This window comes from Dendropsophus ebraccatus, chromosome 11, assembly GCF_027789765.1.
Source record: "Dendropsophus ebraccatus isolate aDenEbr1 chromosome 11, aDenEbr1.pat, whole genome shotgun sequence".
Lineage (NCBI taxonomy): Eukaryota > Metazoa > Chordata > Amphibia > Anura > Hylidae > Dendropsophus > Dendropsophus ebraccatus.
This window is the reverse complement of record NC_091464.1, coordinates 88,592,918-88,714,813: the sequence shown is the minus strand read 5'-3', so window position 1 is coordinate 88,714,813 and position 121,896 is coordinate 88,592,918. Positions and strand designations below refer to the sequence as shown.

The window sequence follows — 121,896 nt, the reverse complement described above, 5'->3', positions numbered from 1 at the left end:
AGAAATCAGGCGATATGTAAATGGACCCTAAGAGAGGAGAAAGGGGCTCACACTGTGTCCCCAGCCCCTCATCCCAGGCTGCCAGGACACCCCAGCTCCAGTGTGGAGGGCTGAGGCCTCTCCCCCAGCCCAGGCCTCTCCCCCAGACCAGACCAGGCCCCTCCCCCAGATCACCCGAGGCCTCTCCCCCAGACCAGCCCAGGCCTCTCCCCCAGACCAGACCAGGCCCCTCCCCCAGATCACCCGAGGCCTCTCCCCCAGACCAGCCCAGGCCCCTCCCCCAGTTCAGCTGAGGCCCCTCCCTCAGACCAGCCGAGGCCCCTCCCCTAGACCCCAGGCCCGTACAGTTACTGCAGCATCCAGGAGTGGGAGTTACCTCAGGCAGCTCCTCCATGCCTGCAGGGGAGACTGGAAGCCAGAGCCAGGAAGCCCCCTCCCCCGGCAGAGCCGTCCTGACAGAGAAGCAGCTGTGAGTGTACACTCTGCCTCCATTATCTGATTTACTGGGAGTGTGGGCTATGACAGAGGAACGGGGGCTATGGGGCTATGACAGGGGAGTGGGGGCTATGGGGCTATGACAGGGGAGTGGGGGCTATGGGGCTATGACAGGGGAGTGGGGGCTATGGGGCTATGACAGGGGAGTGGGGGCTATGGGGCTATGACAGGGGAGTGGGGGCTATGGGGCTATGACAGGGGAGTGGGGGCTGTGACAGGGGAGTGGGGGCTATGACAGGGGAGTGGGGGCTATGGAGCTATGACAGGGGAGTGGGGGCTATGACGGGAGTGGGGGCTATGGGGCTATGACAGGGGAGTGGGGGCTATGGGGCTATGACAGGGGAGTGGGGGCTACGGGGCTATGACAGGGGAGTGGGGGCTATGGGGCTATGACAGGGGAGTGGGGGCTATGGGGCTATGACAGGGGAGTGGGGGCTGTGACAGGGGAGTGGGGGCTATGACAGGGGAGTGGGGGCTGTGACAGGGGAGTGGGGGCTATGACAGGGGAGTGGGGGCTGTGACAGGGGAGTGGGGGCTATGGGGCTATGACAGGGGAGTGGGGGCTGTGACGGGAGTGGGGGCTATGGGCAGGGGAGTGGGAGCTATGGGGCTATGACAGGGGAGTGGGGGCTATGGGGCTATGACAGGGGAGTGGGGGCTATGGGCAGGGTAGTGGGGGCTATGGGGCTATGACAGAGGAACGGGGGCTATGGGCAGGGTAGTGGGGGCTATGGGCAGGGGAGTGGGGGCTGTGACAGGGGAGTGGGGGCTATGGGGCTGTGACAGGGGAGTGGGGGCTAGGACACGGGAGTGGGGGCTATTGGGCTATGACAGGAACGGGGGCTATGGGCAGGGGAGTGGGGGCTATGGGGCTGTGACAGGGGAGTGGGGGCTGTGACAGGGGAGTGGGGGCTATGGGCAGGGGAGTGGGGGCTATGACAGAGGAACGGGGGCTATGGGCAGGGGAGTGGGGGCTATGACAGGGGAGTGGGGGCTATGGGGCTATGACAGGGGAGTGGGGGCTATGACAGAGGAACGGGGGCTGTGACAGGGGAGTGGGGGCTGTGACAGGGGAGTGGGGGCTATGACAGGGGAGTGGGGGCTATGACAGGGGAGTGGGGGCTATGACGGGGGAGTGTGGGCTATGGGACGAGGCTGAAGTTGGTTTCTTATTCGGCAGTTTCTTATTCAGAGGATTTTTCTTTTTCCTGTTTTAGCTATTATTCTTGCAGAAAATGTATAATATTCATACCCTACCGTAAGTGAGGGGCCCTGAGAGGACTGGTGATAAAAATGGCCAAAAGACCCCACGGTTGGCATAAAAATGGGCATCAAATTAAAAACACAAAATTATGATTTAAAAATAAAATTGACTTTGGGCCACTGATCTCACATTGATAACACACAGAGAGGGATGCCCTGCATCACATCCAAGAGAGTACAGCCTGGCCTAAAGTTGTTCTGGGTATAAAAACTGGCATCAAAGTGGGCACATAGGCATTTTTTCCTAATTTGAATAAGTAACAGGTGTTTTCAAAGGGTTAAATGAGTTTGGGCCACTGATCTCACACTGATAATACACAGAGAGTGGCTCCAGTTTTTATAATGGTCTGTATGTACAATGGAGCAAATGCCAAACTGCAGCACAACGGCATCGAGGATGAAGATAAGAGACATCCCTTCATCCATGGCGTCTCTGCTGCAATAGGGACATATCAGCGGGTTAGATTACTCCCACCTCCAGGTAGTTCCCCTTTAAGGCCAGTTTACACGGAGTAAAATCGGTGGAATTTGGCAACGGAACTCTCCGCCTGCCTCTGTGACATACAGTCTGTCTATGTAGTCTCGTCTCGAGTGGAGAGACGCGGAAAACGGAGGCGCGCGATCCCTCCCATAGACAGACTGTATGTCACAGAGGCAGGTGGATAGTTCCGTTGCCAAATTCCACCGATTTTACTCCGTGTAAACTGGCCTTAAAGGGGAACTACCTGGAGGTGGGAGTAATCTAACCCGCTGATATGTCCCTATTGCAGCAGAGACGCCATGGATGAAGGGATGTCTCTTATCTTCATCCTCGATGCCGTTGTGCTGCAGTTTGGCATTTGCTCCATTGTACATACAGACCATTATAAGAACTGGAGCCACTCTCTGTGTATTATCAGAGTGAGATCAGTGGACCAAAGTCATTTAACCCTTTGAAAACATCTGTTACTTATTCAAATAATGAAAAATGCCTATGTGCCCACTTTGATGCCAGTTTTTATACCCAGAACCACCTTGGGCCAGGCTGGACTCTCTTGGGTGTGATGCAGGGCGTCCCTCTCTGTGTATTATCAGTGTGAGATCAGTGGCCCAAAGTCATTTTTATTTTTAAATCAGAATTTAGTGTTTTAACTTTGATGCCCATTTTTATGCCAACCTTGGGTCCTTTTTGCCATTTTTATCACCGGTCCCCTCAGGGCCCCTCACTTACGGTAGGGTATGAATATTATACATTTTCTGTAAGAATAATAGCTAAAACAGGAAAAAGAAAAATCCTCTGAATAAGAAACTGCCAAATAAGAAACCAACTTCAGCCTCGTGGCTATGGGGCTATGACAGAGCAGTGGGGGCTATGACAGGGGAGTGGGGGCTATGGGGCTATGACAGGGGAGTGGGGGCTATGGGGCTATGACAGAGGAGTGGGGGCTATGGGGCTATGACAGAGCAGTGGGGGCTATGACAGGAGAGTGGGGGCTATGGGGCTATGACAGAGCAGTGGGGGCTATGACAGGGGAGTGGGGGCTACGGGGCTATGACAGAGCAGTGGGGGCTATGGGGCTATGACAGGGGAGTGGGGGCTATGACAGGGGAGTGGGGGCTATGGGGCTGTGACAGGGGAGTGGGGGCTATGACGGGAGTGGGGGCTATGCGGCTATGACAGGGGAGTGGGGGCTATGGGGCTATGACAGGGGAGTGTGGGCTATGACAGGGGAGTGTGGGCTATGACAGGGGAGTGTGGGCTATGACAGGGGAGTGTGGGCTATGACAGGGGAGTGTGGGCTATGACAGGGGAGTGTGGGCTATGACAGGGGAGTGTGGGCTATGACAGGGGAGTGTGGGCTATGACAGGGGAGTGTGGGCTATGACAGGGGAGTGTGGGCTATGACAGGGGAGTGTGGGCTATGACAGGGGAGTGTGGGCTATGACAGGGGAGTGTGGGCTATGGGGCTATGACAGGGGAGTGTGGGCTATGGGGCTATGACAGGGGAGTGTGGGCTATGGGGCTATGACAGGGGAGTGGGGGCTATGACAGGGGAGTGTGGGCTATGGGGCTATGACAGGGGAGTGTGGGCTATGGGGCTATGACAGGGGAGTGTGGGCTATGGGGCTATGACAGGGGAGTGTGGGCTATGGGGCTGTGACAGGGGAGTGGGGGCTGTGACAGGGGAGTAGGGGCTATGGGGCTATGACAGGGGAGTGGGGGCTATGGAGCTATGACAGGGGAGTGTGGGCTATGACAGGGGAGTGTGGGCTATGGGGCTATGACAGGGGAGTGGGGGCTATGGGGCTATGACAGGGGAGTGGGGGCTATGGAGCTATGACAGGGGAGTGGGGGCTATGGAGCTATGACAGGGGAGTGGGGGCTATGACAGGGGAGTGTGGGCTATGGGGCTATGACAGGGGAGTGTGGGCTATGGGGCTATGACAGGGGAGTGGGGGCTATGACAGGGGAGTGGGGGCTATGGGGCTATGACAGAGGTGTGGGGGCTATGACAGGGGAGTGGAAAAGGTTTGGCAACAATGCTCTAAGCCATAATACAAGCACTGTTTCTTCCTAGTTAAAGGGGTTATCCAGTGCTACAAAAACATGGCCACTTTCTTTGAGAGACAGCCCCAATCTAGTCTCCAGTTCAGGTGCAGTTTGCAATTAAGCTCCATTCACTTCAATGAAACTGAGCAGCAAATTCCCGCCCCAACTGGATACAAGAGTGGGGCTGTCTCTGGAAGAAAGTGGCCATGTTTTTGTAGCACTGGATAATCCCTGTAAAGTGTAACTGTCATTTAAGGGTAATGTTTCTGAAAACAATAAATATCTATAGTACAAGCGATTTTAAGAAACTCTGTAATAGGTTTTATTTACCATAAGAGTTTCCTTCTGTACTAAAAAAGCTGTTTTCCTTGTTCCCCCCTCACTTCAGAAGAAGCAGGATTTCTGTGTCCATTATGCTCTATGGAGAGGGGAGGGGCTGAGAGCACAGAGCAGTCCTGCACAGCACAACATCCTGCAATCTTCTCTCAGCAAATTCCTAGATAAGCACTGACCTTCCTGACCTCTGAATCCAGTGTTTTAGGTGCCCAGTCTACAAACAGCTGACCTTCATGTCTCCGCTTCCTGCTCACTCATCTCCCTCAGCCCAGGGCCGTCTTAACAGCATTATGGGCCCCTGGGCAGAGGTGGGAATTGGGCCCCACCCCCCGCGGCCGCCGCCATCAAAACCCCCCCATCTTTGCAACCCCGCCCCTAGCCAGTACAATTACGTACAATAAAAAATACAAATTATTGTTAACATAAACTTTAATTCACAACACAGTCTTTCAGCAGCGCAAAAACAAAAAATTACCGTGCGTGCATGCCTCACCAAACCAGACCAGGTTGGCTTCAAAGTATCCAAAAAAGGCAATGGAGACAGCACTTCCAACAGCAATCTGCAGGGTTTATTGTCACACCAGTGCAACATGTCTCATATATATACAGAGGGGCAACAACATGACTATTATATATGAGAAACATGTTGTCTCCCTGTATGTATACTGTATAATACAATATACAGGGAAACAACATGACTAATATATATGAGAACCATGTTGTCTCCCTGTATGTATGCTGTATAATACAATATACAGGGAAACAACATGGCTTATATATAGAGAAGGGCAAAACAACATGTCTCTTATATACAACAACATGACTATTATATTATATATGAACCATGTTGTTTCCCTGTATACAGAATACAGGGAAACAACATGGTTCATATATAATATAATAGTCATGTTGTTGCTCCTCTGTCTATATGAGACATGTTGTTTTGCCCTTCTCTATATATATATGCCAGATAACAAGCAACAAATATTACCACTGCATACTGACTAACACCACCGCTGCTACTGACTAATCCACTGTACACAGATCACTATCACCTCATCCAGTCATATAGAGGTACCCAGCTCTACACAGGTTCTATACACCATATACATTACAGTGCAGTTATATCAGGTGACTCACAGGGGACGTCTTCTCTGATCGGAGTTCTTCCCTTTTCATCTTCTTTTCCATTTGCCCTGTGCCGTTATGAGAACTTCTCCGAGCCACGAATCCACAGAATCTGCCAGACAGACATATTAGGCTCCACACTCTGTCACCATCCTCATCTCTCTACACACTGCACATCTGTATTGGCCCCTTATAGATAGCTCCCTCTGTATTACCCCCTTATAGATGTCTCCCTCTGTATCCCCCCCTATAGATGGCTCCCCCCTGTATCCCCCCCTATAGATGGCTCCCCCCTGTATCCCCCCCTATAGATGTATCCCCCCCTATAGATGGCTCCCCCCTGTATCCCCCCCTATAGATGGCTCCCCCCTGTATCCCCCCCTTATAAATAGCTCCCCCCTGCACAGCAGATAAAAAAAACAAACACCCAACTCACCTACCAGCGCTCCCCTGTCGCTGCTTCCTCTCCTCTTCTGCCCCCGGCTGATGCGTCGCTCCCTGGGGGATTCTCCGGGAGCGCACACATCCGGAAGCTCAGTGTGCGCCCAGGCTGGGACTTCCGGTACAGGAAGCCCCAGCGACGCGCACTGAGGTTCCTGATGCGTGCGCTCTCGTAGAATCCCCCGGGGAGCGACGCATCAACCGGGGGCCGGATTTCCTCTTGCACTTTCTTGCTTGCGGTCGCAAGAGAAGGGGAAGGGGAAGGGGGGAGGGGGCGCGCAGGGCCGTCTTACCCATTGGGCATGGGAGGCGGCTGCCCAGGGACCCTTGCGTCCTAGGGGGCCCTTGCCCGCTGTCACAGCGGGCAGGGGCCCCCTAGGACGCAAGGGCCCCCGGGCAGCCGCCTACCATGCCCAATGGGTAAGACGGCCCTGCCTCAGCCCCTCCTTAGGATATAATGGACACAGCAGAACCATTTTTTTAAAGGTTTTATTTATGCATTTTTTTTAAAACCAACAACAAAAAATGTAACAGACATTACGCCCTCATAGGCATCAAGTCGCACAATAGTTAACAGATCTCATCATACAGTATACATAGTACGGATATTGTAATAAAGAGTCCCGAAACCAGGAAGTTCATGATAAGATCAAAATATCTAAGGCCAAGGCCCTGTCTAGGGGAGCAACTCATAAGGAGGAAGGAAACAGAGCATGGACCCGCGGCTCGCAATGCAAAAGAAAACACGCAGAAGACACTTACCATTCACTCACCTATCATACAGTGCGCTACCCTCCACCCCCGACTCCTGAGAATGAACCACCCACACCATTTAGGAGTCTGGGAAACCGTATCAGGAATAGCCAACCATTGTAACCAAATGTTATCAAATTTTTGGGGCAGTTTCTTTTTTGGTAAAGCACTCTATAGAGGGGGGATGTATGAGTTACCAAGAGATTTCCATTGCCATAGGAAAGGTGTGTCCGGAGATTTCCATGTCATGATAGCAGACTCCGTCTTCACTGGCTTCTCTGTAATGAAGACGTGTTTGCCTGATAATGCACAGATAAAAAGTTTACCTCTTGCACCAGGGCCTATGAGACACCCCCTATGGAGCTGTCGGAGATAGACAAATGCAGCTTTCAGTTATCGTAAGCAGCTCCATACAGAAAGAATGGAGCAGCGGGCTCCAGTCTGCAGTCTTAGTTATGCCCTATCCTACCTTGTCAAGATGGGAATACACGTTCACCCTTATTAAGGTATATAGATGTCACAGTTGAATCTCTCGCTCAGGTTGCCTTTTTATCAGCTAGAGTGGACGGATGTTTTTGAAAGTTTTGTTCCTGCTCTGGCAGCCTAACATGTATGTATAAGGCTACATTCACACAGAGCAAAAGGAGCGGATTACGCAAGGAAATATTTCCGCCTGAAATCAACTGACACTGAATTCCGAGCAGAATATAAGCAGAATGCAAGCAGAATCCCTGCGTATTCTGCTAGGAAAGTGTTCAGCTCGTAATCAGCTCTTGACAAATTCAGCGCGGAATACTCGAGGAATCCGCGCTGAATCCGCATGCATTCAGCGCTGAAATTCAGCGAGTATTTGGTGAGTAAACTAGACTATACCAGAACATATACTAGAATCCTCCTCCCCCCCTTTTCCCCATTTCCGCGCTGATTCAGCGAGTAATTTCCGCTTGTATTCCGCTTGTATTCCGCGCTGAATCCGCGCTGAATCCGCGCTGAAACAGAAAATCAGAGCCCCATTGATTTGTATAGGCTTCCGCTAGCGGAAGAATGAACATGTTCATTCTTCTGGCGGAAAGCGGATTAGTTCAGTGCGGAAATTCCACTGTGTGAACTGCAGAGCAGAATTTCCATTCAACACAATGGAAATTAGCTCTGCACCTATTTTAACGGCTGAAATTTCAGCGCTGATTCAGCGCAGAAATTCAGCTGCTTTTGCTCAGTGGGAACGAGCCCTAACATGGATATTTGTCTGAATTTTTGCCATGTAATAGTGTATTTCTAGACGCCTGTGTTGGTAAGGCTTGCCCCAACAATTTCAGCTCCAGAGCTGTTGAGTAAGGGCCCTATTCCACCGGACGATTATCGTTCAGATTATTGTTAAATGGTTTGAATCTAAACGATAATCGTTCTGTTGAAATGCAGTTAACGATTAATGTTATTATCGTTGCTCGTTCGCAAAACGTTCGTATTGAATAAGACGTCGTTCGGTCGTTTGCAGTAGATACGAACGCAATAGCAAAGAAATAGCGAAGAGATAACGATCGCAAATACGATCATAAGTAACGATTATCGTTCCATGGAAATGAGTGAACGTTTTCAGGTCTTTCGCAATAGCGGTCGTTTGAGATCGTTAACGATTATATGAACTATAATCGTCCGGTGGAATAGGGCCCTAAAACTCCATTTTGAATGGGGGGTGCTATGATGAGACCTCTTTAAAGGGGTTATCCAGTGCTTCAAAAACACGGCCACTTTCTTTCAGAGACAACATGACTCTTGTCTCCAGTTCAGGTGCGGTTTGCAATTAAGCACCATTCACTTCAATGGAACTGAGCAGCAAAAGAAGAAAGTGGCCATGTTTTTGTAGCGCTGGGTAACCCCTTTAATAATTCAAAGTATAAGAGTCCAGTTTCAAATTATCTAGGGAACCACAAATGATGCGTTATAGCCAGCACTTACAGAGATTGTCTGGGGCAGAACATGAGTTAGATCCAGGAATGTGGATGACAAAAATATAATAAACATGCTGTACTCATCTTCCCTGGACACTCCCGCTCCTCTGTCGGTCTTCACTTTTTTGGGTTCTTCGTTGTCCCTCCCACACCCCACCAGTCAGTGACTGCAGCAGTAGAGTCCTTCCTCGGTCACTGACTGGCAGTGGGTAGGTCCTAAGGGGTCAACAAAGAATCTGGAAGAAGCAAATGCCAGCTGGGGACTAGCAGTGTTGGTGTGACAGCTGCACAGGGCTGGGAGAGGTGAGTACAGCATTTATACCACCCCCGTTTTAGCTTTGCCTGAACAACCATTTAATTTAAAATTATTGCATAGAAATCCTAAAGTACTAATTTTGTCCAAAATAATGTTTCAATTCTAGGTGAAAACTGGATGAGAGTCGTCCATAGAAAACAACTTTAATCTGCCTATGAAGTAAAACATAATTAATCACGGATTATAAGAAACAGAACTGGACTTGGACTGGGTGAAATGTTTCCAAGTTCGGAAGGCAGAAAACATTCTGAAAAGAAATCTCATCTCTCTCTCCAAGAGAGAATCCACATAAATGAAGAGCCATTGTCATTTTCAGAATGTGGGAAATGTTTTAGCTGCACATCGTGTTATGAGAAACATCTGAATCACACAGGACAGAAGCCGTATTCATGTTCAAAAAGTGAAAAATGTTTTAGTAAGAAATCTTTTCTAATTGATCATCAGAATACAAACACACAAAAGAAGAAGCCATTCTCATGTTCGGAATGTGGAAAATGTTTCTCCCAAAAAGAAAATCTCGCTGAACATCCGAGAACTCAAAGAGAAAAGAAGCCATATTCATGTTCAGAATGCGAAAAACGTTTCAGTAAAAAATCGTATCTTCTTGATCATCAGAGAACTCACACAGGGGAGAAGCCATTTTCATGTTCAGAATGTGGGAAATGTTTTACCCAAAAAGTAAATCTTCTCGAACATCTGAGAACTCACACAGGAGAGAAGCCATTTTCATGCTCAGATTGTGGGAGACGTTTTAATCATAAATCAAATCTTGATAAACATCTAAAAATTCACAGAAGGGAAAAGGAATATTCATGCTCCGAATGTGGGAAATGTTTTACTCTTAAAGTAACTCTTGATTATCATCTGAGAACTCACACAGGGGAGAAACCATACTCATGTACAGTATGTGGGAAATGTTTTACCCAATCATCAAATCTTGTGAAACATCAGAAAACTCACACAGGAGAAAATAACTATTCATGTCCTGAATGTGGGAAATGCTTTTGTCATAAATCATGGTTTGAAAAACATCTGAGAGCTCACACCGAGAAGAAACGAACATAATGTAAAGTATATGGGAAATGTTTTAGCCAGAAACTGGGTCGGGAACATCAGAGAGATCACTTTGTAGAGAAGCCATTTTATTGTTCAGGTTGTAGGAAAGGAAGTGGAGCCTCGGTGTAGGGCCTGCTGCCTGCCACAACATGAATAAAATCAGATTCTTAATGCTTTTATACTCTTCTGCCCCCGAAGAAGCCGAAAACTGTTGAAACCAGTCGGGCTGTAGCATGTTATGATGTGCCATGTTCTGTTTTGATCTGTAATGTTCCTCATTTATGTACAATAAAGGACTGTGATTTAAAGAACTACAAGATGCTATTGTATTATGTTTGGCTTATTTAATCCAGAGTATAAGTGAGAGGTGCTGGAGGAAGGAAGGCTGGTGGAAGTAAAGAGTGTTTGGTGTGCCGGGAACCTTGGCCCCCATCAGGTTACCTGCTGCAAGTGACTCTTAAAAGAAGTACTCTGCTTATATAGTGCAGCATCAGTTATTAGAAAATAATGTAGAGGTTCATGTGTATATTGCATGCTTACCTGTGTATACTGTATGCTTACCTTTGTATATTGCATGCTTACCTGTGTATACTGCATGCTTACCTGTGTTATGGGATGAGGCAGGATGGGATTTCAGCCACACTTATATTTGCCAACTGAACTGATTTCCTAGTGCTGCCTACATTTCCCATCATGACTCTTTGCAAAGAGAGGGCAGAGTATCATCAATTCAGGTCATGTAATTCTCACAATCTGTGAACAAATTCTGACAGGTCTGGATGGAGGGTGATGTGTATGGTGACAGGTCTGGATGGAGGGTGATGTGTATGGTGACAGGTCTGGATGGAGGGTGATGTGTATGGTGACAGGTCTGGATGGAGGGTGATGTGTATGGTGACAGGAGGGTGATGTGTATGGTGACAGGTCTGGATGGAGGGTGATGTGTATGGTGACAGGTCTGGATGGAGGGTGATTTGCATAATAGTGATGCACCGAAATATTGATAATACTATAGATATTCCGGGCAAAAAAATGGTTCTGTACCAGGATTTCCTGTTTCTCGATACTTTGTTAATGCGTAATAGTGCAGCTTAACATAAAGTATAGCGCAAAGAAGCGGCGGGCGACTACCTGGGCCAATTTCTGTGTGCCGCCCCCTAGTGTCACCTTCTCAGCCTGCCCACTGTCCGCTCCCAGTGGCAGCAAATTAAAATAGCCACCACTTAGTGATCGCTTTTGCCGGCTATTTTACTATGTACATGCTGATGTCACAACTGACAGCGGCATTTAACCCCTCCAAGGCCACTCCATATGCAGCAGGATCTCGCAGGCGGCAGCCATTTAACCATCTCAGGGAATGCAGTTATGCCCTCCCCCCCCCCCCCCCCGACCCGCCGATGCATCGGGGTCCCTTGCACTCGCCAGTCCCCCCCCCCCCCCCCCCCGTGACCCTCCAATATGATGGCCCGTCATCTCCCAAGGCGAGCAAGTGCAGTGGCACAACAACTCCCAGCATACCTTCTTGTGCACAAGGAGGTATGCTGGCAATTGTAGTGCACAAGGGGGTATGCTGGGAGTTGTAGAGGGGAATTAAAAAGTGTGAAGAAAAAAAAAAAGTTTTGAAAAATTTTAATTCATAACAAGTTCTAATAATCCTCTCTTTTTCCTTTTTTTTTAAAAAAAAAAAAGTTAAAAGAAGAAACCTATTTGGAATCATTGCATGCATATTTGTTTAAACTTTTTTTTAGTATTTAGTATCAAAATAAAAATGCTGGTATCCTTACATCCCTAGTGTATGGTGACCGGTCTGGATGGAGAGTGATGATTGTTTCCCCTGATTCCCATATGAAAAGGTCTCTGAGTATCCCAGGTGTCTCTTACAGATGGTAAATAGGAGTGTGACCAATATGTCTGCTCCCTACAATACAATGTGTAAATGAAGGCTGATCCCAGGACTCCATAGATACTAAAACTGGTTGATCAGGTTCTGGCGCCATTGTTCTTACTTTGTATATTGTAGGTGGGGGGAGGGCAGACCAATCTGAGGATGGAAAGGTTCTGTCAGACTGGGTGTCTCCAGGTGGGGGGAGCAGACAGCTGTAGCCACCAGAGGGGTATAAGAGACCCCAATGTGGTGAGATGGGGGTCATTCACCAGGAAGGAGCTCACCAGAAGAACAGACTTGGGACAGAGACTGGAGAGAGAGAGCGGAGTGTGAGGAGAGTCCATGTATGGTGACTATAACATCACTCAGGTGAGTGGAGACAGAGAGCGGAGTGTGAGGAGAGTCCATGTATGGTGACTATAACATCACTCAGGTGAGTGGAGATAGAGAGCGGAGTGTGAGGAGAGTCCATGTATGGTGACTATAACATCACTCAGGTGAGTGGAGAGAGAGAGCGGAGTGTGAGGAGAGTCCATGTATGGTCGCTAAAACATCACTCAGGTGAGTGGAGAGAGAGAGTAGAGTGTGAGGAGAGTCCATGTATGGTGACTATAACATCACTCAGGTGAGTGGAGATAGAGAGTGGAGTGTGAGGAGAGTCCATGTATGGTGACTATAACATCACTCAGGTGAGTGGAGTGTGAGGGAAGTCCATGTATGGTGACTATAACATCACTCAGGTGAGTGGAGACAGAGAGCGGAGTGTGAGGAGAGTCCATGTATGGTGACTATAACATCACTCAGGTGAGTGGAGATAGAGAGCGGAGTGTGAGGAGAGTCCATGTATGGTGACTATAACATCACTCAGGTGAGTGGAGACAGAGAGTGGAGTGTGAGGGACGTCAATGTATGGTGACTATAACATCACTCAGGTGAGTGGAGAGAGAGAGCGGAGTGTGAGGAGAGTCCATGTATGGTGACTATAACATCACTCAGGTGAGTGGAGACAGAGAGCGGAGTGTGAGGAGAGTCCATGTATGGTGACTATAACATCACTCAGGTGAGTGGAGAGAGAGAGCGGAGTGTGAGGGAAGTCCATGTATGGTGACTATAACATCACTCAGGTGAGTGGAGAGAGAGAGAGAGAGCGGAGTGTGAGGAGAGTCAATGTATGGTGACTATAACATCACTCAGGTGAGTGGAAGGAGAAGGAATTATAAGACACTGGATAATCTTCTATTGTTCCTGTTTGTGCTGTGTGTACATCTCCTATATCTATAACCTTTTATCATATACATTCTATATATTACAATGATGGCTACTATAACCTATAAGACCCAGTAATATGTGTGTGTGTATCTTAAAATTGGGAATAATCCTTTAGATGACATTGATGGATCAGGGACAGTAGCATTGTCTGGTGTCTGTACAGTAATCTGTAAGACATTGTGTATATATATATATATATATTGTCTGTGCATGTGATAGTATATAACTGCTGGGAGCGAGGACAAGGACCGATCCCCATTGTCCTCACTGACCGCACCACCAGCAAATGGCTGCACAATATTTTCATCATTGATGCAACCCCTTACCTGTATACATAATCCAAAGATTACACAGTATATAGTATATCTCCTGCATATTCCACAGTTGTGATCCAATAGATATCCTCTCTAAGGTTATTTTGTGCACATTTGGCTTCAATAAACACGGTGCTGATCATTTGTTGTCTTTTTTAATGCAGTTTCCTACAAGGTATCAGTCTATTTCTCCATGGAGAAGTGGGAGTATATAGAGGGACACAAGGATCTGTACAAGGATGTCATGGTGGAGGATCAGCGGCCCCTCCTGTCAGCAGGTAAGAGGAGAGGAAACACTGGGGTTATGGATCTCCTGGATCCCTCATCATCTGATCATCACATATATACAGTGTATTCAGTCCCTGTGATTAATTCCTAGATGGATCCAGTAGTAGAACCCTAAAGCAGGTAGTATTAGGTCCTCTTAAAATAATGTGCTGAATGGCAGAGGAGGATGAGGAAAAGACCAATCTATCTTTTTTTTTTTTTTTTAAATTGTCACCAGGTAAAATCTTTGTTATGCAAGAGATACTACCCTAGAATATCTCAATAAATAACCTTATAACCCAGCGATCGATTCCATCAAACTATTCTGATCAGAGAACAGATACAATGCTGGAGCTCTGTGATGTGTAGTATGTGTGCTATTTTTACTAGAACTGTATGACTATGTGGGTGTTACCGGTTGGGGGCGTGTACATAGTCTTGCACTGTCAGCTCTGATTAGAGTCAGGACACGCCCCCAATTGTTGACAGCCACTTGAGTTATACATTTCTGGTAAGAATATCAGAGGAACGGGACATCGCAAACATATAAATATAGGTGATCCAGAATTGTTATTTCATGGCCATTTCATGTATTTGCTAAAGCAGACAGGTCAGGAGGGATGACTAGTCCCCTTTAAGCCAGATCTATGTGACATCTATATATCTGAACAGTTGCCAGGTATTGCTTATTTTCTAGATGTCTGTCTTGAAAATACTTTATTCTAAAAGGGGCAGACTAAATTGTTTTTGTTTTAAGTCAACTGGTGCCAGAAAGGGCCAGAGATTTGTAATTTACTTCTATTAAAATAATCTCGTCTTCCAGTACTTATCAGCTGCTGTATGTCCTGCAGGAAGTGGTGTATTCTCTCCAGTGACAGAGTGCTCTCTGCTGCCATCTCTGTCCATAGCAGTAGTGAATCCCCATAGAAAACCCCCTTCTGCTCTCCAGGCTGGAAAGAATACCACTTCCTGCAGGACATTAAGCAGCTGATAAGTATTGGAAGACTTGAGATTTTTTAATAGACGTAAATTCAAAACGTACATTTTTTTTTGTGAACTACCCCTTTAATACTTGAAAGTGGAATCATCCAAGTACTTGGGGACTGTAAACCATCACCTTGTAGCAGCTATTGAATTTGCTGAGGAGAACCTGACACCTTTCCTGAAATCCATGATGGGGCCTAATTAATTAGCAATACATCTAAATAATTTGGGTTCTGTGTGCTTTTAATGATTGACTGCATGTTCTTACAGGAAGTGAGGTGGTGGTTGAAAAATTTAAAAAAACAAAAAACATACTTACCTAGGCCTGGTCCATCGCTGCAACCCGGCAGCTCCTGTTCAGTCCTCTGTCTCAGCCAATCATTGATTGGCTGAGGGGGAAGTTCCTGTTTCCGAGCTCTTGTCCTGGAAGCAGAAAGAAGAGAAGAGATCGGGGGACGGATCAAAGCTGAATGGAAGCTATGAGGGACCGGGGCTAGGTAAGTATGTTTTTTTTTTCTATTGCACTTGCAGCATATAATTTTTTTTACACAGGGGCTAGAATACTTCTTCAATCAATTTATTTTTGTGTGTAACTAGGAAAAAAAATGAAACTTCTTATCTTGACTTGTTGACTTTTGATACGTGTCTTGGTCAGTATAGAGATTCTTTTGCACACACTTTTTTATCCCCTCAGGTAAAGACTGGATTAAAGGGCCTCACGGAAAACTCCTTTCATCTCCCTATTATGCAGAAGAGAATAAATCACAGATTGACAAAAATACAACTGGACTGGGTGATCCTTCTGCCGGTTCTGAACGTGAGAAACATTTTGAAGATAAATATCATCTTTCCACATACACAAGAACTGATATAGGTAAAAGACCTTTGGAATGTTCAGAATGTGGGAAATGTTTTAAATATGAATCAAGTCTTGTGGAACATCAGCGAGTTCACACAGGAGAGAAACCATATTCATGTTCAGAATGTGCGAAATGTTTTAGCCATAAATCAAGTCTTGTACATCATCTGAGAATTCACACAGGAGAGAAACCATACTCATGTACAGAATGTGGGAAATCTTTTAGTATGAAAGGACATCTTCTTAAACATCAGAAAATTCACACAGGGGAGAAACCATTTTCATGTCCTGAATGCGTGAAGTGTTTTAGTCAGAAAACACGTTTTGTGGAACATTTGAGAACTCACACAGGAGAAAAGCCATTTTCATGCAAAGTATGTGGGAAATGTTATACTCTGAAATCAAGCCTTGCGGACCATATCAAAACTCACAATTCACAAAAGCCATATTCATGTTCAGAATGTGGAAAATGTTTTAGTCTGAAACAGGAGCTTGTTAAACACCAGAGAGCCCACACAGGGGAGAAGCCATTCTCATGTTCAGAATGTGGGAAATGTTTTAGTCTGAAATCAAGTCTTGTTATTCATCAGAAAGATCACACGGGAGAGAAACTATTTTCTTGTTCAGAATGTGGAAAATGTTTTACCAGAAAAACACATCTTGGTAACCATCTGAAAACTCATACAGAAGAGAAGCCGTTTTCATGTTCAGAATGTGGGAAATGTTTTATCCAAAAGGTAACTCTTGTTAATCATTTAAGAACTCACACAGGAGAGAAGCCAAATTCATGTGCTATATGTGGGAAATGTTTTAACAATAAATCAGGCCTTGAGAAACATCAAAGAATTCACACAGGGAAGAAGCCATATTCATGTCCTGAATGTGAGAAATGTTTTATTCAGAAATCGTGTCTTGTAAAACATCTTAGAATTCACACAGGTGAGAAGCCATATTCATGTCCAGAATGTGGGAAGGGGTTTAGTCAGAAACAAAGTCTTGTAAAACATCTGGGAACCCACACAGATCAGAAACAGCTGTAATGGGCAGTACGTGTGGTCTCATATCAGAGAACTCACACAGTAGAAAGTCACTTTAAAGTGTTACAATTTGTTAAAGAGACTAAAGATGAGCAAACCGGGTTCGGGTTCGAGTTTATCCGAACCCGAACTTTCGGCATTTGATTAGTGGTGGCTGCTGAACTTGGATAAAGCCCTGAGGCTATGTGGAAAACATGGATATAGTCATTGATTGTATCTATGTTTTCCAGACAACCTTAGAGCTTTATCCAAGTTCAGCAGCCCCAGCCAATCATATGCCGAATGATCGGGTTCGGATCGACTCGAACCTGAACCTGGTTCGCTCATCTCTATTAAAGACCTTTCAAAAGTTCTGATCCCTTAAAACGACTCTGTACCCACAATCTGACCCCCCAAACCACTTGTACCTTCGGATAGCTGCTTTTAATCCAACATCTGTCCTGGGGTCCGTTCGGCAGGTGATGCAGTTATTGTCCTAAAAAAAAAACAACTTTTAAACTTGCAGCCCCGTGCCCAAGCGAAGTATCTGTGCCCTAACTTTGCACCACCCCTCCGTCCCTCCTCTCCACCCTCTTCATCATTAGGAGTGCCACTGAAACATTTTCTCTATGCTGAACATTGCACAGGTCCTTAACGATCCAGACCATGTGCCGGGGCTGATACAGGTGGGGAATAGGAGGCAATCTTCCTGGAGCATTCCTAATGATGAGGAGAAGCGGGGAGGAGGGACGGAGGGGTGGTGCAGAGTTAGGGCACAGATACTCCCCTTGGGCACGGGGCTGCAAGTGTAAAAGTTGCTTTTTAGGACAATAACTGCATCACCTGCCGAACGGACCCCAGGACAGATCTTGGATTAAAAGCAGCTATCCGAAGGTACAAGCGGTTTTGGGGGGGGGGGGGGTCAGATTGTGGGTACAGAGTCACTTTAAGGTGTCTGTGCTGAGACCCCCACCGATCACGTGATATAGGAAGAAGTGCATGGCTGTGCTCTTCTCTCCCCTGAGCACTGCTCAATCTTACCCATTACAGTAGACTGACTGAGGACCAAGCTGGTGAGAAAAGTGCACAGCCGCCCTCCTCTACCAGTTATGTTTACTGATCGATGGATGTCTCATCATTGAGACCCCCAACTGATCAAAACTTTTGAGATGTCCATGCCCTGGTTGGGCAGTGGATAAGAACAGCAATTCAGAGATATAAAGAAATGTTTTTTTTTTTTCCTTTCATCGCACTATTCTTTTTCTATGTTTAGTATTTTTGGGGGTTTCGTTGTTTTTGTCTTTTCCTTGGTTTGTACTGTTGTTTTGCTATGTTAAGTATTTGGGCTTTATATCCTCATCCATGACTGTCCTGGACAGATTGGTTTTTGTTTTGTTTTTTTTCTTTCATCACCCTATTCTTTTGCTATGTTAAGTATGTTTTTGCCTTTTCCTTTGTTTGCAGGGTTGTTTTGCTGTGTTAAAGAGCTTTTGGACCTTAAACTAACTTGTACCGTATCCACAGGATAAGGAATAGTAAGGAATTGTGAGGAAGTCTGGTCCCGTACCCCCTGGTGATCTCTAGATCGGGCCCGGCTCCTTTCATTCTCTATGGAGCTGCCGGAGAGGGCCAGCACTCAGTTCTTTCCGGCACTTCCAATGTACAGAGTCGCAGGTCACATGCCCAACCCATGCCTATATTCATAACCAAAGAGCAGGGGGGGAGATCACGGAGGTTGGACACTGTTCACAATCTCTTACTTGAAAATCCTCAATAAAAATGTCAACAAAAATAATAGTAAAGCATTAAGCCTGATGTTTTGCCTCCATGGCCGCCTATACGAGCCCTCTTAGTTAGTTTACATTGCTTCATGGTGAGCCGGCGGCTCCAGCTAGCTGTGTAGGTGTATGGCTCCTATCCCCTACCTTTGCTCCCACAAGCCACACTGCCGCATAAGGCTGGAGCTTTATGGCGATTCCCGGTCACATGACCATAAACCAGTGTTGTGCAGCCTGGTCACATGACCCCTTCATTCAGATCCCACCAAGTTCAACACCTGCATGGAGTTTGCTTGGGTTTCCTCCAGGCAGTTTGGTTTATGTCACACTCCAGTACATAGATTGTGAGCCCCAAAGGGGACAGCGATCGACTTCTGTGATGATAATCTCCATACAGGATGTGAGGGCGACCTAGCTGCGTCATCAGCAAATTCCACTGCAATTCCTGTACTGCCAGCTTAAATAGGTTTACATACTCGCAGCAGAATTTTCATCCCGTTGCCAGTATGTAACCCCTGCCCCCCTTAACCCGCCGCGCCCTGGTGAATACTTACTGGTCCATGCTCCGGCCTGCTTCTGTGGCTCCCTGGTGTCCTGCTCATGCAACCAGTGCGCTGTCCTGCCACAACCACTGATTGGCTGAGCGTTACGAAACATTGGAAAACGGGGAATGTACCCTCACAACTGGAACTAGGAGAAGCTATCACTAATACTTACCATGGCTAGAGGCTCCATCACCTATGAGAAGTTTTCTATAAGGTGGGATAGATGGAGTGTTCAGCCTTATGTACACACCAGGGCTCTCAGATCCTCCATCACACTTACTGTACTTACCTGTATGCCAGCTTAGGACAAGCCGGCTGACTATGTGTTTCGTTGTTATCTTGAATTACTGTATGACAGGTATAAGAGCGAGTTGAGTTTTGTCTCTTTGCACTATTCTCCAGGTTACCAGGACTCATCTGATGCTTTACCTATAAGCTTGTCGTTTGTTAAAAACTTTAATAAAAACTATTGAACGAAAGAAAATACAGTACAATCTCTGTATCTTGCAATATGTAAATGGTATCTACAGCTTCTCTATGGATCGCCTTCAGATGCTTTGTGATGATGTGTGCCGTTTTTTTTTTTACGTCTTCGTTTTTATTTCATTATGAGGGCTGTTATAGTGTTTTTATTAGTGTTTATTTTTTTATCTAATAAGAATAAAGAAATAATAAAGAAAAATTGGTGTTATTTTAGCTCATAAAGGCTATGTTCACACAACGTCAACAATATTGAAAAGGCGGCCGATTTTCATATTTTAAAAAACGCCAGTTTTTGCCAAGATTTAAGTGACTGCAATGAATTGAAGTCAATGGGAAGACAGACGTCCAATGCGCACAGTGTATTGAATAACGGACGTTTTTGCCGCGGGTGTCAAAATAATGAACATGATAATTATTTTCGGACGTCTTTTGCAAACAGTGGACGTTTTTTATTTGTAGTTCACACACAGTTTTCCTTTTGTCACCGTTTAACTATTAAAGGGGTACTCCAGCGGGGGGGCACTTTTGCGCTGGGACCGAGGTGGCCGAGGGAAAAGACGCCACTCACCTCCCCGGTTCCAGCGGCCCGAGACCTGACGTGACTCAGTGAAGGAGGCGGGATCTGAGCGGACTTGAAACGGATCCCGCCTCCTTCACTGAGTGGCTGAGCGAACCTGAGATGTCACGTCTCAGGCCCGCGTCAGACACCCGGAAGCGGCCGGGAACCGGAGCGCCGCGATGCGGGACCTGCCGCTGGAACCGGGGAGGTGAGTGGCGTCTTTTCCCTCGGACACCTCATCCCCGGTCCCAGCGCAAAAGTGCCCCCACGCTGGAGTACCCCTTTAAATTCAATGGACATTTCAATTAAGCCGCATCCAAAGGCCAATTAGTAACCAAACTAGTATAATGTACAAACACCCGTCAGTGCACTAAGGGGAGGTCAGGCTGCTAAATAACGTCCGTTAGTTTAGACTCAAAATGACGGACGTAATTTTAAACGGATATGAAAAGGCGTTGTGTGGACATAGCCAAACACTGCGGCCGGGTGTTACTTGAGAGTCAATGGGGAAACATGAAATGCAATAACAATATGCTTTTTTTTTCCAGTTTTGCAAGAATGCCCCAAGCTGAATGTTTGGCATTTTTTTCCACAAACATTGACATTTTTCCCTCTCACAGACTTCTATAGGGAAGTAAAAAGACGCAAAAAAAAAAAGCCACTCTTGACGTTTTTCCACCAGTTCCTCGACAAAAATCCTGGAATCAAATGATAAAGAATCACGACTTGTAAAGAAAAAAAAAAAGCGGGAGCTAAAAATGGCCATAGTAATAGACACTAAGGCTATGTTCACACACACTGTACAAACATCGACTGTAGCTTAGTGCTACCTAAGGCCGGAATCAATGACCAGAGTTAAACAATGGCTGTACGGGGGAACAGCGTGTGATTATAGCCTAAAATAAGAAAATCCCAGAAAAAAAACGAGATAAAAACATCAAAAAGCAGGAAAACTGATGGTAAATTTTTTAGTCATTTTTGTTTTTTTTCAAATACACAGTGTGAACAGAACCTTACACACGAAACATAGGCAAAGGGTTACCCACACTCTGAAGAGTCAGAAGTAATAAAGAGGAGTCCATGACTGCAGGGAATGTCCCGTGTTCTCTATGGAGATGGGGAAGCATGGGACGTGTAAGATGTCTCCCCCCTCCATCCTCCCCTCACATGACTGCAGCCTGAGGCCCCTATTCAGAGAGGAGCTTGTTTCCGGGGGAGCGTGTTGTGCACGGACCGCTGCTTCCTGTCTGTCCTTCCCACATGTTTTGCTGGTGAGAGAAGAGGAAGTGCAGGCGGCAGATGGGGGAAGAGGAGCTGACAGGGACCCCCTCCCATCCTTACTAGAAGCCCCCGGACTGCAGTGACAGGTGGGAGATGTCAGTGAGGAGGAGGAGACAATGGGGACAGCTCTGTCACTGGCCTTACTGCCCACAGCCACCAATCACAGCGCAGCTTTCATTTCTTACCCTGTCACATGACCCCTGAGCTGGGATTGGTTGCTATGGGTGACAGGTAATAAGTCTGTGCAGTGGATATTGTGTATAGTGAGCGGCCATAGAGACCTCCTATGTCCTGCTACATCTGCTGCCTCTTCTATCTGCTGGGGGAGCTGGGTGACAACCAATAGGGCCGCCAGGTGTGCTCACTCACCCAGCTTTCCTGAAGCCCCATTATTCAGTCATCCCTCCTCACAGCCTTATAGGCGTCTACCTGATTTCCATTCAGAGCTGTGGGAAAGCTGAGTGACTGGAGGGTATAATGGCGGCCATTGTCACAGTCACCCAGCTTTGCTGCAGGAATCTGTGAGATGTAGAGTAGACATGTCCGTTGTGTGACATGAGGCCGTGTACAGGGACGGGGTGCTTCTAATTGCTAAGAGAACGTCGGTGGGTAATGAGCAAGAAAGACAAAACCTGCTTTGTACACCGCTACTGCTCATGCTGACATCATACATACATTTACGTATGCTGCATAAGGCTCTATAGTGTGGGGCAGGTATTCAGGCTTAGTGCCTATGGCAGTGTGACCTGTACAGCCTGCGCTGTCACTCTGTATCATCAACGTGCTCCTGTATTAGGAGGATGCGACCTGAGTGTGGTGGCCGAGAATCACATGCCAAAAGAACACTCCAGAGACACCATTACAGGTCTTAACGTAGTGAGCTAGCCAGACCTTCCTCCGGGAAGGAACAACCAAGCCAAGGAATGTCTCCAGTTAAGGAAACCACTGCAGCAAGGTATCCATCCACAGACAGCTGTTTTGGGGTATTTGCCCCTCATCAGTGTGGAGTAGGTTTCTGGTTAGTGGGAGCTAGTAAGTGCATGCAAAAAGGGATGATGGTTGACCTCAAGGAGATCAACCAAAAAAATCACATGCCACCATTACTAGAATTCTTATTTAAAGGGGTTTTCCCCAAGTTCTGTCCCATCCACAGTATCCACAGGTTATAACTAAGGGTAGTATTGCAGAGGCCAATGACGACCCGATCAATACTGTAATATTGTAGGGCCGATCTGCTACCGGGCCTATAGTCGTTTAGCAAGGGCTGCACAAACATCATTAGCGATGTCCGTGTATCCTTTCCCAAACATTTTACATTACCTGTCCACTTTCCCGGTCTGCTCGCTGCAGCTTTAAGGCGGCCTGGCCGCTCAGCAAATCACTGTCCGGGACCGCTACAGCCAGTGATTGGCTGAGCGACCTGTCAGCTCAGGCAGGCCGCTCTGAAGCTTCAGCGAGCGGGACCCGGGGAGAAAGCAGAGGAGGAGGAGACCGGGAACATAGACAGGTAATGTAAACTGTGTGTTGAATCATCAACCATCGGACGTGCATCGCTATTACACGTAGAGATGTGCAGTCGGCAGCCGATGATTCAACTGATTATCACTCAGTGTAATAGGGCCCTAAGAGATCATGGGGGGGGTCTGACGTCAGGCCCCAGCCTCCACATAATAATTGCAGTCGCAGTTTTCATAATACTTCCCCAATTAAAGATGGCTGCAAAACAGCCAAAAAGGATGTTGTGTGAACATAGCCTTAAAGGGAACCAATCACGCCGAAATTGCCCCCATTGATAAGGAAACCTGCTGGTTCATCACCCAGCACGCTTCCCGAACATCCCCCTGTCCCCTCCGTCCCCTCCTTTATTACCCCGCAATCTTACATTTGTGAGGTCCCACGCCGTATGCTAATTAACCCCAAGTAGTCATGGTGGGCTGTACTAGTCATGGTCATGGTCCTGGGCATAGTATTCAGGTCCTGGGTGGCTTCCAGCGCCATAATCACGCCCAGAGGGGCGTGATTCAAAGACCTGCGCTCCGCCAACGACATCTCTGGCTTGCGTTCCACGTCTTTCGCACGCCTCGCGGGAGAAGACGCTGACATACTGCGCGTGCGGAAGACGTCGGCGCGCCGCTGTCATGGAACGCAAGTGCCGCCGACGTGGAACGCAAGCCAGAGATGTCGTTGGCGGAGCGCAGGTCTTTGAATCAAGCCCCTCTGGCCGTAATTATGGCGCTGGAAGCCGCCCAGGACCCGGATAACTACGCCCAGGACCATGACTAGTTCAGCCCACAATGACTACTTGGGGCTGATTAGCATACGGCGCGCGACTTCACAAAGATTGTGTAAGATTGTGGGGTAAAAAAGGAGGGGACGTAGGGGACAGGGGGATGTTCGGGAAGTGTGCTGGGTGATGTACCAGCACGTTTCCTTATCAATGGGGGCAATTTCGGCGTGATTGGTTCCCTTTAAAGAGGTTGTTTACCAGTATTTTTTTTTCTTTTAGATCAACTAGTACCAGCAAGTGCCAGAGATTTGTAATTTACTTTTATTAAAAAAACCTCACGTTTTCTGTACTTATCAGCTACTGTATGTCCTGCAGGAAGTGGTGTATTCTCCCCAGTCTGACACAGTGCTCTCTGCTGCCACCTCTGTCCATGTCAGGAACTGTCCAGAGCAGAGGCTAATGTCCATAGATAACCTCTCCTGCTCTCCAGACCGTAGAGAATACATCACTTCCTGCAGGACATACAGCAGCTTATAGGTACTGGAATCCCCTCCCCAATCCCCTCCATTGTATGCTGGTATCTGTAGTCCTTTATATTTCACAATTAGAGAGAAACGTGTATTGTAAATAAGATTATTAAATATTTAGTTTATAAAACCAACCTTATCTTTCTTATGTCCCATCAAGGATGGAGAAGGAGAGAGAGCAGATGGCGGGAAGGATATTAGACCTCACCCTAGAGATCATCTACTGGATAACTGGAGAGGTGAGAGTCTCACATGACGTCACTTGTATCTCTAGTAATAAAGCAGGTAAATGACGGGAGGGGAAGGATTGTAAACGCCCTATTCCACCGGACGATTATCGTTTGTATAATCGTTAACGTTTAACGATCTCAAACGACCGCTATTGCGAAAGACCTGAAAACGTTCACTCATTTCCATGGAACGATAATCGTTACTTATAATCGTAATTGCGATAGTTTTTTATTCGCTATTTCTTCGCTATTGCGTTCATATCTACTGCGAACGACTGAACAACGTCTTATTCAATGCGAACGATTTGCGAACGAGCAACGATAAAAATAGGTCCAGGTCTTATAAAGCGATCAACGATTTCTCGTTCGGTCGTTAATCGTTTACTGCATTTCCACCGAACAATTATCGTTTAGATTCGAACGATTTAACGATAATCTGAACGATAATCATCCGGTGGAATAGGGCCCTTAGACTCTCTGTAGTGATCAGTGTCTCCATACACAGGATTACACAGTAGTGAAGAAGGGGTCTGGTGAGTGTGTGGCGCCCCCTGGTGTCAGGTCAGGAGGCTGGAGCAGCAGCCAGAGCCCCATCACCGAGCCTCCACATCATTCACTGATACATGAGCAGAAGATCCTAGAACTGACCTCCAGGATGACTGAGCTCCTGACTAGAGAGGTGAGCAATGCTGCTGGGAATGCTGGGACATTATACAATAACACCAAGGGGTGAGGGGTCTGGAGGATAATTGTATCATTGTCTGTGTCAGGTTCCTATAAGGTGTCAGGATGTCACTGTCTATTTCTCCATGGAGGAGTGGGAGTATATAGAAGGACACAAGGATCTGTACAAGGATGTCATGGTGGAGGATCAGCGGCCCCTCACATCACCAGGTAAGAGGAGAGGAAACACTGGGGTTATGGATCTCCTGGATCCCCCATCATCTGATCACCACATATATACAATGTATTCAGTCCCTGTGATTATTTCCTATAGATGGATCCAGTAGTAGAAATCCACCAGAGAGATGTCCCCGTCCTCTATATCCCCAGGAGTGTAAGGAGGAGGAGGAAGAGGAGGAGGAAGATATCCCACTGGATTACCAGGTACATGAAGCTGATGTTTCTGTAAATCCTCTGTAGCTTTATGTAATGAAGCTTCTGCTAACCTTCTCCAGCAGCAGCGCAGTATATACTGTACACCAGTGCTTCTCAATACCATTCCTCAGGCCTCACCAACAGGTCATATTTTGAGGATTTTCTTAGTATTTCAGAGGTGATAGAATTATACTCTGGTATCAGGTATTATCACAGGTGATAGAATTATACTCAGTGCATCAGGTATTATCACAGGTGATAGAATTATACTCAGTGCATCAGGTATTATCACAGGTGATAGAATTATACTCAGGTATCAGGTGTTATCACAGGTGATAGAATTATACTCAGGTATCAGGTGTTATCACAGGTGATAGAATTATACTCAGGTATCAGGTGTTATCACAGGTGATAGAATTATACTCAGGTATCAGGTATTATCACAGGTGATAGAATTATACTCAGGTATCAGGTATTATCACAGGTGATAGAATTGTACTTAGTGCATCAGGTGTTATCACAGGTGATAGAATTATACTCAGTGCATCAGGTGTTATCACAGGTGATAGAATTATACTCAGTGCATCAGGTATTATCACAGGGGATAGTATTATACTCAGTGCATCAGGTGTTATCACAGGTGATAGTATTATACTCAGTGCATCAGGTATTATCACAGGTGATAGAATTGTACTTAGTGCATCAGGTATTATCACAGGTGATAGAATTATACTCAGGTATCCGGTATTATCACAGGTGATAGAATTATACTCAGTATTATCACAGCTATTCTTTGTATGGGATATCATCAAAACATGAAATGTTGGTGGCCATGAGGACTGGAATTGGGAAGCACTGCTCTATATGATCTGGTGTTATCCGTGGTAGTTTGTAGCTACATCATAGTTTCTCTTTGGTTATACCCTGTGTATGTAGATAAGTGTAATGTTCTGCAGTATAAATGATCAACTAAAACAGAGCACAGTGCCACATTGCTTCCTTTGAAAGTGACGGACATTATAATTCTGCTTTAAAAGATCAGAGTATCCTCCTCCTCATGGAGTAACTAGTCATGGGGGCGTTCCCTGGTGGCGGGTCCCCACGTCCTGGCCTTGGTTGATGGATCTCTCCCTGTGCACAGATGTTGACACTTGTCAAGTAAGGCCTTAAGAGCCTTTTACATGGGCCGACTATCGGTCAGGAGTATTGCTTGAAATGCTCCTGCACTGATAATCAGCCCCTAGCAGTGATCAACTGAGGATGGGGTGATTGCCTGATCCTCCTCTGATCGTTCAAAATCTCTCGCCATCGGGGGCCCGTGGGCAAGAATCGTCACATGTAAAAGGGCCCTTATTCACGTCACGTTTCATGCCTCCAAGGCAGAGATATCCACAAAACCTTAAAATCGACTAACCACATATCCGTGCTTGGGTCGGCGTGGGCCCTGTTCACTTCACTGATGTGATTGTATTTGGCTATTGACAACGTATGCATACATTTTCTGCGCACATACATGTTTGGGCCTGGACTGATGAATGCAGCAGTTCAGTTCATGTTAAACGTACACATATTATACTATACTATACATAAAATGATAGGATATACTAGCAACCAATTTTGAGATTTTTCTGACGTATTCGCATCTCGGAGGCATGAAACAAGATGTGAACAAGACCCACAGCAGGCACAGGGAGCGGCGGCTGGGGACCACCATCATGAATAGCTGCTCCTTTCCCTGACTCGGTATGATTGTACTTCAGGGGGTGGCTCTCTTACGGTAGGGAGCTGGTTCATACCATCTAGGAGGGTTTTGACCTTTATCCAAATATAGAAGAAACTAAGGCGCCTCTTTGTTTTTCCTTAGCTCTATAATGTGGGATCTTTACAGGAAATGAAAAGCGAGCTTGAAAACCCGGTATCGGTGTCCATACGTGGTAAGATGGCCTCTCCTATATGTTGTTTTTTCTTCTGTCCTTATCATTTGCTGAGTTTACTTTAGACCTTCTTTTTACCTTCCAGTTTGTCATAAGCCGATACACTTCTTAGCCACATTTTGTTCCCAACATAGAATGGGAATCTGTAAGCTCCACCATAGGGATAGCTTATTGGGTACAAAAATATACTGCACCTCTCCTGGAGCTGATGGTAGTTGCCAAACATTAAATAGCTATTTTATTTCTCAGCTGGGTGTCAAGAAGGCGGGGCTGTTCTGTTTAAGTGTCTCAACCTAGCATGCCCCTTGGCTTACCCTTACCTTCGAGCTGTCATTGACATCAAGCAGGGCTCTACATCCATCAAGTATGTCCTGGGAGGTAATGGTCTGCAAGGGTGTGGCACTTAGACAGCTTGGCCCCTCCTTCTTGACACTTGGCTGAGAAATTAAACGACAATTTTATACATTTGCCGACCACCATCAGCTCCGGCATAGGTATACCTCAACAGCTATCCAAAGGTGTCTGCAGCTCCAAGCAGCAAATAGAGCCAACAGATTCCCTTGCAACTTTCTTGGCTCAGTTAGGATCACTAATATATATATATTTCTAGGTGAAGTGTCAGAATGTCATTTCTAAGTTGAAAAACCTTCACCCAAACTGGAGACAAGAGTGGTGCTGTCTCTGGCAGTGGCCATGTTTTTGTAGCGCTGGATAACCTCTTTAAAGGGAACCTGTCACCCCCCGTACCGGGGTGACAGGTTCCCGACCCCCCGTTAGAGACCCCTATACTTACCTCATCCCGCCGGGTCCCGCTTTTGGATTCGGTCGGGTCCCGGAGATCTCAGCCGCTGCAGCCCGGCGCGCGCGCTGAGAGATGAGTCCAACACCCATAGAGAATGACAGGAGAGTCCAGCGCTCTGTCATTCTCTATGAGCGTTGGACTCATCTGTCAGCGCGCGCGCCGGGCTGCAGCGGCTGAGATCTCCGGGACCCGACCGAATCCAGAAGCGGGACCCGGCGGGATGAGGTAAGTATAGGGGTCTCTAACGGGGGGTCGGGAGCCTGTCACCCCGGCACGGGGGGTGACAGGTTCCCTTTAAGGGCCTCTTACACATTAGTAAATAATTGGCGCTATGCAACGTGGGACTAGTCGACGATCTTGTGTGTATGGACTTCTACTCTGACAGATGGTGTCAGGACAAAGAAAGATTACGCTTGTTGGATCTCAGTTACAATTTTGTTTTTAGGGAGATAAGTTGTCACCAGAGCTGCTCTCTCAGCCAAGCCAAATGTTCATGTATATAGGGGGGGGGGGTAGGAACGGGAGTCTACCCAGTGCTGCCCATCATTACTGATGGTGGGTTATGGCTTATCCCCTGGAGTGTGCACCCATGTTTGATAAGCTACCTACTATACCAGTGCTGCCCTACACATAGGATATGTATATAGTAATTTTATGGTGGCGATATTGGTGGTGTTATTGAGGTACTAGGTAGTGGTCACCTTGTGGCAGTGTATATTGCCAATCTTGGTCTTTTTGCAGTGGTTTTTATTTACTAGCATTATGGTAATGTTATTTAATAACTAGAAATCTCTTATATATTTGAATTTTTATATAATAATTTGATAATATCCATTGTGTTTCTTTTTCTAGGTGAAGACTGGATGGGAGGCTTCTACGGCCATCTCCATTTATCTCCCTATTATGAAGGAGAAGACGATGAACCGCAGACTGGCAATAACAGAGGTGGGCCCGGACTGGGTAAAACTTTAGCGATTTCTGAAAGGCCTCAACAAATGTGCCCCGAGGAGAACTCATGTTCAGAATGTGAGAAAAATGTCAGTCCAAAAGCAAACCTTGCGAAACATCATAGAAGGCGTACAGGAGAGGAGACCTTTTCATGTCTGGATTGTGGAAAATGTTTTTTTAAGAAATCAAGGCTTGTTAGACACCAGAGAACTCACACAGGAGAGAAGCCATATTCATGCTCAGAATGTGGAAAATGTTTTAGTATGAAATCAGATGTTATTAAACATAAGAGAACTCACACAGGGGAGAAGCCGTTTTCATGTTCAGACTGTGGGAAAAGCTTTTGTCTAAAATCGGGGCTTCATAACCATCAGAGATTGCACACAGGAGAGAAACCATTTTCCTGTTCAGAATGTGGAAAATGTTTTGCGAGTAAAGTAAATCTTGGCAAACATGTGAAAACTCACACAGGGGAAAAACCATGTTCATGCTCAGAATGTGGGAAATCTTTTAGTGATAAGTCAAGTCTTCTTAAACATCAGAGAGTTCACACAGGAGAGAAGCGGTTTTCTTGCTCAGAGTGTGGAAAATGTTTTACCTATAAATCCAATCTTGCTGTCCATCTAAAGACTCACACTCAAGAGAAGCCATTTCCATGCCCTGAGTGCAAGAAGTGTTTTAGTCAGAAGTCAAGCCTTGTGGACCATCTGAGAATTCACACAGGAGAGAAGCCATTTTCATGTTCACAATGTGAGAAGTGTTTTAGTCAGAAATCGAGCCTTGTGGACCATATGAGGACTCACACGGGGGAAACGCCATATTCATGTACAGTATGTGGGAAGTATTTAAAGTATAAATCGAGTCTCATGGAACATCTAAAGATTCACACAGGACAGAAGCCAAATCTGTGTACAGTATGTGGGAAATGTTTTAGCCATAAATCAAGTCTTTGGAAGCATTTAAGAACTCACACAGGGAAGGAATAATATTCGTGTGAAGTGTATGGGAAATGTTTTATCCAGATATCAGATCCTGTGGGACTCGGGAGAGAAGACATTATAATGTTGGAAATCCAGCAGGTGTAACGTTGGATTGCATGGGATGCCATCTTATATATATCTTACATGCCTAACCCCATTGCTTGCATGGCATGTAGCCCAACATTTTTTTTATGTGAAATCAAATTATTTATAATTTGTAATCTTTATTTATATCTTGCTTGATTTTTGAATGATATGTAGTCGCATTGTGGAACTGTGAAAATCACATGATCCATCGACATTTTAATTAAATGCAAATGATACATAATACTAAACTCCATGTATTCAGTATAAGCAGCATGCACAGAAATACACTACACATCTTGGCTAGAGATGAGTGAACTTTGAGCATGCTGGAGTCCATCCGAACCCGATCGTTCAGCATTTGATTAGCGGTGGCTGCTGAAGTTGGATAAAGCCCTGAGGCTATGTGGAAAACATGGATATAGTCATTGGCTGTATCCATGTTTTCCAGACAACCTTAGAGCTTTATCCAAGTTCATCAGCCCCAGCTAATCAAATGCCGAACGATCGGGTTTGGATGGACTTGAGCATGCTCGAGGTTTGCTCATCTCTAATCTTGGCACATATTATCAATGGAGTTATTAACCCCTTCACACCAGCCATACCGCTCTTTATGTCAGTTGTGTGGAGCGGGCTCAGATTCAAAGATGGATTTGATTGACAGCCGGGCAAAACCACCTGCTGCCCCGCTCTCACCTTGGTGGAGAACCACAGCGATCAATAACTTTTATAACTTTTTTTTTATTTAAAATTACACTAACCAAGCTTTTTGTACTAGGCTACTGTGTGTAATGTGTCTGCGCCGTCTTCACCACCGTCCGATATTTTTAACTTGTGCGGTGAAGGTGCTATGAGATTGACTGCAAAGTGGAGCTCGTACCTCACAAATGACAGATCTCAAAAAGACAGTGTTGAGCTCACTAGACATGGTAGCCTAGAACAAGAAGCTTGGCCTTGTCATTGCACCTACACCGCTTCCGATTGCTCCGGCGCATGTGCAGTTTTATAACCAGGGATGAATAAAATAAATACAACCTGGGCAGAACTAAAGACAAGGGAGTCTCAGGGAAGGAGGAGAGGCATGGACGCCCTAGGCAACACTTCATTGCCACTGCTGTTCATGAAGACAAGAATATTGTTTTACCCCAACCACATTAGGTGGGAAAACTTGCAAAGTCAGCAGTGTATCAAATGCTTAAAGGGGTTGACCAGCGAAAACATTTTTTCTTTCAAATGATCTGATATCAGAAAGTTATATAGATTTGTAATTTACTTCTATTTAAAAATCTCAAGTCTTCCCATACTTATCAGCTGCTGTATGTCCTGCAGGAAGTGTTGTTTTATTTACATTCGGAAACAGTTCTCTCTGCTAACATCTCTGGCTGAGACAGGAACTGTTCAGAGCAGGAGAGGTTTTCTATGGGGATTTGCTGCTGCTCTTGACAGTTCCTGACTTGGCCAGAGATGTCAGCAGAGAGCACTTTTTTCTGAATGTAAATAAAACAACACTTCCTGCAGGACATACATCAGCTGATAAGTATGGGAAGACTTGAGATTTTTAAAAAGAAGTAAATTATTAATCTATATAACTTTCTGACACCAGTTGATTTCAAAGATTTTTTTTTCCCCTTTAACGTGTTTCCCCGAAAATTAGACAGGGTCTTATATTTTTTCTGGGTAGGTGCTATTTTTCCATGAACAACAATCACAGAATATGCTGGATTCCTTTCTTGTACTTCATGGAGTTACACTGCCCTAAAATTCAGGAAAAACGCCAATAAAAACTCCACGACGTGGTCAGATGTTATCTGGAGGTCAGTGGTAGTTTATCATCCCACATGGAGGTTTTCTCTCCTTTCTGGTGTTTTTCAGGCTCTGTGGCAGTTTTTCCAAAACGCGGCATGCTGAGGGGGTGACGTTTTTTTCTCCCATAGACTTCAACGGGATTTTTCTGGTTGTCTCAAAAACACCATTGCTGTGTGTAAGGCGTTTTTTTTTATTCCAGATCGTTTTTGTCACGTTTTGTGGTCCAGCAGCGAGGTCATGTGCTGGCAGAGGAAAAAAAGTTCAGCACACAAAAACACCTAAACCACAAAAAAAGATCATTCCCACAATGTCAAAAACACCAAAAAAGCAGGGAAAAATGCCAAACAAAAGTGATTTGTGAGGGCACCCTTAGAGTAGGGATTATATTTAGTATTTTATTATATTTTATTATATTTACTGCAAAAACCCTGTAAAATCAAGCAAGGACTTAATTTTGGGGTAGGGCTTTCCCCCACTGTATGTGGCTAGGGTAGATCTTTGTATCCCAGGATATGCCCTTAAAACATATGGGGTAGTTATTCCCTATCCTTAGTATTTGCAGGATAGGGCACAGGCATCAACTGCAGCCCTCCAGCTGCTTCACATCATAGAGAATAACTGGGGCCGCAGGGCCTAAGGGCCCTATTCCACAGAGTGATAATCGGCCAAATCGGCCCGATTCGGCCAATTATCGCTCCGTGGAATAGAGACAACGATCAGCCAATGATCGTTATCATCGACTGATCGTTGATATAGGTTAGGACCTATATTTGTCGGGCACTGACCGTGGAATAGCGGTGTACAGCCGGCGGCTGACGATATACATTACCTATGCAGGGTGCAGGGCTCCTCTTCTTCTGCTTCTCCCCGGGTCCAGGGCCGTCTTTCCCATTGGGCAGGGTAGGCGGCTGCCCGTGGGCTTATGACTCATGGGGGGCCCCAGTGGCAGTCGACTACAGGAGCCGCCGTGCTGCAGCAGCAGGGAGAAGCTGCTGCAGACTGAAGATCCGGGGAGAGGTGAGTTGTATTTTTTTATTTTCTTAAAACCCCTTCACATGTGGCCACACGAGGTTTGAGATGCACAGGGGGGGGGCTATTTTATATGGGGGGGGGGGATGCACAGGGGGGGCTATTTTATATGGGAGGATGCACAGGGGGGGGCTATTTTTTATGGGAGGATGCACAGGGGGGGGCTATTCTATAAGGGGGGATGCACAGGGGGGGCTATTCTATAAGGGGGGGATGAACGGGGGGGGGCTATTCTATAAGAGGGGGGTGCACAGAGGGGCTATTCTACATAGGGGGATGCACAGGGGGGGCTGTTCTATAATGGGGATGCACAGGGGGGCTATTCTACATAGGTGGATGCATGGGGGGGGCTATTCTATAAGGGGGGATGCACGGGGGGGCTATTCTATTGGGGAGATATACAGGGGGGCTATTCTACATAGGGGGATGCACAGGAGGCTATTCTATATGGGGGGATGCACAGAGGGGCTATTCTATATGGGGAGATGCACAGGGGGGGGCTATTCTACATAGGGGGATGCACAGGGGGGCTATTCTATAGGGGGGATCCACAGGGGGGGCTATTCTATTAGGGGAGATATACAGGGGGGCTACTCTACATAGGGGGATGCACAGGGGGGATATTCTATATGGGGGGATGCACAGAGGGGCTATTCTATATGGGGAGATGCACAGGGGGGGCTATTCTATATAGGGGATGCACAGGGGGGGGCTATTCTAAATAGGGGAATGCACAAGGGGACTATTCTATATAGGGGGATGCACAGGGGGGCTATTCTATATAGGGGGATGCACAGGGGGGGCTATTCTATATAGGGGGATGCACGGGGGGGGGCTATTCTATATAGGGGGATGCACAGGGGGGCTATTCTATATAGGGGGATGCACAGGGGGACTATTCTATAAGGGGAGGATGCACAGGGGGGGCTATTCTATATGGGGAGATGCACAGGGGGGGCTATTCTATATAGGGGATGCACAGGGGGGGCTATTCTAAATAGGGGAATGCACAAGGGGACTATTCTATATAGGGGGATGCACAGGGGGGCTATTCTATATAGGGGGATGCACAGGGGGGGCTATTCTATATAGGGGGATGCACGGGGGGGCTATTCTATATAGGGGGATGCACAGGGGGGCTATTCTATATAGGGGGATGCACAGGGGGACTATTCTATAAGGGGAGGATGCACAGGGGGGGCTATTCTATATGGGGGGATGCACAGGGGGGGCTATTCTATATGGGGGGGTGCACAGGGGGGCTATTCTATAAGGGGAGGATGCATAGGGGGGCTATTCTATATGGGGGGATGCACAGGGGGGCTATTCTATAAGGGGAGGATGCACAGGGGGGCTATTCTATATGGGGGATGCAGGGGGTCTATTTTATATGGGGGGATGCACAGGGGGGGGCTATTCTATATGGGGGGATGCAGGGGGGCTATTCTATATTGGGGATGCAGGGGGTCTGTTCTATATGGGGGGGATGCAGGGGGGTATTCTATTTCTTTTTCCCCACATGGGGCTGCACAGCACAAGGTTATGGGGGAGGGGGATGCACGGACTTGATCTTGGGTGGGGGGCCCAGTCCACAGCTGTGCCCAGGGGCCCATAGTTTTGTTAAGACGGCCCTGCCCGGGTCCCACGCGCTCCTCCAGCATCAGGGCGGCCTGTCTCAGCTCAGGCCGCTCAGCCAATCACTGACCGCGGCGGTCCCAACCAGTGATTGGCTGAGTGGCCTGTCAGCGGACACAGGCCGCCCTGACGCTGGAGGAGCGCGGGACCCGGGAGAAGAAGAGCCCTGCACCCTGCACAGGTAATGTATACTAGTCAAGCTAGGGCTGCAAGGACATTGGTAACGATGTCCCTGCAGCCCTTGTTTAACGATAATCGGGCCGTGGAATAGGCCCAGTAAACGAGCCCCGATCTAGCAGATCGACACTCATTTATCAGGCCCCATCAGCCCGTGGAATACCACCCTTAGCGGCGTCCCAGATAGTCTAGTACTCACGAACACACAGCAGCCGGCTACCTAATGTAGCTGACCCATCTGTATAATGGCTCTTACTTCACCGAGGCCCATTACCTTGGTGACAAGCATGGGCTGGTATATACACATCATCACAGACCCTCCCAGCTGCTCTCTTATGCTGCGTTTACACAGAGCGATAATAATTCGCCCAATCGATCGTTTAACGATTTTGAAGCAACGATTTGGTTTTTATAACGATCGGCGTTTAGACAAATAAATCGTTAGAAAAATCGTTACTGCAATCGTTTTTTAGATCGCTTAAGCCCATCTTTCACATAGGGTGAATCTTTGAAAGACTGTTTACACGAAGCGATCTGTAAATTTTTAGCAAACAACGATTTTAGAACATCAAAATGTTGAAAGATCAAAATGAACGATTTCTCGCTCGTCGCTAGATCGTTCGCTGTGTTTACACGGAATGATTATCGCTTAAATGCGAACGTTATTGCGAAAATTCGAATGATAATCGTTCCGTGTAAACGCATATACCCTTACACTTATTTCTTATTCTGTGGATAATGTCTCCAGATGGGAATAGAGTATCCGTGCAAACACCGACAAGAGACGAGACGACAAGAAGCGGCTAAAGAAGCTAGGAAAGGGTTAACCAGAGCTCAGAGAGTCCCAGAGTGGAAGACAATAGAGGGAGACAAGGGGGAGGGGCAGTGACCACACTGTATAATGACTGTGCCCTCTGTCCTAGTACTACAGGAGCAGGGGAAGAAATCCCCCATTACTGACATGAGGGAAGGATGAGATGTGTAAGATGTCCTGTCAGCCTGATGAGCCGCTCACATGACTGCAGCCTGAGGCCCCTATTCAGAGAGGAGCTTGTTTCCGGGGGAGCGTGTTGTGCACGGACCGCTGCTTCCTGTCTGTCCTTCCCACATGTTTTGCTGGTGAGAGAAGAGGAAGTGCAGGCGGCAGATGGGGGAAGAGGAGCTGACAGGGACCCCCTCCCATCCTTACTAGAAGCCCCCGGACTGCAGTGACAGGTGGGAGATGTCAGTGAGGAGGAGGAGACAATGGGGACAGCTCTGTCACTGGCCTTACTGCCCACAGCCACCAATCAATGCGCAGCTTTCATGTCTTACCCTGTCACATGACCCCTGAGCTGGGATTGGTTGCTATGGGTGACAGGTAATAAGTCTGTGCAGTGGATATTGTGTATAGTGAGCGGCCATAGAGACCTCCTATGTCCTGCTACATCTGCTGCCTCTTCTATCTGCTGGGGGAGCTGGGTGACAACCAATATGGCCGCCAGGTGTGCTCACTCACCCAGCTTTCCTGAAGCCCCATTATTCAGTCATCCCTCCTCACAGCCTTATAGGCGTCTACCTGATTTCCATTCAGAGCTCTGGGAAAGCTGAATGACTGGAGGGTATAATAGCGGCCATTGTCACAGTCACCCAGCTTTCCTGCAGTGATGTGTAAGATGTAAAGTAGACGCATCTATAATGTGTCATGAGGCCGTGTACAGGTGACTGCTGGGATTGCTTGTGTCTCGTATTTCCGGTTATTGCTGGATAATCTATTTATGGTGATGGGTGTGAGCAAGAACAGTGTCACCCGGCACAGGGTGGATATCACAGATCTTTATCATTTAAATTAGGAAACTACTGTATACTTCATGTGAGTTAAAATATAACACCCAAGCTGATGTTTTCTCCTTGTTTTACAGGACTCACAGCAGAGGTTTTCTTTGTCCCATCAAGGATGGAGAAGGAGAGAGAGCAGATGGCGGGAAGGATATTAGACCTCACCCTAGAGATCATCTACTGGATAACTGGAGAGGTGAGAGTCTCACATGACGTCACTTGTATCTCTAGTAATAAAGCAGGTAAATAACTGGAGGGGAAGGATTGTTAGACTCTCTGTAGTGATCAGTGTCTCCATACACAGGATTACACAGTAGTGAAGAAGGGGTCTGGTGAGTGTGTGGCGCCCCCTAGTGTCAGGTCAGGAGGCTGGAGCAGCAGCCAGAGCCCCATCACGGAGCCTCCACCTCATTCACTGATACATGAGCAGAAGATCCTAGAACTGACCTCCAGGATGACTGAGCTCCTGACTAGAGAGGTGAGCAATGCTGCTGGGCATGCTGGGACATTATACAATAACACCAAGGGGTGAGGGGTCTGGAGGATAATTGTATCATTGTCTGTGTCAGGTTCCTATAAGGTGTCAGGATGTCACAGTGTATTTCTCCATGGAGGAGTGGGAGTATATAGAAGGACACAAGGATCTGTACAAGGATGTCATGGTGGAGGATCAGCAGCCCCTCCCATCACCAGGTAAGAGGAGAGGAAACACTGGGGTTATGGATCTCCTGGATCCCACCATATATACACTGCTCAAAAAATAAAGGGAACAATCGAATAACACCTCCTAGATCTGAATGAATGAAATCTTCTCAGTGATACTTTGTTCTGTACAAAGCTGAATGTGCTGAGAACAAAATCACACAAACATCATCAATGGAAATCACATTTATTACCCAATAGAGGCCTGGATGCTGGATTTGGAGTCACATGCAAAATTAAAGTGGAAGAACACACTCCAGGCTGATCCAACTTTGATGTAATGTCCTTAAAACAAGTCACAATGAGGCCGAGTATTGTGTGTGTCCTCCACATGCCTGTATGACCTCCCTACAAGGCCCGGGCATGCTCCTGATGAGGTGGTGGTATGACCTCCCTACAAGGCCCGGGCATGCTCCTGATAAGGTGTCTGTATGACCTCCCTACAAGGCCTGGACATGCTGCTGATGAGGTGGCGGTATGACCTCCCTACAAGGCCCTGGCATGCTCCTGATGAGGTGTCTGTATGACCTCCCTACAAGGCCCAGGCATGCTCCTGATGAGGTGTATGACCTCCCTACAAAGCCCGGGCATGCTCCTGATGAGGTGTCTGTATGACCTCCCTACAAGGCCCAGGCATTCTCCTGATGAGGTGTATGACCTCCCTACAAGGCCCAGGCATGCTCCTGATGAGGTGGCCAATGGTCTCCCCAGACCTGGACTAAAGAATCTGCCAACTCCTGGACAGTCTGTGCTGCAATGTGAGGTTGGTGGATGGAACGAGACATGATGTCCCAGATGTGCTCAATGGGAGCAGGCGGCCAGTCCATAGCTTCACTGCCTCCATCTTGGAGGAACTGCTGACACACTCCAGCCACATGAGGTCTAGCATTGTCCTGCATTAGGAGGAGCCCAGGGCCAACCGCACCAGTATATGGTCTCACAGGGGTCTGATCTCAACTCGGTACCTAATGGCAGTCAGGCCACCTCTGGCAGCACATGGAGGGCTGTGCGACCCCTCCAAAGAAATGCGCCCGCCGCCCCCCCCCCCCCCCCCCCCCCCCCCCCCTTCCATTACTGACCCACTGCTAAACCGCTCATGCTGAAGGATGTTGCAGACAGCAGATCGCTCTCCACACTATATAGGGGGAGACTTATCAAACATGGAGTAAAGTGAAACTGGCTTAGTTGCCCCTAGCAACCAATCAGATTCCACCTTTCATTTTCCAAAGAGTCTGTGAGGAATGAAAGGTGGAATCTGATTGGTTGCTAGGGGCAACTGAGCCAGTTTCACTTTACTCCATGTTGGATAAATCTCCCCCAGTGTTTCCAGACTCCAGACGCGAGTGGTGAATTTGCCAATCCTGGTGTACTCTGGTAAATGCCAAGCGTCCTGTGCAGTGTTGGGCTGTGAGCACAACCCTCATCTGTGGACGTCGGTCCCTCATACTATCCTCATGGAGTCGGTTTCTAACCGTTTGTGCAGACACATGCACATTTGTGGCTGCTGGGGGTCATGTTGCAGGGCTTTGGCAGTGCTCCTCCTTTTCCTCCTTGCACAAAGGCGGAGGTAGCGGTCCTGCTGCTGGGTTGTTTAATTCAGTTGGAGTTATATTGTGTTGTTTAAGTGTTCCCTTTATTTTGTGAGCAGTGTACAATGTATTCAGTCCCTGTGATTATTTCCTATAGATGGATCCAGTAGTAGAAATCCACCAGAGAGATGTCCCCGTCCTCTATATCCCCAGGAGTGTAAGGAGAAGGAGGAGGAAGATATCCCACTGGATTACCAGGTAGATAAAGCTGAGATTTAAAGTGTCACTGTCGCTTAAAGTGACTCTGTACCCACTGTGCAGCCCCCCCAAAGTACTTATACCTTTGTGTAGCTGCAGTCAAGTCCATTCTGGTGGTGTGTTTAAAAACACTGGTGCTGCTTTGCTGAGGGCAAAAATCCAACTTTTGTTGGGGTCTAGCCATGCCAAAGAGGCGGGGCCTAGAGCGCTCGTGCCCTAGGCCAGCATCGCCTATGTGGTGTTGCTCTCTGCTCCCCCTGGATTCCTGTTCCAACCCCTGGCCGACGGCACTGGATAAGCTGTCACTGCACATGCACCACTGTTCTCCCCAAGGGCGCATCTGCAGTGACGTTGCCAGTACCTTGCTGCCTCTGTGGTGTGTCCTCCTCACGCCACCCCCGCCCCATGGCGGTGATGTGCCTGGCCCTGCACCTCCTCTCTCACCGCCTGTTGCCTCTCCCAGCATACCATAGTGATGCCCTCTGTCTGCATTTGCATCCTCCCTCCTTTAGGCCCCGTTCCCACTGAGCAAAGCTAGCGGAATTCCGCGACGGAATTGTCCGCCGCGGAATGCCGTTAGCCTCCCGCTCATAATGGGAGTCTATGGGAGGCGCGCGCTGCTGCTCTGTACGCGCTGAAGAATGAACATGTTCATTCTTCAGCGCGGACAGGGCAGGAGCGCGCACCTCCCATAGACTCCCATTATGAGCGGAAGGCTAACGGCATTCCGCGGCGGACAATTCCGTCGCGGAATTCCGCTAGCTTTGCTCAGTGGGAACGGGGCCTTAACACGTATGCGGTTGCGACCCGATCTGGCGCAGGGGCAGTGACGCGGCGGACGTTCTCCTTCAAGCCTAGTGCGTCACTGCGTCTGCGCCGGATCACCCTCAGCAAAGTCAGCACTGACCTCTCTGACCTCTGAATACCGGCTTTCACACAGCTCCCACTGTGTAACCCTTTGTTCTCTGCTCTCTGCTGCCGACTAATTTCCCTCCTCCCCTCTCCATAGGTTACACAGGGCCCGACTGATGTAAAAGAGTCGAGATTTCCTGATAATGAGCAGTGACTGAGAGAGATGAGGGAGGGGGGGGGGGGACCAGGGGAAAGTCTTTTTGAATGCAGATAATGGCAGATTTGCCTAATAAACCCAATTACAAAGTTTCTTAAAATCCCCTGGACTATTGATTTCTGCAAAAAGAAAAACTGAAAACAGTTACACTTTAAAACCTTGAGATGACTGTATATAAGTTCTTGATGACATCTAGGTTGCATGATATGTACGTATATACACTGAAACCTCTTTGAGAAGATAATATTGCATTAAAGTTGTCTTCAGGATGGTCTTCTTGAAGAAAATGGCCATTGTGCATAATACATGGTGGCTCGGAAATGTGTCCCATGAAACCCGGTATGTTTTTTTGTACTGTACTGTAGGTATAATGAAAGTCCCTTCTGTTTTTTCACAGGTCCTTAAAGTGGGATACCAGCAGGAAGGTTATGTAGTAGCGACAAGTGAAGTCGAAAACCCCATATTAGTGATTGGTAAGAACCATTCATAGATCTTGTGTTTTACTTTATGTTCTTACAAAATAGGTAAAAAAGAATCCCTATAGAGATACAATCATAATGAGAAAACCGATTATAGTGCAGGTTGCACGATACTAGAGACATGCGATCGTACAATAAGGCCGCATTTACACTTTTTGTGTTCCGCACAGAATACGGACGTGGAAGGCCTGTACCGGAGTCTGTCCCCCACACAGCAGGATCTCTCATATGATGCTGGGAGCGGGGGAACAGTACAGACATGAGCCACGCTGTAATGGGCAAGCATATCAGAGATGCTGCCATGCAGGGGACAGGCTGCGGTACAGGCCTTCCACATCCACAATTCGTGCAGAACATGGAACGTGGAAATGCGGCCTAAGTTCAGCCAAAGCTGCCAGTCAGGAACCTTAAAAAGTCCAGGTCTCTTAGGGTTGTATCCATGTTTTCCAGGCAGCAGGATTCAGTGGCATCAGGCTCAGCAGAACTTATTGTAGTTTCGCTTATCTCTACACAATACTATAAGAGATTCCCATACAAATTTATATCCTAGGGTTATGGATCTCCTGGATCCCCCATCATCTGATCACCACATATATACAATGTATTCAGTCCCTGTGATTATTTCCTATAGATGGATCCAGTAGTAGAAATCCACCAGAGAGATGTCCCCGTCCTCTATATCCCCAGGAGTGTAACGAGGAGGAGGAGGAAGATATCCCACTGGATTACCAGGTACGTGAAGCTGATGTTACTACAAATCCTCTATAGATTGAAGCTTCTACTGACCTCCCCCAGCAGCAGCACAGTATATGCTGTATATCATCTGGTGTTGGCTGTTGTAGGTTCTGTGTGTATAGGGCCATAGAGATGAGTGGATTCACATTTGCAGGTTTACAAATGCGGACAGAATTAACAGATGTGTAAAAGGGGCCGAAGGCTAACAGAATACTGTCATGTATTGAAGAAGCCTAAATTATGGAACGTCATGAAAGGAGTAGTTCAGGAAATAATGTTTCCTTTCAAATCGACTGTCTCAGAAAGATATATAGATTTGTGGATTACTTCTATTAAAAAAAATCTCAAGTCTTTCCGTACTTATCAGCTGCTGGATGTCCTGCAGGAAGTGGTGTTTTCTTTCCAGTCTGACACAGTGCTCTCTGCTGCCACCTCTGTCCATGTCAGGAACTGTCCAGAGCAGTAGCAAATCCCCATAGAAAACCTCTCCTGCTCTCCAGACTGGAATGAATACACCACTTCCTGCAAAACATACATCAGCTGATAAGTACTGGAAGACAAAAAGATTTTTTTTTTTTTTTTATAGAAGTAAATTACAAATCTCTGGCACCAGTTGATTTCAGAGAAGAAAAAAGTTTTAAAAAGCCATCTCATCTAGAATAGGTAATTTATATTGTTTTGCTCAGGATAAAATCTGCAGTGTGAAATCCTCAACAAACACAATAGATATGAATGTACCCCAAAAGCTGTGACGTTACTTTGTAATTTTCACGTTTAAAATATGTGTCCAGGGGTGCAGCTAGCCACAGCCATGACCAGAGGTGTCTGAAGGGAGCCCCACTTCTGCCATTATTTTAATCATTACTATCCTGCCGAATCTCCACTATTCTTAAAAATACCTACCTGCATTGCTGCATACATCGGGGCAGAATGAATCGCACCTAACAGTCCACCGCAGTGAGGAAGCTAAAAGATTTTGGGCGGCCTACTCCACAGTGACTTATACCGCGGGGCCAAAGATGGCGACCAGTAAGAGCCAGAAGAACAAGAACCTACTTTAAGTGTCGGCCCACCTGCTTTATGCTATCCACGCTTCTACCACCTTCCTGACCGGGAAACTGGAGGAGGCTAAAACCGGCATTGGCAGCGACACTGAGCACTGGGTGTCATGGTTGGAAACTTGAATGGCGCCTGTACCTGCTAAGCTGGTGGCCTTGGAGAAGTCGGCTGTCACATGGGCCCAACGAGCAGACAATCTGATGTCTGAGGCACAATAATGGTGTGTTTACACAGACAGATTTATCTGACAGATCTTTAAAGCCAAAGCCAGGTACAGACTATTAACAGGGATCAGGTCATAAAGGAACGACTGAGATTTCTCCTCTTTTCAAATCCGTTCCTGGCTTTTGCTTCCAAAATCTGTCTGATAAATCTCTCTGTGTAAGCGCACCATAACGCCGGTTACTAAGCAGCCAGGACTGCAATGCAGCGCTCTGGGCGGCCTGTCGTAAGGACAAAATAGTATACCAGAACGCTTCCATACCAATGTTCCCGGACTTCTCAGCGCTCTGTAGAGAATTAGAGCCACATTTGCAATTGTCAAGGCTAACCTCTAGGACTGTCAGCTGTCCTACTGTATTCTCTACCCGGCAAGACTGCGGGTGGTGTCAGGAGAGAAAATAGTACACATTGTCCCAGACCTGCTAGGACTATTATCCTCCATCTTGGACAAACTAAGGTTTCTTTTCATTTCTTTTCAGATTCACAATGTGGCATCCTTGCAGGAAATGACTGAAGACGACACATCTGTGTTAGGGAATGGTAAGAGGCTTTGGTAAAGCTTAAAATCAAATCAAACCTTTAGCTATGTTGGCATGATATATAGTATCAATCCAATATCACTGGTAACCGAGATATATATACACCCCCTGTACAATCTATGTACATAGTAACACCAACCTCCAGAGCGTTAGACCCTCCCAACATGTTTTACTGTCATTGCTTTATTCCAAAGCGTCAGACCCTCCCGACATGTTTCACTGTCACTGCTTTATTTCAGAGCGTCAGACCCTCCTGACATGTTTCGTTATCGCTGCTTTATCTTCTGAGTTTCTAGGGACTTAGGGACCCAAGTGACACTTTTGACTGCAATATAGTTTCTTGAGCAGAATGTAGTTACGACTTTCTTTCATTCAGTGTATGTGACCTGTTATTATTTCTATTTTTTTCAGGGGAAGGCTGGATAAGAGGATCCTATGGAGATCCCTTTTTATCTCCCTGTTCTGAAGTAGAAGATAATCAATTAGATTCTGGAAAAAATACAACTGGACATAGACGAGATGACATTTTGGCACATACTGAAACTGGGAAACGTTCTGAAAAGAAATCTCAGCTGGAGAGATGTCAAAACACAGGGGAAAAGTCGTTTCCATGTTCGCAATGTGGAAAATGTTTTAATGAGAAGTCCCGTCTTGTTCAACATCAGAGATTTCATGCTGCAGGAGTTAAGCCGTTTCCATGTTTTGAATGTGGAAAATGTTTTACTATGAGATATGATCTTGTTATTCATCAGAGAACTCACACAGGGGAGAAGCCATATGTATGTTCAGAATGTGGGAAGTGTTTTAGTGTAAAATCAGGTCTCGTTCAACATCAGAGAATTCACACAGGGGAGAAACCATTTTCTTGTTCCGAGTGTGGGAAAAGCTTTAGTCTGAAATCTGGTCTTGTTAAACATAAGAGAACCCACACAGGAGAGAAGCCGTTTTCATGTTTAGAGTGTGGGAAATGTTTTGTTACGAGATCGGATCTTTGTAAACATCAGAGAACTCACTCAGGGTTGAAGCCGTTTTCGTGCTCTGATTGTGAGAAATGTTTTACTCATAAATCAGGCCTTGTTAAACATCAGAGGACTCACACAGGAGAGAAGTCAATTTTTTGTTCAGAATGTGGAAAGTGTTTCATTGATAGAGCATATCTTGTTAAACATCTAAGAACTCACACAGGGGAGAAGCCTTTTTTATGCTCAGAATGTGGGAAATGTTTTAGCCAGAATTCGAGTCTTGTTAAACATCGACAGATTCACACAGGAGAGAAGCGATTTTCTTGCTCAGAATGTGGAAGACGTTTTACCCATAAATCATCTCTTGTTGGCCACCTGAAAACTCACACAGGAGAGAAACCATTTTCATGTCCTGAATGTGGGAAGTGTTTTAGTGAGAAATCAAATATTGTGGAACATCTGAGAACTCACACAGGAGAGAAGCCAAATTTGTGTCCAGTGTGTGGGAAATGTTTTAACCATAGATCAAGTGTTTTGAACCATTTAAGAACTCACGTAGGAAAGAAACAATAGTCGTTTCCAGTGTTTGGTAAAATATTTCATGAAAATCGGGTCTTAGAGAACAGTGTTGTATGGGTTTAAAAAATAATAATATATGGCTGAGTGTGGTATAAAAAAAAGAAGACTCTAAACTGGCCTCCTCTGAGCACCTTCCTAGTGACACATCATCCTTGCAAGAAATGGCAACTCAACCAGTGACTGGCTAAGCTGGGACACCTCTACCTGTAAACACCCCACCAATGATTGAAGGGACTAATGGTCCATTTACATGAAGCGATAATTCGCCCAATCAAATGTTTAACGATTTTGAAGCAACAATTTGTTTTTTTTATAATGATCAGTGTTTAGACGAATAAATGGTTAGAAAATTCGTTAAAAAAATCGTTTTTAAGATCGCTTAAGCCCATCTCACACAAAGGGTGAATCTTTGAGAGATTGTTTACACAAAGCGATCTGCGAATTTTTAGCGAATGACCAACGACGATTTGAGAACATGTTGAAAGATTGCAATGAACGATTTTTCGCTCGTCGCTTGATCGTTCGCTGTGTTTACATGAGCCGATTATGGCTCAAATGCGATCGTTATTGCGAAAATTCGAACGATAATCATTCTGTGTAAACGTACCAAAAGGGTCCTATTACACGGAGCGATTTTTAGCGACTAACATCAAAAAATCACAAACAAGATTGTTTATCGTTAACCTGAAATCGCCCACCATATTACGCAGAACGATAATCGTTAGATACAATTGTTACTATGATCGTTAACTCCTTCTGATCCCAGCAAAACAATTAGACAATGTGGAATTACAGCGAACGATTAACGATAATTTCAGGTTCATATCCAGATCAACGACATATGAACGATTTTTCGATCGTTGCCTGCAATTACACAGAACGATTATAGTTTAAAATTCGAAAAATATAAAGATTTTTCGCACAATAATTGTCCCATGTAATAGGGCCCTTAGGGTCCATTTACACAGAATCTGCCAAAGATTTGAAGCCAAAGCCAGAAACTGACTATAAACAGAGATCAGGTCATAAAGGAAAGCCTGAGATTTCTCCTCTTTTCAAATCCATTCCTGGCTTTGGCTTCAAATCTTTGGCAGATAATCTTTCTGTGTAAATGGACCCTTCGAAGCCTATTCCATGAAGTGATAATTGGCCCGATTCGGGCGGTTATTGCTTCGTGGAATAGAGAGAACGATCAACCGATGATCGTGTCATCGGCTGATTGTTCATTTAGCTTCAAACCTAAAATCATCGGTCCCCACCTGCGCATCGCTACATGGAATAGCGTGCGCGGCGGGCGACCAACGATTTCACAAACATCATACTTTACCTGTCCAGGCAGCAAGTCTTCTCCCGGTCCCGCGCCACTGAGCTGACAGACCACTCAGCCAATCACTGGCTGCGACCACCACGGCCAGTGATTGGCTGAGCGGTCTGTCAGTTCAGACAGGCCGCTCCGAAGTTCAGACAGTGCATACATAGTCACGGTGGGCGGGGTATTCGTCAAGTATTCACTGGGTCCTGGGCCGGCTCCTGCGCTGTAATCACGCCCCTCCGGGCGTGTTGTAAAGCGGCGCCTGGTGACGTCACTCGGAGGGGGCTGCATTGCACGTCGGCCACGCGACGTCTTTACTAGGCTGCGCATGCGCAGTGCAGCCTGAGGAGACGCTGCTGTACTGCGCTTGCGCGGTGTAGTACAGCAGCGGCTTCACGTGCAATGCCGCCCCCCCCCCCCCGAGTGACGTCACCAGGCGCCGCTTTACAACACGCCCGGAGTGGCGTGATTACAGCGCAGGAGCCGGCCCAGGACCCAGTGACTACTTGACGAAGACCCCGTCCACCGTGACTACTCGAACAGCCAGCCCCGCCCACCGTGACTACTTGTATGGTAATTTGCATTGAGCGCGGGACACGATTAAACTAACTTTGCGGGCTGAATGTTCATGGGACGGGGGGGACAGGGGGATGGTTCGGAAGCGTGCTGGCTGATGTACCAGCACGTTTCTTTACCTTTATGCCCAATTTTAGTGTGATTGGTTCCCTTTAAACGGAGTTGCTGTCGGGTAATTCACACCCGCAGCAGAAATCATATATAGTTGTTTCTATAGACATATATAGCAGTGTCTATATAGCCAACTATGGCCCATATCGGGTCCATCGGAACATAATTAACCAAGTGGGAAGCAGCAAACAACCCAATTCTATTGCAGAAAGAACGAATCACCGGGCACCCCCATAAAGCATGGAATATACCCGCCCCCTCCTCATGACATATTCAGCTGTTACTGAATGTTTGTCTCATCTGTTTTACATGTTATTCAGAATAAAAAAATCATTATTTTGGGGTGTGGAACCAATTATCTGTATTTCAATGATTTCATAGGGGAAAATTTGCTTTGGTTTAAGAGTGGATTTGGATTACAAGCACGGCCCCGGAACGAATTATACTTGTAATCAAGGCACCACTGTATAGGGATTTTTTAAGACACTTTAACTAATGGTGCAATTTACCGTACATGTGGTTGCTGCACTGCAGGTATGTGAATGAGGTACAATGTCAGGCCGGGTTCATACTGCATACGTAGTGTGAGCATAGCCCCACTGTGGCACAGTAGCAGCTTAATTTAAACTGTGGTCAGGAACCTATCACTGGTTAGTGTACCTGATCGTAGCTCCTGTTACAGTACCTGACCTTAGCTCCTTTTACAGTACCTGATCGTAGCTCCTGTTGCAGTACCTGATCGTAGCTCCTGTTACAGTACCTGATCGTAGCTCCTGTTACAGGACCTGACTGAAGCTCGTTACAGGACCTGACTGTAGCTTCTGTTACAGTACCTGATCGTAGCTCCTGTTACAGTACCTGATCGTAGCTCCTGTTACAGTACCTGATCGTAGCTCCTGTTACAGTACCTGATCGTAGCTCCTGTTACAGGACCTGACCGTAGCTCCTGTTACAGTACCTGATCGTAGCTCGTTATGGGACCTGACCGTAGCTTCTGTTACAGTACCTGATCGTAGCTCCTGTTACAGTACCTGATCGTAGCTCCTCTTACAGTACCTGATCGTAGCTCCTGTTACAGTACCTGATTGTAGCTCCTGTTACAGTACCTGATTGTAGCTCCTGTTACAGTACCTGATTGTAGCTCCTGTTACAGTACCTGACCGTAGCTTCTGTTACAGTACCTGATCGTAGCTTCTGTTACAGGACCTGATCGTAGCTTCTGTTACAGGACCTGATCGTAGCTTCTGTTACAGGACCTGATCGTAGCTTCTGTTACAGGACCTGATCGTAGCTTCTGTTACAGGACCTGATCGTAGCTTCTGTTACAGGACCTGATCGTTGTTTCTGTTAGTCTATCTCATTGTTGCCACTGTTACTGGATGTGAACCATAATATCCTAAAAAGTGAAAGAACCTTTACCAAAGTAATGCCGACATAATGCCCATTTTTCCCCCCTGTTTTCTTCCTGGGAGCATCTTATCATCAGGTGCATTTTATAAAATGAAAAATAAGGTAACAACCTGTGCAGTGACATTTAGTATTTTGTTGACACAAAGAAAGGAGAGGAACATGAGTCCACAACATGAATAGTCGGAGTCCTGGGTTCATATCCCACCAAGGACAACACTGTATGGGTTTCCTCCAACACTCCGAACCACACAGATAGTATAGATATATGTGAGCTCTAATGGGGACAGGAATGGACTTGTGTGATGACTAGTTATGTACAACACTGCAGAATAAGTTGGTGCTATATAAATAAAGGGGCCCATACACCTGCAATAACTATATTTCTAAAGGAGTAGTGTCTGGAAAACTTTGCACTGTGTCCATGTCAGGAACTGTCCAGAGCAGCAGCAAATCCCCATAGAAAACCTCTCCTGCTCTGGACAGTTCCTGACATGGACAGAGGTGGCAGCAGAGAGCACTGTGTCAGACTGGAGAGAATACACCACTTCCTGCAGGACATACAGAAGCTGATAAATACAGGAAGACTGAAGATTTTAAAATTTAAGTAAATTACAAATCTATATAACTTTCTGCAACCAGTTAACTTGAAGACCAAGTACCCTGTTAAAAAATGACCTTTGCTCAGAGACAGATGAAGTGAAGTCAGATGGACTCTCCCTCTCAGCACTGGAGACAGCAGCAGGAAGGGGAGGGACATAAGGATGCAGGATGGAGATGATTGACAGCTACCATACACCCCTCCCCTCCTGGAGGGAACCCGAGGTTTTAGTTATTTTAAACAAAGGAACAAATTAGATTCAATCACTTCTAGTCCGGAACATTAGTACAAGCTGCAGGCTGTGAAGGGGTTAATCACCCCCCCCCCCCTCCCGTCCTGTCAGCCTGATGAGCCGCTCACATGACTGCAGGGAATGTCCCGTGTTCTCTATGGAGATGGGGAAGCATGGGACGTGTAAGATGTCTCCCCTCACATGACTGCAGCCTGAGGCCCCTATTCAGAGAGGAGCTTGTTTCCGGGGGAGCGTGTTGTGCACGGACCGCTGCTTCCTGTCTGTCCTTCCCACATGTTTTGCTGGTGAGAGAAGAGGAAGTGCAGGCGGCAGATGGGGGAAGAGGAGCTGACAGGGACCCCCTCCCATCCTTACTAGAAGCCCCCGGACTGCAGTGACAGGTGGGAGATGTCAGTGAGGAGGAGGAGACAATGGGGACAGCTCTGTCACTGGCCTTACTGCCCACAGCCACCAATCACAGCGCAGCTTTCATGTCTTACCCTGTCACATGACCCCTGAGCTGGGATTGGTTGCTATGGGTGACAGGTAATAAGTCTGTGCAGTGGATATTGTGTATAGTGAGCGGCCATAGAGACCTCCTATGTCCTGCTACATCTGCTGCCTCTTCTATCTGCTGGGGGAGCTGGGTGACAACCAATATGGCCGCCAGGTGTGCTCACTCACCCAGCTTTCCTGAAGCCCCATTATTCAGTCATCCCTCCTCACAGCCTTATAGGCGTCTACCTGATTTCCATTCATTTCAATGCTCTGATCGCAGGGTCTCTGCGCCCAGCGGCTACATTGTAAGTGTATGGGGATGAATATGTGGTGCAATCACTGTGCTCCTGTATCAGGGGTCTACGGCGTCAATATTCACACTTTGCTACCCAGAACCGCAAGCCACAATTGTTATAACCACCAGTGTATGCCAAGCCGTGACCTGTAACCAACAAGACCGACGTGCTTTACTGGGATATGAATTACATGCATAGACTGTGTGTGTCATCCCCATCAGTAACCTGTACAAATCATCATGCTGTACACCCAGCGGTTATAGGGAATGTATCATCAGAAAATGACTTATTTTATAAATAATGTTTTTATGTTAAACATATTTTAAAATAATTTTTGATTATTTTTTTTCCTTCCCATTTTCCATTTTTTCTATCTATATTATAAAATAATCCTGAGATCTTGCAGTTTTCATTCTCACCACTAGGGATTAAACTAAGCTGAGACTTCCTGTTGTGTCTGTGGTGATAAGAGGAGGCTGCTGTAAAGTGATCTGTACAGCATTGCAGCATCATGTGGCACCAGTAGATAGAGGAGACAATAGCAGCTCCCTGTGGAATGACCTCTTTACAGGTCACAGAGCGCGCTCAGTAATGTTTTACATTCATCTCAAGGGGACAGAGTCTGTCTATTGTTGTCTATGTCCATGAGTCTTGCTGTAAAGCATGTCACTAAATGCTGTTAAAAACAGCTCAGGCAATATGGCCGCCACCATGACAATGAACAAAAAAAAATTTGTCAGAAAATAAGAACAGTTTACAATGAAAGAACAAGTGTTAGTATCTGACTCTAATCATTAAAAATTTAGGCAACAGATTCCCTTTAACCTTTTGTGTATCACTCATATTTGAACCCTCTTCCATACCCTGTGTAACCTTGTATTTACGCTATAGTACAGGAACATAGTTTTTTTAGGAGGCACGTCTGTGTCAAGGGTGGTGCTCGTAGTAAGAAAAAATTCCCATAGCATTATAAGGGTGCGTTCACACCTACAGGATCTGCAGCAGATTTGATGCTGTGTTCAGTTATTTAAATGAAATCTGCTGCAGAAAATCAGCTGCAGATCCTGTAGGTGTGAACGCACCATAAAAGTTCATTCTCGGCACTCACCATTTCATGCTTAAAAATTTTTTTTATTGTAGAAAAAAATTCATCAGGTTTAATACAAAGGCAACAGGACGTTTTGGCGTCAAGCAGTCCTCAACTGACGCTGAAGCGCCCTGTTGCCATTGTATTAATCCTGATGAATTTTTTTTCTACAATAAATTATTTTTTTGAAGCATGAAATGTTGAGTGCCGAGAATAAACTTTTATAATAGTACAGGAATATGGCATGCTGGTATCAGTAGTCCATTATAATGCACAATTAGTCAGACACTATACTTTGTGTAAGATGCACCTAATCCTCCTGTTTTCCCAGGTACAGGACTCTCACAGCGAAAGTTTTCTTCGATGGAGAAGGAGAGAGAGCAGATGGCGGGAAGGATATTAGACCTCACCCTAGAGATCATCTACTGGATAACTGGAGAGGTGAGAGTCTCACATGACGTCACTTGTATCTCTAGTAATAAAGCAGGTAAATAACTGGAGGGGAAGGATTGTTAGACTCTCTGTGGTGATCAGTGTCTCCATACACAGGATTACACAGTAGTGAAGAAGGGGTCTGGTGAGTGTGTGGCGCCCCCTGGTGTCAGGTCAGGTGGCTGGAGCAGCAGCCAGAGCCCCATCACCGAGCCTCCACCTCATTCACTGATACATGAGCAGAAGATCCTAGAACTGACCTCCAGGATGACTGAGCTCCTGACTAGAGAGGTGAGCAATGCTGCTGGGAATGCTGGGACATTATACAATAACACCAAGGGGTGAGGGGTCGTGAGGATAATTGTATCATTGTCTGTGTCAGGTTCCTATAAGGTGTCAGGATGTCACAGTGTATTTCTCCATGGAGGAGTGGGAGTATATAGAAGGACACAAGGATCTGTACAAGGATGTCATGGTGGAGGATCAGCAGCCCCTCACATCACCAGGTAAGAGGAGAGGAAACACTGGGGTTATGGATCTCCTGGATCCCCCATCATCTGATCATCACATATATACAATGTATTCAGTCCCTGTGATTATTTCCTATAGATGGATCCAGTAGTAGAAATCCACCAGAGAGATGTCCCCGTCCTCTATATCCCCAGGAGTGTAAGGAGGAGGAGGAGGAGGAAGAGATCCCACTGGATTACCAGGTACATGAAGCTGATGTTTCTGTAAATCCTCTGTAGCTTTCTACATATATATTATATAAAGTAGCAGTGCGATATACGCTGTATATGACCTGGTGTTTGTAGGTTGTGGCTGTAGATGTTTTTTTGTTTCATGTAAACTTCCTCCTGTTCTCAAGGCAACTATTGGGAGAACGTGAGAGAACTGTTTAACCTCTTAAGGACATAGGACGTACCGGTACGTCCTATGTCCTCACTTGCACTTCAAAGCGGGGCCGCGCGGCGGCCCCGCTTTGAAGTGCCGCGATCCCGGGTGCCGCGTGTAGCCCGGGACCGCCGCTATTAGCGGGCACGGTCTGATCGCCGTGCCCGCTAATTAGCTAATCGGAGGCAGCTGTCAAAGTTGACAGCTGCCTCCGATTACCGGAGGCAACGTTTCCCTGGTGTCTAGTGGGGGAGATCGCTCCTCCGGGACCTTGTCCCGGAGGAGCGATCTCCGTTACTGATGCCGGCCGGGGACGCGTCCAAGATGGCGCCGTCCTCGGCTCGGCACTCGTTTACTTCCGGCTGCAGCAGCCGAAAGCAAACGAGTGCCGATCTCATGGATCTCTGCAGCATATCTATGCTGCAGAGATCTCAATGAGAGATCCAAGTGTATATACTAGAAGTCCCCCAGGGGGAATAACCCTAACCCCAGGGGGGAATAACCCTAACCCCAGGGGGGCTTCTAGTATATGTGTAAAAAAAAAAAAAAAAGTGTTGTTAATAGTAAAAAGCCCCCTCCCCTAATAAAAGTCTGAATCACCCCCTTTTCCCAGGTTTTAAATAAAAGTAAACAAATAAATAAATAAATAAACATGTTTGCTATCGCCGCGTGCGTAATCGCCCGAACTATTAATTAATCACATTCCTGATCTCGTACGGTAAACGGCGTCAGCGCAAAAAAATCCCAAAGTGCAAAATTGCGCATTTTTGGTCGCATCAAATCCAGAAAAAATGTAATAAAAAGCGATCAAAAAGACGTATATGGGCAATCAAGGTACCGATAGAAAGATCACATCATGGCGCAAAAAATGACACCTCGCACAGCCCCATAGACCAAAGGATAAAAGCGCTATAAGCCTGGGAATGGAGCGATTTTAAGGAACGTATATTGGTTAACAACGGTTTGAATTTTTTACAGGCCATCAGATACAATATAAGTTATACATGTTATATATCGTTTTAATCGTAACGACTTGAGGAACATGCATAACAAGTCAGTTTTACCCCAGGGTGAATGGCGTAAAAACACATTTCCCCCAAATAAAAGAAATGCGTTTTTTTTTTTCAATTTCACCACACTTTGAATTTTTTTCTGGTTTCGCAGTGTACTTTATGCAAAAATTCAGCCTGTAATTGCAAAGTACAATTAGTGACGCAAAAAATAAGGGGTCATGGGGGTTTCTAGGTGGAAAAATGCAAGTGCTATGACCTTTTAAACACAAGGAGGAAAAACCGAAAACGTAAAAACGAAAATGGGCCATGTCCTTAAAGGGTTAAAGAGTCACTGTCTTTTTTTTTTTGCAGAAATCAATAGTACAGGCAATTTTAAGAAACTTTGTAATTGGGTTTATTAGCCAAATATGCTATTATCTGTATTTAAAAAGCCTTTTCCCAGGTCCCCCCCTCCCTCCTCTTTTCCATCCACTGCAAAAAATCAGGAAATTGTGTTTTGTTGCATGAGTCACACTCTGTCTGTTCTAGGGAAAGGGGAGGGGGGAGGAGGGCGTTAGCTGGCAGCAGAAAGCAGATAACAGAGGATTACAGGCACGGAGCTGGGTCACAGTTGTAATCAGAGCTCAGAGAGGTCAGTGCTGACTGTCAGAGGAAATAATGGGTGATGGATTTGTAGATTAACTCTTTGTTGTCCTGTTTTGGTCTTTTATTTAGCTCTCTCCATAAGAGAACAATGAAGACAGGGGGGAGAGCTTCAAACTGCTTTTTCATGATAAAAAATCCATTTTTCGGCTAATAAACCCAATTAGAAAGTTTCTTAAAATCGCCTGGACTAATAATTTCTGCAAAAAAAATTTCACAACAGTGACACTTTATATATATATATATATATATATATATATATATATATATATATATATATACAGGATCTCCTGTGAGCGGCTTTTCATAGTGAGGTTGACACAAAGAACAAAGTGACTGCTCAGTCTCCATTGGTGATGAAAGGCTTCTTTACAGTAAAAGCTGTGATATTGGTGAATAATGTTAGGCTGGGTTCACACTATGTTTTTGCAATCGTTTTTTTTGGAAAAAAACGGATGCAACTGTCTGCATCCGTGTTGATCAGTTATTCCATTGACATTATTAAAAAAGACGGAACATAACGGATCTTTTTTTTAATTTTTTTTAACGGATACAAAAATGAGGTTGACCACGTTTTTGTGTAGGCTTAAAAAACCAATCCGTTTTGATCTGTTTTTTTTATAATGGAAGTCAAGGAAATAACATATCAAAACAGATGCACACAGTTGGATCGGTTTTTTTTCATCAGTTTTTTTGCAAAAAAAAACAAACAAAAAACCACGGATTGAAAAAACGCAGTGTGAACCCAGCCTTAGTGGGCACAGCTGTCCTCTGCAGGATCGTCTCCCGTCATTACATAATAACGGACACATTTCCGCTCATGTGTAATATACGACATTGATTGTTGATCCTGTCTGACTGCCACTTGGGGAGATCCTCCTTTTTTTTAGGCAATATTGATGTATGCTTTCTCTGGGGATTTAGACCTTTACGTCCATATACAATACACTAGGTTCCTTTTTTTCCCCCTCAGGTCCTTAATTTTGAATCTCTGCAAGAAAAAGGGAGTGGACTCGGAAAGCCCATATCAATGTCAGTGGTTGGTAAGAGCCTCTCATACAGCACAATGCATCCTCATAGTTGTACCTCTAATTGTTACTCCAGTCTATGTGTTCAGTGTACACCTCCGGGTGGGAACTGCCAAGTATTGAGGACTCGTATATGTTCTCTGCAACTGGCAAGATGGAAGTGTCTCATGAGAGTAAATAGTTTCATGTTTGCAAACAGGGACGATGTCGTCATTATCTATTGAATTGTTCCTCTTTCTTCACAATAGGACGCCACCATCAGGCCATTTGCAGCACTGCTATATGGCTTTATAACTAAAAGTGCCTTTACACAGAGAGATTTATCTGACAGATTTTTGAAGCCAAAGCCAGGAACAGACTATAAACAGAGAACAGGTCATAAAGGAAAGACTGAGATTTCTCCTCTTTTCAAATCCATTACTGGCTTTGGCTTCATAAATCTGTCAGATAAATCTGTGTAAAGGCAGGCACCCTTAGATAAGTTAGGCTACCTCTTATATACTGTGTAGCCCTGTATTCTTTTTATACCAAGGAAGCTAACTATAATACTATATTGTGATTAGCAGTAGTGTATATATGTTATTCCCCTCTATTGTATCTCGATCAGTAATTCTTTATAAGTTACAATAAGTGATTATCTTTACACCAATCTATGACACCAATTCCTCCTTTTCCCCTAGGATCCTTCGCTCCAGGACTCTCACAGCTGAAGTTTAGTTTGAAAGGTGATGGTCTTTTTATTGTCAATGAAGCACCAACAATGGAGAAGGAGAGAGAGCAGATGGCGGGATGGATATTAGACCTCACCCTAGAGATCATCTACTGGATAACTGGAGAGGTGAGAGTCTCACATGACGTCACTTGTATCTCTAGTAATAAAGCAGGTAAATGACTGGAGGGGAAGGATTGTTAGACTCTCTGTAGTGATCAGTGTCTCCATACACAGGATTACACAGTAGTGAAGAAGGGGTCTGGTGAGTGTGTGGCGCCCCCTGGTGTCAGGTCAGGAGGCTGGAGCAGCAGCCAGAGCCCCATCACCGAGCCTCCACCTCATTCACTGATACATGAGCAGAAGATCCTAGAACTGACCTCCAGTATGACTGAGCTCCTGACTAGAGAGGTGAGCAATGCTGCTGGGAATGCTGGGACATTATACAATAACACCAAGGGGTGAGGGGTCTGGAGGATAATTGTATCATTGTCTGTGTCAGGTTCCTATAAGGCGTCAGGATGTCACTGTCTATTTCTCCATGGAGGAGTGGAAGTATATAGAAGGACACAAGGATCTGTACAAGGATGTCATGATGGAGGATCAGCGGCCCCTCACATCACCAGGTAAGAGGAGAGGAAACACTGGGGTTATGGATCTCCTGGATCCCCCATCATCTGATCACCACATATATACAATGTATTCAGTCCCTGTGATTATTTCCTATAGATGGATCCAGTAGTAGAAATCCACCAGAGAGATGTCCCCGTCCTCTATATCCCCAGGAGTGTAAGGAGGAGGAGGAGGAAGATATCCCACTGGATTACCAGGTACGTGAAGCTGAGATTTTTATAAATACTCTATATAGGACATCAGAAGGGACCAGCCCATTGGAAAAATGCTGCATATAAGTTCTGGATGATTTTTGTTAAATCTTGAGATAACACATATAATGGAGAGAACCATGGTTCCCCATTTCTAAAGGGTGATCTTGCCAAAGAAAGTGGTCACTGTGCGTAATGCATAGTGCCCTGAAAAGTCAGTCCCATGAAGACTGGTCTGATAAAGGGGGGGGGGGGGTCACAGTGTATATGGTAGATACAAGATATCTCCTTGCAGCTATTTAAAGTAAGGTCACCACAAAGAACAGACCTGGCTGGGGGAAAGGTCGTCATATAACCAGTGATAATTCTTTTGAGGTTTTTTTACGGTAAAAGCTGTGATGTTGGTAAATAATGTTGGTGAGCACAGCTCTCGCCTTCAGGATTGGCTCCCGTGATTTCATGTGACTTAATAACATACACATTGCTGCTGTTATGTAATATACCTGGTTGACTGTTGATCTTTTCTGATTGTCATATAAATAGACCCTTCCTGTATGATAAATTATTTTGCTCCTTGGCCCTAGCAAGCGTCATAGCAGCGTCCCTGGCACTGTCAGAGAGGTGTGCATCACCCAGTGGTTTGCACTATGATAAATGATATGGTAAATCCCCATAATAGTGCCTCACATAGTCATAGTGCACCTTGAAGAGGATGTTCAACTCTAGGCAAAATAAAAAAAAAATTGCAGGCATAGTAGTACTAGCTTACCCAAGTCCCCTTAGCAATTTCTGCTGTGATCTGCTACATTTTGGGGCCACTGTGGACGTTTTTCTTTTCACCCATCTTTTACTTCCTGGTTTGGATCATTTGAGCAAGGGACCTGCTAAACTACATAGACCAGCATTCTCTGTTTCAGAGCCTGCCCCCTTCCACCAGCCTACTTCTTGTAACTCCTCCCACATTCCCTCCCCCCAGTGACCACTAGCCAATCTAATGTAAGAACCACAAAAACCAGCCAGCCATCATTTGCCTATATGATTTCTCAGCATATCCCCAGATGCTGCTGCGTCTGCTATGATAGAAGCCGCCAGAACAGGCAGTCAGCTCTTCTGCATTGCATAAATACAGTATCTATGGAGAAGAGCTGACTGCCACTGAGCTCCAGTGATGTCCCTGCATGTATATGACTGCCACTGAGCTCCAGTGATGTCCCTGCATGTATATGACTGCCACTGAGCTCCAGTGATGTCCCTGCATGTATATGACTGCCACTGAGCTCCAGTGATGTCCCTGCATGTATATGACTGCCACTGAGCTCCAGTGATGTCCCTGTATGTATATGACTGCCACTGAGGGCCAGTGATGTCCCTGCATGTATATGACTGCCACTGAGGGTCAGTGATGTCCCTGCATGCATATGACTTCTACTGAGTGATGTCCCTGCATGTATATGACTGCCACTGAGCTCCAGTGATGTCCCTGCATGTATATGACTGCCACTGAGGGCCAGTGATGTCCCTGCATGTATATGACTGCCACTGAGCTCCAGTGATGTCCCTGCATGTATATGACTGCCACTGAGGGCCAGTGATGTCCCTGCATGTATATGACTGCCACTGAGGGCCAGTGATGTCCCTGCATGTATATGACTGCTACTGAGCTCCAGTGATGTCCCTGCATGTATATGACTGCCACTGAGGGCCAGTGATGTCCCTGCATGCATATGACTTCTACTGAGTGATGTCGCTGCATGTATATGACTGCCACTGAGCTCCAGTGATGTCCCTGCATGTATATGACTGCCACTGAGTGATGTCCCTGCATGTATATGACTGCCACTGAGCTCCAGTGATGTCCCTGCATGTATATGACTGCCACTGAGGGCCAGTGATGTCCCTGCATGTATATGACTGCCACTGAGCTCCAGTGATGTCCCTGCATGTATATGACTGCCACTGATGGCCAGTGATGTCCCTGCATGTATATGACTGCCACTGAGCTCCAGTGATGTCGCTGCATGTATATGACTTCCACTGAGCTCCAGTGATGTCCCTGCATGTATATGACTTCCACTGAGTGATGTCCATGCATGTATATGACTGCCACTGAGCTCCAGTGATGTCCCTGCATGTATATGACTGCCACTGAGTGATGTCCATGCATGTATATGACTGCCACTGAGCTCTAGTGATGTCCCTGCATGTATATGACTGCCACTGAGTGATGTCCCTGCATGTATATGACTGCCACTGGGGGCCAGTGATGTCCCTGCGTGTATATACAACTCTGCTGGATGGGAGAGATGATGGGGGAAGTAGTGTTCACTGTTCTCTCCTTGCATAGAGAACAGTGCAGTGTTCTGTGGAGAAGAAATGGACTATTAGGCTGTATTCCCACATTCCGTGTTCCTCAAGGATCATGGACGAGGAATGCCCGTGACGGAGTCTCCCCTGCCTGGACAGCATCTGTGATAAGCAAGAAAGGAGTAGTGTGAGTTCAACTGCCTATAGCCTGTCGAGGTTAACCTTGATACCCTGAACCCCAAGGGTGAAAGTACGCACAAAGAGAAAACGAATAAGGTCCTCAAAACAAGTTATAAAAATCGTGTGTCTATATGTATAAATAGTTTGAGACAATATTAACCCCTTAGCGACCCATGACGTATCTGATACGTCATGGTGCCGCTCGGGGTGTTCAGAGCGGGGTCCCGGCGGGACCCCGCTCTGAACGGCGCTGATCCCGGCTGACATGTGCAGCCGGGCAGTGCCTCTATTAGCCGGCGCGGGTCCCGTTGCTGCACCGGCTAATTAAGCCTCTAAGTGCAGCTGTCAAACCTGACAGCTGCACTTAGAGGCTTCAGACCTCACGTCCCTGGTGTCTAGTGGGACGGATCTCCCCCCCGCGATGCGATCGCGGGGGGGGGGGGGAGATCCGTTCTTCTGCCCGTGCCGGGCCTCAGCGTCGGAATGACGCTGATCCCGGCTCGGCAATAGATTGCTATGGCCTGCAGCAGGCCATAGTAATCTATCACCGATCTAATCGATCTTTGCTGTGTATATACACAGCATTGATCTCTATGAGAGATCAGTGCTGTCTATATACAAGTCCCCCAGGGGGGCTTCTAGTTACAGTAAAAAAAAAGTAAAAAAGTGTTTTTATTAATAAAAAATCCCCTCCCCTAATAAAAGTCCAAATCACCCCCCTTTTCCCATTTTATAAATATAAATTAATAAATAAATAAACATATTTAGTATCGCCGCGCGCGTAATCGCCCGAACTATTAATTAATCACATTCCTGATCTCGCACGGTAAACGGCGTCAGCGCAAAAAAATTCCAAAGTGCAAAATTGCGCATTTTTGGTCGCATCAAATCCAGAAAAAATGTAATAAAAAACGATCAAAAAGTCGTATATGCGCAATCAAGGTACCGATAGAAAGAACACATCATGGCGCAAAAACTGACACCTCATACAGCCCCATAGACCAAAGGATAAAAGCGCTATAAGCCTGGGAATGGAGCGATTTTAAGGAACGTATATTTGTTAACAATGGTTTGAATTTTTTACAGGCCATCAGATACAATATAAGTTATACATGTTATATATCATAGTAATCGTAACGACTTGAGGAACATGCATAACAAGTCAGTTTTACCATAGGACGGAAGGCGTAAATGCAAAACTCCCCGAAATCAAAACAAATTCTTTTTTTTTCAATTTGACAGCACAAATGATTTTTTTCCGGTTTTGCAGCATATGTTATGGAAAAATAATGCCTGTAATTGCAAAGTACAATTGGTTTCGCAAAAAATAAGCGCTCATATACGTCTCTAGGTGAAAAAATGCAAGCGCTATGGACTTTTAAACTTAAAATGGAATAAGCAAAAGCGCAAAAACGAAAATAGGCTTTGACCTTAAGGGGTTAAAGGTTAAAATGCAGAAATTAATTTATTTATAAAACATGCATAAATATCTAAAAGAGGTTCATCTGGTACCAGAAACTAGTATAATGTAAGCAGAAAAATAAATGCAGAAGAAAATATAAAAGCGAATAAAAGGGTTAAAAATATCAAATGGAAGTGAAAAAATTTAAATACAAAGTAGTGGAATAATAAAAATAAAAAGCTGGATGAAAAAAATGAAAGAAGAAAAGCTGCCCGATGTGATTATATGGATAGAATGGCTTAATTAGGGGTAAACAATGATTAAACGGTCAATAAATGTTCTTAAATGAGGAGACAATTTATCTGATCAAGAGTAGTCCACAAGATTATATTCATCCGATTAGCTGTATCTAGTGTTTGGTTAAATATGCCGATAATTAAACCTCGTTCGCCGTTCATGTTAAACGGTCATTGGATTTTTACTTTTTTCAGTGCAGCGGTGATGGTTAGCGCTGTCTCTATACGGCTTTCTAGACACAGTATTTGTGTAAAACTTATTTCAGATAGCTGGTCTTTGTATATATAAAGTGGCACTTGATATCTCTTTTTGATCGCTGTTATTAATAGAGAATGCAAGTGGCACTTAGCAATATATAGTGATTAGTCTCTTACGATCGCTGTTAACAGTTATAGATGCATATAACGCTAGTAGTAACAATAGCATTTTGGTGCAATGTGCACCTCTCACCCTTCCGAAGTTTGCTGGTTTCAGGCCAGATCGGGTCCGGTGAAGAGGTTCCTGTGCAGCGTTTTCTAGTTGAGCAGTAAGCACCTGCAGCGCTGTTCGCCGTCTGATTTATTGGATGGATATCTTGCGCGGCCGCCGCAATCCCAGCTGCATCTAAATTGCTCTTTGTGCCCCATCCCTGATGTCTAGGGGTCAGATCACCCCCCGCGGCCGGGCCTCAGCGTTGGAATGCCGCTGATCCCGGCTTGGTATTCTTCTCATCTGGTCTGCACCAGACCAGACCAACAGAGCCATGATCTAATGGATCGGCGCTCTGTAATATACACAGCATTGATCTCAATGGGAGATCAATGCTGTGTATATAGAAGTCCCCCAGGGGACTTCTAATTACTGTGTAAAAAAAATAAAGTTTTTTCATTAATAAAAAAAATCCTGTCCCCTACTAAAAATTTTAATCACCCCCTTTTCCTATTTTATAAATAAAAAAAAATAAGTAAAAACATGTTTGGTATCGCCGCATGAGTAATCGCCCGAACTATTAAATTATCACATTCCTGATTTTGCACGGTAAATGTTGTAAGTTCAAAAATACGCCAAAGTGCAAAATTGCGCATTTTTGGCCGCATCAGATCCAGAAAAACTGTAATAAAAAGCGATCAAAGAGTGGCCTATATGCAATCAAGGAACCAATAGAAAGTACAGATCATGGCGTAAAAAAATTATACCTCACACAACCCCATAGATGAAAGGATAAAAGCGTTATAAGCATGGGAATCAAGCGATTTCATGGAGCATTTAGATTTTTAAAAAGGTTTTAATTTTTTTAAAGCCATCAAATAAAATAAAAGTTACACAAGTTACATATCGGTGCAATCGTACTTGAGGAACATAGATAACATTTCAGTTTTACCATAGAACAAACGGTGTAAACACAAAACCTCCCCAAATAAAAAAAAAATGTTTTATTTTTAATTTCGCTGTGCAAATATTTTTTTTTCTGCTTTCGAAGCATATTTTATGGAAAAATTAGGTCTGTCATTGCAAGGTGCAATTAGTGGCGCAAAAAATACGGGTTCGTGTGGGTCTGAAGGTGAAAAAAAGGAAGCGCTACGGCCTTTTAAATGCGAGGAGGAAAAAACAAAAGCGCAAAAACAAAAATTCTCATGGTTCTGAAGGGGTTAAAGACGTCCTGGCACAGGCAGTGCGGTGACACCATTCACGAATTCCCTGTGTCGGGCGCATTCTAGCCCGCTTATCTGAAAGTTCAGACATCGTGGCACATCTATTACGGAAGGCCGTCCATATTATAACCTGTGCGACGTTCTGTCAGTGGGCCAGAGCTAGGAAATCAATTCATTTCCTTGGGTGGTCAAAAACAATGGCACTGCGGGCCAGAGGGTGACATGCCCGCTTTAGACCTTTACCTTCTATCTTCTACTTCATCTTCTATTTTGTTTTGTTCTCAGGTCATTCCCTCTCAGGGAAGTTATGGGTTCAAGTGCACCCCGTCCTCCATATCGGTATCAGTGAATGGTAAGAGCTTTTAATACGTCTTGTATTTTGTTCTGCCCCTTTAAATAAGACAGGTTTACATAAAGCTTACCAGTCGTAGTTTGTATGTTCTCCCCATGTTTGTGACTTGTAGCAAACTCTGTACAAAGCTGCGTATATAAGGAAAGGAATTATTATAATTAATTATCTTTTACATTTTAAAGCATAGGTTTTTCCATTTGTGATTCTTGATCCTCATAGGTTTCATGCATCAGTCTTAAAGGGGAATGCCACCCAAAACAAACTTTTTATATGTTACTCCATGTGGGGAGAGCATAACAAACAGCCTGTTCTTACCTTTCTGCTCTCCCCTGGTGTCCTTTTATGTAATCTTTGGGTCCCCAGCTGGTTGATTACGTCTCAACTTTCGAGACTGACTTGTCTAGGGGTAACGGCTGCGCAACCAATCATTGACCGAGACGGGACAGCGCCACGGCCATTGATTGGCTGAGCAGGCTGTAACTCCTCAGTCGAGTCCAACTCAGAAGTGGAGGTGGGATTGTTCAGCTGGGGACCTGAAGATGACATAGGATAATTCCTTTAAATTCCTTTCATTCATGTGGTTGACTGCTTGTTTTTGTGATGCTAGGCCACATAAAAAATGTAAAATATAAGTCTTTAATTAAAGAAAAAGTGTTGTTTCTTTTTCTAGAAGACTGGATGAGAGGCGGCCATGAACATCTCCTTTTATCTCCCTATTGTGAAGTAGAAGATAATCAGTCGCATTCTGGTGAAAAAAGGACTAAACGTGGACTGGGTGAAATCTTTGTAAGCTCTGAATATGCGGAACCTTTTGAAAAGAAATCTCATCTTGGAGGATCTCAACAAGTTCACACTGAGGAGAAACCATTTTCATGTTCAGAATGTGGGAAATACTTTAGACAAAAATCGTATCTTATTAAACATCACAGAACCCACACAGGAGAGAAACCATTTTCGTGTAGTGAGTGTGGAAAGTGTTTTGGTCAGAAATCAATCCTTGTTCATCACCAGAGAACTCACACAGGAGAGAAGCCCTTTTCATGTCCTAAATGTGGGAGGTGTTTTAGTGAGAAATCACATCTTGTTATACATCAGAGAACCCACACAGAGGAGAGGCCATTTTCATGTACTGATTGTGGGAAAAATTTTAAGCATAAATCAAATCTTGTGAAACACCTAAGAACTCACACGGAGGAGAAGACCTATTCATGTTTGGAATGTGGAAAATGTTTTACTATCAGATCAGATTTTTATATACATAAGAGAATGCACAGAGGAGAAAATCCATTTTCATGTTCGGAATGTGGGAAATGTTTTACTCTGAAATCACGTCTTGCTCAACATCAGAGAGTTCACACAGGGGAGAAGCCATATCCTTGTTCAGAATGTGGAAAGTGTTTCAGTGATAGCTCATCTGTTGTTAAACACATGAGCACTCACACAGGGGAGAAGCCATTTTCATGCACAGAATGTGGAAAATGTTTTGGTACGAGAACAGATCTTTTTAAACACCAGAGAATTCACACAGGAGAGAAGCCTTTTTCATGTTCAGAATGTGGGAAATGTTTCAGTCTAAAATCGAGTCTTGTTAAACATCAAAGAATTCACACGGGAGAGAAGCCATTTTCTTGTTCAGAATGTGGAAAAAGTTTCACTGATAGATCATATGTTATTAAACATATGAATATTCACATGGGGAAAAAGCCCTATCCATGTCAAGAATGTGGAAAATGCTTTAGATACACTTCGGGTCTTGCTAGACATCAAATAGTTCACACAGGAGAGAAGCAGTATTCTTGCTCAGAGTGTGGGAGATGTTTTGCCCAAAAATCAATTCTTGTAGGACATTTAAAAACTCATACTGGAGAGAAGCCATTTTCATGTCCTGAGTGCGGGAAATGCTTTACTGAAAAATCAAGTCTTGTGGAACATCAGAGAATTCACACAGGAGAGAAGCCATATACATGTTCAGTATGTGGGGGATGCTTTAACCGTCAATCAATTCTTAAGAAACATATGAGAACTCACACCGGGGAGAAGCCGTATTCATGTACAGTATGTGGAAGATGCTTTAACCATAAGTCAACTCTTCTGAAACATGTGAGAACTCACACTGGGGAGAAGCCATTTTCATGTTCTGAATGTGGGAAGTGTTTTACCCAAAAAACGCATCTTGTAAAACATATGGTGACTCACACAGAGAAGAAATAAGTTATGCGCAATGTTTGCTAAATGTTAGCAAAAAACAGGACTGGTAGAGCTCACTAGAGGAAATATATCAGCTCTATCATAGGACCTGCTGGGCCAGGATTCCTTCTCATGTGTAACGTAAATGCTTAGCCACAATACGAAAAACCATTACTGTTGTAGCCAAATTTAAGGGGATTAGTCAGGGTCAGAAAACTGCATCTGCTTCCTTCCAAAACCTTCTGTCTTCAGGTTTTGCAGAGTATTGCATCTTAGCCCCATTCACTTCAATGGAGAGGAGCTGCACCTAACCTGTGGACAGGTGTGGTGCTGTTCAGGAAAGTTAGCAGGCATGTTTTTTTATAATCCTTGACAACTCCTTTAATAGCATTTTGAGTGAATGTGCCGCATCCCAAAATTCTCCTTTATGAGACAGGACAGTAAAGTAACAAGATTGGTAGGGGTTTCGTGCTATAAAGCGTTGCTGTAGAAGATGTGATATTGATGAATATATATTGTGTTCCTGTCTAAACTATTATACTGTTTAAATGTGTGTCCACTGTGCTCCAAAATGGCCGTGTCCTGTATGTCCGACATCTGAAGAACTAGCTTTTATTTATATGTCACCATTGAAATTGCAGCACCAAGAAGGGAAATTCATCCCATCAAGTACAATATAGATCACTTCACGCCATTCTGCTAATCTGACAGTCTGTCCGGGCAGAGGTTTGCCTCTTGCCATCTTTCTAGTTCACCACTGGGGCACCCGACGTAAACCAGCGAGACATCTCAGCCTACATGCATAGCTATTGGCTTGAGTGATAACCCAAGGTCCCCTCATTCGATGGTTGTGTCCCTCTCCAAGTTGTATGTTGTGGAACAGGAGGTATTGCACAATGTTACTGGACTCACCTGATCCAATTTCTGATGTTTCATGGAGTTAAAAAAATAATAAAAAAAAAATAATATATATATATATACACATCTGGGTTCTATAGTCTTAAAGTGTACCTGTCATGTAAAAGTCACTTTTCAGAAATCAATAAGTATCAATAGTATAAGCGATTTTAAGAAACTCTGTAATAGGTTTTATTAAGCAAAAGAGTTTCCTTCTGTACTCAGAAAATGGTTTTCCTACCCCTCCCCACTTACTTCAGAAGAAGCAGGATTTCTGTGTCCATTATGGTCTATGAAGGGTAGAGGGGCTGAGGGGGATGAGTGAGCACAGAGAGGAGAAATATCAATCCTGCTTAGCACTACATCCTGCAATCTTCTCTCATCAAGTTCCCAGACCAGCACTGACCCTTCTGACCTGTGAATCCAGCGTTTATGTACCCAGTCTCCAGCCTGTACAGCTGCTTGTCTCCTCTTCCTGCTCACTCACCCCGCTTGGCCCCTCAACCCTCCATAGGTTATAATTGACTTTGCTTCTCTGTACTGAAGGTGATTTTGCCTGATAATGAATGGATAAGGGGGGGGGGGGGGGGGTTGCTTTTACTATTTTTACTATTGATTTGCGCAAAAATTATTTAAATTACAGTTACACTTTAAACTCAGTGTCACAGATTGGGATTAGGTGCTACAATGTCCAGATTTTATGCCACATTCAAACATCTGCAATTTCTGTTCATAATTGCGGACAGACTATGGACCTATTATTTTCGATGGCCCCATTCAGGTGCCCGTAGATGTTAGGGATGCAGTTTCAATGCTGTGAAGTGTATTTTATGTGTTCCCAGTAGGATCCATATTTGCATTGAGGGGGCCCTGATGATTCGTAAAGTACAAACGCTCCAGAGTTTTACCTATTGATCTATGTGTATCATCTTCTGCCTGTAACGCACAAACCCCTTGTGTCTCTTATATATTATTGTGTAAATGGATCCTCATCAGCGTAATGTTGTCTATGTGCGGATAGACTTACGTCTTATAAATAACAGATGAGATTCCGCATACAAGATAAGAACACTGGAGTGCTAGCCTGCGTGTCATTACACAAGACCAAACCAACACGACGACAAGGTACAACAAATGCTGCACCTCCAAACCCCAAAGAATTGGGAAATACTAAATATCTTTTTTTTTAGAATAAACCAGTGCATGTACAGACAGTTTACATCACAATAGGGAATCACCAATATGGTCCACCAGTCAGGACCTGTATGACCATCCCCAGTATACAGTGCTAAACAGGATACTTGCCGTAACTGAACTCTAGACTGATGGTCTATATGAGGCATGAGGAACCTTTGCCCTCCAGCTGTTGTAAAACTACAATTCCCATTATGCCTGGGCAGCTAAAGCTTTGGCTTGATCAAGCATGATGGGAATTGTAGTTTTGCAACAGCTGGAGGTCCAAAGGTTCCCCATCCCTGCTCTATATACTGGAGATTGTTTCACTCTATTTAAGGGACTAGGGATATATGCCAAGCCATAATCCCTCCAAAAGGAAAGACTACCTATCTATAGTCTGCTGTTTATCCCTAGTCAGGTTCTAAGACTCATAGGGACACATTTATCATTCTCTTAGCGCCATTATTCTGACAAATTTTGTGCAGCAAATATCAGGCTGTTGCTGTATTTTTTAGCAGTTTGCACTTTTTTCAAATTGAAGGGGCGTGGTTTATGTTAAAGCGTAACTGTCATTGCAGGGTCATTTTTCTGAAAACATTAAATATCAACAGTACAAGTGATTTTAAGAAACTCTGTAATAGGTTTTATAAACCAAAAGAGTTTCCTTCTGTACTGAAAAAGCAATCTCCCAGCCTCCCCCCTCACTCAGAAGCAGCAGGATTTCTGTCTCCATTATGTGGCTATGAAGAGGGGAGGGGCTGTTAGGAGTGACTGAGCACGGAGGATTTCTGCAAAGCACAACACCCTGCAATCTTCTCTCAGTAAGTTCATAGATAAGCACTGACCTTTCTGACACCTGAATTTAGCGTTTTAGGTGCCCAGAGATTCTACAAACAGCTGACCTTCATGTCACCTCTTCCTGCTCCTTCATCTCCCTCAGCCCCTCCCCCCTCCATAAGGATAGAATGGAGAGAGCAGAGCCCGTCTTCACTGACTTCTCTGTAATGAAGACGTGTTTGCCTGATAATGCACAGATAAGAAGTCGGGGGAGGCTGGGAGATTATTTCTTGAGTACAGAAGGAGGCTTTTTTGGCTGATGAAACCTATTACAGAATTTCTTAAAATCGCTTATACTACTGATTTCTGCAATAAAAAAAACATGACAGTTACTCTTTAACTACTTTTTTAGCCAGATTTATCACATGCCAAAAAAATGTCCAAGAGCGCAAGATTCATCATGTGGGTGCTCAGGCCTTTGGGTTTTTGCGCAGCATAGGAAAAATGTGCAAGCACAAAAAAAAAAAAAGTTGTGCCCCATAGTATTGAAAAGATGGGAGAAGCTACCTTGCTTATCCTTTCTTCCTAGAATTCCTGGTGACGTCTGTAAGTCTCCCTACGACTTTATGACACCCTCCTCAAGGAACATTAGCATCCCATTGGCCCCACAACTATAGCCCTCCTAATAGCCAGCCAGCAACCCGCTCAGAACTGACGAGGGGCAATAACCCCGAAACAGCTGTCTTTCCTTTTGGAGAGATTTTAGCTAGGCATATATCCCTAGTCATGTTCTCCTAGTTCGAGATAAACTTGAAGGGAAAGCTACTAACCTATAAGTCGTCTATACAGACGTCTTCATGACATTCAAGTAGAATTAGTATCCTTATATTCCAGTACTTAACTTTTTATATGTTGCTTCCCTTATATAAAACATAAACATCTTATCCTTACCTCTCCACACTCCCTCGATATCCTATGTTGTCTCCTGGTCCATAGTTGACCGCTATGTCATTGTGGACCTCCATCTTTCCAAAAGGCAGGGAATCAGCTGCACCGTACAGAGCTCTGCCATCTATATCCTTGTGGACCTGAAGGAACAATTTTGGAGACTTGAGAAGTGGCTTCAGTAACCAAGCTCTGGGCTGAGGGAGGTGAACGTCCAGAGATGGAGACCACTCATTAATCTACATTCATAAGGACATGGACCGATGCTCCCCTCCATGTAAAACATTCACACATACACCAGTACATTGCTGGGAAGCAAACAGATCATACATGTTAGTATGTATTGGTGTCAATGAGGCGTGGCCTGAGGTCTGTAGTGCCTCTCTGCTCTGAAACCCTGGCCGATCTCTGTTTGACAAAGCCCCAAAATGGGGAAAAGTGACAATTTGTTTTACGAAGAAACTTTTTTTTTAACGTTTTAATTCCAGTGGCCTATTTAAGCCGCAATGAATCTGACAACTACTCACCTTCTACCCCAGTGCTGGACGGCTTACACACGCTCAAAGTGGTGTGGAGTACGCTGGTTCGTGTTGGCGCTGGAAGAAGGCAGCGTAGTCCATGCCACTTCTGGTGAACATGTAGCCGGCCGGCACAGGGGAGTAGGTGATTAATAGTCAGATGCGATGACAGAAGCGCACATTATGTGTTCCTGTCATCGCGGTTATGTCCTATTTTTATTCAGGGTTTTCACTGAATAGCGGCCGCAGAAAACTTCTCGTAGCGCCGCTTGGATACCATCTTGAGTGTATACTATGTGTATACACTCCGGCCGGGATCCTTTCAGCATGCAGCACTACGTAAGTTCTATGGAAATCATGGCTGTTGTTTCAACGGCTGTGATTTCCACGGAACCTACGTATTGTGAACATAGCCTAAGAGTACAAACACACACGGCATATACGCTGCCTATTTACTGCTGCGATACGCAGCAGATACGCAGCAGATTAGATCTAAATAACTGAACACAGCATAAAATCTGCTGCGTATCTGCTGTGTGTGTTTGTACCCTAAGGCTATGTGCACACTGAGGAAAAGGCAAGGAATTCAGCTTGAAATTCAGCTTGAAATTCCTCCCGTAAAAAATGTGCAGAGCAAAGTCTCATTGTGTTCAATGGGTTTTCTGCTCTGTTGTTCACACTGCAGAATTTCCGAGCAGAATTTTCTGCTGTAGATCTGCTAGAGGAATCCTATAGAAGTCAATGGGGGGGGCTTAAATTCTGCCTGAAAACTTTCAGCTACAATTTCTCGAGAATTGCTCAGTGTGCACATAGCCTAAGGGTACAAACACACAGGCCAGATTCGCAGCGGATTTCTCGCTGCAAATCCTTTGCCTGTAGTTTGTATGGGAAGACATACAGTGAGATTGCCATCCCGCTGCGAGTAAGTAGACCGCCCCGTTAACCCCCTGTTGGCCGGTGTATACTGTTCCTGCTCCGCGCTCTGGCTTGTTTCAGGGGCTTCCTGTATCTGGACGTCACGCTCAGCGACTCGGAGGATTGCGGTGGGGGAGCGCACTGATTGGCTGAGCATGTTAGGGTGCCTTCCCAAAGAAGGCCTACTGTTGTTGGCTGTCTCCTAATTGAGTTGGAGAATGGGTCCGGATCCCTCTCCCACACCATGCACTTAGAATGAAGACACAGACAACGTATCTTGCAAACAAGTCTGGTGTGTCCTGCTATCTCTGAGAACCCACCTTTATTTATACAGAAAAAAACCAATGGATATGAATGTAAAATGCAAAGTCATACACTATGCAAGTCATCAACTTCAAAGAAAGAACAATTAAGAATATGTTTTGACAGATATGGATATACAATAAGATTAACTGTTCAATTAAAAATTGTTTACATAAGGATGTTGATATTAAAAAATTGTTTACATAAGGATGTTGATACATGAACATTTTGTTATCTGCTTACAAAAATGTGAATAATAAAATAACATTAATTATCTGCTAAAAACAGGTGGTGGACCAGCTTTATGGCCTTGAACAGGATTCAGTTCAAAAATAGGAAAGTTCATCAGAAAAGAGTTTATTTTTCTTCTATTAAAAGAGTTTATTTTTCTTCAAACTTTGGATGGATTAACTCATTCCTCTCATTCCCCCCTTTTTGGCGATGATGAAGAAATCTGGGTCCTGGACAGGATTAAATCCCAATATGTACCCTAAACACTCTCTGACCGGCGAGGGTTGTCAGGGTGCGGATGCTTCTGGGTCCAACACCATCACCTAGAGCCACATGGGCATATCCTCCTCCAAGAGATTTCCTCATCATAACGCCAATCTAGAAGGAAAAGAAACAAACATCATTACTTATAGAGTATAAGATTTAGTCTTTGTAACTTGCTGACAACAACAGCATAATCCTTTGATTACACAATAGACCAATAAAAGAAACAACATGATCTGAAAAACTGTTTGTAGTATTCCCATGAACCATCCTCCCATACCATTGAACCAATTTGCAGGATTTAAAGGAGAAGTCCGGCCAAAATTAATTTTTGATATGTTGTTACTTATGAAAAGTTATACAAATTTCTAATGTACATTAATTATGGGAAATGCACATATACTGCTATTTCCCTTAATTTAGTAGATCAGGAAGTGTTAGAAATATCTATGAAGAAGTGATGTCACGACCCAGGGTGTAATTCCCATGGAGTGTCCAGCAGGGGGCGCTCTCTATATAGAAGTCTATGGGACTTTATTGTTTCTATGGGTTTCTATGTAATGTAATGTATTGTAATGTAGTGTACAGTGCTTTATTGAATGAATACATCTATGGAATACTTTGGGGAGCAAGTGTCCTTGCTCCCCAAAGTATTGCATAAATGTATTCATTCAATACACAGTAAGCCCGCCGATCCGCCGCATTTCCGCCGCATTCCCGCCGATCCTCCACACGCTGATCCGCCGCATTCCCGCCGATCCGGACCATATACATTGAACTACAGCTCCCATCATCTGCTTCTAGTATGAACAGGTGATGGGAGCTGTAGTTGGGTAATGGATATGACATGCCGCCGGGCGCAGGGGGGAGCCGCTCAGTACACAGCAGCTCTCCCCCCTCCTCCTCCTCCTTCCGTGATAACTTCCGCCTATACCAATGCTGAGTCCCTGCCTGGCCGCCGCTCTCCGCTCACATATACCGGCTCTCGGCATCAGCGCGGACACCAGGATGCATCGGGAGCCGGTATGTATGGGGGGGAGAGCGGAGAGCGGCGGCCAGGCAGGGACTCAGCATTGGTATAGGCGGAAGTTATCACGGAAGGAGGAGGAGGAGGGGGGAGCGCTCCTGTGTACTGAGCGGCTCCCCCCTGCGCCCGGCGGCATGTCATATCCATTACCCAGCTACAGCTCCCATCACCTGTTCATACTAGAAGCAGATGATGGGAGCTGTAGTTCAATGTATATGGTCCGGATCGGCGGGAATGCGGCGGATCAGCGTGTGGCGGATCGGCGGGAATTCGGCGGAAATGCGGCGGATCGGCGGGCTTACTGTGTATTGAATGTATTGAATGAATACATTTATGCAATACTTTGGGGAGCAAGGACACTTGCTCCCCAAAGTATTCCATAGATGTATTCATTCAATAAAGCACTGTACACTACATTACACTACATTACATTACATAGAAACCCATAGAAACAATAAAGTCCCATAGACTTCTATATAGAGAGCGCCCCCTGCTGGAGACTCCATAGGAATTACACCCTGGGTCGTGACGTCACTTCTTCAGAGATATTTCTAACACTTCCTGATCTACTAAATTAAGGGAAATAGCTCTATATGTGCATTTCCCATAATTAATGTACATTAGAAATTTGTATAACTTTTCATAAGTAACAACATATCAAAAATTAATTTTGGCCGGACTTCTCCTTTAAGCTAGCTAATGCCCCTGACCACCATTTATCCTGGTCTGCCAGAATCATCTCATCATGTTTTTTCCTTAGTTGTGCAATTTTATCCAGTCCTGCTGTGATTTGCACTATTCCCTGATCATTTACATAATGACAACATGTAGGGCCAACTACCTGACACATCCCCCCTTGAGCAGCAGTCAGAAAATCAAGTACCACAGTGTGCTGGTTAGTAACTACCATAAGTTGCCTCTGCACTGCTACTGAGGTGTTAAGTATATCCAGTATGTCAAATATCTGATCATCTAAATAGTCTGTGGCTTCAACTAATTTGTCCCAAGTTTGCATCACCATAGGATACAGAAATAAAGTACTAAAGAATTTGTTGGCCGCTGACATCTGTACTAGATGAGGTCTTCCATTGTGTCGCGGTTTATTGTCCTTGGCCCTTTTTGTCAGTGAATGTCTAGGGATCTTACCTATTGGGAGGTCGTCAGTCTGTACTATAAAGGTAGCAGGTGTCAATCTTACCACTGTACAGGTACCATTTATCCCCACAGGGAGCCATTTGTAGGCGTTCCTTCCACAGACCCAATACACTCCTCCTGGGAGGTCCCATAGGTGAGAATGCTGTAAAACTAGATGATGGGCAAGATCAATCAATTTGCTTACACTCTTTATTGCACACCACTCAGGATCTTGTCCCAAAGGGCTACAATATCCAGCATCTGGGTTTCCACATGTAGGATCGTTTGGACTGTATGCCGATGAATCATTACACCACAAATTATGTTGTTCATTCTGACAGGTTGTCTCATTACCACCTTTGAATAAATATGACCTTTCCCATTTAGAATCTATGATCTTTCTCTCTAATAGGGATGGTTTCCACACATCTGATGTCCCTTTACTAGCATCTGTCCTATTGAATATTATTTTTACATTCTCTAAGGGCACATCTCCCATGTGTATTATTTGAGTAGAGTTTCTTCTCACCCAACTACCCCCTTTGAATGCTAGATTTTGGTAACCTTGGGTTGGAGACCTCACTTCCCCTGCCCACCATGGAAAAGATATCCACCCTACTATTGGAATTGTGACACTGACATTCCACTGACTACTGTACTGTGTATCATTATTAGCTAATTGGTCCCAACAGGAATCAACATCAAGAAATTCTTCAAATGGGACAGGAATAGCTAGATAAGCAAGAGAAGATGCGGTTACTGGGGAGTGGGTACATATCCAACAGTCAGATACATTTAGTTCCATGTTAAGTAATTTGTGATGTGTTAGTAACATGTTTTCTCGAGACTCAGATTTTTTTAACAAGGATATACTCAACCCAGTTAGGATCAAAATCATGATGCAAGTTTGCAATGGCTGGCATGGATCCATGTCTCCTTTCCTTCCAACTTGACAGATGTAGGTGTTGTCAAAAGCACTTGGAATGGACCATCAAATCTGGGCTCAAGACTTTTTCGAGTATGCTTCTTTACATAGACAAGATCACCAGGTTGTAATTTATGGCTTCCAGTATCAGCCTCAGGGTCTGGAAGGGAAGAGAAAACTCGAGAATGGTTATTATTTAGTTGCTTTTGCAAACTGATAACATATGCAGATAGGTTATCGCAATTCATTTCCAACTGCTGTGGTAGATAACACCCCAACTGTGGTACCCGCCCAAACAATATTTCGTATGGAGAGAGTTTAGTCTTGCCCTGAGGAGCTGTTCTCACTGAATACAAAGCAATTGGTAAGCACTGTGGCCATGGTTTATGTGTCTCTTGCATTGTTTTTTGTATTTTCAGCTTAAGGGTACCATTCAGCCTTTCCACCTTTCCTGAGGCCTGTGGCCTGTAGGGGGTGTGTAGTGCTGAGTCTATACCCAAAGCTTGACACACATTTTGGAACACTTGACCAGTAAAGTGCGTTCCTCGATCCGATTCAATGACTTCTGGTAGGCCAAATCTTGGAACCAGTTCCATAGCAATCTTAGCTGCTGTATTTCTGGCATTGGCTGACTTTACCGGATATGCCTCTGGCCATCCAGAAAAAAGATCCACACAGACAAGTACATACTCATGTGGACCAGACTTTGGCATCTGGATGTAGTCAATTTGAAGTCTCTGAAAGGGATAATAAGCCCTTGGTAAATGTTTTTGTGGGACTTTTACTGTCTGTCCAGGGTTATTGGCCTGGCAAATGTGACATACCCTTAGGCGTTCATTCACATAATGCCTGAATCCTGGTGCATACCAGAATTTTCTGCTTTGTTGCAACATCACATTTGCACTGACATGGCTAGGTAGATGTAAGGCTGAGTAAAGGGTTGGAAACCAGGCTTTTGGCAAAACTGGTAACCCTTCAATATGCCATATTCCATCCACCAACACCCCTTTTCTTGTACATTCGTCAAGCTCTTCCTCTGTCATAGACTGAATGACTTTTTGTAATTCTGTTTGTTCACTCACAGTATCCACTTCTTCATCAGGTTCTAGTGGAAGAAGAGCTGCTTTCTTTGCAGTTTTGTCGGCCAAATCATTCCCTCTGGCCTCCTTGGTATCTGCTCGTGTGTGAGCAGCCACTTTTATCACTGCAAGATCTCTGGTTTTTGCAGCTATCTCTATGAGTTCTTTGATCAGAGTCCCATGCTTAATAGGGTTTCCTGCTGCAGTCAGAAACCCTCTTACTGCCCAAATGTGGCCTGAGTCATGGATTACGCCATGTGCGTATGCTGAATCAGTGTAGATATTGGTGGCATCATCTCCTGCTTGTTCTATGGCCTTTTTCAGTGCTGTTAATTCTGCGACCTGGGCAGAACAGCTTGGCGGCAAAGGGCCACATATCACTGTCTCATGCAGGGTTACCACAGCATATCCAGTATGGAATTTGCCATGCTCATCAGCAAACCTGCTGCCATCAATGAAAAATTCATGCACAGGATTTGGCAATGGGATTCTTGAAATATTGTGAATAGGTTGTGACTCTGCTTCTATTAGTTCAGCACAGTCGTGTTCCATGATTTCAAGTGTTTCTTCACCATTGTCATTGTCCTTTTCCCCCCTGTCCAAATCTGTGAATATGAGAAGTTCAGCCAGATTTAGACTTGTGAGTTTTTGAAAGATGAAATTAGGAGGAAGGAGAAGTGCACATTGCATACGGACTTGTCTAGCCATTGACAGATGCTTAGTTTGGACCTGTGTTAGTATGGCATAGACGTCATGAGTAGTGAGAATGGTGGTAGGATAATCTAGAGATACATCTGATGCTTTATCCACAATGACTTGTACTGATATGACAGTCCTTAGGCAAGTGGGAGCTGCTTTGACCACTGAGTCCAATTTGACTGAATAGTACCCCAGAGGTCTATGTTTGCCATCATGTTTCTGAGTAAGGACTCCCAAAGCATACCCATCTATTTCTCTGATAAAGAGAAAGAAAGGATACCCGTAATTTGGCAAACTCAAGGCAGGGGCTCTCAACAATTCTTGCTTGAGAGTTTGAAATGCAGCTGCCGCTTCTGCTGGAAATTTGAAAGGAATTTCTTTTGTGCAATCATACAATGGTTGCATTAGTTTTGCAGCATTTGGTATCCACTGCCTACAGTAAGATACGAGTCCCAGAAAAGCACGAAGCTTCTTCACATTGGTTGGAGGTTTGGCTTGCTGTTGGCCACAGCTACCACTACTCTTTTTTGTTTTCCTTCCTGCAAATCCAATTGGATTCCACATGCTTTTGTAATCATATCATCCACATTATCTGCCTGTCTCCACTCTGGGCAACATAATTTCAGTTTATCTGCAATTGGGTGTCTTAAACCATCTATGAAAGCTCTTGCTAGCAATCTTCTGACTGCTGCATCTTGTAGATCCAGTCCCTCATCTTGATATGACTGGTTTAGTCTGAAAGAATAGTCAGTCACTGATTCCTGAGGACCTTGTATTACTGGTCCTGCGGATCCCTTTTGTCTCTGTTGCATTTGGCAAAAAGCATTTAAATGTGGCATAAACTGTTGTCCTGATGCCATTGACCTTATGTCATGAGGTGCACGATTGCCAATATGTGCCTGGAGTTGGGAAAATTGAACTGGGCTCATTTTCATTCTACAGAGATCCATCATGTCTATCCAAGCGGCTCTATATGTACCTTGAATTTGATCTAGGTACCTCCAAAAACTAACAGGAGCTATTCCAGGATTTGGTGCATTCTGCAACAGAGACATTTGATCCCCAGGTTGCCAGGGTTTATATTCATCAAATGCTCTTAGTTGGCAATCTCGTGGAGCATCAGGATTATTAGGATCTATTGGTTCCTTAATAAATATCCTTCTCTCAATCACAGGGTGCAAAGCATCAGGATGAGGCTTGTGTGCCCCACATGCTAAGCAAGTGTCCTCCCAGTCTGGGTTTTGTTGACCACAGTTGAAACATACCCATCCCGGGGGTACGTGTACTGTTTTTGTGTAAGAAGGGGGGGGATTTGAGACTGGAGTAAGGCTCAGTCCCTTTTTGTTATCTCCCCTCTGGGTTATATCCCAGGTTCCCTCTTTCCAGTCATATATCCATTGTTGGTCTTTTGCCTGTTGAGATAGATCTTTCATATGGGTAACTGTCATTTCCCATCCATTATCAATTATTAATCCTCCCCTTTCTTCTTGGACTTTAGTCCAAGTATTGGGGTTAAAAACAGCATCGTGTTGGATGTTAAAATATTTCAACATTGCTTTTGCCCTTTTTGCTTGTTCTTTGCCATATCGGCAGGTCACTATGTGGGTTGCAGAAACCCCTTTTGATTCTGTTTGTCCCATTTTATATTACTTCGTGATCGTATAACAGGAGGCACCCAGAATGATCAACTGATGATTTCCTTTCTTGTGTCCTGTACACTTATGACAGGAGGCACCCAGAATAATCAACTGATGATTTCCTTTCCTGTGTCCTGTACACTTATGACCACGGATCACTACCAAAAGCTGGGACTTAGAATATTCCACGGTTCAGGGCTTCCTTTTCTTATGTTGAAATACACTCTTGCTGCTATGTAGATTGCAAAACAAGTTACCCCAAGTATACAGAGGACAGGGATTAGCATATTACAGATCTTTCCCTTGGAAACAACCAGACTACTGTCCAGCGTCCTTGTATAGTTAGGCTACTAGGCTCATTCCAAAGTGGTTTTAGCACTGGCACTGTTCCCACTGCACAACGCTCCGTGTTTATGAGGATCTGTGTGACAACCACGGCCGGGCCCTGAGTAACAGTTTTAGCCTGAATGAGCAATTCTTCGCCTACTATATACTATCCCTCACAGGTTAGGACAAACAAACATAGAACAGCCAACAAGAGGAGAACAGAGTTCAAATTAACACGCCTATCGTGAGTTCACTTTTGATAACTTACTCTGCAGAGGTAGGTAAGAAAGATGTGAAGGAGGAGAGCACAGAAAAGAGCAAACAAATTTTTTACTCTTACCTGGCCAGGTTTTGTGGTCTCCTTGTTCACCCCTCTCTCTCCTGGTACAGCAGTGCAGGTCATCCGATCTCCCGATGTAATGGGCGTGTCCCTGTTCGGGCGCCAAAAATGTTAGGGTGCCTTCCCAAAGAAGGCCTACTGTTGTTGGCTGTCTCCTAATTGAGTTGGAGAATGGGTCCGGATCCCTCTCCCACACCATGCACTTAGAATGAAGACACAGACAACGTATCTTGCAAACAAGTCTGGTGTGTCCTGCTATCTCTGAGAACCCACCTTTATTTATACAGAAAAAAAACAATGGATATGAATGTAAAATGCAAAGTCATACACTATGCAAGTCATCAACTTCAAAGAAAGAACAATTAAGAATATGTTTTGACAGATATGGATATACAATAAGATTAACTGTTCAATTAAAAATTGTTTACATAAGGATGTTGATATTAAAAAATTGTTTACATAAGGATGTTGATACATGAACATTTTGTTATCTGCTTACAAAAATGTGAATAATAAAATAACATTAATTATCTGCTAAAAACAGGTGGTGGACCAGCTTTATGGCCTTGAACAGGATTCAGTTCAAAAATAGGAAAGTTCATCAGAAAAGAGTTTATTTTTCTTCTATTAAAAGAGTTTATTTTTCTTCAAACTTTGGATGGATTAACTCATTCCTCTCAAGCAGGACATCCAGCAAGCCAGAGCGCGGAGCAGGAACAGTATAGACCGGCCGACAGGGGGTTAACGGTCTACTTACTCGCAGCAGGATGGCAATTTGCTGTATGTCTTCCCATACAAACTACACGCAAGAGAAATCCGCTGCGGATCTGGCCTGTGTGTTTGTACCCTAAGAAATATTTGATTTTCCAGGGAATTATCCGAGGAAAAAACACTGAAACCTAAGGGGATGTGTGCCCTAACACATCAACCATGTAATAGGACACTATAGGTATACGGCTGTAATACGGATCCGAAACACGGACGTGCAAACAGCAAGCTGCAGGCTACGAAGGGGTTAACCCCCCTCCCGTCCTGTCAGCCTGATGAGCCGCTCACATGACTGCAGCCTGAGGCCCCTATTCAGAGAGGAGCTTGTTTCCGGGGGAGCGTGTTGTGCACGGACCGCTGCTTCCTGTCTGTCCTTCCCACATGTTTTGCTGGTGAGAGAAGAGGAAGTGCAGGCGGCAGATGGGGGAAGAGGAGCTGACAGGGACCCCCTCCCATCCTTACTAGAAGCCCCCGGACTGCAGTGACAGGTGGGAGATGTCAGTGAGGAGGAGGAGACAATGGGGACAGCTCTGTCACTGGCCTTACTGCCCACAGCCACCAATCACAGCGCAGCTTTCATGTCTTACCCTGTCACATGACCCCTGAGCTGGGATTGGTTGCTATGGGTGACAGGTAATAAGTCTGTGCAGTGGATATTGTGTATAGTGAGCGGCCATAGAGACCTCCTATGTCCTGCTACATCTGCTGCCTCTTCTATCTGCTTCTGGGGGAGCTGGGTGACAACCAATATGGCCGCCAGGTGTGCTCACTCACCCAGCTTTCCTGAAGCCCCATTATTCAGTCATCCCTCCTCACAGCCTTATAGGCGTCTACCTGATTTCCATTCAGAGCTGCGGGAAAGCTGAGTGACTGGAGGGTATATTGGCGGCCATTGTCACAGTCACCCAGCTTTCCTGCAGGAACGTGTGAGATGAAGAGTAGATGCTCGTGTGTCCCAACCGCCCCAGATCCAGTAGGACATTTGTGATTTTGCCCACATCATGCTAGGACGATGTCCATGAGGTGTTTTTGTGTTTTCTTTACATTTCTTTTTATAAAGTTGTGTAACTTTGTACAAAGATTATTAAAGGAAAAAAAAGTATACATTGGGTGGCTACAGTAAGGAGTGACGTGGCCTCTCTCCTGCCACCAGTGGCTGTGTCGGGAACTGCAGGGCTGCACAAGTTCTGGTCCTGAAACACATACATCTCTCTAGCTCTGCAGCATACAATTACTGAGCCTCCCTGATGTCTGTGTGTTACATGGAAGCATTAGAAGAGACGTTATACCTGGGATCCCCAGAGGGCTGGATGCCACTTTGGGGTGCTGTTCCATATATCTTTTAGTGGTCCGATAATGTTATGTTGTATTCTGCTGTCTGTAGTCCTTCAGAAGTCACAAATAGTGAGACGCCATACTTTATAAGATGGGATTTAACAGCAAACCCTCTTGTTTTTCTGTAGGTGTCTCTGAGAAAAAGTTTTCCTTGAAAGACGATGGTCCATTACATCAGTGACCCCAGAAGGATGGAGAAGGAGAGAGAGCAGATGGCGGGAAGGATATTAGACCTCACCCTAGAGATCATCTACTGGATAACTGGAGAGGTGAGAGTCTCACATGACGTCACTTGTATCTCTAGTAATAAAGCAGGTAAATGACTGGAGGGGAAGGATTGTTAGACTCTCTGTAGTGATCAGTGTCTCCATACACAGCATTACACAGTAGTGAAGAAGGGGTCTGGTGAGTGTGTGGCGCCCCCTGGTGTCAGGTCAGGAGGCTGGAGCAGCAGCCAGAGCCCCATCACCGAGCCTCCACCTCATTCACTGATACATGAGCAGAAGATTCTAGAACTTACCTCCAGGATGACTGAGCTCCTGACTAGAGAGGTAAGCAATGCTGCTGGGCATGCTGGGACATTATACAATAACACCAAGGGGTGAGGGGTCTGGAGGATAATTGTATCATTGTCTGTGTCAGGTTCCTATAAGGTGTCAGGATGTCACTGTCTATTTCTCCATGGAGGAGTGGGAGTATATAGAAGGACACAAGGATCTGTACAAGGATGTCATGGTGGAGGATCAGCAGCCCCTCCCATCACCAGGTAAGAGGAGAGGAAACACTGGGGTTATGGATCTCCTGGATCCCCCATCATCTGATCATCACATATATACAATGTATTCAGTCCCTGTGATTATTTCCTATAGATGGATCCAGTAGTAGAAATCCACCAGAGAGATGTCCCCGTCCTCTATATCCCCAGGAGTGTAAGGAGGAGGAGGAGGAGGAGGAGATCCCACTGGATTATCAGGTACATGTAGCTGATGTTTCTGTAAATCCTCTATAGATTGATGATAATGAAGCTTGAACTCCCCTAGCAGAGGCGCAGTATACAATATATATGACTGGTGTTGGCTGTAGTAGGTTGGATTATGGTTATTGGTATGATATGTACTCTGCAAACAAAGATGTAAACTGTTCTACTATAGTTAACTGTTCCGTTTTGGACACCAGTGTGTGTGAATAGCCCAGAAAGAAGCAACTAGCAACAAATCTACTCCGACTCCTGTCTCCACTGACATCCACTGTTGATGGAGACTCAGGAGGCCTCTGACCTTTTACCTTTTTATAGGATAAACCAAGGCTGCATTTACACAGAGAGATTTATCTGACAGATTTTGAAGCCAAAGCCAGGAACAGACTATTTCTCCTCTTTTGAAATCCATTCCTGTCTTTGTCTTAAAAATTCTGTCATATAAACACACCATAAGATTACTATTTCTCTTTTCAGGTCCATACTGTGGGATCATTGCAGGAAAGTTATGGAGTAGAGATGAGCAGACCTGAGACCCCCATATCAGGGTCAGAGAACGGTGAGAGACTTTCACATATCTTGTGTTTTACTTTCTCTTCTAAAACTGTCCTTGTCACTCAAAAAAATTGTTAGATGGAGCTGGAAGAAGCGCACAGCTGAGTGCTTCATCCCATGGTTTACGGCCTTTTTCATCTACTGCAGGAGATGGGCTCTGTACACCCCACTGATCAAAATTTTTTTTCATTTAAGGGGGGGTCAATTCTGACTTCTTTTACTCCAGTAATACTCTTAAAGGGAATATGTCACCCTGATTTTCTTTTACTGATTAGAGTCAGAATCTAAAACTTGTTCTTTTATTCTAATCTGTTTCTACTTTCTGAGTGCAGTTTTTATTTCACTTTTTTGCACATTGTTATGGGGGCGGCCATCTTGTCTGAGCTGTTTTTAACAGCACTTAGTGACATGTTTTACAGCAAGACTCATGGACAATGACGACAATAGACAGAGTCTGTGCCCTTGAGATGAATGGGAAACAATCCTGAGCGCGCGGAGGTCATTCCACAGGGAGCTGCTATTGTCTCCTCTTATCTACTGGTGTCACATGACGCTGCAATGCTGTACAGATCACTTTACAGCAGCCTCCTCTTATCACCAGAGACACAACAGGAAGTCTTGGCTTAGTTTTAGCCCCAGAGGTGAGAATAAAAACTACAAGATCTCTAACTATAAATACATTTGCTAGATGTATTATTTTTACATGGTTCATTGTATAATATCGACACACTTGTATTGTGAAAAAATTGAAAAAAAATTAGAAATTCTTGATGTGGTGACTGTATTCTGATGAACTTTCTTTGTTTGGACCTTTTGACGTATTCTAAACTTGGAGATTTTTTCTCTAGGTGAAAACTGGATGAGAGGCCTCCATGGACACCCAGACCTCCATGGACACCTCCATTTAACCCCCTATTATGAAATAGATGATAATCAGCCACCAATTGACAAACATATAACCGGACGTGAATTTTCTGAAAGGTCTGAATATGCGAAACGTTTTGAAAAGCGAATCCACACAGATAAAAGGCTATTTTCCTGTTCAGAATGTGAGAAATATTTTACTAAGAAATCAAATCTTGTTGCTCATCTGAGAACTCACACAGGAGAGAAGCCGTTTTCATGTCCGGAATGTGTGAAGTGTTTTAGTCAGAAAGCAAATCTTATGGAACACCTGAAAACTCACACAGGGGAGCTGCCATTTTTATGCTCAGAATGTGGGAAATGCTTTAGTAATAAATCTGTTCTTGTTAGACATCAGAGAACTCACACAGGGGAGAAGCCTTTTTCATGTCCTGAATGTGGGAAGTGTTTCAGTTTGAAATCGATTCTTGTTAGACATCAGAGAACTCACAGAGGAGAAAAGGCTTTTAAGGCTTTCTCTTGCTTAGAATGTGAAAAATGTTTTACTCATCAATCAAGTCTTGTTACACATCTGAAAACTCACACAGGAGAGAAGCCATTTTCATGCAAAGAATGTGGAAAGTGTTTTACTTATAAAAGAACGCTTGTTGAACATCTGAGAATTCACACAAAGGAGAAGCCGTATTCCTGCTCAGATTGTGGGAAAAGCTTTAATCAGAAATCGATTCTTGTACGACATCAGAGAACTCACACAGGGGAGAAGCCGTTTTCATGTTCAGCATGTGGGAAATGTTTCAGCCTGAGAAAAAATCTTATTTATCATCTAAGAACTCACACGTGAGAAGTCAAAACATGTAAATAGAAACATGATAAAAATAGAACGGGTCCAAAGACCGGCTACAAAAATGGTGGAAGGTGTGAGGCATAAACCATATCAGGAAAGACTTAAGGATTTGAATTTGTATAGTCTGGAGGAAAGAAGGGAAAGGGGGGACATGATTGAAACCTTTAAGTATGTTAGGACTAAATCAGGTTCAGGAGGGAAGTGTTTTTAGTAAAAAACTGGGCTCAAGAACAAGAGGACACAGTGAGAGGTTAGTTGGGAGAAAGATCAGAAGCAATGTGAGAAAATATTATTTTACTGAAAGAGTAGTAGATACCTGGAACAAACTTCCAGCAGAGGTGGTTAGTAAATCTACAATATCAGAATTTAAACACGCCTGGGATAAACATACAGTACATCTATCCTAATATAATAAGAAATACTAAAAGGGCAGACTAGATGGACCCAGTGGTCTTTTTCTGGCGACAATCTCTATGTTTCTATGTACAGTATGTGTACATCAAATGTTGGGTTTGGGCATATGGAGTGGGCTCACAAGCTGCATTCTGCTGCCGACACTTACTGTTACTGACCAGCATTGACATTCACTTTAAGATACTAGGGTCAGTAGTCAGTGGCTATGGATGTCACACCAGAGCTTTGTACCATACACACAAATAAAGATTCTTGCACTGTACTGTAAGCTATTTAAAGGCTGGTTGTGCAATTCTAGTAAAAAATTTTAAAGCATCTGCTTTTCCATTATTATTTTTTGTAACTTAATGAGCACATATTCAACCTTTCAGTACCTTTTGCACAACTTGCTACTCTCTAACTAGATGCTTGTTAGGTGGTGTTACAGTGTACAGGGCAGGTGTGTCTAGTGGTGGTGTTAGGCTGGGTTCACACTATGTATATTTGAGGCTGTATTTGGTCCTCATGTCAGGTCCTCATGGCAACCAAAACCAGGAGTGGATTGAAAACACATAAAGGCTATGTTCACATAATGTTGTAATTGAGTGGATGGCCGTCATTTAATGGCAAATATTTGCTGTTATTTTAAAATAACGGCTGTTATATTGAAATAATGGAAGTTATTTACCGTTATATGACGGCCATCCACTCAATTACAACATTGTGTGAACAGAGCCTTTCTGTGTTTTCCATCCACTACTGGTTTTGGTTGCCATGAGGACCTGACATGAGGACCAAATACTGCCTGAAATATACTGTGTGTGAACCCAGCCTTACAGTGTACAGGGCAGGTGTGTCTAGTGGTGGTGTTACAGTGTACGGGGCAGGTGTGTCTGGTAGTGATGTTACAGTATACAGGGCAGGTGTGTCTAGTGGTGGTGGTGTTACAGTGTACGGCGCAGGTGTGTCTAGTGGTGGTGGTGTTACAGTGTACGGCGCAGGTGTGTCTAGTCGTGGTGTTACTGTGTACGGGGCAGGTGTGTCTGGTGGTGGTGTTACAGTGTACGGGGCAAGTGTGTATAGTGGTGGTGTTGCAGTGTACGGGGCAGGTGTGTCTGGTAGTGATGTTACAGTGTACGGGGCAGGTGTGTCTGGTAGTGATGTTACAGTGTACGGGGCAGGTGTGTCTAGTGGTGGTGGTGTTACAGTGTACGGGGCAGGTGTGTCTAGTGGTGGTGGCGTTTAGTGGTGGTGGCGTTACAGTGTACGGGGCAGGTGTGTCTAGTGGTGGTGGCGTTACAGTGTACGGGGCAGGTGTGTCTAGTGGTGGTGGTGTTACAGTGTACGGGGCAGGTGTGTCTAGTGGTGGTGGCGTTCCAGTGTACGGGGCAGGTGTGTCTAGTGGTGCTATTACAGTGTACAGGGCAGGGCTGTCGTGGTGGTGGTGGTGTTACAGTGTACAGGGCAGGTGTGTCTAGTTACATCTCATTAGATTATATATCAGAGCAGTGATATGTTACATCATTATATTATATATCAGAGCAGTGATATGTTACATCATTATATTATATATCAGAGCAGTGATATGTTACATCATTATATTATATATCAGAGCAGTGATATGTTACATCATTATATTATATATCAGAGCAGTGATATGTTACATCATTATATTATATATCAGAGCAGTGATATGTTACATCTAGAGATGAGCGAATCGGGTTCGGGTTCGAGTCCATCCGAACCCCAACGTTCGGTATTTGATTAGCTGGGGCTGCTGAACTTGGAAAAAGCTCTAAGGTTGTCTGGAAAACATGGACACAGCTAATGACTATATCTGTGGTTTCCACATAGCCTTAGGGCTTTATCCAACTTCAGCAGCCACCGCTAATCAAATGCCGATTGTTTGGGTTTGGATGGACTCCAGCATGCTCGAGGTTTGCTCATCTCTAGTTACATCTCATTATATTTCATACTAGAAAATGTACCCGACACTGCCTGGGTATAAAGTGTCAGTTTTTTAAGTAGATTTGTTCTAAGGTGCCCAGGAGGCCAAGCTAAAGGTATTGTTTCATCTGAGTTAATCGGTGGAATTAGTGTATACTTGTAGTGCATAGTTGGAGGGGTTCTGTATACCCACAATGTATAGTTTTTAGGGCTCTCGCATATCTGTAGTGCATAGTTGGGGGGGGCTGTATACCTATAGTGTATTGTTGGGGGGGTCCTGTATACCTGTAGTGTGTAGTTGGGGGGGCTGTATACCTGTAGTGTATAGTTGAGGGAGGTCCTATATACCTGCAGTGTACAGTTGGTGAAGGTCCTGTATACCTGTACTGTATAGTTCGGGGGTCCTGTATACCTGTAGTATATAGTTGGTGCTGTATACCTGTAATGTATAGTTGGTGGAGGTCTTGTATACCTGTAGTATATAGTTCGGGGGTCCTGTATACCTCTAGTGAATAGTTTGAGGGTCCTGGATACCTGTAGTGTATAATTGGTGGAGGTCTTGTATACCTGTAGTATATAATTCGGGGGTCCTGTATACCTGTAGTGAATAGTTTGAGGGTCCTGTATAACTATAGTATAGAGATGGTGGAGGTCCTGTATACCTGTAATGTATAGTTTGGGGTCCTATATACATGTAGTATATAGCTGGTGGAGTTCCTATATACCTGTAGTATATTTGGGGTCCTGTATACTTGTAGTATAGAGTTGGTGAAGGTGCTGTATACCTGTATTATAGAGTTGGTGTAGGTCCTGTATACCTGTAGTGTATAGTTTTGAGGTCCTGTATACCTGTAGTGTATAGTTTGGGGTCCTATATACCTGTAGTATATAGTTGGTGTAGGTCCTGTATACCTGTAGTGTATAGTTTTGGGGTCCTGTATACCTGTAGTGTATAGTTTGGGGTCCTGTATACCTGTAGTATATAGTTGGTGGAGGTCCTGTATACCTGTAGTGTAAAGTTTGGGGTCCTGTATACCTGTAGTGTCCTGTATACCTGCAGGGTTGTATTTACCCGTATGGCAGTGTTATTCAGTCACAGTGTGTCGGTATTGGTCATGTCTGGTATAGTGGTGTTATCCAGTCACAGTATGGCGGTATTGGTCAGGTCTGGTGTGGCAGTGTTATCCAGTCACAGTATGGCGGTATTGGTCAGGTCTGGTGTGGCAGTGTTATCCAGTCACAGTTTGGTATACCTGTAGTGCCCTGTATATACATGTACTGTATGGATGGAGTAGGGGGCCCTGTATATACATGTACTGTATGGATGGAGTAGGGGGCCCTGTATATACATGTACTGTATGGATGGAGTAGGGGGCCCTGTATATACATATACTGTATGGATGGAGTAGGGGGCCCTGTATATACATGTACTGTATGGATGGAGTAGGGGGCCCTGTATATACATGTACTGTATGGATGGAGTAGGGGGCCCTGTATATACATGTACTGTATGGATGGAGTAGGGGGCCCTGTATATACATGTACTGTATGGATGGAGTAGGGGGCCCTGTATATACATGTACTGTATGGATGGAGTAGGGGGCCCTGTATATACATGTACTGTATGGATGGAGTAGGGGGCCCTGTATATACATGTACTGTATGGATGGAGTAGGGGGTCCTGTATATACATGTACTGTATGGATGGAGTAGGGGGTCCTGTATATACATGTACTGTATGGATGGAGTAGGGGGCCCTGTATATACATGTACTGTATGGATGGAGTAGGGGGCCCTGTATATACATGTACTGTATGGATGGAGTAGGGGGCCCTGTATATACATGTACTGTATGGATGGAGTAGGGGGCCCTGTATATACATGTACTGTATGGATGGAGTAGGGGGCCCTGTATATACATGTACTGTATGGATGGAGTAGGGGGCCCTGTATATACATGTACTGTATGGATGGAGTAGGGGGCCCTGTATATACATGTACTGTATGGATGGAGTAGGGGGTCCTGTATATACATGTACTGTATAGATGGAGTAGGGGGCCCTGTATATACATGTACTGTATGGATGGAGTAGGGGGCCCTGTATATACATGTACTGTATGGATGGAGTAGGGGGTCCTGTATATACATGTACTGTATAGATGGAGTAGGGGGTCCTGTATATACATGTACTGTATGGATGGAGTAGGGGGCCCTGTATATACATGTACTGTATGGATGGAGTAGGGGGCCCTGTATATACATGTACTGTATAGATGGAGTAGGGGGTCCTGTATATACATGTACTGTATAGATGGAGTAGGGGGTCCTGTATATACATGTACTGTATAGATGGAGTAGGGGGTCCTGTATACATGTACTGTATAGATGGAGTAGGGGGTCCTGTATATACATGTACTGTATAGATGGAGTAGGGGGTCTACCAGTTATTACTGTGGATGTTGTGAGGCAGCTTCCCTAGCAACCATTGCTCCCTGTGAAAATGAAAGCAGTAATCCTATTGGTTGCTAAGGCTCCAACTGCCGTGTCTGCTGCAGCTAATTATATCACCTGTGTTTGCAGTGAGGAGATTTTCCCATTCATCTCTATGGGGCGCCTCTCTTTCCCCTCCCCCTCCCCTCCTGTACATCTGGCGGGGACGGGACCTTCGCAATAACCTTCCCGGGCACCCAATGTATCTGTGTGCCAAATTTGGGGTCAAACGGTTCAGGCGTTTGGAAGTCTATAGAGGACAGACAGACAGACAGACAGACTTTCATTTTTATGATATAGATTGGAGCAGTGAGGGATATGTTAAACATCTGATTTACTGAAATCACTGAAACTCTCCCTATTATGTGCCAAATCAGACAGATATCACTCAGTGTAAGGCTATGTTCACACAACGTTCTTTTTAAGTAAAGAACGGACACTGATTGCAATTGCCTCAGCGTCCGTTCTTTACTGCAGGGGCGGCATTGCATTGACGTCAACATCGTTATTCTATCGCCTGTTCTTTAGAAGGGGCGTTATAATAATGTGCCTGTACATCAGCTCTTCACACAACGCAATGTGCAGCGGCGGACACACATTGCATTGAAGTGAATGGCTAATTGATTTGCGGGCACACCCGCCGGTGCCTGCAAATCAATTGTGAAAATAGAAAGTTCCTGCAGCCTATACTGGGGTATCGGCTGCAGGAACGGGCTGAGTGCATCCCGATGGCCGGCTGTTTAACCCTTTAAGGACAGGGACAATTTCGATTTATGCGTTTTCGTTTTTTCCTCCTTGTGCTTAAAAGGCCATAGCACTTGCATTTTTCCACCTAGAGACCCACATGAGCCCTTATTTTTTGCGTCACTAATTGTACTTTGCAATTACAGGCTGAATTTTTGCATAAAGTACACTGCGAAACCAGAAAAAAATTCAAAGTGTGGTGAAATAGAAAAAAAAAAAGCATTTTGTTTATTTGGGGGAAATGTGTTTTTACGCCACTCGCCCTGGGGTAAAACTGACTTGTTATGCATGTTCCTCAAGTCATTATGATTAAAACGATATATAACATGTATAACTTATATTGTATCTGATGGCCTGTAAAAAATTTAAACCATTGCCAACAAATATACGTCACTTAAAATCGCTCCATTCCCTGGCTATAGCGCTTTTATCCTTTGGTCTATGGGGCTGTGCGAGGTGTCATTTTTTGCGCCATGATGTGATCTTTCTATCGGTACCTTGATTGCGCATATACAACTTTTTGATCGCTTTTTATTACAATTTTTCTGGATTTGATGCGACCAAAAATGCGCAATTTTGCACTTTAAGATTTTTTTGCGCTGACGCCATTTACCGTGGGAGATCAGGAATGTGATTAATTAATAGTTCGGGCGATTACGCACGCGGCAATACCAAACATGTTTATTTATTTATTTACTTTTATTTATAACCTGGGAAAAGAGGGGTGATTCAGACTTTTATTAGGGGAGGGGGCTTTTTACTATTAACAACACTTTGTTTTTTTACTTTAACCCCTTAGTGACCGCTGTTGCCTTTTCACGGCGGCCACTAATGGGCTTTATTCCGATTCGTACGCCTTTTAACGGCGGGCGCATCGGAATGAATTACCGCCCGGCGGCGGCTGCAGGATGGGTGATCAGCGGTCAGTGTAACCGCTGACACCCTCCTGTAACTGCCCGGAGCGGAGGATTCTCCGCTCCGGGCAGTTTAACCCGTTAAATGCCGCTGTCAAACCATGACAGCGGCATCTAACGGGTCCCGGTGGATCCCGGACGGCGCCGTGGGTCACTTACATGATCGCGATGTCCCGCGGCGCCGTCCGGGGTCCCGATGTCTCCATGGTGATTCCGGGGTCCTAATGAAGGTCCCCGGGGTCACCATGGAGATGCCTGATGCTGACAGGGGTGGCCGCGGCTATTGCCTGTCAGCATGAGGCATGATACAATACATTGCAGTACATCAGGTACTGCAATGTATTGTATCAGTGATCTAAGTATTTTACACTAGTGTACGGTAATGTACACTAGTGTAAAAGTAAAATAAAGTGAAAAAAAATGTGCACCAAACACAACACAGCCCCCCCCCAATATTAAAGATGCATTACATTCCCCATACACTATAAAACATTACATAAAAGTGATCAAAAACACAAATCCTATACATATTTGGTATCGTTACGTCCGTAACAACCCAATCTATAAAACTATATCAATAATTATATCGCACGACACACGCTGTAAAAAAAAAATAAAAAAAACTGTACTAGAATAGCTGTATTTTATCAATCCACTTTAGAAAATACGTCATAAAAGAGATCAAAAAGTCATATACATATAAAACTTGGTATCAATAGAAACTACAGATCTTCCCGCAAAAAATAAGCCCCAAACCAGCTCTGTCGCGCAAAAGATGAGAACGCTATGGATCTTGCAATGCAGGGACAGTTTTTGTGGGTTTTGGCTAGGAAGATAGTTTCTATTGCGCCAAAGCGGTAATAGTTAAAAAAAAACTATACAAATGTGGTATCGCCGTAACCGTAGCGACCCAGAGAATACATGTATTATGTTATTAGTGACCACCGATACAGATTTTTACGGCGATCACTAATGGGCTCTATTCTGCTGCCATCAGGTCTTTATGGCGATGGTGCAGAATAGTGCAGCGGCGCCGGTAATGCCCGCAGCCCCCTCCTCTCAGCTATCGGAGGTAGCTGAGGGGTTGGGGGAGAGTGTGGGCTCAGTCCCGGCCAGTCCCCTCACCGGTGATCGCCGTTATTATCAGTATAAAGGCGGCTACCGGTAACGGGCATTGCCAGCGCAGCTGAACGCTTTCATCTCTTCTCACCGTGAATCCACAGTGAGAGGAGATGAAAACATGTCCCCCATCCCCAGAATTAACCCTAGTGACCTGGCCACTGACCCTCCCCTCCCTGGGCGGCCATCTGATCCAAGATGGCCGCCGTCATCACTGTGAACAGACTTTGTTCACAGTGATGGATTCCTAAAAATGATCCAAGCTTCATTCTCTCCACCACCGGAGGTGGCGGAGAGCATGGGGCAATGATCGGTGACCACCCGGTGTGGTCCTAGTACAAGTGATCAGCGGTATATACTATATACCACTGATCGCTTGTTCCAAATGGTGCCGGCACTTTTTTACGCCTGTCACCAAAGTCAAGTGCCCTGGATTACCCGTAACCACCCTGGATTACTTGTAACCACCCCAGATTACCCGTAACCACCCCAGATTACCCGTAACCACCCCAGCTTACCCGTAACCACCCCAGATTGCCCGTAACCACCCCAGATTGCCCGTAACCACCCCAGATTGCCCGTAACCACCCCAGATTGCCCGTAACCACCCCAGATTGCCCGTAACCACCCCAGATTGCCCGTAACCTCCCCAGATTGCCCGTATCCACCCCAGACTGCCCGTATCCACCCCAGACAACCCGTATCCACCCCAGACAGCCCGTATCCACCCCAGACAGCCCGTATCCACCCCAGACAGCCCGTATCCACCCCAGACAGCCCGTATCCACCCCAGACAGCCCATAACCATCCCAGACAGCCCATAACCATCCCAGACAGCCCATAACCATCCCAGACAGCCCATAACCATCCCAGACAGCCCATAACCATCCCAGACAGCCCATAACCATCCCAGACAGCCCATAACCATCCCAGACAGCCCATAACCACCCCAGATTGCCCGTCACCACCCCAGAATGCCCGTAATCTCCCCAGATTGCCCATAACCATTCCAGACAGCCCGTAACCACCCCAGATTGCCACAGACTGCCTGTAACTACCCCAAATTGCCTGTAACCACCCCTAGATAGCCAGTAAACACCCCAAGATTGCCCATAACCACCCCATACAGCCAGTAACCACCCCAGATTGCCTGTGACTACCCCAGATTGCCTGTGACCACCCCAGATTGACCGTAACCACCCCAGATTGACCGTAACCACCCCAGATTGACCGTAACCACCCCAGATTGACCGTAACCACCCCAGATTGACCGTACCCACCCCAGATTGACCGTAACCACCCCAGATTGGCACAGACTGCTCGTAACCACCCCAGATTGCCCATAACCCCACCAGATTGCCCATAACCCCACCAGATTGCCTGCTGCCACCTCAGATAGCCAGTAAACACCCCGAGATTGTCTATTACCACCCCAGATAACCAGTAAACACCCACATATTGCCTGTAACTAAAATGACACTCCTTCTCTTCTGAGCCCTGCTGTGTGCCCATACAGTGGTTTATGCCCACATATGGGGTACCATTGTACTCAGGAGAACCTCCGTTACAAGTTTTGGGGTACATTTTCTCCCTTGTTCCTAGTGAAATTGAGAAATTTCAAACTAAACAAACATGTTATTGAAAAAATTAAATTTTTTTCATTTTTACGGTCTAGTTTTCAATACTTTCCTCCAATACCTGTGGGGTTAAAATGCTCACCACACCTCAAGATAAATTCCTTGAGGGGTGTACTTTCCAAAATGGGGTGATTTTGGGGGGGAGGGTTCTATTCTGTAGACATTACAGGGGCTCTGCAAACGCACCTGGCGCTCAGAAACTTCTTCAGGAAAATCATGCACTGAAAATGCTTGGCGCTCCCTTCCTTCTGTGGCCCGCTGTGTGCCCACACAGTGGTTTATGCCCACGTATGGGGTACCGTTATACTCAGGAGTACCTGCGTTACATATATTGGGGTGAGTTTTCTCCCCTGTTCCTCGTGAAATTGAGAAATTTCAAACTAAACAAACATATTATTGGAAAAATTCTATTTTTTCATTTTTACTGTCTTCTTTTGAATACTTTCCTCTAATACCTGTGGGGTCAAAATGGTCACCACACCCCAAGATGTATTCTTTGATGGGTGTACTTTCCAAAATGGGGTGACTTTTGGGGGGGTTCTATTCTGCTGACACTACAGGGGCTCTGCAAACGCACCTGGCGCTCAGAAATTTCTTCAGCAAAATCTGAACTGGAAATGCTAATAGGTGCTCCCTTCCTTCTGAGGCCTGCTGTGTGCCCATACAGTGGTTTACGCCCACATATGGGGTACCGTTCTACTCAGGAGGACCTGCATTACAAAATTTGGGGTGCATTTTCTCTCATGTTTATTATGAAAATGAGATACTTTAATCTAAACAAATATATTATTGGAAAATTTCTATTTTCCATTTTTTTCCGGCCTAATTGTAAATACTTTCCTCCAGCCCCTGTAGGGTTAAAATGCTCATTATACCCCTAGATTAATTCTTTAAGGTGTCTAGTTTCCAAAATGGGGTCACTTATGGGGGTTTCCAGTATACAAGCCTCCTAAATCAACTTAAAAAAAGAACTGGTCTCTAAAAAAATCAGTTTTGGAAATTTCATGAAAATTTGATAATTTGCTGATACATTTCTAAGCCCCGTAACACCCTAAAAAAGTGAAATATGTTTACGAAATGAAGCCAGAATAAAGAAGACATATTGATAATGTGACCTAGTAACTAATTTATGTCCTACGACTTTCTTTTTTTAGAAACAAAGAATTTCAAAGTTCGTAAAGTGCAAAATTTTCAAATTTTTCATTATATTTTGATGTTTTTCACAAAAAACACACAAGACAGTGACCAAATTTTGCCACTAACATAAAGTACCATATGTTACGAAAAAACAATCTCAGAATGGCTAGCATACGTTAAAGCATCACTGAGCTATAAGCGCATAAAGTGAGACAGGTCAGATTTTGAAAAATGAGCCTGGTCATTAAGGCCCAAACAGGCTTGGTCCCTAAGGGGTTAAAACTTGTACTAGAAGTCCCCCTGGGGTTAGGGTTATTCCCCCCTGGGGTTAGGGTTATTCCCCCCTAGGGGACTTCTAGTACAAGTGCTTTGATCTCTCATAGAGATCTCTGCAGCATAGATATGCTGCAGAGATCCATGAGATCGGCACTCGTTTGCTTTCGGCTGCTGCAGCCGGAAGTAAGCGAGTGCCGAGACGGGGACGGCGCCATCTTGGAGCGGTCCCCGGCCGGCTTCAGAAACGGAGATCGCTCCTCTGGGATAACATCCCGGAGGAGCGATCTCCTCCACTAGACACCAGGGAACGGCTGAATCCGGTAATCGGATGCAGCTGTCATGTTTGACAGCTGCATCTGATTACTGTATTAGCGGGCACGGCGATCGGACCGTGCCCGCTAATACCTACGGTCCCGGGCTACACGCGGCACCCGGGACCGCCGCGGTTCAGAGCGGGGTCGCCGCGCGGCCCCGCTCTGAACTCCCTTACCGGCATCAGGGCGTAAATTTACGCCCGATGTCGTTAAGGGGGTTAACATAGCAACGGATGCTGTTAAACGGCGTGTGAACATACCCTAATAAAGGCAATGATCAGCTGAGGAGCGATCTTTCGCTTATGTGCTGTTTGTTGCCTTTCAACAAGTTTAAATACCATCGGCAGCCGGCCGCCGGGCCGGACTGGGACTGAAAAGCAGCCTTGGCACACAATACCTACCAGCCCACAAAATATGCTGATATTCACACAGTAATGTATCAAAATAAGGATGATTTCACTTTAGTGTGTTATTTACATATTTTTTAAGCCAGACTGGGACAGGCTGTCCACAATATGGGCTTGAAAAAATATGCAAGTAACATGTAGTAGTAAGATAATAAATAAGGGTGCTGCAGGGGTTAACAACTCACCTGCCCTGATGCAGTCAAGTGTCACAGATGGTGCTGTCCTGATGATGATCCTTAGCAAATCGATATACATGAGCAGTATGATGACAGAATAAGATGCAATACCAGCCTTAACCACTGGGGGCAACATAAAACGAGCTTTTGCAGTGTCTATTACACTTTCCAGCACTTAAACTAACAGAATACCTTTAGAAAGAAAGAACCTATGTGCTGGGACACTGCATAGACACACACACAGCACACGTAGACACACACATACACAAAAATATTACTGTATTTAAATTAACTTTTGACACATGACACGGATGTTAAATAAAGTGAGATGTCCTAAAATAAAAATCTGATCAGCTCGTGTTATAATGCAGATGTTCTGGTGACCATATTGTTTACAGGTTGTGAGCCATGATACCTTGCAGGTCATGTGATCGCTGTGATTGGTTGTTGTGTACATCACTTGCTGGTCATAGACCTAAATCAGCCTGCAGCTACACAGGATAGTGGGGTGCTGCCTGCTATCTACTTTATTGCTGGAAAGCAGCGGATGTCCACGGATCTGGGGCATGAAGCTCCGGAATCACAGAGTGGGGGTGGGGGGGTGGGCTAACAGAATATGAATGGTTGGAGCATTTATGTGCCACCCAGACAGCCTACATGTACGTATACATGTACACACATAACACATATGCATACATCGTGTCATACTAACAGTCACATGACATAGATATACAACTACATACATGCGCGTCATACATATACAAACACGTGGAAATTACATGCTATCTATATGCCTCTATAGTGATAAAACACAACTAGACACATGACTACACAACAGATGCGCACATACGGCACATTACACAAGTACACAAATATGCAGATATACAAATTACACAGATACAGACACATGCAGATTACATTTATACATGTACTAACCCTCACACAGACAGACACATGACAGAGATGTGCACACACACACACACACACACACACACAGGCACATCACACATATATTCACACACACACACACACACACACACACACAGGTACATCACACAGATATTCACACACACACAGACAGGCACATCACACATATATTCACACACAGAGAGAGGGAAATCACACAGATATTCACACATACACAGGCACATCACATATATATTCACACACACAGACAGGCACATCACAGAGATATTCGCACACAGACAGGCACATCACGCAGATATTCACACAGACAGGCACATCACACAAATTCACAGACAGACAGGCACATCACACATATATTCACACACACAGACAGGCACATCACACATATATTCACACACACAGACAGGCAAATCACAGATATTCACACACAGGCACATCACACATATATTCTCACACACACACAGGCACATCACACAGATATTCACAAACACAGACAGGCACATCACACATATATTTACACACAGACAGACAAACATAGACAGGCACATCACACATATTCTCTCACACACACACACACACACACACACACAGGCACATCACACATATATTCACACAGACAGACAAACAGATAGGCACATCACACATATATTCACACACACACACAGACAGGCACATCACACATATATTCACAGACAGACAGACACATCACACATATATTCACACACAGGCAGACAGGCACATCACACATATATTCACACACAGACAGACAGGCACATCACACATATATTTTCACACACACACACACACACACACACACACACTCACACTTTTTATAGAGGTGTAGAAGCTCCAGGTACACAAATATGCAGATATACAAATTACACAGATACAGACACATGTAGATTACATTTATACATGTATATTACTAACCCTCACACAGAAAGACACATGACAGATGTGCGCACACACACACACACACACACACACAAACTGGCACATCACACCTATATTCTCACACATAGGCACATCACACAAATATTCACACACAGACAGACAAACAGGCACATCACACCTATACACACACACACACACACACACACACACACACAGACAGGCAGGCACATCACACATATATACACACACACACAGAAAGGCACAACACACATATATTCACATAGACAGGTACATCACACAGATATTCACACACTGACAGGCACACCACACACATATATACACACACACAGACAGGCACATCACACATATATTCACACACACAGACAGACAAATAGACAGGCACATCACACACACCGACAGACAGACACACGCATATATATATATATATATATATATATATATATATATATATATAATATATTCACACACTTTTATACAGGTGTAGAAGCTCCAGGAGTGCACTTCTCTCCATCTTCTCTCTCTGCTCAGGGCCATGCAGCATGCAACCTGCAGCCCTTCCCCCTCCTCCTCTGTACCGACTGCAGAGCTGTATACAGGAGGGGGCAGACATCACTCCGGGGGAGGGGGATCAGGACAGAGAAGAGGGGGGCCACAGCTTTTTACTTGATCTTCCTGCCTGTCACCTGCAGGTTTATTAACTGTGTGGAGGGAGCACAGCCTTTCACTGGATCGTCTGTGGTGTGTCCAGCCTGGGAGCTGCTGAGAAGGGGAGGCCATCCATGGGGAGTGCAGAGGGGGAAATAAGTGCAGTTATAACTGTTCTGACCTGATAGCGGCTCTGAACGCCACCACCGCACACGCTGACAAGTTCACAAGCTGAGATGAGGCCCCCTCAGTCCAGTGGAGGCCCCTCAGCACAGACGATTAGCAGTGGGTGGCCCTGTGGCTGCCTGTTAGCTTGTCAGTGAGATCTTTGACACGGAAGTGTCTGGCAGCTGCCGGGCCTCCTCAGTCCAGCAGGGGGCCTCAGCAGAGACGACTAGTGGTGTAACTGAGTAACTGCCTGTTAGTTCTTAATAAAGGAACATTTAATTATGCACCCTGGGTGGCCCCCACGGACTGGCAATCTGGGCAGCCCACCGGGCATATGCCAGATCTGCCAGATTGTCAATCCGGGCCTGACGATCAGTCTGTGCGGAAGGATAGGTGCCTCTGTCTGGACACTCCGGCCACCGGGGGGGGGGGGGGGGTAATTTACATACTCCCAGCAGGATGTCAATCCTGCTGCGAGTATGGCACCCCTGGACCATTAGGGAAGGGATACATGAGAGAATAGGCAGCAGGGGAGGAAGGGGTTAATGTGGTTTTAGTGTGTGTTAAGCTGAAGACTTAGTGCTGAGGTGAGCGGACTTGGGATAGGTTAAAGGAATAGCTAATAGAAAGTGTGTATCTGGGGGATATGTAATGAAGTGGTACCCAGATACAGGATTGTGATAGGCTGTCGGGAATAGTGGGAGGTAGGTTTAGTGGAGGTATAAAATAGGGGTTGCTCAGGCGGACAGGGTCTGTCTGCTGGAGCAACCTGAGAATAGGAGAGAGTTAGTGAGCTGCCCGCCCGCCCTTCAACGCGTTCCCTTTCTTTTGTTTTTCTTTCAGAGAGGATGGTTCAGTATTAGATAGAACAGGCGTGACCAATACTATTTACATTTCTTGACTGTTTAATTGTAGCCTGAGCAAGTTGGCTGGGCTAATTGTATCTCATTTATTAAATAAAGTTATTTATAAAGTTTAATTATTTTATATGAAGGCCTTTTGGCCTTTAAAATGTTGCCATAACAGTGCCTTGGGTGTATTTATTTATAGTGGTTAGGTAAGTCTGCGGAATTCTCTCATGTATTTTCAATAGGGTTGAATGAAATCCGCTGCGGATCCCGTACGTGTGAACGTACCCTAAGGGTACAAACACACACGGCATATACGCTGCGTATTTACTGCTGCGATACGCAGCAGATTAGATCTAGATAACTGAACACCGTATCAAATCTGCTGCGTATCTGCTGTGTGTGTTTGTACCCTAACAGTGTATTTGTTTACCCTTATTAAAGTGCTTTTATCAGCAAGGCTTGTTAGTCTTCTTTCAGGGAGAGATTAGGGGCTGCATTTCCGTGTGTATATGAAGGCTGATCCCAGGACGCCATAGATGCTAAAATTGGTTGATCAGGTTCTGGCCCCATTGTTCTTACTTTGTATATTGTAGGTGGGGGGAGGGAAGACCAATCTGAGGATGAAAAGTTTCTGTCAGACTGGGTGTCTCCAGGTGGGGGGAGCAGGCAGCTGTAGCCACCAGAGGGGTATAAGAGACCCCAATGTGGTGAAATGGGGGTCATTCACCAGGAAGGAGCTCACCAGAGGAACAGACTTGGGACAGAGACTGGAGAGAGAGAGCGGAGTGTGAGGAGAGTCCATGTATGGTGACTATAACATCACTCAGGTGAGTGGAGATGGAGAGCGGAGTGTGAGGAGAGTCCATGTATGGTGACTATAACATCACTCAGGTGAGTGGAGATGGAGAGCGGAGTGTGAGGAGAGTCCATGTATGGTGACTATAACCTCACTCAGGTGAGTGGAGATAGAGAGCGGAGTGTGAGGAGAGTCCATATATGGTGACTATAACATCACTCAGGTGAGTGGAGATAGAGAGCGGAGTGTGAGGAGAGGCCATGTATGGTGACTATAGCATCACTCAGGTGAGTGGAAATAGAGAGCGGAGTGTGAGGAGAGTCCATGTATGGTGACTATAACATCACTCAGGTGAGTGGAGATAGAGAGCGGAGTGTGAGGAGAGGCCATGTATGGTGACTATAACATCACTCAGGTGAGTTGAAGGAGAAGGAATTATCTGGACTCTTTGTTGCGGTCTGGATGCTTCTTGGTTATGTCTTGTGTAGATCTCCATATAGATCCCATTAGAACTAGAACAGGGAGTTCCCACCTCTTACAATACACATTTCCTATAACCTCTCCTACTCTCTTGCACCTTATACAGTGTTATGTAGGATTACATTGCTGGACTATATATTATGGGGAATTAGTGACCGGTGACATTCAGTATAGTGATTGTGTGGTGCTCAGTATCCGCCATCAGGAGGCAGGAATGATGGGGAAGTGTTGCTGCCTGACAATTATTGATTTTCTATGGAGACTTATTGGGGTAGGAGGATGACAAATTTTTATATTGATAAGATCCTCACATTTTTGCACATTTGTAAGGACTAACAGTGAATGATGGGAAATTTGTAGGCTTTTGTATAGATGCTCTGGGGGAGATTTATCAAACATGGTGTAATGTGAAACTGGCTCAGTCGCCCCTAGCAACCAATCAGATTCCACCTTTCATTCCTCACAGACTCTTTGGAAAATGAAAAGTGGAATCTGATTGGTTGCTAGGGGCAACTGGGCCAGTTTCACTTTACACCATGTTTGATAAATCTCCTCCATTATCTGCTTTCGCATGGTGAAATCGGCTGCTACCCATGATTTTTATCTTACTTTGATGGTAAAAAAAAAAAAATACTAAATCCTCTTATAGATAATACTATATTGTATCTTTGTGACCCCTGAGGAAGCTACATTTCTGAATGGTGATACATGTGGGGATTCCTGCCTGCATATTATAAATTTTATATATATTTATATCAAATTTTTGATTTACTGATTCCTTTATAGAAATTGTTGAAATAAAAACATAAGTGTTTAAAGGCTTCTTTACTGTAAAGCTGTAATGGTTTTGGGGTGTATTGGTTTATGCATTGAGGGTCTTTTGCCCTTCACCAGTATATAAGATAATCTAAGATTCCCTTTTGTTTCTCTTCTCAGGTAATATGGACTCCTTCCAGGAAAGCTACAGAGGAGCAATGAGTGGTCCGGAGACCCCCATATCAGTGTCACAGAATGGTGAGAGCCTCTCATACATCTTGTATTGTTTCCTCTCCTGACTGACATCACCTACAATGTTGTGCTTACTTTCCAATGGAGCATATGTAGAACACAGAGATATCTGCTGAACCCCATAGACGAGTCTTTTGGTTACATTGGGAACCATCTGCCATTGTCTAGAGCAGGGGTATGAACCTTTGGCTCTCCAGCTGTTGCAAAACTACAATTCCCATCATGTCTGGACAGCCAAAGCTTTAGCTTCCCCATCTCTGCTCTAGAGGGTATTGGGACTGATGTTCATTAAAGTAGTAGTCCGGCCATTTTTAAAATCTGGCAGGGGGGCATTTGATCAGGAGTACGAACTTACCTTTCTCTGCTCCAGCAGTAAGCAGCTGGAGCGGCCACGGGACCCCCGCCGGAAGGCATTTTACCCCCAAGTTGTGATGACATCACAACTTGGCGGAAAATGCCTGTCCCAGCTGATGGACAGGCCATTTAGCCAATCAGTGACTGGAGCATTGTCCCTCCCCAGTCACTAACTGGCTGAGCAGCCAGTCCATCAGCTGGGTTGGGGGAGAGGTAAGTTACTATTTGTTATGAAATTCACATATACTTCATCATATACTTGGTCTATATTAGTGTCATTTAACGTGTTGTTTACCATACGTTGTTTATATAACAGTGTCTCGTTCTTGTGTCTGTGTTGTGGCTGCGATGTAGGTTCATGGTGCTCTCCTCCTAGGCGTGCTGCCAGCATTTCTCTCCTATTTCCAGAAGCAGTTACAAGGCTGAAGCATTTTAAGGATTTACAATGTTTTTTTCCAAAGTAATAAGCCTTTATGGCCACCTTCACAGTATTATGTACCTTAGCCAGGGTGATAATCACCCTCGATAAAGCAACAAGCGAAACGTGCGTCGGGTGTACGGTGAGGTGGATATATGAACTAAGGACACGTATGGGTAATGTTCTATTATAAAAGGATGGTATTTATTTATTTCTGTATACTCACTGTGAGTTATATTTATTTATTGCATGCTGTACCAGCCCAGTGCCCAGTACATATATAGGTTCATTACTTTCTATTGCTATTTGCTCTGTGATGTTATACTTTATATGTAAGAACCTTGTTAATCCACCGTTTTTATGGGGATTTGTATTAGCTCCAGCCCCCATGTGATGTATCTTTTTTTAAAAAAATAGTTTCACTCTTTGATATGTAAACAATAAAGTAAATTTATATATACTGGTCTTGCATTCGTAGTTGTTTTTTTAGGTTTAGTATTATGTACCTGCAAGGCCCCTCTAGTGTTATGTACCTGTGCGGCTCCTGTAGTGTTATATACCTGTGCGGCCCCTATAGTGTTATGTACCTGTGCGGCCCCTATAGTGTTATGTACCTGTGCGGCCCCTATAGTGTTATGTACCCGTGCGGCCCCTGTAGTGTTATGTACCCGTGCGGCCCCTGTAGTGTTATGTACCTGTAAGGCCCCTCTAGTGTTATGTACCTGTGCGACCCCTGTAGTGTTATGTACCTTTGCGGCCCCTGTAGTGTTATATACCTGTGCGGCCCATGTAATGTTATGTACCTGTGCGGCCCCTGTAGTGTTATCTACCTGTGCGGCTCTTGTAGTCTTATGTACCTGTGCGGCCCCTATAGTGTTATGTACCTGTGCGGCCCCTATAGTGTTATGTACCTGTGCGGCCCCTATAGTGTTATGTACCTGTGCGGCCCCTATAGTGTTATGTACCCGTGCGGCCCCTGTGGTGTTATGTACCCGTGCGGCCCCTGTAGTGTTATGTACCAGTGCGGCTCCTTTAGTATTATGTATCTGTGCGGCCCCTGTAGTGTTATGTACCTGTGTGGCCCCTGTAGTGTTAGGTACCTGTGTGGCCCCTGTAGTGTTAGGTACCTGTGTGGCCCCTGTAGTGTTATGTACCAGTGTGGCCCCTGTAGTGTTAGGTACCTGTGTGGCCCCTGTAGTGTTAGGTACCTGTGTGGCCCCTGTAGTGTTAGGTACCTGTGTGGCCCCTGTAGTGTTAGGTACCTGTGCGGCCCCTGTAGTGTTATGTACCTGTGTGGCCCCTGTAGTGTTATGTACCTGTGCGGCCCCTGTAGTGTTAGGTACCTGTGCGGCCCCTGTAGTGTTAGGTACCTGTGCGGCCCCTGTAGTGTTATGTACCTGTGCCGTCCCTGTAGTGTTATGTACCTGTGCCGCCCCTGTAGTGTTATGTACCTGTGCCGCCCTTGTAGTGTTATGTACCTGTGCCGCCCCTGTAGTGTTATGTACCTGTGCTGTCCCTGTAGTGTTATGTACCTGTGCTGCCCCTGTAGTGTTATGTACCTGTGCTGCCCCTGTAGTGTTATGTACCTGTGCTGCCCCTGTAGTGTTATGTACCTGTGCCGCCCCTGTAGTGTTATGTACCTGTGCCGCCCCTGTAGTGTTATGTACCTGTGCGGCCCCTGTAGTGTTATGTACCTGTGCAGCCCCTGTAGTGTTATGTACCTGTGCCGCCCCTGTAGTGTTATGTACCTGTGCCGCCCCTGTAGTGTTATGTACCTGTGCTGTCCCTGTAGTGTTATGTACCTGTGCTGCCCCTGTAGTGTTATGTACCTGTGCCGCCCCTGTAGTGTTATGTACCTGTGTGGCCCCTGTAGTGTTATGTACCTGTGTGGCCCCTGTAGGGTTGTGTACTTGTGCGGCCCCTGTAGTGTTATGTACCTGTGCGGCCCCTGTAGTGTTATGTACCTGTGTGGCCCCTGTAGGGTTGTGTACCTGTGCGGCCCCTGTAACACACAACTCTTATCCCTGCCACTCCTGTCAGTGCAGCCTCTTGCTTTATGGCATTACACCTTTAGTAAGAGAACACTTCTTATAGTGATTTGCTGATCTGACTCTGATAAATCTCTGGCTCCTCACATGGATTTTGCTTCCTTTTTCCAGGTGGAGATGGGATAAGAGGCGGCCATGGAAATCTCCTTCTATCTTCTAATTCTGATTTAGAAAATGATCAGTCACAGAATGACATACAAAGATCCGGACTTTCTGCAAGTTTGGAATGTGAGAGACGTTTTGAAAGGAAATCTTATCCCTCCATGTATGAGACAATTCATGTAGAGGACCGGTCACTGTCATGGTCTGAACGTGGTCAGAACTCAAATCTTGGAGAACATCAGAGAACTCACACAGGGGAGAAACCATTTTCATGTTTACAATGTGGAAAACAATATCAACATAAATCCAGTCTTATTATCCATCAGAGAACTCACACAGGGGAAAAGCCATTTTCCTGTCCTGAATGTGGGAAATGTTTTCATCAGAAATTTCTTCTTACTGACCATCAAAAAACTCACACTGGGGAGAAACCATTTTCATGTTCAGAATGTGGAAAATGTTTTACTACAAAATCAGATGTTATTATGCATCTAAGAACTCACACTGGCGAGAAGCCATTTTTATGTACAGAATGTCAAAAATGTTTTACTAAGAAATCCCATCTTATTATCCATCAGAGAACTCACACAGGAGAAAAGCCATTTTCATGTCCTGAATGTTTTAAGTGTTTTAGTCAGAATTCACATCTTCTTACTCATATAAAAATCCACACAGGAGAGAAACCATTTTCATGTCTTGAATGTGGAAATTGTTTTAGTCAGAAAATATCACTTAGGAAACATCAGGAAACTCACACTGGGGAGAATCCATATTCATGTTTAAAATGTGGAAAACGTTGTAGAAATAAATCCAATCTTATTATCCATCAGAGAACTCACACAGGGGAAAAGCCATTTTCCTGTCCTGAATGTGGGAAATGTTTTAATCAGAAACGTCTTCTTACTGACCATCGAAAAACTCACACTGGGGAAAAGCCATTTTCATGTCCTGAATGTGTGAAGTGTTTTCGGCGGAAGTTGCAGCTTCTTGATCATATAAAAACCCACACAGGTGAGAAGCCTTTTTCGTGCCCTGAATGTGGGAAATGCTTTAGTCAGATGATAAAACTTGTGGAACATCAGAGAACTCACACAGGGGAGAAGCCATTTGTATGTCCTAAATGTAAGAAATGTTTTAATAGGAAATCATCTCTTAACAAGCATCAGAAAACACACAGGAGTAACACCATTTTCATGTCCTGAATGAGTGAAGTGTTTTTCATCTGAAGTTACATCTTCGTTATCATAAAAAAAGCTCTTCAAAATGGATCCCTATTCTTCTGTACTCTATACTTGTATCCCTGACCATTATCCATTGCAAAAATTTTGCAGACATTTTCTCTGGTAAGATATATTATATAGTTTATTACATTCCCCTTCACTGCTGAGTTATGCAAAGATTATTGAAATTACATTGTGATGTTGATTTAACTTTTTGTATTTTATGCCATGTTTGCACAATGCATTTTTGTAATTAGGTAACCAGTTAATTCTTTATACTGTATACAAGAAAAACATGTGTTTTTTAACTATCTCAATAAATATCTTGAAACCCATTATTCCTTATCAGAGAGAAATCCTTGGTGGGATATCAGTAATATCTATTGTGTGTAATGAGACTGAATTATATTGATATTTGTCACAGAAACAGAAAACGTTTCTATGGAAAGTGTCAGGAGTTTATATCAGAGCAATGTGGCATATGTTACATCTCATTATATTATATATCAGAGCAGTGATATGTTACATCTCATTATATTATATATCAGAGCAGTGATATGTTACATCTCATTATATTATATATCAGAGCAGTGATATGTTACATCTCATTATATTATATACCAGAGCAGTGATATGTTACATGTCATTATATTATATATCAGAGCAGTGATATGTTACATCATTATATTATATATCAGAGCAGTGATATGTTACATCTCATATTATATATCAGAGCAGTGATATGTTACATCTTATTATATTATATATCAGAGTGGTGATATGTTACATCTCATTATATTATATATCAGAGCAGTGATATGTTGCATCTCATTATATTATATATCAGAGCAGTGATACGTTACATCTCATTATATTATATATCAGAGCAGTGATATGTTACATCTCATTATATTATACTAGAAAATGTACCCGGCGCTGCCCGGGTATAAAGTGTCAGTGTGTTAATTAGATTTGTTCTAAGGTGCCCAGGAGGCCAAGCTAAAGGTATTGTTTCATCTGAGTTAATCAGTGGAATTAGTGTATACCTGTAGTGCATAGTTGGAGGGGTTCTGTATACCCACAATGTATAGTTTTTAGGGGCCTCGCATATCTGTAGTGCATAGTTGGGGGGGCTGTATACCTATAGTGTATAGTTGGGGGGGTCCTGTATACCTGTAGTGTGTAGTTGGGGGGACTGTATACCTGTAGTGTATAGTTGAGGGAGGTCCTGTATACCTGCAGTGTACAGTTGATGAAGGTCCTGTATACCTGTACTGTATAGTTCGGGGGTCCTGTATACCTGTAGTATATAGTTGGTGCTGTATACCTGTAATGTATAGTTGGTGGAGGTCTTGTATACTTGTAGTATAGAGTTGGTGAAGGTGCTGTATACCTGTAGTATAGAGTTGGTGTAGGGCCTGTATACCTGTAGTGTATAGTTTTGAGGTCCTGTATACCTGTAGTGTATAGTTTGGGGTCCTATATACCTGTAGTATATAGTTGGTGGAGTTCCTGTATACCTGTAGTGTATAGTTTTGGGGTCCTGTATACCTGTAGTGTAAAGTTTGGGGTCCTGTATACCTGTAGTATACCTGTAGTTGGTGAAGGTCCCGTGCACCTGTAGTGTATAGTTTTGGGGTCCTGTTTACCTGTAGTGTCCTGTATACCTGCAGGGTCGTATTTACCATTAGGCACCCATGGTCTGGTGCGTAGGGTAGCACCTTGCAGAGGGGCAGTACCCTCCCGTTCAGACTTGCCAGAAAATGGTGTCTTTTCGAGGGGGGTATGGCGGTATTGGTCAGGTCTGGTATAGTGCTGTTATCCAGTCACAGTATGGCGGTATTGGTCAGGTCTGGTGTGGTGGTGTTCTCCAGTCACAGTATGGCGATATTGGTCAGGTGTGGTATGACAGTGTTATCCAGTTACAGTATGGCGGTATTGGTCAGGTCTGGTATAGCAGTTTTTTCCAGTCATAGTATGGTGGTATTGGTCAGGTGTGTTATGACAGTGTTACCCAGTCACAGTATGGTAGTATTGGTCAAGTCTGGTATAGCGGTGTTATCCAGTCACAGTATGGCGGTATTGGTCAGGTCTGGTATGGCAGTGTTATTCAGTCACAGTATGGCGGTATTGGTCAGGTCTGGTGTGGCTGTGTTCTCCAGTCACAGTGTGGCGGTATTGGTCAGGTCTGGTGTGGCGGTGTTATCCAGTCACGGTATGGTTGTATTGGTAAGGTCTGGTATGGCAGTGTTATCCAGTCACAGTATGGTGGTATTGGTCAGGTCTGGTGTGGCGTTGTTATCCAGTCACGGTATAGTGGTATTGGTCAGGTCTAATATGGCGGTGTTATCCAGTCACAGTATTGTGGTATTGGTCAGGTGTGGCAGTGTTATCCTGTCAATAGCGGTATTGGTCAGGTCTGGTATAGCAGTGTTATCCAGTCTCAGTATGGCGGTATTGGTGAGGTCTGATATGATAGTGTTATCCAGTCACAGTTTTGTGGTATTGGTCAGGTCTAGTATGACAGTGTTATCCAGCACAGTATGGCGGTATTGGTCATGTCTGGTGTGGCAGTGTTACCCAGTCACAGTTTGGTATACCTGTAGTGCCCTGTATATACATGTACTGTATAGATGGAGTAGGGGGTCCTGTATACCTGTACTGTATAGATGGAGTAGGGGGTCCTGTATATACATGTACTGTATAGATAGAGTAGGGGGTCCTGTATATACATGTACTGTATAGATGGAGTAGGGGGTCCTGTATATACATGTACTGTATAGATGGAGTAGGGGCTCCTGTATATACATGTACTGTATAGATGGAGTAGGGGCTCCTGTATATACATGTACTGTATAGATGGAGTAGGGGCTCCTGTATATACATGTACTGTATAGATGGAGTAGGGGGCCCTGTATACATGTACTGTATAGATGGAGTAGGGGGTCCTGTATACATGTACTGTATAGATGGAGTAGGGGGCCCTGTATATACATGTACTGTATAGATGGAGTAGGGGGTCTACCAGTTATTACTGTGGATGTTGTGAGGCAGCTTCCCTAGCAACCATTGCTTCCTGTGAAAATGAAAGCAGTAATCCTATTGGTTGCTAAGGCTCCAACTGCCGTGTCTGCTGCAGCTAATTATATCACCTGTGTATGCAGTGTGGAGATTTTCCCATTCATCTCTATGGGGCGCTCTTTCCCCTCCCCCTCCCCTCCTGTACATCTGGCTGGGACAGGACCTTCACTAAAACCTTCCCGGGCACCCAATGTATCTGTGTGCCAAATTTGGGGTCAAACGGTTCAGGCGTTTGGAAGTCTATACAGGCAGATAGACAGACTTTGATTTGTATTATATAGACTAGAAAATTTACCCGGCGCTGCCCGGGTATAAAGTGTCAGTGTGCTAATTAGATTTGTTCTAAGGTGCCCAAGAGGCCAAGCTAAAGGTATTGCTTCATCTAAGTTAATCAGTGGAATTAGTGTATACCTGTAGTGCATAGTTGGAGGGGTTCTGTATACCCACAATGTATAGTTTTTAGGGGTCTCGCATATCTGTAGTGCATAGTTAGGGGGGCTGTATACCTATAGTGTATAGTTGGGGGGGTCCTGTATACCTGTAGTGTGTAGTTGGGGGGGGCTGTATACCTGTACTGTATAGTTCGGGGGTCCTGTATACCTGTAATGTATAGTTGGTGGAGGTCTTGTATACCTGTAGTATATAGTTTGGGGGTCCTGTATACCTGTAGTGCATAGTTTGAGGGTCCTGTATAACTGTAGTATAGAGTTGGTGGAGGTCCTGTATACCTGTAGTGTATAGTTTGGGGTCCTATATACCTGTAGTATATAGTTGGTGGAGTTCCTGTATACCTGTAGTATATAGCTTTGGGGTCCTGTATACCTGTAGTGTATAGTTTGGGGTCCTGTATACCTGTAGTATATAGTTTGTGGAGTTCCTGTATACCTGTAGTATATAGCTTTGGGGTCCTGTATACCTGTAGTAAAGAGTTGATGAAGGTGCTATATACCTGTAGTATAGAGTTGGTGTAGGTCCTGTATACCTGTAGTGTATAGTTTTAAGGTCCTGTATACCTGTAGTGTATAGTTTGGGGTCCTATATACCTGTAGTATATAGTTGGTGGAGTTCCTGTATACCTGTAGTGTACAGTTTTGGGGTCCTGTATACCTGTAGTGTATAGTTTGGGGTCCTGTATACCTGTAGTATATAGTTGGTGGAGGTCCTGTATACCTGAAGTATATAGTTGGTGGAGGCCCTGTATACCTGTAGTGTATAGTTTTGGGGTCCTGTATACCTGTAGTGTAAAGTTTGGGGTCCTGTATACCTGTAGTATATAGTTGGTGGAGGTCCCGTGCACTTGTAGTGTATAGTTTTGGGGTCCTGTATACCTGTAGTGTCCTGTATACCTGCAGGGTCATATTTACCATTAGGCACCCATGGTCTGGTGCGTAGGGTAGCACCTTGCAGAGGGGCAGTACCCTCCCGTTCAGACTTGCCAGAAAATCTTTGGTCAGGTCTTGTATAGCGGTGTTATCCAGTCACAGTATGGCGGTATTGGTCAGGTCTGGTATGGCAGTGTTAATCAGTCACAGTGTGTCGGTATTGGTCATGTCTGGTATGGCGGTGTTATCCAGTCACAGTGTGTCGGTATTGGTCATGTCTGGTATGACAGTGTTATCCAGTCATAGTATGGCGGTATTGGTCAGGTCTGGCAGTGTTATCCAGTCATAATATATGGCAGTATTGATCAGGTCTTGTATGACAGTGTTATCCAGTCATAGTATGGCAGTATTGGTTAGGTCTGTTGTGGCAGTGTTATCCAGTCACAGTATGGTGGTATTGGTCAGGTCTGGTATGGCAGTGTTATCCAGTCACAGTATGGCGGTATTGGTCAGGTCTGGTGTGGCAGTGTTATCCAGTCACAGTATGGCGGTATTGGTCAGGTCTGGTATAGCAGTTTTTTTCAGTCATAGTATGATGGTATTGGTCAGGTCTGGTATGACAGTGTTATCCAGCACAGTATGGCGGTATTGGTCAGGTCTGGTGTGGCAGTGTTACCCAGTCACAGTTTGCTATACCTGTAGTGCCCTGTATATACATGTACTGTATAGATGGAGTAGGGGGTCCTGTATATACATGTACTGTATAGATGGAGTAGGGGGTCCTGTATACATGTACTGTATAGATGGAGTAGGGGGTCCTGTATATACATGTACTGTATAGATGGAGTAGGGGGTCCTGTATACATGTACTGTATAGATGGAGTAGGGGGTCCTGTATATACATGTACTGTATAGATGGAGTAGGGGGCCCTGTATATATATGTACTATATAGATGGAGTAGGGGGTCCTGTATACATGTACTGTATAGATGGAGTAGGGGGTCTACCAGTTATTACTGTGGATGTTGTGAGGCAGCTTCCCTAGCAACCATTGCTCCCTGTGAAAATGAAAGCAGTAATCCTATTGGTTGCTAAGGCTCCAACTGACGTGTCTGCTGCAGCTAATTATATCACCTGTGTTTGCAGTGAGGAGATTTTCCCATTCATCTCTATGGGGCGCCGCTCTTTCTCCTCCCCCTCTCCTCCTGTACATCTGGCGGGGACGGGACCGTCGTTAAAACCTTCCCGGGCACCCAATGTATCTGTGTGCCAAATTTGGGGTCAAACGGTTCAGGCGTTTGGAAGTCTATTTGGGACAGACAGACAGACAGACTTAGATTTTTATTATATAGACTAGAAAATGTACCCGGCGCTGCCCGGGTATAAAGTGTCAGTGTGTAAATTAGATTTGTTCTAAGGTGCCCAGGAAGCCAAGCTAAAGGTATTGTTTCATCTCAGTTAATCAGTGGAATTAGTGTATACCTGTAGTGCATAGTTGGAGGGGTTCTGTATACCCACAATGTATAGTTTTTAGGGGTCTCGCATATCTGTAGTGCATAGTTGGGGGGGCTGTATACCTATAGTGTATAGTTGGGGGGGTCCTGTATACCTGTAGTGTGTAGTTGGGGGGGCTGTATACCTGTAGTGTATAGTTGAGGGAGGTCCTGTATACCTGCAGTGTACAGTTGGTGAAGGTCCTGTATACCTGTACTGTATAGTTCGGGGGTCCTGTATACCTGTAGTATATAGTTGGTGCTGTATACCTGTAATGTATAGTTGGTGGAGGTCTTGTATACCTGTAGTTTATAGTTTGAGGGTCCTGGATACCTGTAGTGTATAATTGGTGGAGGTCTTGTATACCTGTAGTATATAGTTCGGGGGTCCTGTATACATATAGTTAATAGTTTGAGGGTCCTGTATAACTATAGTATAGAGTTGGTGGAGGTCCTGTATACCTGTATACCTGTAGTGTATAGTTTGTATAGTCCTATATACCTGTAGTATATAGCTGGTGTAGTTCCTGTATACCTGTAGTATATTTGGGGTCCTGTCTACTTGTACTATAGAGTTGGTGAAGTTGCTGTATACCTGTATTATAGAGTTGGTGTAGGTCTTGTATACCTGTAGTGTATAGTTTTGAGGTCCTGTATACCTGTAGTGTATAGTTTGGGGTCCTATATACCTGTAGTATATAGTTGGTGGAGTTCCTGTATACCTCTAGTGTATAGTTTGGGGTCCTGTATACCTGTAGTATATAGTTGGTGGAGGTCCTGTATACCTGAAGTATATAGTTGGTGGAGGTCCTGTATACCTGTAGTGTAAAGTTTGGGGTCCTGTATATCTGTAGTATATAGTTTTGTGCAGGTCCCGTGCACCTGTAGTGTATAGTTTTGGGGTCCTGTATACCTGTAGTGTCCTGTATACTTGCAGGGTTGTATTTACCCGTATGGCAGTGTTATTCAGTCACAGTATGGCGGTATTGGTCATGTCTGGTATGGCAGTGTTATCTAGTCACAGTATGGCGGTATTGGTCAGGTCTGGTGTGGCGGTGTTATCCAGTCACGGTATGGTGGTATTGGTCAGGTCTGGTATAGCGGTGTTATCCAGTCACAGTATGGCAGTATTGGTCAGGTCTGATATGATGGTGTTATCCAGTCACAGTATGGCGGTATTGGTCAGGTCTGGTGTGGAAGTGTTACCGAGTCACAGTTTGCAGGTATTGGTCAGGTCTTTTTATGGCAGTGTTATCCAGTCACAGTATGGCGGTATTGGTCAGGTCTGGTATGACAGTGTTATCCAACACAGTATGATGGTATTGGTCAGGTCTGGTATGGCAGTGTTATCCAGTCACAGTATGGCGGTATTGGTCAGGTCTGGTATGACAGTGTTATCCAGCACAGTATAGCGGTATTGGTGAGGTCTGGTGTGGCGGTGTTATCCATTCACAGTATAGCTGTATTGGTCAGGTCTGATATGACAGTGTTATCCAGTCACAGTATGGCGGTATTGGTCAGGTCTGGTATGGCAGTGTTATCCAGTCACAGTATGGCAGTATTGGTCAGGTCTGGTATGGCGGTGTTATCCAGTCACAGTATGGCGGTATTGGTCAGGTCTGGTGTGGCAGTGTTACCCAGTCACAGTTTGGTATACCTGTAGTGCCTTGTATATACATGTACTGTGTAGATGGAGTAGGGGGTCCTGTATATACATGTACTGTATAGATAGAGTAGGAGGTCCTGTATATACATGTACTGTATAGATGGAGTAGGAGGTCCTGTATATACATGTACTGTATAGATGGAGTAGGGGGTCCTGTATATACTTGTACTGTATAGATGGAGTAGGGGGTCCTGTATATACTTGTACTGTATAGATGGAGTAGGGGGCCCTGTATATACATGTACGGTATAGATGGAGTAGGAGGTCCTGTATATACATGTACTGTATAGATGGAGTAGGGGGTCCTGTATATACATGTACTGTATAGATGGAGTAGGGGGCCCTGTATATACATGTACAGTATAGATGGAGTAGGGGGTCCTGTATATACATGTACAGTATAGATGGCGTAGGGGGCCCTGTATACACATGTACTGTATAGATGGAGTAGGGGGTCCTGTATATACATGTACTGTATAGATGGAGTAGGGGGCCCTGTATATACATGTACTGTATAGATGGAGTAGGAGGTCCTGTATATACATGTACTGTATAGATGGAGTAGGGGGCCCTGTATATACATGTACTGTATAGATGGAGTAGGGGGTCCTGTATATACATGTATAGATGGAGTAGGGGGTCCTGTATATACATGTACTGTATAGATGCAGTAGGGGCCCTGTATATACATGTCCTGTATAGATGGAGTAGGGGGTCCTGTATATACATGTAATGTATAGATGGAGTAGGGGGTCCTGTATTTACATGTACTGTATAGATGGAGTAGGGGGTCCTGTATACATGTCCTGTATAGATGGAGTAGGGGGTCCTGTATATACATGTAATGTATAGATGGAGTAGGGGGTCCTGTATATACATGTACTGTATAGATGGAGTAGGGGGTCCTGTATACATGTCCTGTATAGATGGAGTAGGGGGTCCTGTATATACATGTAATGTATAGATGGAGTAGGGGGTCCTGTATATACATGTCCTGTATAGATGGAGTAGGGGGTCCTGTATACATGTACTGTATAGATGGAGTAGGGGGTCTACCAGTTATTACTGTGGATGTTGTGAGGCAGCTTCCCTAGCAACCATTGCTCCCTGTGAAAATGAAAGCAGTAATCCTATTGGTTGCTAAGGCTCCAACTGTCGTGTCTGCTGCAGCTAATTATATCACCTGTGTTTGCAGTGAGGAGATTTTCCCATTTATCTCTATGGGGCGCCCCTCTTCCCCCTCCCCCTCCCCTCCTGTACATCTGGCGGGGACGGGACCTTCGCAATAACCTTCCCGGGCACCCAATGTATCTGTGTGCCAAATTTGGGGTCAAACTGTTCAGGCGTTTGGAAGTCTATAGAGGACAGACAGACAGACACCTTATCGTGGTGAGGCAGTTTACGCTGTTTGCAAAAAGTAACCAAGAGACTCATTATCTTTGTGGGAATTTTTTGGGCAGTTGGGGGGGCTGCTTTTAATTATTTTCATGTCTATGGTGGGTCTGTATCTTGCTGTTGCGGTGAGCTGTTGCATTTTTCTGTGTTTTTGTGTGTTTGCAATTTCAGCCATGGCAACGTGCTCCTGCCTAGTGTGAACAGTGTTCTAGGAGAGCTGACCAATTTTTTCCTTTTTTTCTGTTAGACAGACAGACAGACAGACTTTGATTTTTATGATATAGATATCAGAGCAGTGATATGTTACATCTCATTATATTATACTAGAAAATGTACTCGGCGCTGCCCGGGTATAAAGTGTCATTGTGTTAATTAGATTTGTTCTAAGGTGCCCAGGAGGCCAAGCTAAAGGTATTGTTTCATCCAAGTTAATCAGTGGGATTAGTGTATACCTGTAGTGCACAGCTGGAGGGGTTCTGTATACCCACAATGTATAGTTTTTAGTGGTCTCTCATATCTGTAGTGCATAGTTGGGGGGGCTGTATACCTATAGTGTATAGTTGTGGGGGTCCTGTATACCTGTAGTGTGTAGTTGGGGGGGCTGTATACCTGTAGTGTATAGTTGAGGGAGGTCCTGTATACCTGCAGTGTACAGTTGGTTAAGGTCCTGTATACCTGTACTGTATAGTTCGGGGGTCCTGTATACCTGTAGTATATAGTTGGTGCTGTATACCTGTAATGTATAGTTGGTGGAGGTCTTGTATACCTGTAGTTTATAGTTTAAGGGTCCTGGATACCTGTAGTGTATATTGTGGAGGTCTTGTATACCTGTAGTATATAGTTCGGGGGTCCTGTATACCTGTAGTGCATAGTTTGAGGGTCCTGTATAACTGTAGTATAGAGTTGGTAGAGGTCCTGTATACCTGTAGTGTATAGTTTGGGGTCCTATATACCTGTAGTATATAGTTGGTGGAGTTTCTGTATACCTGTAGTGTACAGTTTTGGGGTCCTGTATACCTGTAGTGTATAGTTTGGGGTCCTGTATACCTGTAGTATATAGTTGGTGGAGGTCCTGTATACCTGAAGTATATAGTTGGTGGAGGTCCTGTATACCTGTAGTGTAAAGTTTGGGGTCCTGTATACCTGTAGTATATAGTTGGTGGAGGTCCCGTGCACTTGTAGTGTATAGTTTTGGGGTCCTGTATACCTGTAGTGTCCTGTATACCTGCAGGGTCGTATTTACCATTAGGCACCCATGGTCTGGTGCCTAGGGTAGCACCTTGCAGAGGGGCAGTACCCTCCCGTTCAGACTTGCCAGAAAATCTTTGGTCAGGTCTTGTATAGCGGTGTTATCCAGTCACAGTATGGCGGTATTGGTCAGGTCTGGTATGGCAGTGTTATTCAGTCACAGTGTGTCGGTATTGGTCATGTCTGGTATGGCAGTGTTATCCAGTCACAGTATGGCGGTATTGGTCAGGTTTGGTGTGGCGGTGTTCTCCAGTCACAGTGTGGTGGTATTGGTCAGGTCTGGTATAGTGGTGTTATCCAGTCACAGCATGGCGGTATTGGTCAGGTCTGGTATGGCAGTGTTATCCAGTCACAGTATGGCGGTATTGGTCAGGTCTGGTATGGCAGTGTTATCCAGTCACAGTATGGCGGTATTGGTCAGGTGTGGTATGACATTGTTATCCAGTTACAGTATGGCGCTATTGGTCAGGTCTGGTATAGAAGTTTTTTCAAGTCATAGTATGGTGGTATTGGTCAGGTGTGTTATGACAGTGTTATCCCTTCACAGTATGGTGGTATTGGTTAGGTCTGGTATAGCGGTGTTATCCAGTCACAGTATGGCGGTATTGGTCAGGTCTGATATGATGGTGTTATCCAGTTATGGTATGGTGGTATTGGTCAGGTGTGGTATGACAGTGTTATCCAGCATAGTATGGCGGAATTGGTCAGGTCTGGTATGGCAGTGTTATCCAGTCACAGTATGGTGGTATTGGTCAGGTCTGGTGTGGCGGTGTTATCCAGTCACAGTGTGGCGGTATTGGTCAGGTCTGGTATGGCAGTGTTATCTAGTCACAGTATGGTGGTATTGGTCAGGTCTGGTGTGGCGGTGTTACCCAGTCAAAGTTTGGTGGTATTGGTCAGGTCTTGTATGGCAGTGTTATCCAGTCACAGTATAGCGGTATTGGTCAGGTCTGGTATGGCAGTGTTATCCAGTCACAGTAAGGCGGTATTGGTCAGGTCTGGTGTGGCAGTGTTATCCATTCACAGTATGGCGGTATTGGTCAGGTCTGGTATGGAGGTGTTATCCAGTCACAGTATGGCGGTATTGGTCAGGTTTTGTTTTATCAGTTAATCAGTGAAATTAGTGTATACCTGTAGTGCATAGTTGGAGGGGTTCTGTATACCCACAATGTATAGTTTTTAGGGGTCTCGCATATCTGTAGTGTATAGTTGGGGGGGTCCTGTATACCTGTAGTGTGTAGTTGGGGGGGCTGTATACCTGTAGTGTATAGTTGAGGGAGGTCCTGTATACCTCTAGTGTACAGTTGGTGAAGGTCCTGTATACCGGTACTGTATAGTTCGGGGGTCCTGTATACCTGTAGTATATAGTTCGGGGGTCCTGTATATCTGTAGTTTATAGTTTGAAGGTCCTGTATAACTGTTGTATAGAGTTGGTGGAGGTCCTGTATACCTGTAGTGTATAGTTCGGGGTCCTATATACCTGTAGTATATAGTTGGTGGAGTTCCTGTATACCTGTAGTATATAGCTTTGGGGTCCTGTATATCTGTAGTATAGAGTTGGTGAAGGTGCTGTATACCTGTAGTATATAGTTGGTGGAGTTCCTGTATACCTGTAGGGTATAGTTTTGGGGTCCTGTATACCTGTAGTGTATAGTTTGGGGTCCTGTATACCTGTAGTATATAGTTGGTGGAGGTCCTGTATACCTGAAGTATATAGTTGGTGGAGGTCCTGTATACCTGTAGTGTATAGTTTTGGGATCCTGTATACCTGTAGTATATAGTTGGTGGAGGTCCCGTGCACCTGTAGTGTATAGTTTTGGGATCCTGTTTACCTGTAGTGTCCTGTATACCTGCAGGGTCGTATTTACCATTAGGCACCCATGGTCTGGTGCATAGGGTAGCTCCTTGCAGAGGTGCAGTACCCTCCCATTCAGACTTGCCAGAAAATCTGGTGTCTTTTCGAGGGGGGTATGGCGGTAATGGTCAGGTCTGGTATAGCGGTGTTATCCAGTCACAGTACGGCGGTATTGGTTAGGTCTGGTATGGCAGTGCTATTTAGTCACAGTGTGTCGGTATTGGTCATGTCTGGTATGGCGGTGTTATCGAGTCACAGTATGGCGGTATTGGTCAGGTCTGGTGTGGCGGTGTTCTCCAGTCACGATGTGGCGGTATTGGTCAGGTCTGGTATAGTGGTGTTATCCAGTCATAGTATGGCAGTATTGGTTAGGTTTGGTATGGCAGTGTTATCCAGTCACAGTATGGCGGTATTGGTCAGGTGTGGTATGACAGTGTTATCCAGTTACAGTATGGCGGTATTGGTCAGGTCTGGTATAGCAGTTTTTTCCAGTCACAGTATGGCGGTATTGGTCAGGTGTGTTATGACAGTGTTACCCAGTCACAGTATGGTAGTATTGGTCAGGTCTGGTGTGGCGGTGTTATCCAGTCATGGTATGGTGGTATTGGTCAGGTCTGGTATAGTGGTGTTATCCAGTCACAGTTTGGCGGTATTGGTCAGGTCTGGTATGGCAGTGTTATCCAGTCACAGTACGGCGGTATTGGTTAGGTCTGGTATGGCAGTGCTATTTAGTCACAGTGTGTCGGTATTGGTCATGTCTGGTATGGCGGTGTTATCGAGTCACAGTATGGAGGTATTGGTCAGGTCTGGTGTGGCGGTGTTCTCCAGTCACGATGTGGCGGTATTGGTCAGGTCTGGTATAGTGGTGTTATCCAGTCATAGTATGGCAGTATTGGTTAGGTTTGGTATGGCAGTGTTATCCAGACACAGTATGGCGGTATTGGTCAGGTGTGGTATGACAGTGTTATCCAGTTACAGTATGGCGGTATTGGTCAGGTCTGGTATAGCAGTTTTTTCCAGTCACAGTATGGCGGTATTGGTCAGGTGTGTTATGACAGTGTTACCCAGTCACAGTATGGTAGTATTGGTCAGGTCTGGTGTGGCGGTGTTATCCAGTCACAGTTTGGCGGTATTGGTCAGGTCTGGTATGGCAGTGTTATCCAGTCACATTATGGCGGTATTGGTCAAGGCTGGTGTGGCAGTGTTATCCAGTCACAGTTTGGTATACCTGTAGTGCCCTGTATATACATGTACTGTATAGATGGAGTAGGGGGCCCTGTATATACATGTGCTGTATAGATGGAGTAGGGGGTCCTGTATATACATGTACTGTATAGGTGCAGTAGGGGGTCCTGTATATATATGTACTGTATAGATGGAGTAGGGGGCCCTGTATATATAGGTACTGTATAGATGGAGTAGGGGGCCCTGTATATATATGTACTGTATAGATGGAGAAGGGGGCCCTGTATATATAGGTACTGTATAGATGGAGTAGGGGGCCCTGTATATACATGTACTGCATAGATGGAGTAGGGGGCCCTGTATATACATGTACTGTATAAATGGAGTAGGGGGTCCTGTATATACATGTCCTGTATAGATGGAGTAGGGGGTCCTGTATATACATGTCCTGTATAGATGGAGTAGGGGGTCCTGTATATACATGTACTGTATGGATGGAGTAGGGGGTCCTGTATATACATGTACTGTATAGATGGAGTAGGGGGTCCTGTATATACATGTACTGTATGGATGGAGTAGGGGGTCCTGTATATACATGTACTGTATAGATGGAGTAGGGGGTCCTGTATATACATGTACTGTATGGATGGAGTAGGGGGTCCTGTATATACATGTACTGTATAGATGGAGTAGGGGCTCCTGTATATACATGTACTGTATGGATGGAGTAGGGGGTCCTGTATATACATGTACTGTATAGATGGAGTAGGGGCTCCTGTATATACATGTACTGTATAGATGGAGTAGGGGGTCCTGTATATACATGTACTGTATAGATGGAGTAGGGGGTCCTGTATATACATGTGCTGTATAGATGGAGTAGGGGGTCCTGTATATACATGTACTGTATAGATGGAGTAGGGGGCCCTGTATATACATGTACTGTATAGATGGAGTAGGGGGCCCTGTATATACATGTGCTGTATAGATGGAGTAGGGGGCCCTGTATATACATGTACTGTATAGATGGAGTAGGGGGCCCTGTATATATATGTACTGTATAGATGGAGTAGGGGGCCCTGTATATATATGTACTGTATAGATGGAGTAGGGGGTCCTGTATATACATGTACTGCATAGATGGAGTAGGGGGTCCTGTATATACATGTACTGTATAAATGGAGTAGGGGGTCCTGTATATACATGTCCTGCATAGATGGAGTAGGGGGTCCTGTATATACATGTACTGTATAGATGGAGTAGGGGGTCCTGTATATACATGTACTGTATGGATGGAGTAGGGGGTCCTGTATATACATGTACTGTATAGATGGAGTAGGGGGTCCTGTATATACATGTACTGTATGGATGGAGTAGGGGGTCCTGTATATACATGTACTGTATAGATGGAGTAGGGGGTCCTGTATATACATGTACTGTATGGATGGAGTAGGGGGTCCTGTATATACATGTACTGTATAGATGGAGTAGGGGCTCCTGTATATACATGTACTGTATAGATGGAGTAGGGGGTCCTGTATATACATGTACTGTATAGATGGAGTAGGGGGTCCTGTATATACTTGTACTGTATGGATGGAGTAGGGGGTCCTGTATATACATGTACTGTATAGATGGAGTAGGGGTCCTGTATATACAGTATAGATGCAGTAGGGGGCCCTGTATATACATGTACTGTATAGATGGAGTAGGGGGTCCTGTATATACATGTACTGTATAGATGGAGTAGGGGGCCCTGTATATACATGTACGGTATAGATGGAGTAGGGGGCCCTGTATATACATGTACTGTATAGATGGAGTAGGGGGCCCTGTATATACATGTACAGTACTGTATAGATGCAGTAGGGGGTCCTGTATATACATGTACTGTATAGATGGAGTAGGGGGTCCTGTATATACATGTACTGTATAGATGGAGTAGGGGGTCCTGTATATACATGTACTGTATAGATGCAGTAGGGGGCCCTGTATATACATGTACTGTATAGATGGAGTAGGGGGTCCTGTATATACATGTACTGTATAGATGGAGTAGGGGGTCCTGTATATACATGTACTGTATGGATGGAGTAGGGGGTCCTGTATATACATGTACTGTATAGATGGAGTAGGGGGTCCTGTATACATGTACTGTATGTATGGAGTAGGGGGTCCTGTATATACATGTACTGTATAGATGGAGTAGGGGCTCCTGTATATACATGTACTGTATAGATGGAGTAGGGGGTCCTGTATATACATGTACTGTATAGATGGAGTAGGGGGTCCTGTATATACATGTACTGTATGGATGCAGTAGGGGGTCCTGTATATACATGTACTGTATAGATGGAGTAGGGGTCCTGTATATACAGTATAGATGCAGTAGGGGGCCCTGTATATACATGTACTGTATAGATGGAGTAGGGGGTCCTGTATATACATGTACTGTATAGATGGAGTAGGGGGCCCTGTATATACATGTACGGTATAGATGGAGTAGGGGGCCCTGTATATACATGTACTGTATAGATGGAGTAGGGGGCCCTGTATATACATGTACAGTACTGTATAGATGCAGTAGGGGGTCCTGTATATACATGTACTGTATAGATGGAGTAGGGGGTCCTGTATATACATGTACTGTATAGATGGAGTAGGGGGTCCTGTATATACATGTACTGTATAGATGCAGTAGGGGGCCCTGTATATACATGTACTGTATAGATGGAGTAGGGGGTCCTGTATATACATGTACTGTATAGATGCAGTAGGGGGTCCTGTATATAGATGTACTGTATAGATGGAGTAGGGGGCCCTGTATATACATGTACTGTATAGATGGAGTAGGGGGCCCTATATATACATGCAGGGCCACTTCTGCCATGAGGCGGAATGAGTATTCCGCCTCAGGCGGCAGATTCTGCGGCCATGCAGGGGGCGGCAGATAGCCGCCCTGCAGCCGCTCACTTGTCCTGCGGCAGCCGTCCGGTCCCGCCACCAACGCTCACCGATGTCCCCCGCCGCGCTCCCGCGCTGTCAAGTCAGCAGCTTTCATGGTCCTCCAGCAAGTCTTGAGTGCCCGGGGTCAGCGGGGGCCGCGATGAGCTGGGACAGCGGTTATCGATGGCGGCGATGACAGCCGCTGACTGACGGCGCGGGAGCGCGGCAGGGGACAGCGGTGAGCTTTGGCGGCGGGAGTGCTGCGGCAGGACAGGTGAGCGGATGTAGAGCTGGAGCGCGAGCGGGGGGAGGCTGTTCTTTGTATACGGGGGTGCCGGGTATGCATTGTGGTCGGGGGGGGGGGGGTGTCGGGAGCTAGTGAGGGGGCGGCCGCCTGCGGTTTGCCTCAGGCGGCGGAGACCCCAGAATCGGCCCTGTATACATGTACTGTATAGATGGAGTAGGGGGCCCTGTATATACATGTACAGTACTGTATAGATGGAGTAGGGGGTCCTGTATATACATGTACTGTATAGATGGAGTAGGGGGTCCTGTATATACATGTACTGTATAGATGGAGCAGGGGTCCTGTATATACATGTACTGTATAGATGGAGTAGGGGGTCCTGTATATACATGTACTGTATAGATGGAGTAGGGGGTCCTGTATATACATGTACTGTATAGATGGAGTAGGGGTCCTGTATATACATGTACTGTATAGATGGAGTA

General features: G+C 45.0%; 4 protein-coding genes across 10 annotated transcripts; all 4 read left to right on the top strand.

The window, feature by feature from the left end:
* The first annotated feature begins 375 nt into the window (after positions 1-375).
* On the top strand, positions 376-46,422 carry LOC138767433 (zinc finger protein 658B-like). The gene is made up of 14 exons (XM_069944936.1): positions 376-469; positions 9,318-10,230; positions 15,916-16,754; positions 22,790-22,799; positions 29,473-29,710; positions 29,795-30,254; positions 36,886-36,998; positions 37,107-37,280; positions 37,372-37,495; positions 39,191-39,291; positions 40,758-40,833; positions 41,471-41,571; positions 43,335-43,395; positions 43,806-46,422. Exons 2-14 carry the CDS (start codon positions 9,428-9,430, stop codon positions 44,927-44,929), a joined length of 4,224 nt encoding a protein of 1,407 aa, XP_069801037.1. The 5' UTR covers positions 376-469; positions 9,318-9,427; the 3' UTR covers positions 44,930-46,422.
* Positions 46,423-49,380: 2,958 nt separating this feature from the next.
* On the top strand, positions 49,381-66,109 carry LOC138767971 (zinc finger protein 665-like). Of its 5 annotated transcripts, none has more exons than XM_069945906.1 (12): positions 49,381-49,575; positions 51,393-51,496; positions 51,605-51,778; positions 51,870-51,993; positions 52,097-52,200; positions 55,010-55,079; positions 55,745-55,902; positions 56,011-56,184; positions 56,276-56,399; positions 56,503-56,603; positions 62,697-62,763; positions 63,434-66,109. In XM_069945906.1, exons 2-12 carry the CDS (start codon positions 51,419-51,421, stop codon positions 64,972-64,974), a joined length of 2,715 nt encoding a protein of 904 aa, XP_069802007.1. In that variant the 5' UTR covers positions 49,381-49,575; positions 51,393-51,418; the 3' UTR covers positions 64,975-66,109. The 5 variants fall into 5 exon arrangements, with proteins under 5 accessions (XP_069802007.1, XP_069802005.1, XP_069802008.1 ...); XM_069945904.1 differs by having other exon boundaries at positions 51,387-51,496; XM_069945905.1 differs by lacking the exon at positions 49,381-49,575 and adding an exon at positions 49,904-49,977 and having other exon boundaries at positions 51,387-51,496.
* A 13,096-nt stretch (positions 66,110-79,205) lies between these two features.
* Positions 79,206-105,195, top strand: LOC138767975 (oocyte zinc finger protein XlCOF22-like). 3 transcript variants are annotated; one of them, XM_069945924.1, is made up of 8 exons: positions 79,206-79,304; positions 80,376-80,516; positions 80,625-80,798; positions 80,890-81,013; positions 81,117-81,220; positions 81,701-81,782; positions 100,760-100,837; positions 103,763-105,195. In XM_069945924.1, exons 2-8 carry the CDS (start codon positions 80,409-80,411, stop codon positions 104,953-104,955), a joined length of 1,863 nt encoding a protein of 620 aa, XP_069802025.1. In that variant the 5' UTR covers positions 79,206-79,304; positions 80,376-80,408; the 3' UTR covers positions 104,956-105,195. The 3 variants fall into 3 exon arrangements, with proteins under 3 accessions (XP_069802025.1, XP_069802023.1, XP_069802024.1); XM_069945922.1 differs by having other exon boundaries at positions 79,206-79,400; XM_069945923.1 differs by having other exon boundaries at positions 79,206-79,672.
* LOC138767979 (oocyte zinc finger protein XlCOF6.1-like) lies at positions 82,254-84,178 on the top strand. The gene is made up of 2 exons (XM_069945929.1): positions 82,254-82,419; positions 82,627-84,178. Exons 1-2 carry the CDS (start codon positions 82,326-82,328, stop codon positions 83,481-83,483), a joined length of 951 nt encoding a protein of 316 aa, XP_069802030.1. The 5' UTR covers positions 82,254-82,325; the 3' UTR covers positions 83,484-84,178.
* Positions 105,196-121,896: the final 16,701 nt, after the last annotated feature.

Bases quoted from the DNA above. Each gene is read 5' to 3' on its own strand.
- LOC138767433 (XM_069944936.1), top strand. From the start codon at position 9,428: ATGTTTCCAAGTTCGGAAGGCAGAAAACATTCTGAAAAGAAATCTCAT. The intron at 37,281-37,371 runs GTGAGCAATGCT...TGTCTGTGTCAG, and splicing joins CTGAGCTCCTGACTAGAGAG to GTTCCTATAAGGTGTCAGGA. The intron at 41,572-43,334 runs GTACGTGAAGCT...ATTTCTTTTCAG, and splicing joins ATATCCCACTGGATTACCAG to ATTCACAATGTGGCATCCTT.
- LOC138767971 (XM_069945906.1), top strand. From the start codon at position 51,419: ATGGAGAAGGAGAGAGAGCAGATGGCGGGAAGGATATTAGACCTCACC. The intron at 51,779-51,869 runs GTGAGCAATGCT...TGTCTGTGTCAG, and splicing joins CTGAGCTCCTGACTAGAGAG to GTTCCTATAAGGTGTCAGGA. The intron at 52,201-55,009 runs GTACATGAAGCT...TTTCCCCCTCAG, and splicing joins AGATCCCACTGGATTACCAG to GTCCTTAATTTTGAATCTCT.
- LOC138767975 (XM_069945924.1), top strand. From the start codon at position 80,409: ATGGTCCATTACATCAGTGACCCCAGAAGGATGGAGAAGGAGAGAGAG. The intron at 80,517-80,624 runs GTGAGAGTCTCA...CTCCATACACAG, and splicing joins TCTACTGGATAACTGGAGAG to CATTACACAGTAGTGAAGAA. The intron at 100,838-103,762 runs GTGAGAGCCTCT...TCCTTTTTCCAG, and splicing joins CATATCAGTGTCACAGAATG to GTGGAGATGGGATAAGAGGC.
- LOC138767979 (XM_069945929.1), top strand. From the start codon at position 82,326: ATGACGCTGCAATGCTGTACAGATCACTTTACAGCAGCCTCCTCTTAT. The intron at 82,420-82,626 runs GTGAGAATAAAA...TTTTTTCTCTAG, and splicing joins GCTTAGTTTTAGCCCCAGAG to GTGAAAACTGGATGAGAGGC.